Here is a 128,742-nt window from a genome sequence, read left to right as displayed (position 1 = left end):
TTCCATTTCTTAAAGGTTTTATCGATAGTGGTCAAGGTTCCAGTGCATGAGCCCTGATGAGCACACTCAAACCAGACCCATATCACAGCAGGGTTGGTTAGTATTCAATATGTATTTTATTTCTAACTGTTTCTAGATGTTTGCATATTTATAATGTGTTAATTTTCTCTCCACTTATAGATTGCAATCTTACTTTTGTGCTTAGGGCATTGCTATCTCTTCAAAGAACCAGTTGCAATTTAGTCTAAATTGAAATCATTTTCTACCTAATTTTATTTGAGTTGGAAGCTTTTTTGATGGGTTAAGTTGAAATAGAATTTCTGTAAGTGGAGTCATGCTTTAAGTACGTTATGGAAACTACCACTTAAAGGAAAGACACAGAGAACAGTGTATTTCACTCATAAACAGTGAATCATCATTCTCTCATTTAATTCATGTATTTTGTTTTTCAACCCATTACAAGCTGTTGTTTGTATGAAGTGATCCTACAAACAGCAATCCTAGTCCCTTAACTCTCCATATGTGGGCAACTGGTCACTAGTCAGATCTGTTAGTCTGAACAACAGGATACGAGTTTGGGAATAATTTAAAGAAGTTCTTGCCAGTCAGCTCACTCATTTTTTTCTCTCTTTATGTGCACTAGATTTCCACCCTTGCATTTCCCATGCTTGTTTGGGGGGTATTATTGTTGTTGTTGTTTTTGAGGCACTCAGGATTGAACTCACAGCCCCGGGTGCGCTAGCCAAGTACTCCACCATCCAGCTATAGCGACAGCTTCTACAAATTGTTCATGAGGAGAATTTCAGAGCAAATGATAGTTTTGCTTTAGTTTTTAAAAATCAATCTTTATTTTGGATATACTTCCCAACCAGAGCAAATATGTGCACTCTTAGGAGAAGTTCCAAATCCCAAGTGTAGTTTTAGGTCAGCCAGCTATCAAAGGTGCTTTACGAGACAGTGGATTTAAGTGCGGAGGGACACATACTTCCCAAAAGCCATGTTTCCAATTCCACATTTGTGAAGCTATGAAAGAGAATGCTATCTTCCTCACACAGCCGATACAAGAATAAACAGAGACAGTGAGTGAGGGGTGCCTTTAGTTTGTTTATTTACGTAGTTTGGTGATGGGGATGGAATCCAGGAACTTGCGTATGATAGACAAGCACTCCCCCGCCTTACTTGTCTATCAGTTTATTTTGCTGTGCTTTGTGAGGTAGGGATTCTCTGACCTCAAGCTTGCAATCCTCGTACATGCTGGGATACAAGCTTTCACCACCATGCACAGCTACAGATGAGGTCTTGTATTCTTCTGATTTAAAGCATCAAACCAGCTGGCTGTTGTGCTGACACTGTGTGTCATTGCATCCACTCCTTTCCCATCTTTCCATCTTTCTGATCAGGGTGTATGTTGGGGGATAGGGTGAGCCTGGGTGTGGTGGAAGGTGATGAGGGGAGAGCTGACTTCTTCAATTGCACTTCCATACGGAGTTGGGTTTATGTATAAAAGAGAAAACTATAACCATACCCCCTTTTCGGCTACACGGTAGCAGATTTGTAATGTATTTAGAAGGAAGAAAGTTTGAACTCTCGTCTTAAACAATAAGAGACTTCGTGTTTTTGTGAATTGCAATCACCTACATTTTTTAAAAAAGATTTATTATTTTTATTTGATGTGTGTGTTTTGCCTGTATATATGTCTGTGCACCATTTCATGCAATGCCTGCAGAGGCCAGAAGAGGATGTCAGATCCCCCTGGAACTGCAGTTACAGTTGTGAGTCGCCATGTGGGTGCCAGGAATTGAACTCGGGTCCTCTGGAAAAGCAGCAGTGCTCCTCACTGCTGAGCCATCTCTCCAGCCCCACATAAGTTTTCACAGATCCATCTTTTGGGACTGAGGAGATAGCTCAGCTGGTAAACTGAGTTTGCCAAGCAAGCACGAGAGCTTGAGTTTAGATTCCCAGGACCCACGTAATAAGCCAGGTGCTTCAGCATCCTGGCAGCTGGGAGCTAGAGACAGGAGGGATCTTGGGCTTGCTGGCTTAGCCAGTCTAGCCCCAGGATCAGTGAGAGGTATTGTCTCAAAAAATAAGGTGGAAAGCAGTTGAGAAAGACAGCCAACATTGACCTCTGGCCACCACATACACGCACATTTGTACGTGCACATGAATGCACACACACCCCCTACACGCACAATCTTTTAACTAGATGAGGCATTTCCTGTTTTTGCCAATATTTAAACTTGTATTATTAAATGCATTTTTAAAAAATTAAAGTTTTAACTCCGGAGGAAGAATCCACGAAACTTTCAATTCAGGAAATGTTGCTGGCTGCCAGAAGGCTAAAACACCAGGAAGGGGCAAGAATATAAATAATGTTTCTTGCAACTGGGGAAGCTGGGAATCTGGCTGCAATATCAGCTCCAGAGAGAGCAGCTGAATTGATCTTGTTGGTCTGACTGGCTTCTCCTTATTTCTCTAAGAGAATTCTTCCTGAAGTTGTAGATTCAGATAGTGACTCAGCTAACAGCGTTCCCTGCCTTTAGAGAGGTGTGCAAACACAAGGCGCAGGGACATGCACATAGAAGGGGCTCCCTCTGATCTCAAAGATCAGAGAAAGGGCCACAAAGAGCTTCACTGAGAAAGCGTCACAAAGGAGGCTCACAGAGAGGGTCACAAAGGAGGTCATACATTCACTGTGGCCTCAAGGGATGGAGGTGTTATCTTTTGGTCACTGTGACGAAATGGGTGAAGCAGTCAGCTTATAAAGAGGGAATGTTTATCTTGGCCGCCGCATCTGAGCTCTCAGTACATGCTTGGTTGGTCCTGTTGCTTTGGGCTTGCGCTGGCACACCCATGAGACCGAGTAAGTTATAAAGACTAGAGAGTTATTTCATAGTTCTAAGAGCATTTTAGTGGAAGGTAGGAAGGAACAATAAGTTGATATTTGAATCTCCGTATTGCAATTTAACTGCAGACCAAGTAGGCACAATCTGTCCCTGTGTCCTCTTGTTAAAGATCAGGTATTGCTTGGAACTGTGGCCAGAAATTACCACCGGAAGCGCCTGAAGTGTTTATTTAAAATGAAGGTTCCCAGGCCTTGCTCCAGGCCCACCAAATCAGAAACTATAGAAATCCTTTCACTTTTTCCCTGAGATCCTCACTGTACATGAGCCCACATCAGTTTCATGAGCACACTAGAGAGTCCAGCTTTTTACTTTTGCGTTTGCCTCCTACCACCAGTGAGAGTTGCTGTTTTTAGGTTGTATAATTGCCCAGTCCAGTTCACAGTACCACAGAGCTCAGATTTACAGAGCTGCTAAGAATATTTCTTCTTTTTTGCCACTTCTTCTTGCTTTCAGGCAATGCCCCTGCCCCCCAGTTTTCATAAAGCTCCAGGAAAGAAATACATCTGCCTTTTTTGTTAAATAAATGCTTAATGTCCTCCTGTGTGGATTCGTAGTTCTCACAGCCTTGTCTCATTTGTCTCCGAATACTCAAGTATGTGGCATGATGCACTGGAATAGTAGAAGTTGATAAATATCTATGGATTTGGGCCTGGGGAGATGGATCAGTGGATAAAAGTGCTTGCTGTACAATCCTGTTGACGTGAATTTGATCCCTGAACCCATGTTAAGAAAAGTCAGATGGGGCTGGAGAGATGGCTCAGCAGTTACGAGCACTGATTGCTCTTCCTGAGTTCAGTCTCAGCACCCACATGGCAGCTCACACCTGTCTGTATCTCCAGTTTCAGGGTGCCCGACACCCATGGCAATGCACATAAAAATAAGATAAAATATCCAGAAAAAAAAAGTCAGATAAAGCCAGGCAGTGGTGGTACATGCCTGCCTTTAATTCCAGCACTGGGAAGGCAGAGGCAGGCAGATCTCTGTGAGTTCAAGGCCAGCCTATGGAGTGAGTTCCAGAACAGCCAGGCCACTCAAAAACCCTGTGTCAAAAAACTGAGAGAGAGAGAGAGAGAGAGATCAGATGCACTGACATGTGTCTGTAATCCCAGAACTCAGAGAGAGAGAGAGAGAGAGAGAGAGAGAGAGAGAGAGAGAGAGAGAGAGAGAGAGAGAGAGAGAGAGAGATCAAATGCACTGACATGTGTCTGTAATCCCAGAACTCCTAGCATAAAAAAAAAAAAAAAGAGAGGTAGAGAAAGGAGAATTAGCTGGACGTTCCTACATACAACACAATGTCAGAAACAAGAGAGACCCAGCTTCAAAACAAGGTAGGAGAGGACCAATCCCTGAAAAGTTGATCCATACTTGCCCACTGTAGTATGAACACACACACACACACACACACACACACACACACACACACACACACACTTTTATGAATTTGTTGATGGAATGCTTGGTCATTAGTCATTGATCTAGAAAGGTGATGGGTGTCCTGCTAACAGTGGAAGGCACAATGATCTACCATTTTCAAGGCAGTGATAAAGTTGCTGTCAGCAGTATGGATCACAAATGATCGATAATCTGAAGGACATTATTCTCCAAGCCAATTTCTAACCAACACAGCTTCAGGGTCACAAATGTTTCTGACTTAAGATTAATTAAAAAGTTCTGTCTACTGAATCTTTGACAAAAAAATATGATCCCAGAGATTACATGTCTCATAAACTGCTTAATTTTTTTTTCTAAATGTGACATCATTGTTTGGGGTGTTAAACCATAAGTAATGGTTTAGCAGCTGGGATGATTCTACAGCGTTAAATTGAAGGTAATCCCTACCAGGTCTCTAGTGTCTTCTGTCTGTCCTGTACCACCACTGGGGGCTTATTTTGGACTCCAAGATCAAAAACAGGTGCAATAGGAACACATGAAAAGGCAGATCAAGCTAAGTGAGTCCACCATATATCGGGACAGGAAAAGCTAAGAGCTGATAAAGGTGGGATGCAGAGCTGGAGGCATGAAATAAAAGAAGTTTATAGAAAAAAACTAGAGTTGGAGGTGTCTGAAATATTTCCCCCTTCTTTTTAAAAAAGTCAAATCACTTTCATTCAGTGTGTATGTTTGTGTTTGTGTGTGCGTATGTATGCATGCACATATAGGCAGGCACACACCATGGCGTATGTGCTAAAGTCAGAGACATTGTGCAAGAGCCAGGTCTCTCTTTCTTTTTACTACAGCCTGGTGGTTGGGAGCACTATTTGTCAGAATGACAGTTTAAGAAGTCATCACCGAGAGTACTCAGCCACAAATGGGATAATATCACCCTCACTACAAAAAAGGGGTGTGTGTACAAAGATCACCAAAGAAGAAGGGGTGTCGATGGTAAGAGCCAGAGGTTCAGGAAGAACAGAGCACACCAGTGCTCTGGATATCACAGGACCACTGCACTCATGAACTTACAGTGACTGTGATTGTCTGCACAAGACCAGCCCAGGATCAAGCCAGCTGACATTCCAGCATGGGCTGGGGAGAGGATCAGGAGGCTCATCATGGTCTGAGGAGCTATTGACAGCTTTTGGAGGAGGGAGAGTCACTTTTCTATAAGGGAGTGGTGCTGTGGATATCACTCTATATAAATAAAACACTGATGGCCAGTGACCAGACAGGAAGTATAGGCGGGACAAGGAGAGAGGAGAATTGGGGAAACAGGAAGAAGGGGGGAGACACTGCAGCCACCACCAGGACAAGCAGCATGTAAAGATGCTGGTAAGCCACCAGCCACATGGCAAGGTATAGATTTATAGAAATGGGTTAATTTAAGATAAAAGAACAGTTACCAAGAAGCCTGCCATGGCCATACAGTTTATAAGTAATATAAGCATCTGAGTGATTATTTTATACTTGGATTGTGGGACTGCGGGGCTTGGTGGAACCTGGAGAGAAACCCTCCAGCAACAGAGTGGCCTTTAGCAGATTATCATGCTCCAGTCGATGGCCCTAAACCCCTGGGTACATGAGCAATACAAATTTGACTCAGTGGGTTATAAAAAAAAAAAAAATAAGGGATACAGAGTTAGGAGGGGTTAGGAGTAGATATAAAAGGAGTTAGAGGGAGGAGTAAGGATGAATATGAAACTACATTTTATGTAAGTATAAAATTCTCAAATAATTAGCGGGGGGGGGGGTGCATGCCTTTAATCCCAGCACTTGGGAGGCAGAGGCAGGAGGATCTCTGTGAGTTCGAGGCCAGCCTGGTCTCCAAAGCGAGTTCCAGGAAAGGCGCAAAGCTACACAGAGAAATCCTGTCTCGAAAAACCAAAAAAAAAAAAAAAAAAAAAAACCTCAAATAATTAATAAAACATTATATTTAATAATAATAAATCTCTGCAGAGAGCAGGAGGTGATGGGCTGATGAGAAAGGCGCAGGTTCCAGGCTGGACTCTGATACTAAATGTGGATTTGCAGCAACCAGGACAGGAAGGGATCTAATGTTATGTTGGAACCTGCAAGATAAAAGAAACAGGAGGGTCTTGTACAACACAGTGATACTACGGAAACCCCTGGGTACAAACCTGTCATCAGTTTGGCCATTGTCTGAGAGGGGAATGCTTCCTTGAAGGTCTTAACCACTGGGTCTCCTGGCCTGTTTCCTACTCTGTTTTTTTCTCTTGATGCTCCTATTGTATGCCACACAGTCCCTCCCATTTCCATGCTGGAGATTGAACCCAGAGCCATATGCACACTAAGCTACATTCACAGTCTCACAGTTCATTTGCTGGGTGTCGCTGGATAGTTGATTGTGCGGTGACACCCTGAGTCTGTGCTAATAAAAAGTTAGCCTTGAATCAGGGGGTGGAGCCACCGACTACTCGACAAGAATTAGTCATAGAGACTACAGAGGACCCAGCATACAGATAGAGAGGCACAGGAAGGAGTGGAGAGTGACTTGGAGATTTGCTGGGTTTTTGGTCGTCATTTTTTTTTTTTTTTTGGTCTGAGAAGTGTGGAGAGAAGGTCATGTTTCACTCCAATATCTTTATTGGTAATAGAACAGCTACGATAATACAATAGATGGGCTATTGAAATACCTCCATATGACCACACATTGGGACTTCACAGAATTCAGCCTAGTAGCCCGTGAGTTGAGTTGCTGGGCAGGCTTTGGTTACATGGCCCCTCAATCTGGTCTCAGGTTGAGGATGTGTAGGAGATGAGACAGATAGATGCTCCTCTTCACAAGAAGAACAGATCTGCATTCTTCGTTACTTCTTTCTACCGCTGTCCTCTCCTTGATCTATCAACGCAATCATTTTAACGCCATTTAAGGAAACAAGTTTTTTCTCCCTCTGCCTTCAGATGCCTTAAATACTATCTTGATCCGCTCTACACCTGTAATTCACCAAGTAAACCAAGTCAGGCTCAGATTTCCCTTCTGTTACCTCGTATTACTTGAGAACATTGCTACCTTGTGAGCGCCTGGAAGAACCGGGTTGTGGTTCTTTAATAAGAGGGATGAGTGGAATGAAAAACGTATACTTAGGGGAAAATCAATTGGTGGACTGGAGATTATATTGACTCTTTCAAGTCACGGTGACGTCATTTGGTGCCCTAAATTAGTGGTTACCAAATCATCAGTGCTTATTAAAGACAAAGTTTCCTGGGTACCTCCCTTGGAGATTAAGGTTCAGTGGATCTGGCTGGTCTGCGTCCTGGGAACCTGTGTATTGAACTAAAAGGAAGTCTTGGGTCTCAGCAGGTTTGGGAAACTCTGAATTTAGAAATACATTGCTGAATAGTGGCCTCAGGAGCTGAGAATACATTTTATTTGGTAACATAGTTTTTCTTATGAAAATGTATTGACTCAAAATTAAAGGAAATTTTATTTTATTTTATTTTTCAAGACAGGGTTTCTCTGTGTAGCTTTGCACCTTTCCTGGAACTCGCTTTGGAGACCAGGCTGGCCTCGAACTCACAGAGATCCACCTGCCTCTGTCTCCCAAGGATTAAAGGCATGTGCCACCACCACCAGGCAAGGAAATTTTAAATAATCTACTTCTATTTCTACCATGCTAATATATCAGTTCCACTTTTCTGTAATTTCTTATAACTCTATTCACATGTGTATATAAAGACAAAAGAATGCAATTTCAGATTCTTCTAGGCTTTCTTCTTTCTTTCTTTCTTTTTTTTTCTTTCTTTCTTTCTTCTTTCTTTCTTTCTTTCTTTTAAAAACAGGCTGACTTTGAATTTGCTGTATAGCCAAGGCTGACCTTGTTCTTCTGAAGTGCCCCCCACCATGCCAGGTTAACATGGTGCTGGGGAATGGAACCCAAAACCCTGTAAATGCTGGACAAGCACTCTACCAACCAAACTACATCCCTGGTCTTCCATCCTTTATATTAAACACCAGGAATACTTTTCCTTTGATGTCACATAAAATTGGTGACTTAATCTATTCAGGTTGCTGTCACAAAGGTGTTACAAAGTGCGTGGTCCACCAGCACCAGAACTGTGTTTCTCACAGCTCTAGAGGCTGGGGAGTAGATTAAGGAGCAAGCAGACTTACTGTGTGGAGACAGCCCACTTGGTTTCATGGATGGCACCTTCTCATCAGGTCCTCCATAGTAAAAGGGAAACACAAAACTTCCTGGGCCTCTTTTTGTTGTTGCTGTTTTGTGTTTTGTTTTATGTTTTCAGATAAGGTCTTCCTACCCTGTCTTGACATGCTATGTAAACCAGGCCGGCCTCGACCTCACAGAGATCTGCATGCTTCTGCCTCCCAAGTAGTGGAATTAAAGATGTACACTACCATATCATGCTCTCTTGGGCTCCTTTAATAAGGCACTAATCCTATTCATAGGACTCCATGCTTATGAGGTAATAACTTTCTAAGACCCTCACCTTTGTGTGTGTGGACATGTTCATGTAATGTGCATGTGGAGTTCAGAAGTTTGATGTCCATTGCCTTTATTAATGTCTGTCAATTTTATTTATTATTATTAATAACAATTTTTGTTTTGTTTTTGAGGCAGAGTCTCTCTACTTGTCCTTGGCTGTACTGGAATTCACTATGTAGATCAAGTCGGTCTTGAATTCACAGAGACCCTCCTGCCTCCTGAGGTTGGGATTAAAGGTGCACACCACCATGCCTGGCCTTTATTTTTGAAATTACATATATAAATCACATTTTTATATTTTGTGTGTGCATGTGTGGGTGCGCATGAATGCATATGTGCACATATGCACACACATTTGTTGCTGTGGCATGGATATGGTGATCGAAGAACAATTTGCAAGAGTTGGTTCTTAGCCAAGTGATGGTGACGCACACCTTCAATCCCAGCACTCAGGAGGCAGAGGCAGGCAGATTTCTAAGTTCAAGGCCAGCCTGGTCTGCAGAGTGAGTTCTAGGACAGCCAGAGCTACACAGAGAAACCCTGTCTGGAGAAACAAAACAAAAAGCAAACAGAAGAGTTGGTTCTTTCCTCCCACCATGTGGGTCGCAGCGGTTGAACTCATGTTCACAGGCTTGGCAGCAGGGCTTGAGACAGGGTCTCCCACTGAACCTGGAGCTTACTCATTCAGCTGGACTGACGGGCCAACAGGTCCTCAGGATCCTCTTGTCTCTGACTCTTGTCCAGCACAGGAGTTACTGGTGTGCACCACTGCACTGGGCTTCTTGTACAGATGCTGGGCATGCAAACGCTGGTCTTCATGCTCGCACAGTGAGCACTTGACCAGCGGAGTCATTTCCCCAGCCTCTGCCGCTTTCAATATTATCCTGTGGGTGATTAGGTTTTGACATACGAATTTTAGGAGAACACAAATACTCAGACAACAGCAATCGACTGTTACAGCATTAAGTATCTATAATTAATCTGTCTATTTACCAAGCATTTAGCAACATTTTTGTTGTATTTAAGTTTTTGTTGATATTATAAATGATGTAATAGTATAACTTTTTGCAGTACTGGGATAAATTTTTGAATAATTTTCCTGGAACATTATTAATAAGTGGACAAGTCTTACTATCTTAAATTCAGAATGATTAATATTGGGACACAACATACTTCATCGCTGATAGAAATTGGGCAACTGGTTTCTTTCTTAAAATGCTTATAAACCTCCTGCAATACATTTCCTCCAAATCTCCATATTTAAAAGTGCGTTTCTTTTATTTGTGTAACAGCTATTTGGTGGCACGCAGTCCCAGCCAAGATACTGTGGGCTGCAGAAGAGAAAAGGCCCCTGTGGAGACAGTAGTAGGTGTGCAGGGACAAGGCCGTCTCCGACAGAAGCGGCGGGATGCGTGGTGTGTGGACTGTGCAGAGCTGGAGTGGCTTTGGAGGGTGTGGTAACCAGAAAGTGAGGTTATGCTGCGACCTGAATGGCAAAGAGGGGGCCCAAGTGCAAGGTTGTGTCAGAGTTCTTCCAAGAAGCAGAACCGTAATAATGCACGCAGACACACAGATGGATAGGTGTGTGTGTGCGTATACATGGCCGTTCACAACTGAGAACAATTTTATCACACACAAAGTTGGTGCCTCTCTGTAGTTCATTTCTATTTTTTTTAAATCCCTCTACCACAGCAGCCATTGATACTCATTTTCATTCTGTAATGGTCCTAAAGCTTTTGTTTGTTTGTTTGAGATAGGTTTCACTCTGTAGCCCAGGCTGGCTTGGTATTTGCTATGCAGCCCAGGCTGGCCACAAACACATGTCAATCTTTCTACCTTAGCCTCCCATGTGCTGGGTGGTAGGTGTGAGACATTAAGGCTGGCTGTCCTGGAATTTTGAATAAATCAGATTACAAACACCAGGGAAACAGACGAATTAGATATCATACATTATCTGGGACAGCCCTCACTTCATTTCAGTCGTCCAGGATCTTGTGTATCCTAGGCAAGTGTTCTACCACTAACCACACCCCGGCACCAGGTTTGTTTGTTTGTTTTTTGTTTTTGTTTTTGGCTTTTGTTTTTGTTTGTTGTTGTCTTTTTTGTTTTTGTTTTTGTTTTTGTTTTTTGAGACAGGTTCTCACTGTGTATGGAGCTCACTGTGTAACCCAGGTTGCCCTGCATCATGAGAGTCTCTCACCTCTTCCAAGTGAACGCTGATATTGCAGGCAGGTGCTGTCAAGCCTTGCTCACATTTTTTTCTACTTTGAAGTCTTCGCTCTTTCTAGATAATGATAGGAATCTCAAGTCCTGTCCTAAGAGACTGTGTGTGGACCCATGGTTCCTACTTTCTGAGGGCCTTCAGAGCCAACCTTTCTCTGTATTTTCTGCATCCTATCAGGTCCTTTTGAGCATTACTTTAAAAAAGTTTTACAACAAAAATATGCATTTCCCTTTTCCCAAATGTGAATTGTATTGTTCCATTGTAATGTTGAGTTCATATCTCTGTCACTCTTGAGAACCACTCGTCTATTCTAATGATCACAGGCTAACCAAAGACACTGACCTGCTACAGGATGCTCTGGAAGGGCAGGGTAGCATTCCCTCATCCTACCTCTCCTTAAGTGTTTGCCTTTTATGGATACCAAATATTTAACGATCCCAAACCAAAGCAATTACTCATGTCTTTGTTTTACGTCCCTTAGCTTCCTGATATTATTTTTAATAGCTCCTCCATAACCATCTAACAGCTTCATTTCTAAAAGGTCACTGGGCTCCAGGAAATAATGACCATTTAAGTAGGCTAGCCAATGACTTCAAATAGCTGCATGGGGCAGGACGGTCCCCAGCTGGGCTGTTGAGGTTGGCAATGGAACACTTAGATTTCACAGCAGAGATTTAAAAATAATCATGTTGCAGCCACAGAAAGAGAAGATGTAAGTGTTGGAATCTAGTGTGCTTTAATAGTGAAATCGCAGCATGTAGCATGCGCGCACACATGTGCACACACATACAGAGGAAGTTTAATCTAAAGGAAGCAGTTTATTTCTTTAGGAAACCACACCCTCCTTTCCTTCTCTCTCTTCTGTGTGGAGTATATGAGTTCATGAGTATGTGTTCATGTGTATGAGTACATGAGTATGTGTGCAGGACAGAGGTCAATGTCAGGTGTCTTCCTCAGTTGCTTTCCACGTCATCATTTGATACAAGGTCTGTCACTGAACCTGGAGCCCGATTTAGCTGGCCAGTAACAAGCAGAGATCCACCTGTCTCTACCTCCCCAGCGCTGGGGTTACAGATGCATTCCACACTCTTGGTTATCCGGATCACACTCAGGTCCTCAAGTTTACACAGCAGACCATTTTCCCACCAAGCCGCCTCAGCTCCTTGCTCTTCCTAAGACCCACACCCTAAGAGCACCTTCAAACTTCATTTTCTCTAAGGGCTCAAGTCTCACAGCGTCTCCACGCACACATGGCCAAGCAGCAGGCAGCCAGAGCAGGACGATTTTTCTTCTTCAGATCGAGAAATAAAAAGAAAAAGGAGAGTGGGGGTGGTGGCACATTCCTTTATTCTCAGCACTCGGGAGGCAGCGATGGTAAGATCTCTGAGTTCGAGGCCAGCCTGGTCTACAGAGTGAGTTCCAGGATAGCCAGGGCTACACAGAGAAAATCTGTCTTGAAAAAAACAAAAACAAAAGAGAGAAAAGATATTCTAAGAGTCACTCTAAAATTGGTGCAGGGGCTGAGTGAGCAGCAGTGAGCTGTTAGCATTGTTTCATGTTTTTTTCTCTGTCACATGTTTTTGTAATGGTGACTTTGTTACAGGGTTCTCTGGAGAACAGGAGTTGTACAACGTCTCAAGTATACGGAAATTTACTCTTGTTTAGAGACATGTATGTAAATCGTCAATATTTTCTTTTGCTGGAATTTGTTAACTCATAGTCCAGCTTTATGATTGCTTATGAACAAGAGTTTACAGCTTTCACTTCGTCCTGAGTTTCCTTGTGCTCTTAAATTATTTCTTCATTCTGTGATACACTTTTTTTAGCACTATGGTTATTGCAAGAATTTATCTTTACATTGTTTTTGTAGACAATGACATATGAATAAATAAAGTAAAAATTTGAAAGGGGAAACTACTCATTTTAATAGGAACTTTGGGGCCTGTTTTTTGTTTGTTGGTTTTTGGGTTTGGGTTTTTTGAGACAGGGTTTCTCTATATAACAGTCCTGGCTGTCCTGGAACTTGCTTTGTGGACAAGGCTGGCAGAGAACTCGCAGAGGCCTTCCTGCCACTGCCTCTTGAATGCTGGGATCAAAGGTGTGTGGCTACCATGCCTGTTGAATTAACAGGTGATTTACTATAATTTAACTTTTTATTGGAAGCAGTCTATTTCAGTGTTGTACTGCACCAACTCTGAATTCTAGCTAGTGACAAGATCAAATCTTTCCTAATACCAGGGCAGCATAATGAGACCTTGTCTCAAAAAACCAGACCAAATTAAAACAACAACAAAGCCAAAGCAATGAAAAATTTCCTATTATCCTGATGGATCTAAGGTACTTAATCTGTGCCCCAGTTTCCTTGCATGCAGTAACAAAAATAACACTTTTTTTATTAAATTGGATTAAAAGCATTCAGCACATAGAACTGTGGCTGGCATTCAGTTTGAGGTGAACATTCTAGGTGTTCGGAACCACTGCTAAACTTTTCTTGTGAGACAGGAAGCTCAAACTCTTTATCATTTTGAATTAAAAAAAGTTTGGTCTTTACTTCTGGCTCTTAAGAGATAACCACCACCTCCTTGGGATTTCCTGAGTTGCAGGAGTGACTGTGTTAGTCACGGTGAGCACCCTCAACCACACCTGAGTTAACTAAGGAACTGGCTCATTTCAGGTCCATACAGTTTCAGAATCTGGGGTACTATACTGGAAAGACCAACCATGTGATTAACCAGGGTTAGAGCTTTCAATTCGACCTTCAGGAAAGGGACAAGGTTAGTGTTTGAAGTCACTCAATCACGTGGCCAGTGACCCAGTGAACCACTCAGTTGTTATGAAAAGCTGATGAAATCTCTAGCCATTGACGTTCAGGTTTACTTCTAGCTCATGATCATATCGATGGACCAGAAGGCTGACACATCCTGACTCTATAGAAAGAGCCCAGCACCTAGGAAGCTGAGCAAAGAGATTCTTGAGTTCAAGGCCAATTTGAGTTCTGAACTGAGTTTGAGGCCAACCTGGATACATAGCAGGATTTGGTCAAACAGTAAAACAGCAACAACAAAAACAACAGCAGAAAACAAACACACAGATGAATGAAAAACAAATACACAGGAAAAAAAAAAAAACAACTAAACAAAATGAAACTCAGGACAACTCGGAAGATCATGACCTGCCAGAGACCAACACAGCAACAACAGAGCAGAGGAGAGGTTGATAAAGGAGTTTATAGGGAATATAGACAGCGTTGCTTTTTGAGGGAACAGAGGCAACACTTGTCTTGGCGTTTATGGATGTGTCAAAATGTTTTGAGTTTCTTTTTTTTTTTTTCCTTTCCCCGGGCTGCAGAAAGTAAACTGACATCACAGGCAACCGATGAAGAGGGAAGTGACGTCATTTGTTTCAGGTCAGAGGTCAAACCAAGACTTGAAGTCTGTTGGGCTCCACAGAAGCCCATGGATGCCCCGACCTCCACTCATTTTGTTTTACTTCCCCATTGGCCTGGCAGCTCCTGGGCACCGGCCTTGGACATGCTGTCTTTGGGGGTGGCCCTACACATTGGTTGCTCTCCCAACATGCACAGCACGGATGAATGACCCTTATGTCTGTTTCTACCAGACAAGTTGGTGGACGGCTGCTTGTTCACATCAAAGCTCACACACTCAGGGTTAGTGGAGATATCTGCAGGAATATCTTTGGACTAGACCCAAATATCGAAAACCTAAACTGAGATTGCCATTAGAATCCAGAAAGACACGTTACAAGCACTATAAGTGTTAAAACCCAGTTTCCTCCCCATTTACATTTAACCAGGTCTGAGAGCTGAAATGTCATTGAAGCCTGAGCTTTGGAGTGGCAGTGAAGAGCTGTCCTCATTCAAGAACAGGGCATCGAGCTGGTCCCCATTAGACTGACCCAGGGAAAATGGCTCAATCCTCCCAAGCTTCCATTTCCTACACAACAATCATAAAAAAAATCCTCCAGTGTAGTGCTCTCCCCGGAGAGCCGAGGTGGCAAACATCAGAACTGTCTTTAGTGTAAAGGAAATTTCATTAGGTTAGGCTAAGAAAGCATCAAATGAAAAATGATGTGTTCTTAGCATTATCTAGAGTCAGTTGTTGGTCGTAGTTCATTTGAAGTGGGTTATTTTATGGCCGCATTCTAAACTCCTGCAGGAAATGGTTCTTGTCACGATGCTTGACACACCCTTACCACACAGCACTGGGTCTGACAGTATCACCTTCATCTTTATAGCTTGGAAAAAAACAAACAACACTTCCTCTAAGTATTTACATAGCACACAGGATTCTTTCATCTGCTAACCACTGGTCTCAGCGTGCATATTTTGAATGTTTTTTTTTTTTTTTTTTTTGTTTTTTTTTTGTTTTTTTTTTGGCACAGAGAACTGCTGAATGCCACTTTAGTGTTTTCCTTTGCTGGTAATTATGTCTATTGCTTCTATTTCTCCTTCTTTCTCCTCCTCTTTCTCTTCCTTCTTCTTTCTCCTCTTCACCTTCACTCTTCCTCTTCCACCATCTCCTCCCTCCTCTGTCTTCTTTGTACAAATGCCATTTTTTTTCTTTAAAGGATAAAGAACACCACACAGACCATTCAGTTTCTCCTTGAAGATGTTATAGCAGCATTAAGTATTTCTTGGAAGAAGACAGCTCCCAGACAATCAGAAAATAAACTAATTATGGTACCAGGGTGAACACTCAGGAATGTGAGTGAGTCCAGAGCGGTGGTACCATAAGTCCCAGGAGATTCGGTTCTAGGCTTAGGCAGTTGTATTCCTTTAACAGGACCAGGGATTCTCCAAATGCTGCAGAATTAAGATTTCTTGTGATTAGGGTTTTGGCTGCCCTTAGACTCATGTATTTTCTCTTCTGTATCACTGACGCACTGAGCACCGCTTAAGCTGGATGAAGGCAAGATGCCAGCAGAGTCTACGTCATACGAGGTGATGGGCTCCTCAGAGGGGAGCTGGGTGGAGTTCCGTGTCACCCAACAGAGTACTCGTTTTGACATCCTGTCTTATACCTCTCTCCCTGACCCTCTTCTGAAAAACAGCACATCCTGAAGAGCTGCAGCATGAAGTAGGTGGCAGAACGGGCTTAGGGACAGTGGGGACTAGGGAGACACTCTGTCACTAGTGTCTATGCCTGGGTGAAGCTGAATAAGTCTTTGTCAAGTGGCTGAATAAAAAAGATCTTAACGGATAAGTGTTGGCCGTAATGAGGAGTCAATGCAGCCGGTCGGTTCTCGTTTGCTATCTACAACCGTCCTTTCCCGTCTGTCAGCCTTCACTTTTTCTGTGACTTAGTTAAGGGGGCAGTTTGATCTGTGGGACCTCACTCGTGGCTTACTGTATCCCAGAGCAAAGTGTTCGCCGAGACGAGGAGGAGAGGGGAGGAAAATAAGAAAATAAGGATAATGTTCTTAGTTGGGCGTGATCGAGTGAGTGGGCAATCCCAACACTTGGGAGGTGGAGACAGGCGGATCAGGAGTTCAAGGTCGTTCTCAGCTATGTGGTTTGAGGTGCCCTACATTAAAAAACAAAACAAAACAAAACAAAAAACCAAACCCCCCAAAACAAAAACACCATCGGGCTGGAAAAATAGCTCAGTTGGTAGAACTAACATGAAGAGCTCACTGACCAGCCAGCCTAGCCTACTTGACAGATTCCAGGCCAACCAGAGACCCTGTCTTAATGAAAAATAATAAATAAGGATGATGCCTAAGGACTGTCACCCAAAGTTATCCTCTGGTCTCCTTACACGAGTGCATACATGTGCATGTACATCCCCCCCCCAACCTGCATCCATGGGCTTATAAGTGTACACACATACACATAAGAGAATAATTTATTTCAGGGAGGCCTTTTCTGTGTGACAATGACCTAGCATTTATTGTTCCCTTAGAGTCTCTCCGGGAGAGTCTAGACACTGGTGAGTCCTTGTGGTGTCTGCTGGACAAGGACGGGTCAGTTGTCTAGTGTCACAGCTACTTGCTCCTCCTGCTTCCACAACGTCTAGATTCCTCAAGCATATCCGTTTCTGGTCCCTCCAGATTCACTAACTTGGATACAATTCCAATTTCAATAACGTGAATAGAATCTAGGGCATCAAATTATTTTGAAGACGACGTGAGTTAGTGCACAAGAAGTACTTGGAATCATGCCATGAGAGTTATATAAACATTTGAGACCATCATATTTTATTGTGACTAATTGACTGTAGCAACCTCCTCCCTTTCTTTCTTTCCTATTCTGTGGGGGGAGTGCTGGGCATTTACCCACCAACCCCACAGTTCCCCAGAGTTTTCTTGAGTGAAAGCAGTAGGAAATATTAGATACAAGGATTTAGAATGTGGAGATAAACAGATAGAAAATACAGGATAGCCTCGAGAGGGCCTGGAACCTATTCTAACAGGCCCTGACTCAGGGTATTTTAGAAGTGCCAAGGAGGTGGAGCAAACCCCCCCCCCAGCACAGCCAAGTGCAGACCATCTCAGACACCTGCACTCAGGCCCGTGGTCCAATCATCCTCTCTATGCAGACCTGCTGGGTAAAGCCACGAGGAACCTGAAAACGGGCTCCCACAGGGGAGGATGTTTATTGGAGAGTGAACCTAGACTCTCATGTGTGCTAGAAAAGCTAACCACTTAGCTAACATCCTCCCTTTTGGTTCTCTTTCTTCTTTTCATGTGCTTGAGTGTGTGTGGCCTGCATGTGTATGTATTATGTTCTTAAGTGGGTGTGTGTGTGAATGCCCATGTATGCACATTCATGTTGAGGCCTGAATTTGGTGTGGGCCATCTTCCTTGATCATTCTTCCACTTTCTTCTTTTGAGGCAAGGCTTCTCGGTCAAGCCCAGAGCTTGTAGATGTGGCTGGCCTCACTGGCATCCTGCTCTGAGGATCCCCTGTCATCACCTTCTGAGGCTGGAATTATAGATGGGCTGCCATGTCCATCTCACATTTACACAGATTCTGGGGGTCCAGACTCCTTGCTTTTGTGGAGTCTGACCCTTTCTGAGCCACCTTTCCCTTTCTCCTCCTCCTCCTCCTTCTTCTTTTTCTTGGTTTCTCGAGACAGGGTTTCTCCGTGTAGTTTTGGTGCCTGTCCTGGACCTCACTCTGTAGACCAGGCTGGCCTCGAACTCACAGAGATCCACCTGGCTCTGCCTCCCGAGGGCTGGGATGAAAGGCGTGCACCACCACCACCCGTTCTTCTTCTTCTTTTTAAAAGTACTTTCTTTTGAACTGGTCCCACTAAGTCTCCTAAGCTGGCATTGGATCTGTGGTCCTCCTGCCTCAGCTTTCCCAGTAGCTGATATTACAGGTGTGTGCCACCACACCTGAAAAAAAAAATCTCCCGAATTTGCTAAATTTTCCCCAGCAAACAGAACAGACATAGTAGCAGGCACTGGTGGGCGCATACGTCTATTCAACAATCATAGAATGCTCACTTCCTGGGCAGTGAGGTACAGTGAGTGTGGCAAGGAGTGCTTCCTCCTTTTGGCAACAGATCCAGACCTGGCCAGTAGGACTGTCCAGTCAACCCTTTTGGCTATGATAACCCAAGGCTGGCCCATACACTTGCTCCTTGGTTCAGGTACTAGGGTAGCCTGCGGCAAACTGACCAGTTCTTTTCAGGATTCTTCTGGAGGCAGAAAGGAGGACCATGCTGCTTTTGAATTCCCAAATCCTGAAGCTAGAAGGATAAGAAACAGTGGAGACAGTAAGACCTACTCAGAGAAAAGAATGGGTAGGAACAAGAGAGGGTAGTTCCTCCTCACTTTGGCCTGGTGACATTGACTCTGCTCCAGGATACAAATGAGTTAGTTGATGAGTTCCCATATGTGAGCTGCCGTGAGGCGGAGAGCTGGCATTGTGACTAGTCAGCTCATAATTAACAGATTAAAACAGACCCTGTCTTGGTTTTTATAGAGCTACTGTCCACTGAGAGGGTTCTAGAAACTGGAGTTAAGCTGTTGAATGCTCTGACAGACAGAGCTACAGAACTCCAGAAAGGACTGACTGATCAAGAGGTCAGAAATTGTATTACAGAGCCACATCCTAAAGGATGCATTGGACCTAGGCAGGTTATGGGACAAGCGTGGAGAGGGATGAAGGAAAAACTGAGGAAGGGCACCATCTTTGTATGATCAAACAGTGGGGGGAAAGATCCCAGGGAGACCATTCAAGAATTCTCATCCCTTTCTAATCACTTGATCTCTTACCGAGGTAACAAGAAGCCATTAAGATACTTGCTCTGGGGGATGGCAGGCCTGGATTTCTGTTTTAGAAAGGGCATTCCGATGTGGGATGTCCTTCTGTACACTGTGAATATGTGCTGCTTTTGTTGGTTGATGAACAAAGCTGCTTTGGCCTATGGCCATGGCAGAAGATAACCAGGCAGGAAAGCCCAACTAAATACAAATTGAAAGAAGGACAGAATCAGGCAGACGCCATCCAGCTGCCCAAAGAGCACGATGCCAGCAGATCAGTAATGCCATGGCCACATGGCAATACATAGAGTAATAGAAATGAGTTAATTTAAGTTGTAAGAGCTAGTTAGTCATAAGCCTGAGCCATCAGCCAAACACTTATAATTGATATTAAGTCTCTGAATGGATATTTGGGAACTGGAGAGCAGGAGAGAAACTCCCAATCACAGCAATCTGCATAGAGTGGGGTGGTGTTTTATCTTTGGCACAGTGACTGCACCTTAACCTACTTCTACTTCAGCCAGCAATTATAACTCCACAGCTACTGGCCTGCTCCTCCAGCAGTGAACTGGCCACTCAGGCCACAGCCAGGTGGGAATTCTGTTCCTGCAGGCACTGGTTCTGCCACCACGACTAAAGGTAGCTTTAACTAACTCTCTGTGTTCTACTTCTAAATAAAACTCAAGACTCAAAGGCTGGAGTGAAAACCTGCTAGCTCACAGAGGTTGAATGAATAACTAATCTTCTCTCCTTACTGGTGTCTCCCAAAAAGCCTGTCCTGTTTCAATAACCAACCAACCAACCAACCAACCAACCAACCAACCAAAAACCTGAGCCACTCCAAACCCCTCCCTACTACTTCTGGTGTGTCTCTCTATCTCTTCCAGATGGCCTCTAATGGTTTATGATTACTTTCCACCAACTAGTTGCTAACTCAGCCTCCCAACTCAAGGTTAATTTTATTTAATTAATGCAAATGCAAACTCAGGGTTCACAGTGTGATCAAATATCCTCCAACAGAGTGGATTGGAAGGGTACAAGTCTAGAAGCAGGGAACATTTCCAGCTATGTGGGGCATTGATGCTGCTGGCCTCAGCCAGGCAGAACAAGATGGAGTTAGAGCACAGTGCATAAAATCGAGAAATCCACGGAAGATGAACTTAGCAGTCGGTGGTGGGTGATTGGTCCTGCCTCCTCCTTCCAGTTACGTGTTTAAACATGGGCCTTTACTCCGGGCTTCACTTCTGGTCTCTCTCAGCCTTGAAATATTGAACTTGTTCCCTTCCCTCCTCATTCACTATTATAGGCTGTTCTTTCCAGCTCTCTGTTTGTCCTTGGTGTTTTTAATCAATTGCTTTAGGCCGGGCGGTGGTGGCGCGCCTTTAATCCCAGCACTCGGAAGGCAGAGGCAGAAAAAAAAAATCAATTGCTTTTAGTCAGATGACTTTCTTGGTTCCTTCATTCACTCATTCATTCTTGTTTCTAACTAGGTTTTGTTTTTTTGGAGGGGGGTCAGGCATGGTGGCTGTTGTCTATGATTCCAGCACTGAAGACTGCAACCAAAACTTAGTTTAAGATTTTTATTGTAGCTATTGTGCGTGTAAAGAGTCAAATCATCTACACAGTTTGCTATCAAACATGCTTCTCCAGCCAGAGAAAACTTATGATTTTTTCTTTGATGGTCTCTCTCCTTCCCTCTCAGGCTTCAATCACACTGAAGATTCACTCTCCCACTCAACTACTCCCAGCCGAGCCTTCCTCTTCCTAAGCACCATGGGTATACTGTTACTTCTTAGTATTTCTATTTTGAACATTATCTAATAGCTTCCTGCTATGGAAGAGAGACATTTAATTCAGGTCCACCACTGCCCCTTCTCAACACTACCATATACACATGTATTTCCCACTGTTCTCACCCCAGCGTGAAGTTAGAGATTTCATGTCTTCATCATAACTCTGTAAATAATAGTTGCAGATGAGCCACGTGGCACACTATGATCATTTGGCCTTTCTTACACAACGTTTTATTTTCTCTGAGGTTAATAATTGCTATGTTCTTTCCCCTTAATGTGTTCTAAGGTATAATTAATTTAACCACGAACTCTCCATGGTTGTCTAAATCCTCTCCCTGATGGTTCAGACTTAGCATTAATCTATCATTTTCATCTTCCTAGAGAAATCTCCCCTGTGTTCTCCCACTTGCTCTGCCCTGACTTGGCTGCTCTCTGAGCCTCGTGGATGGCTCTCTTCCCAGGACACTTCTCCAGTATGATCCTAGCAAGAGTCTGTGTCTGTGTCTTGAGTTGAATATTACTCTATCTCCTTCTGTTGCCCCCTTGTCTTGCTGATATGAGTTCTACACTAGAAAATTTTCTGAGAAACTAGGGCCAGGAAGTAAGTTCAGACAATTCAGGTGTGAAAACTGCAAACATTCCCTTCTGGCTTCATATTTAAGATCATTTTAAAATTTCATTTTCGTTTGTATGTGTGCCTACATGATTTCCTGTGTACTACAAGTGTGCAGGGGCTTACAGAGAACAGAGGGTGTCGGATTCCCCGGAACTGAGTTACAGGCAGTTGTGAGAGGCTAGTGTGGGTGCTAGGAGTCAAACTTGGGTCCTCTGCAAAGCAATAATTACTCTTAACCACTAAGCCATCCATCCCTCCAGCCCCCGGCTTTATATTGAGTTGAGGTGCAAGACAGAACGTTGAGCCATAGGTAATTTTCTGTCTTCAGGAAGCAGGGCTCCTCCCTCCCAGTTTCCAAGCCTCCTTCTGTCTTCTGGTTCTTTACATGTCACCTGCTCTCTATTCTGAAAGCTTTTACGATTGTCCCCTTGTCTCTAGGGTCTGTGCGTGTCATGTATTTGTGGGTTGTTTTTTTTTTTTGTGTGTGTGTGTGTATGTGTGTGTGTGTGTGTGGCTCTGTTTTTTTCTTTTTAAACCATTTCATTTTAATTCATTTCTGATTTAGTCTACAGCATAGGTCCATGTACAAAGATGGTTCTGTCCAATATGACGTAATGTATCATCTTCCTCCTTCATATTGCTGCAGAATGTTACATTATATATATGGGGCTTGTTTCTGGCCTCTGTTTTTGAGGAACACTTAAAATCTGAATCTTTCCTTTTGGATTGTTTAACTTCTATAGAAGATAATCCATTAATGTTTGGTAGATAAGAGGCTGAGCTAAACTTCCCTTCAATGTCATGAAAACATTCTTCTAGCCCTCACAGTGCCTTCCTGTCCACAGAGTATCCCCTCTGCCAAGTGAGCACGGCTTCTGCTTCAAGCTCCTGTCTTGAGTTTCTGCCTGGACTTAACCTGTAAGCTGAAATAAACCCTTCCTTTCAGGGATCAACTAACCTTGTTTTTGAAAATTATTTGATTTTTAATTATGTATATGTGTCTGTATATGGGTATATGCACGTGATTGCAGGTCCCCATGGAGGCCAGAGGCACTGGATTCCCTGAAGCTGGAGCTACCAGTGGTGGGAGATGATGCTGGAGATCTCAGGTTCTCTGAGAGAGCATAGCAGTCTTAACTACTGCATCGTTCTTCCGGCCCCTACTAAGTGCCACCTTCACAGACTGGGTCTATTTTTAGCTTACCTCATATTACTGATTCCTGTCTTCCTGACTTTGGGGGAGCACGTGGAATTCTTTATTGCTTCCCCGCCATTCGCTTACCAGATGAATTTTCTCAGATAAGTCAGTTGGTTCCTACTTGCCCATCAGCTTTCAAAATTCTAAAATTGTATTGATCACAATTTTCAATCCTAGCTTTTCCAATCTCGTCTTCATAAATCTGTGCCTTAGAACAAAGCGAAGCAAAGCAAAACCTCACGTGTTGGTTTATTAGGACTGTAAAAGGAAGCAAAAATAACCCAAGGTTCAGTCTGTCTTCCCACAGCCCCTCCGTTAGGCTTTCTCTCTAACTCTGTGTAGCCACTAATATTTGTGGTCAGTTTGACACAGGTTGGAAGATCTACCTCCCCAGACAGATCTGTGGGCTTGTCTGTGGTGCCTGTTCTTGATTGCTAATCGATATAGGAGGGCCCGGCTCACTGTGGGCAACCCGTCCCTAGCAGGTGGGCCTGGATTGTCTGAGAAAGGGAGCTGACTGTGAGCCTGGGAGGAGTACTCCTCCCTGGCTTCTGCTTCAAGCTCCGGTCTTGAGTTCCTGCTGGACTGGAACCTGCAAGCTGGAATAAACCCTGTCCTTCCTGAGTTGATTTTGGTCATGCTGTTTATCACAGCAACAGAAAACAAACAAGGACCTGCTGCTTTTCTGGAACTATTTTCTAGTTCCTTCTTCCTTGAAGGTCATTATTGAATTCTCTTTGCCTTGGACTCTTCTTACAGGATCTTTCAACACCAACAAGATGAAATCCAACAGAGGTAAAGTACAAAGATCTGCATTCAGAAAGAAACCAGCAATTAAAGGACAGATAATTCAAGAAGTATTGCTTAATCTCCACATAGGGGAAAGAGCATAAGATAAAAAAAAAATCAATGATATGATATGACTTCCCTTCAAACGGTAAGAAGGTGATGTGGGCTACGTTAATAGGCTCACAATGCTCAGAACAGGGGAGATGAGGCGTGTTTGGAAAGGGTTCCCCCTATTTTTGGTGTTTGTCAGTGAATTCTGTGGTATGCTCTACCCCACCCTTTGACAAGGAAAGTGACAGCTTATGACAGAAGCAGAGAAGAGGTGGGGAACTTCAGATGAGGGATGTGGGAGCAAGTGACAACACAATGTCAGAACCTAGAATACAGCAGGGAAATGCAAAGTGTCGTCTGGGTCGGAGGAGTGAGCTTGGTTGATGTTGTGTGAAAGGCTAGAATTTGGATAGTGCAGAAAGGAAGGTGTCTACTTAAAACACAAAGAAGACCTTTCCCTACTAAGAACTATCTGGAAAGGGTGCGGGTGGGTTGGTCACCAGGAAGCTCTCTGTCCCTGGAAGGTTGGTGGGTAAACTGAGTAACTTCTGAGGGATTTTCTGGCCCCAAGTATGAACTAGAAACATCCCATCCCCCCCCCCTTTTTTTAGAAAGAAATTGGAAGCCATCTTGGGCAAGTCCACCAACCAAAACTTCTGCTCCCAATGGAACATTTCTTCTGGAATTTTCCTTCTAGCCTTTTATTGTTCCAACTGCCTTTGTCATTTCAGACAGCCTCACACATTTGAACACCCAGAACAAGGCTGCAAACATGTGATTGTTCACCCTGGGCATTTGTGTTTGTAAATGGCAGTTTCTAGAATTTATGCACTTCTTACAGCTCCCTAGCACTCAGGTCTTAAAGGAACCCTGAGCTTATTGTCCTTGGGGCATAAGTGCATTGTTAGCACAGCAACGGGTAACTATATACTCCTGCCTTGGGAGTAAACACACGTTTTTTAAGGGGCATGCTCTGTTTGTATGTCCTGAGATTGAAAAGCCTGTCATCTTTTAGAGTCTGAATACTACCTCTGATTTATGAAGCTTGTATGTGTAATAAGGAAACGTAAGGTCTTACAGTAAGCCTCATGTCCTCATGTGAACAGTTGCATGCTCGCTGAACCTTGGGTTGTCTCTCCTCATTAATCATGAACTCTGGGTTTGGCAATTTCGGACTAACAATGCCTCCATTGTCCTCACATTGTAAGGATTGGCCTGATCCAGGAGTCCAGAAGTGAAAAGTACGAACTGAGCAGGGAGGCAAGCTGTGTGTATGCAAAGCAAAGGTTAAGGCGTGTGTTGTTTCTAGAGGCCGAAACTGGGTCTGATACTGTGGAGAGAAGTCACAGGTTAAGGAGCAGACAAAAAGTTCTGATCCAAGTGGCCAGGGTCCAGCACCAGGGAGATCTAGCAGCACGTGGAGATGAGCGTGGAAGTCACTTTTCTCCATGGTTCTTCTGCTCAGAGAAGAGGTCAGATTCTAGGTGGGGTCTGCTGACTCAACCAGAAAATAGGTCTGAGAGAATGCTGTACTTCCTCCTAATTAACGAGAAAAATGCTGCATGGTGATCTCATAAGTCATAATTCTCCTGCCCCAAACACCAGCTAATTTATTCCCCTACATTCCTACTGGGGGAGGCAGTGGTAGGCACCGGAAGAGGGTAATTATGACAGTAGACTCTCCTGATTCAGTTTAATGTAAAGTTGGAAAGAGTCTACGCTGTTGGATCGGAAGGAATAAGCCACACTCCTTAAGAGCCAGGTCTGACTCCAACTCCTGTGTGCAGGTAAGAGCAGAGGACCAACACCTTTTGGCTGCTCATGGGTCAGGAGGTTGTAGCTTTTCTCTGCGTGACGAAATACCCATTTCTTCATAGGCAGGATGGATGACCGCAGATGAAATGCTCTGTAAGCCATGGTCAGGCCACTGAATCGTCTGGCTTGAAATGCCAGGCTGCTATTAGAGCAAATCACACAGTCATAAAAGGATACCAGAAAGGAAGTGCTGGTCACCTTCTCTGTAAAGCTTTCATTTTCTCCCCCGGACTCAAAGTATTTTTAGGCTATGTAATTATTCCTCTTGACCCAATCAAATAGCTTCTTTTCTTTTAGTTGGTTTTGGCAGGAGTTGAGTAGAATGACCATGTCCCCAGAGCCTCCCTGATGTCTCCAAATGAGAAAGAAGGAAATACATAAGGTGCTTTTTCAAAAGCACAGCTGCAAAAACTTTTAGAGGACATTTAATTAACGTTTCTGTGTCACAGCCTCTCCTGAAGTCTGAACTGTTTCAGAAATTGACTTTAAAAAAATCTCTTTGTGTGTGTGTGTGTGTCTGTCTGTCTGTCTTTCTCTCTCTCTCTCTTGTTCTTTCTCGCTCTTTCTTGCTTTCCTCACTGTTGGAGATTGGACCCAAGGCTTTGTGCATCTTAGGTAAATTCTCTTCTACTGAACTGTAACTCTAACTCCTGAATTGCTCTTCTTGAAGATTCCTGTAGCATGAATCTTAAAAAGTTCTTATTAATAAAATCAAACCCAAGGCCAGTTATTGGGTCAATGCTGGTAGGTCAGAGAGACAGAACAAGCCACAGCTACCTCACCTCGCTGGATCCTCAGCTGGTCTTGTCTCCTCAGACTGGAGGCCTCTGAGTCCTCATCCAGAATGGGTCTCAGCTGAATTGCTGCTCAAAAGCCTGAATGCTTAACCAGTCAAATGCTTAACCAGCCAAATGCTTAACCAGCCAAATGCTTCTAGTTTCTGGTCCTCATGCCTTATATACCTTTCTGCTTTCTACCACCACTCCCTGGGGTTAAAGGCTGGCTTTCTGGGATTAAAGGCGTGATGAGTCACCATGCCTGCCTGTATCCTTGAACACATGGATTTCTGCCTCTGGAATGCTAGGATTAAAGGCGTGTGCTACCACTGCCTATCCTTTATGTTTAATATTGTGGCAGCTCTGTCTCTGGCCCCAGATAAATTCATTAGCATGCACAATATTTGGGGGAATACAATACCACAGATTCCCATAGAAGACATTCTAACCAACCCAGCCCCATAGGCAAGCACTTCAGACTCAGGTTTCCGGTAAACTCATCCTACTTCCTTCTAGGAAAGGCTAAAAACAAAAAACAAAAACAAAAACAAAACAAAACAAAAAACAATAGCAACAACATCAATAACCCCAAAAGCACTTATAGTTTTACATAATCCTCAGGAAAACACACCAATCACACCTTCTGCTGGCCTCATCTTAGTGTTGGTAGAACACTATTTGGAAGTGGGTTATCGCTATGTTGTTCAGGCTGGCCTCAAACCCTCTGACTTCATAGCTGGGCTTACAGGTATGCGCCTGTGTGCCAGCTGTTAATTCAGTTTTAAAGCCAGTGCTTGGAGATTTGGGCAGCTGTGTTCGGCAATTACAGAGGAAGTGGAATCTGAGAGAACCCTCACGCCATGAGGCCATTCTGTTTTTCAGACAAAGTTGATGCTTCCTTTCCGGGTAAAGATTTATCCGGACTGTGGTTTCTGCAGAGGCAGAAGAGTTCCTAGACCGTCCACAGTCTTTCCTTTGATCTGTATGCTCAGGATCCACAGTGTAAAGCTGGTGGTGACCTGGGCGTGACACAGGCGACTGCAGAGGGTTTCTCGTGAGACGTGTTTAAAACTGAGTTTGAAAGACATTCGGTAAAAACAAACAAGAACCCCACTAAAAGTGATTGCGGCTCTCTTTGGCTCTCCCTTCAAGGTGACGTAATGGTGTCAAAAGGGGTCCATACCATGTGTAGCTGTGGGAATTAGAGCCAACATTTCCCCAAGAACGAGGTCAATGAAAAGGCTTTGTGTAAGCTGGGGATGTTCCTGAGTGGTAGAGCACTTGTTTACCTCTGGGTGTGATAAGGTGGGTGTGGGGAGGAGAACGGATGGGTGGATGGATGGATGGATATGTAGGAGGTTACCCAGCCATCAGGGACATTTTCAAAGCCAGTGTCTCTCGTGCATCCCAGACTGATATGAACCTCTGTTACTGTGGGTCTCAGGCAGTTCATAGCAAGATGAGCAGAGACTGACCTAGAAGCCAGAAAGGCCCAAACATGCCTTCTAGTTTTGACCTGCTGTTCCTGCTCCTTGACCTCACCAAAGCCCTATGAAGGAGCTGAATCCTCTGGTGCTGAAGAAAAACTGTCTTCTGGCATGGGGAAATGGAACTGATGAAATATGATGGAGTTATCCTTTATCAACTGCCTGTATTGGGGCGGGGGGGGGGGGGGGGTTGGGGGGGCAGTTAGCAATTTGCTTAGGAAATACTTCCTTGCATGCTTTCTTTTCCAGCATTGCAGTAACCTGCCAGAGAGGCGCCATGTGGGGGCTTCCTGGGCATGATAACTCTCACTGTTACTTTCCATCATGTGTTTTTGACAGAAGATACATAGTCGTCTTCCCCTTCCCAAAAGCAAGGTCGGACGTCTGAGGCCTTTACAACCCCCTTTCCTTCCTTTCTTTGTCTTGGTTTTGAAACAGGGTCTCACACTGTTGCCTGGGGCCTGGAACTCACTGTGTAACCCAGGCTGAACTCAGACTTGCCACAATCCTCCTGCCTCTGCCGCCCAGGTACGGGGATTACAGGTTTGAGCCACCACACCTGGAAGACTCAATTCTTTTCCTGTCTTCCTCGGTGAGCTTTTGTTTAACTGTTCTCACTTTGTGCTTTATGAGTCAAGATTTACTAATCTTTTTGTTTTCGTTTGTGTCTGCCCAGATCATTATTGGCCCTAAAGCCCGCCTAGCATTTGTTATGGGCGTCATAAATGACTACGTGGAATATCAGCCAGACTTGGCTGGCGGCGGTGGCCTCAGCTGTGGCCAGCACACTCTCATAAACACAGCGCAACGGTGGTGCCCCGCCAGCCAGCTTAGTGACTTACTTCTGCGTTTGCTGAGCGCTTGGAGAAAAGATGCCAGCCTTCTCTATCTGTCACCCAAAGCTGTGTCAAACCCGAACTCACAGCTCATTCCCGAACCTTTCCCTTAAATTTCTCCATAGCGGAGGGTTCTAAATAGCAATTGGGTTTGAAATCTGAACTTCCCTCAGTTAAACTACCAAAGTCCTATGGCTGGAATACTTGTAAAAACTGTACTAAACCACAAAACAAACCTGACTTTTTCCTTCCTTCCTCCCTCTCCCTCCCTCCCTCCTCCCTCCTTTCTTCTCCCTCTCTTCCCTTCTTCCTCCTCCCTCCTCCCTCCTTCCTTCCTTCCTTCCTTCCTTCCTTCCTTCCTTCCTTCCTTCCTTTCAACAAGGTTTTAGTCTATTTCTTGTCCCCCTGGTACTTGCAATGTGGGCCAGGTAGTTTCAAGCTAATGGCAATCCTCCTGCCTGAGCCTCCTGAGTTCTGGAAATTACAGGTATAAGACAACACAGGCAGCTTAGATCTGCCTTCAACAACAACAACAACAACAACAACAACAACAACAGAACAGGGCCAGCAAGACGGCTCAGTGGTAAAAGCCCCTGTCACACAGCCTGACAACCTGAGTTAGGGTCCCCAGCCCCACTGTGGAAGGAGTGGGCAGAATCCCAAAAGCTGTCTGCTGGCTTCCGCACACACAATGATAAGAGTAAAATAAAAGAAAATTTAAACAAAGAGTTGGTTAGATGTGGTTCAGAAAACTGAGGCAGGAGGATTGCTGTGAGTTCTAGGCCAGCCCATGCGATACGGTGAGTTGCAGGCTAGTATGGCAGTGTTGGCTACAAAATGAGACTCTGGCTTCAAAAAAGAAAGGAAAAAAATAAAAAAAGATTTAATTTCCTATTTCTCACAACTGAGAAACATTGGAGCTTCCTATAAAGCCGTGTAGCCGCTAAGGAACAAGGAACGTAGATCTCACAGCCCATAAATTAACGATGAATGTCAATGGATTTGTCTCCTGAATCAGACACCTGATCCACTAGATTAGATAGAAAAAGGAAGGCCTTAGATAGCGCACAGGAGCCCAGGAAAACCCCCCCCCCCCCCACTGTCTGACTCAACCGTGATCCGTCAACCCAGGGAGTTGGGACCTTGGCTCCCCTCTGTCTCCTCTTGTGTTCAACCCTGCCTTTGTGTCTCTAGTTGTGCAATGAGCTCTCCACAGAATGACTCTTTTAAAAGATCTGGCTCAGAAGCTACAGGCTCACCTGGCTTTCCTTCTCCAGTCTGGCCTCGGTTGCCTGTGTGCGCGTTCAGGCTGGTTGTTCTGGGCTTTCCGAGCTCTCTCACATCACTGATTTGCATGAGACTTTCCTTAGTCCCAGTTCCCACTACACCTTACAGACAAATTTTCCATTTTCCACCTGTGTGTGGTGGTGTGTGCCTGTGATCCCAGCGCTCGGGAGGCAGGAGTTTCAACAGTTCAAAGTCATCCTTTTCTAAATGGTGAATTCCAGGGCAGCCTGTACTACATGAGATCTGCCTAAAACAGAACAAAATGTCTTCTTAGTCTTTGGTCTTTTCTTCAGTCCTATTATGTAATAGGTGTTTTGTGAATATTTGTTAAAGTTCAAGTGGAAACGGACATTAGTTTTGAGTGTTGAACTGGAAGGGAGTCTCAGCGAGGAATGTCTGGATTAGGTTGGTCTTTGGGCTGTGAAGGATTTTTAAAATTGGGTTAACTAAAATGGGAAGACATACCCTGGAGATGGGTGGCATGATTTCATAGGCTGAGCACTGCTGTGGGATGATCCTTCTGTACACTGTGAATATGTATTACTCCCATTGGTTAATAATAAAGCTGTTTGGCCTATAGCAAGGCAGGGATTAAAGTTAGGCAGGGACAATCAAAACAAACTAAAGAGAAACTGGAAAAAAAAAAAAAAAAAAAAAAAAAAAAAAAAAAAAAAAAAAGTATAAAGCAAAAAAGGACAATCAAACTGAGAACTGGGATGAAGAAGGGCAGAGGCGGGAGAGACACAAGCGAACCACCTAAGAAACAAGATGTCAGAGGACAGGTAAAGCCACGGGCCGTGTGCAATACATAGATTAATAGAAATGGGTTAATTTAAAAAATAAGAGCTATTTAATAATAATCCTGACGCCGGTGGTGGCGCACACCTTTAATCCCAGCACTCGGGAGGCAGAGGCAGGCGCATCTCTGTGAGTTTGAGGCCAGCTGGACTACCAAGTGAGTTCTAGGAAAGGCGCAAAGCTACACAAGAGAAACCCTGTTTCGAAAAAAAACCAAATAATAATAATAATAATAATAATAATAATAATAATAATAATCCTGAGCTATTGGCTGAACATTTCGTAATTAATACAATTTTTTGTGTGTTTATGTGGGACCGGGTGGTCAGGACAGGAAAACTCCTCCTCTGTTTACAGAGCCCTGGACTGAAGGAAATGGAAAGAGCGAGCTGAGCACCAGCGAGCATCCATTCACTGTCTGTTCCTGATCATGGATGCCATATGAAAACTTCCTCCAGTCCTGCCTCGGTGAGTTCCCTGCTGTGGTGAACTGGAGCCTGGAACCACGAGCTGAAATAAGCCACACATCAGCACACACTCCTGTAATCTCAGTATTCCGACGCTGAGATGGGAGGTAGAGACAAGAGAATTCTGAAAGCCCGTGTTCCAACTAGACTGATAGAAGCAAGAATGAAAAGGCAGCCCCCCTGCAAGGAGGAAGGTAAGGTCTGACCCCTGTGAGACTGTCTTCTGACCACACATGTCATGGCGTGTGCACACACCCACACTGCACACGTATTTTCTTTGATACTAAACTAACACAGAGCTATGTGTCTTTTTCCTACTTCCATAAAGAATATATAGAAGATGGATGTGGAAGATCTGATTTCATTTTTATTTTTTTGAGACAAGGTCTTGCTGTATGGCCCAGGCTGCTCTGGAACTCTTGATTCTCTTTCCTCAGCCTCCCAAGAGTTGGGATCACGGGTGTGCACCACCACATCTGGATCATGATGCATACCCAGAAGTGGTGCATTTCCTCTCAGGAACACTGCATCCTGGCACACACTTCCTGATGAGACTTGCTGTCGCTTTGCCCCACTGCTGGGGATGTTACAATTTTCTGATGCTTCATCGCTGACAAACAGAGGAAGAAACGCAGGAACAGAGTGTCAAGATTCAATTAGGTGGAAGGATTTCTTAGACACATGTCATACGTTTTTCTGAAGACGTTCCTGAGGGGGTGGAGTGGGAGTGTCACTGTTTCTAACTGTCCTTTCATGGACATGTTACACATTTCAACTACTCTAGGCCAAGTGAGCCTGGGGAGCACTGTGGCGAATGGGTCCAGTAAAGAGGGTTTACCGTGGTTCCTAACTAGGCCCAAATGGGTCAGTTTGGAGAAACAGACCAAGGACCAAAGGGCTCCCCATGACTGAGTCTGCAGGTGCTACAGAGCACAGAGAGGCGGGAGGGTTCCCAAAGACTGGAGCTTCCTGGAAACCATTCTGCGGTTTGCATCCTGCAGTCTAGCTGGACAAACTGTTGCCTTCGACGCTCCTTTACGCAAACGTGCTGGCTTACATGCGTGGGAAAAGAAGACAATGATAGCTTTGAACTTCTGCTACAATCTGCACGTTTCAATGGCAGATAGGTGAAGAATGGTCTACCGACCGAGTCAGCAGAAGGGGAAGTCAAAATCAAAATCAAAGCCCAAGGAGAGAGGTGTTGTCACCCAGAAATCCTTTCTCAAAGAGACTTCCCTACTCTTTTTAGTGTCTTGTTAATGTCACGGTGGGACTTGTCACGTGGGAGTCAGACAGGTCTCTCCGTGGAAGGCACTAATTATAATTCTATGAAAAAAATAGTTCTGAATTTAAATGCTGCTCTTTAATCATCCAACCTATTCCAAAGGCTAATCAAGAAGATTGAATGATGAATGGTGTTCTGTAGTGAATGAACTTCTCATGAAGTGTTAGTGAAACATACTGCGTGTTTGCCTTTGTATGGAGCCGTTCATTGCCTCTGCATCTCTGCAGAAGACTGACAGATGGTACTGGAGCAAAGGGATGATTTTCACTAACTACCAAGTCTCTGTAGAGGTGTGTGTGTGTGTGTGTGTGTGTGTGTGTGTGTGTGTGTGTGCGCGCATATAGGTGTGTATGTCCATGCACACATTTGTGGAGACAAGAGACTAGTGAGTATCTTCCTCTACCATTGTTCGAGACAGGGTCCCTCATGGACAGGAGCTCACCGATTGACTAGACCGACTGGCTAAAAAGCCCTAAGGATCCTCCTGTCTCTGCCTCCTGATGCTGGGATTACAGGCACATACCACCACAGCCAGCTTTTACATGGGGCCTTGGGTTCTGAACTCAGATTCTCAGGCTTATAAAGCAAGCACTGTACCCACGGAACGCTCTCCCCAGCCCTCTGAGTGCCTGGTTTTGATCATTTATTCACATACAGTCGTGATGTATTCTTCGCATAGCATTTCCAGGGAGCTAAATTGTGTTGATTGAGAGTGACAGCATGGCTGCGGACCCCGGCAATGATGTTGAGGACGTAACAGGATTTGTAGGAGATATTTATGGCCGACCGGGAGCCAGTTAGGATGCTTTTGTGTGCAAATGAAGCTGACCGAATTGAAGAACCTGTTTATTTTTCCATCCACTCACCCTTAGAATCATCTGAGCTGTCATGTTCTCATTTGGCCACCAGATGGCCTTTAATTCTTTAACTCCTGCGCAGGGGACTGGTCCCGTGGGGCTGTGGACGGTCTGCCACGGGTACCTCAGGTGGTTCATCAAAAATCAATCCTACCATAAGCATTCTTCACTCTGCCAGGAATGACCCATTTCGGGCCCATCTGGTCCTCCTCGCTCTGCTGTCACGCCTGCCAGATGGACAGACTGTCCTCTGGGAATTTAAACAATCATTTGCACAAAACCTAATGAACACTGCATTATAAACTCAATTGCTCCGGGTTCATTTCTGCCTTTGATAAGCTCTCTAAGTAGACTATAAAATTGCAACAAGTGCTTCTCTATTACTTGATGTTATGGTTGTAATAGAATGTTATGTCTCATGTTAGGACTACCGTGGTCTGTACAGCTTAATTTTAGAAAATAATGTTTCGACGTGCTTCGTGTTTTGCTGTGACTATAAGGAGCACCGATAGGCACATGGGAGTTTTATATTTCAAAGTAAAATGAGAGGGCCAAAGAATGATTTCATAATTCGTGTTAAACATTCTTGTTACAAAAAAAATGCTTCTTGGTTGCCAGCTTTGCCCAAAGCCTCTAAACGCTGACTAAATAACAAGTCGTTGGGGGCTGGCTGGCTGGCTCAGCTGGTAAAAGCTCAGCTCACCAAGCCTGACGACCTGAGTTCAGTCCCCAGGACCCACATGTTGGGAGGGGAGAACCGACTCCAGCAAGTTGTTCTCTTACCGCCCCCGGGGCCGTGGCACGTGCACACTCACTAAAATGTCATAAAGAAAGAAATGGCTGGTGTGGGTACCTACCTACCCTGGAAAGTGCTTCCTTCCCTCTCCATCACTTCTTTTCATTGAAATTGATTTTTCTTTCTTTCTTTCTTTTTTGGCTAGTGTCCAGAATAGTGAGCATCATTATATGTGCAGCCTGATGTTTTGCTGATATTCATCCCCATCGCTCGCTTTTATTTCCTCTCTTCTGCTTATCTCTTCCCGTAAAACGATTCAGTGTGTGAACTTGTTCCTCCTGAAAGGGCAGACCGCATTTTCAGATTGGATTTTAATGTATTTCTGCAGAAACACAAACCCACAAAGAGGTGAAGCCTTGTGGGAGATCTTGGTTATTGAGGAGGGAAGGACACAGCTTCAAAGGGTACTTCACAGTCTCTTTCTCTCCCTCTTGTTCCCATCCTGGCTCTGAGGTGAGTAGCTTTCTCTACCACATTCTTCCTGCCAAGATGTACTGTATCTCTACTGGTCCAAAAGCCACAAGGCCAATCACGAATGGAGACCTTCAGAACTGTGAGCCGAATTGCCCCTCTGTCTTTTAGTTGGTTATCTAGGTATTTACTGCCCTGATGGAAAGCCAAAAAGGCCAGTTATCTGTGAAAATCTGAGCACACGCTTTTAGCAGCTTTTATTATGTTGCCAAGTTGTGTTTTTCATCCTTATTTCCCTAATTTCAAATTTTTTTTAAAAAAATTTAGGTTGTATTATTCTTCTGAAGACACTATTTTAAAAGTAAATAATTATTTTCACATAGGTAGCAAATTCAAAAGAATAGAAAAGTAGTTCATATACCACGTTAGTCTCCCAGTTTCCTTTCTTTAAGGCAACCACAGGGTAACCAGTCACATCCCAAACAGATTTGAGGTTCACTCCAGGGCGAGAATTCACATCTGATACTATAAACCTTGTCAACGGCGTATGGTCAGGGAGGCCACCAGCCCTAGCAGGAAACTGTTGGTGTTCTTTTGCTAAAGGGACATGCTGTGCCCGTCGACTTGCTCTCTAAGTGTTGATATTTATGCTTATAGGTTAGTGCTGCCATCAGGCGTCATGACGGGAGCTGCTTTCTGCAGCGGGCAGAGGTGTGTGCAGAGACTAAAAACTGGTCCAAGTGCCAAGATTTAATAACGGTAGAATGATCAGCCATAAACAGGACCCTGACAAGACTCAGGGAACGTCACTGATGAGGGAGTGGAAGGAATGTAAGAGCAGGAGGGAGGAAGGGAGGTAGGGAGGGGGGAGGGAGGGAGGAAGGGAGGGGTGGAGTGTTGTTAACATTCCATCATGGAGGAGGGAGGGGTGCATGAAACTCCACCTCTCTCTGAGGAGCTATGGGTAGTTAATGGTTGTTGGGGGTGAGAAAGAAATATGTTCTTCTGCTGTGTAACCATTGGCAAGTTGATAGGGCTGACTTTGAAGACTCAGGAGATCAGGTATTCTCCCCGTGTTGACTTTATTCCCATTATAGTGGGGCAATGGTCAGAAGCTATGTTCAAAAGCTTCTGATGCTTGCTCCTCTTCTCCTCACCGAGGCCCTTCCTATCTGCCAGTGGTGTGGCGTTGGCAGAGGTGAGAGGTGGTCTTACAAACAGTTTGCTCTGTTTCATAATTATTGTCTGAGAAAGGACAGCATCAAACACCACATTATTTACAGATATTTTTAGAAATTTAGTTGTGGGGATAGTCATATGGCACATCACTTATTACTTTGGTGTGTGTGTGTGTGTGTTAGTAAAAGTTTTATTGTAACATAACATCCATGCAGAAAGATACAAATCACGAATTTACCTCCATGTTCTCCACCTCCATTAAGAAAGAGAATGATGTTTGGGGATGGAAGGGTAGTGGGAGGACCTGCGCTCCACCTTCGGAACCCATATAAAAAGACCAGACGTGGTGCAGGCTCTTGTAATCTAAGAGGTAGGGAGGCGAAGACAAGAGGCTCTCGGGGGCTTGTCTGCAAGTCAGTCCAGACTAACTGGTGAGCTCCAGACTGGAGAGAGAGTAGATGGCCATCCTGAGGATGACACTCAGTGCTGGTTGCTGGCCTCCATACACAAGTGCACATACACCTGCACACACACCCCCACACATATGTGTGCACATATAGGCAAAACAACAGATGAAAATGTCGCTGTCTCTGAAGCTGTCACTTTTGCTCCTCCCTGTTCTGTTTTGTTTTGTTTTCCGAGACAGGGTTTCTCTGTGTAGTTTTGGTGCCTGTCCTGGATCTCGCTCTGTAGACCAAGCTGGCCTTGAACTCACAGAGATCCGCCTGGCTGTGCCTCTCGAGTGCTGGGATTAAAGGCCTGCGCCACCACCGCCCAGATCTCCTTATTCTTGCCACCCAACAGGAATAACCACGACCCCAACTTCCATGGCCTGGATTAGAGCTGCCCAATTTGAATTTATATGCAGCGTTATGTAAGGTATGAGGCAGGGGGCCTTGCCCATTCCTGTGTTCTAGTTTTTCTCTTTCATTCTGTCATTGTTTGGAATTTGGGCTCTTTCCAGCTTTTGACTATAAATAGCGTGGCTAGAAATATTCTTGTATATGGCTTTTGTGAATATATATTTGCATTGCTATTGTGCACCTACCATGCGGATTGCTTGGTTATTAGATAGGTTAATGTTCAGATTTGGAAGCAATTGCCACTTTCCAAGGTCATTGTCAGCTGACAGATGTTTCTTCTAAGCGATACTCATAGATGCTCTAAAAACCTTTTCTTGAGACTAAATGTTCTACAGGAGACTTTAAAACAACTCCAGATCAAAGCTACTCCAGCAATGCCCTCTGGTTTAGAACTTTAGTATCTTACTCAGTTTTCCATGTGCTGTTAAATTGATTTATGACAACCAGAGGAGTTTTCATGTAAGACCAAATGTTGCCTCCATTAAGAAATTTGAGTGGGGGGGGGGGTGGGGGAGCTGGAGAGATGGCTCAGCAGTTAAGAGCCCTGGCTACTCTTCCAGAGGACCCGAGTTCAATTCCCAGCACCCATATGGCAGCTCACAACTGTCTGTAACTCCAGTTCCAGGGACTCTGACACCAGTACACATGAAGTAAAATAAATTTAAAGAAAGAAAGAAATGTAAGTTCGAAGGTGGGGGGGTAGGCTGGTGAGACAGCTCAACAATAAAGTGTTTGCACAGCACAAGGCCGAGTTTGATCTCCAGATTCCATGTAAAAAGCAAGCAAGCAAGCCAGGCATAGCGAATGGTATGTGGTTGCAATCTTAGTGCTGGTGATTAGAGACAGGTATCTACCTGTGGCTTAGTGGACAGCCAGCCTGCCGTAACCAGCAAGCTTTAGGCCAGTGAGAGATCTTGTCTAAAAAAAAAAAATCACACTTTAAGAGTGACACTTGAGTTTGACCTCTGGCTTCCACATGCATCCACACATAAATGTGCACTTACATTAACACACACACACACACACACACACACACACACACACTCATACACACACAATTTAAGTTTGGATTTAGCATTGGTTGTCTTTCTTACCCCCTCCCTCAAAACCAAGGAGCTTGCTCACTGTTTTTTGTGAGTTTGATAAAGTCTAACAACACGCAATTCCATGTAGCCAGCTACACAGACAAAAGTGGAATAGATTTTGATTCTCAAAAGAAGGATACTTGCTGTGACAGGAAGCCAGACAACCAAGCAAAGGCTAGGCCCCAGAGGCGGAGAGGGAGATTCCTTTGTCTCCCTCTTTTTTCTTCTTAAAGATTTATTTATTTTACATATAGTTTTATGCCAGAAGAGGGCATCAGATCCCATTATATATGGTTGTGAACCACTATGTGGTTGCTGGGAATTGAACTCAGGACCTCTGGAAGAGTGGCCAGTACTCTTAACCACTGAGCCAACTAAGTGTCCAGCTCTTCCCACTCTTGAAAAGTCTTCAAGAGTGACATCAGCATTGACTTTCCAGACCTTAGACTGAACAGAGACTGTGGAGCTAAGTGTGCTGGTGGGACAGCGGCTCTGAGATGAAGTTTCTTACCTACTACATAGCAACCTTTATTTTGGAGATCAGTGTTACTGTTATGCTGATCTGGAAGACAGCCATTAAAATGGGCTCTAGGTAGTTACTCATCAGACAAAGCATCTTATTCTTAAAGGGTTCTTCAAAATGAGTATAAAATAGGTATCACTTACATGAACATAACATTTCAGTTGGTGTTTCTACTTTCAACTGACATCTACTATGAGGAAGCTCATGACAATCCTCTGGTTTGCATGGTTGTGAGTGAGCTCACAATTTCGCATTAAAAATAGTGTAAAAATAGTGTGTGTAGCTGGGTATAGCGCCTTTAATCCCAGTACTCAAGAGTAGAGGCAGGGGGATTTTGGTGAGTTTGAGGCCAGCCTGGTCTACACAGTGAGTTCCAGGACAGTTAGTTAACTACATGGTGTGACTCCATCTGGAAAACAAACAAAAAAAGGTGTGTGTGTGTGTGTGTGTGTGTGTGTGTGTGTGTGTGTGTGTGTGTGTGAGAGAGAGAGAGAGAGAGAGAGAGAGAGAGAGAGACTCAGTAATGACTAGTAAAAAACTATATCAAAACTTCCTAAATTTGCTACGAAGTGAAAACATCGTTCATGCAACGTTAAAATATTAAGACTTTATTTTTAATTATAATTTTATTATTTTGTATATATGGGTGTTTTGCTTGCATGAATGTGTGTGCAGTGCCTGTGGTGGCTAGAAAAAGGCATTGGATCCTCTAGGACTGGAGCTACAAACTTTGTGAGCCGCCATGTGGATGCTGGGGATTGATCCTGGGTCCTCTGGATGACTAGTCAGTATTCTTAACGACTGAGCCATTAGCCTACCCCCAATATTTAGAATTTGTTGTGGCCAGTATAATGTGCTTCTAGGTTGGGAGGTAAACTAAAATTAAAAGTTAGGTTTGCAAAGTCTGGGTTTATATAGCTAAAATGGGTTGAGCCAAGTGCATAGAAAGCTCTATAACAAAGTTAAGGTGTCAAGAAAGAGCAAATCAATTGTGCCAGGGGTGTAGATGAAGAAAAGTTTCTTCCAGATTTTAGAATTTGAGAATTTATTGGACTGGGCACACGCCTTTAAATCTCAGTGTTAGGGAGGAAGAGGCAGGCAGATCTCTGTACGTTCAAGACCAGTCTGGACTACATAGTGAGTTCTAGGCCAGCCAGGGCTCCATAGTAAGACCCTGTCTTTAAAAAAAAAAAGTTTATGGGGGATATTAACGTCAGAGCAAGAGGCTGGAGGGATATGGATTTAGACATGTAAAATTAAGGGACAGGAATTCCTGCATAATTCTCGGTGCTGGTGGGAGCTGGGAGTGTCCAATACTGAAGACCAGAGGGACCAAATAGAGGAGATCATAAAAAAGTAGAGCCCCACCCAAGAATGGAAAGACCTCTATAGAACTCAAAACTTTAAAAACAGAGAAATCAGAAAATGCCCATTGGTAACCCCTGGGATAGAGTCAGGTATGTGCTATCAAAGGATGCCTGAGAGCTAGGTATTGCGACACATGTCTGTCATCCTAGCACTCAGGAAGACGAGGCAGGAAGGTACCAAGTTCAAGTACAGCCTGGACAACATAGTGAGACCCTACCTAAAACCACAGTAACAAGAGTGAACCCAAAAGAGCAGGTAGATATGACCCACCACTAGGCATTAGGATTGCTGGGACCCTTTGTGACTATTACATCTTTGACTTTGGTACATAATAGGTGTCTCACAGAGAACAGAGTCACTGGAGTACTGCTGTGTAGAAGGAAGTGATGAACAAAGACTGGGGAAGGGCTGCCTCAGGTCTGTGTAGGGATTAGTGAGTAGTCTGTCCCATGACAATGATGAAGATAGGAACCAGGAGACATCTGAGCAGATGATGACCAGGCATGACACCAAGCAGGATGTCCATCATCGGCAGGTTTTCCTGATGACAATATGATTCCTCTAAAGGCATATCCAGTGTGGGCCAATGAGGTCATTCTGGCAGCCATGAGCCCTGTTCCCATGTTTTCAGTTGCCTTTGGAGTTCCTTCAAGCCAGTACTACTCACTGTAGTCAGGATGGATCGCAATCACCCTCTTAGGAGAGACAAAATCCATGTTTTACAGGTGCTCAGTGTTTGTGTTCCCCCACAGGTTCCCCCCAAGGCCGTAGTGAGAAAGAGGAAGAACAGGAAACAGGACTCAAGCCGAGTATGGTCTGAGGCACATCCTGGTTGAGCTCTGAGGCACTCGAATGTGTGACTAGGGTAAGAAGGCTTGCCTCATAGAGGAAGCAAAATTATGACCAGGAAGCAAATGGTTGCACAATGATTCCTAATGTTATGTGTGTGAGAGTTTGCATGGATGTGTGTCTGTGTGCTACATGTCTGTAGTGCCTGCAGAGGCCAGAAGGCGCTGGATCCCCTAGAACTGGGGTTACAGATGGCCATAAGCTGTCAGGTGGGTGCTGGGAACTGAACCCTAGTTCTCTGGGAGAGTAGCCAGTGCTCTTAATTGCTGAGCCATCTCTTCAGACCCACAACCCTTGAGTTTTCTGGTTTAGAACCTGCATTTTCTTCATCTGCCTGGTGATGGACTCGTGTGTTTTGAAAATTCCAGAATAGTTTACAGAAAAGTTTCTCTGCCCAGGATCCAGGATGCCTGGACCTCTAATCTATGTCCTTAGGGGACATAGTGTCATCATTTCTAGTGCGAGGGCTCCTGGGTGACTGTGTAGTCATTCTGGTAATCAGAAATCATTTTCCTAAGCGAGAACCCCAATGAGGTTCTTTTGTGACTGAGAGGGCAGCTGTCAGTCACCTGTGTTCCTATAAAGCCTGATGAAGATCCCCTTCTTATCAGAAGATGCTTCTCCAGTGGCTGCTCTGTCTGATAACTTTGGGGAAAGGTCTTGGATCTTGGGTGGAGGGGGGGGCTACAAGCTTTGGATGACTTTTGCCTCCTTGCACCCATCTCCCAACCCAGGACAGACCTTCTGACAATTGTATCCTTTTTGACAAACTGAAAATTTCCTTCTGGAGGGAGGAAGGAGACTCCAGAGACTCCGAAAGCTAAGGAAACTTTACAGCGAGTTACGAGAGTCTTAAGCCCCCTCCCTCCAAGCTGTAAAAGCAGAGGACAGCAGCTGGGGAGAGGGTAGCTATGGCGGAAGGTGTGCAGAGAGCTCCGGGACACAGCTTTTGTGGGTCCTCACCCATGTTTGGGTGCGCTTTCTGGTAACGGAGCAGCTTTAAGTCACCCATCCTCCCGTGAACAACCCCAGGGAGCTCACTGAGCCACCTAGTCTTGGGAGGAATTAGTTCTTTGCTGTTATCCATGTCCTAGCTCAGGTGAAGAGACATCCCCCCAGAAAAAGTCACACAACAGCTCACATTCTTCCTTTAGATGACTTTACCACCACTGATCAATGTCACAATCAGGGCCCTTTCTGTTAGCCTGGCAGATGACAGGGTCAAAATGTCCAAGATTTGAGGAGCAGATCATCATCTTGGCTGCTTCTAACTATCAGTTCAGGAATTTGGGGAGGACTTCCGATCTGAGTTTTTGGTTTTTTTTTTTTCTAGTCTGTTACTTAGGTTGGAATATCAATATGATCCCTTTTTTTCCATGGCCTCGACCGTTACCTGCAGCTTCAGAAAAACAGGGGAAGTTACACGGATGAAACGTGCTGGAGTCTGTGGACTCCTGCAGCACACCGTGTGTGCCATTCTGCTGTCTTCCGGTTTCTCTTTTCACAGAAGGAGCGAGCAGTGTTGCTATACAGAATGGGCTGGGATAGTCAGTCCCTTGATCATGGCTTTCAATGTGAATCATTAACTGCAAGCTTCTGAAACTTCTTCCCTGTTACACCAGGTTTCAGGTGCGTGCATGTGCGTGTGTGCGTGCGTGTGTGCGTGTGTGTGTGGTGTGTGTGTGTGTGCATGTGCGTGTGTTTCCTTATAAAACTTTATAGAAACCACATAGTGCAGAGCCCCTTTCAGATTCTCCCAAGCACCAAAGCCTGAGCCTGTGACATGAGGACACTGAGGCTGACAGTCTTTCAGGTGGAAATCCCAGCAGGTGGAAGCAGACACAACTCAGGGCAAACGAAATCCTTCAGGATGGTTGTCAGGTTGGCACAAGGGTGAGGACCAGACAGGATGAGTCATCTTAGGAAACGTAATACATGGGTGGAGCTGGGGGGCAACGTCACACTGTGTGCTCTTGTTTTATAGTTACCTTGGTATTGATCCACAGGACTGCCGCCAAACACATGGCTGTTCTTTGGGTAAACAAGGATGCTATCACAAGGGTTAGAGAACAGGGCTGCTGACCCCCAAAGGAGGAATGCTGACCTGGGCTACAACGCCCATTGTTCTTCAGCTGTGAGCCCCCAAGTAGGTCAGGATTAAAATGTAGGAAAGAGTGGGATTGGGAACTAATTAGACTTGGTTTTTTTTTTTTTTTTTTTTTTTTTTTTTTTTTTTTTTTTTTTTTTTTTTTGAGACAGGGTTTCTCTGTTACTTTGTACTTTCGTGGAACTCACTTGTAGCCAGGCTGGCTCAAACTCACAGAGATCCGCCTGGCTCTGCTTCCCGAGTGCTGGGATTAAAGGCATGTGCCACCAATGCCTGGTTTAGACTTGGTTTTAATTACAGCTCCTCTACGTACTCAGCTCAGATTGCTTTACTTTGTAAAATTTGGGTTTTGTTGTTGTTGTTATTGTTTATTTGTTTTCCCCTCTGTAAAATGGAGATAAAAACTACTTCTCGGAGCTGTGAGAATTTAATAAAATGTAGCCATTTTATTACATGTACATAGTACATAGTTCAAAATAAAATGTATTGTAGATGTGCTTGCTAATCCACAAGCAGCCAGTAACCAAAGCCCTTACTGCTTGGGAGACTGCGTGGTCTTGACAGTTTTCAGTGGGCTAGCAGCTTGGACAGGTCTGAGGCCTCATTTTCAGCTCTGCCTTTTGGAATCTTGGGTCCTGGATCTGTTTTCATTTTGGTACTGTGAATTTTATCATGATGCTGTAGTGCTGTTGCAGACTCAGGAAACACATTGTTCTGTTCTTGTGCTGCCGTGCAGAGGTGAGTAGAGGCCAGTCCATGCTCGTCTCTACAAGAAAAGAAGCTTGGCTTTCTAGTAGGCTCTGCGCACATTAGTTGTGTGGAATCTCACCAGGCATGTGATGTGGGTGCCTCTGGGAAGAAGACTGAGTGGTGATGTGACCACCACCAAACACAAGTCTCCATTAGGTCTATGTGAGTATGAGATGTTTTAAGAGCTGTGGGTTAAGGATCTACCAACTGCTGATGGATAATGAAAATGTGGTACCTTCTTTGCAATGGAATTTTGTTGAGCTGTAAAGAGAAATGAAATCTGCAGGTAAGTTGATAAGCTTGGAAAACATCATGCTGAGTGAGGTAAGCTAGACCCAGGAAGACAAAAGCTTCATGTTCTCACTTACATGGGGATCCTCGATCTGTGTGTTTACCTCAGAGTAACTGTACAATCCTGGAAACCAGAAAGGGGCACTGGTGGGGAGGGGAAAAAAGAGCTTGAGGGAGGGGGAGAGTCAGCACAGGTGACATGGGGGGAGGGAATAATGGGGAGGGAGGTGTAAGTGGGGGAGGGATGGGAGAGTAGGGTGGAGGAAGGGGTAGGAATAGGGATAAATAACACTAAGGATGTTTGGGAAAACCACATGGGGGCTGGAGTGGTCTAAAGCACTTGTTGCTCTTGTAAAGGAACTGGGTTCAATTCCCAGCCCCCACATGATGGCTTATAACTATCCCTAACTCCAGATTCAAGGGATCTGATACCCATAACTGACATCCATGAGTACCCAACATACACAAGGTGAACCTACATAGATGTAGGCAAAACATCCATCCACATAAAAGAAACAAAATGTTTAAAAATGTAGAGTTCAATTGATGGTCCCCTACACAGAGGATAGTGCCCCTCCCAGAATCCATATGTTGCCAGATAAAAAGCCCAGTCTCAAGTATGGGATACTCCCCTGTAGTTGTGGGTCAGGAGTATCCTGGATACAACCCCAAACAATACATCTACTGCCATTGCTATTGGTTGTCCACTAGAACATGATGGTTAGGCCCTGTTGCTAAAGACATTGCACACTTTGGCCATAGGACATGAAGAAATCAAGTTGTTACTCACCAGGAAGCCTCCTTGCTGCTACCCAACTCTCTGAGTACCAGAAGGCACTCTGCAGGCAGCTGGAACAACAAAAAAAAAATCCACCAACAGTTTCATCCAACTATGAACCCTGTGATTCACCATAATGACCAGTGTGACAAGATATGCCCAGGGGTGCAATAATGGCGTGAATATTATTGGGACAATAATGGCTCTCTGATTGGATTTAAGTCCTGCTTCATAGGAGGAATACATGCCTGGAACTGAAAATCTGGCCAAGAACCCATGGTTGGGAAACTCACAGGCTCCAGGGATGAACCTATAATTATTATTCTGCTAAATGGCTATAGTATCAAACTGCCTTCTAAATTATGATCTCGATATCCAAAGATTAATGCAGCTCTTGGACCTTATCAGAGAAGTTTGTTTGTTTTTGAAACAGGGTTTCTCTGTGTAGCTCTGTCTGTCCTGAAACTCACTCTGTAGACTATGTTGGCCTCATTGTCAGAGATTCGCTTGCCTCTGCCTCTCTAATGCTGGGATTAAAGGTGTGCACCACCACCGCCGGCCCAGAGGGGTTTCTTTTGTGCAGTGAACAATGGTTAATACAGAAACTCATGACTTGTCAAAGAGGAGAGCATAGTGTCTGCAGAGCACTCAGCACAAATGGGATATCTTTATCTATTCCCTTCCTCCAAAGGGGGCCATCTCAGAAGACGGGACAGAAAGATTGTAAGAGCCAGAGGCTGGGGATGACTGGAGTGAGTGTCTGCTGGACAGGACAGACCTGATGCACTCACAAACTCAGAGAGCTGTGGTCTCCTGCACTCCGTCTCCTCATCAAGCCAGTTCACATTGTGGCACGGGGGGGGGGGGGGCTCACAAGCCCCTCATGACTTCTAGGGGAGCGAGAATAAGTTGACCACCTTCCAGTGAATGGCCCCACACTTACGAAAAAGTGGGCAGCATAAATTGTAATCAGTGGGCTATAATAAAAAAAGGGTACAAATTGGGATGGGTTGAGATATAGAGCTGGGAAGAATTAGAGGGAGGGATGGGGGATATTGTCAAAATACATTTTATGCATGTATGAAATTATAAAAAAATAATATATTTAAACAAAATAGCTATTTTTTGTGCTCCTTGTTCTGTACACAAATAATCATTGACAATTATAACTTAGTAGTTTATGACAAAGGACAGGGGATAGTGGGTATGAAATAGGAATCAACGATTATTCTATTAGTTACTTATCTTCCTGACATAAGCAACTGAAGGAAGAAAGATTGATTTTGACTCCCAGTTTCCAGGTATGGCCCACCATGTTGAGAAGGCAGCTGGAGGGAGAGGCGCCTGGTCACATCGCATCCCTAAGCAGAAAGCAGAGAGATGGATGCTGGTGCTTGGCTCCCGATACCCTCCATACTCGGTCTCAGATCCAAGACCATGGCATGGTGCTACCCATATTCACGGTGTATTTTTCCCTCCTTGGTTATACCTCTCTGTAAATACCCTCATAGACACACCCAGAGGTCTGTTTACATGGTGATTCTAAACCCAGTCAAGTTACAATGAAGATTACCCATCACAAGTATGGCACATGCTTCTGTGATTAGCATCGTAAATGTCGTGGATATCACTGCACAGGGTGTGTTTGAAATCTTGGTGTCCTCTTAGGCTCTTCTTTCTGTATTATCTCCTGTGAGGTCTGTCTGTGCTGTGCTTCTGTCTGCTCACTCATTCACACTAGCCTGGGGTGGATCCTCTTGCCTGCAATGATTAATACAGATGTCCCCCCAAGCAGAGGCGGATTCCAGGGTTTGGATAACAGGGAATAGAAGTGAGGGAGAGGAGAGACAGAAGGCAGAAAAGCCAGCATCAGGACACATTACGGTGGTGACAAATTACTTGGGCTGTGGAGATGTGATCTCATGGGGATCATGGAGGAAGGATAGAGAATGCCTTCCAGAACAGTCCCTCTGAGGGAGAGAGGACAGACATTCATTCAACACATATTCCTCCTGGTTGAGGAGAACTCTGGCTGCACTTGCTTTGTGTCCTATGGGACAATGGGAGTCCTAGAGAAAACCTGGGCCATCAGCTGAAAGATTAGTGTGTGACACCTCAAGTCACAGGTGGTCTGGTGGGACACAACAGACCCTTCTTCCCAGTGTCTGATAACTGGGTGGCTGAGAAAATATTCTAATTAAGCTTCCTGTCTCTGTGTGTCTGACTCCAAATCCTAAATCTAATGACAGCCGACTCTTCTCACAAACAGCTCTTACTGTGGATTCCTCTGCTTGAAAAACATCTCCTCCCCCCCCCCAACAGGGTTTCTCTGTGTAATAGTCTTGGCTGTCGTGGAACTCACTTTGTAGAGAAGCAGGCTGGCCTCGAACTCACAGAGATCCGACTGCCTCTGCCTCCTGAGTGCTGAAATTAAAGGCGTGTGCCACCGTTGCCCAGCCTGCTTGAAAATCTTTAATATCAGCTTTTCTTCATGATAGTCTGGGGAAAAGCCAGACTCCTTTTGGTGATATTCCAGGTTCTTGTGAACTTACTTCAAACCCGTAACTTTTAGAGAAACCTGGAAACAGTCAGTCAGCACTGTTTGAATATGCCTAGGGACTCCGACTCTTCATCTGGGCATGCTCTATCCTCTGCCTGGAGAGTGCCCTTTCTCCTTAGATGCTGAAATCCTATCCAACCCTCAAAGGACAGTTCAAATGTCACCTGTATCGCTTTCAATTGTTGCATAACAAATTACTGGGGACACAGTGGCTTCCGTGGTTTGAATGTACAGTCTCTCCCAAACTCATGCTGAGATTTAGTTACCAATGAAACAGTGTTGAGGGGAGAAGCCTTAAGAGGTTCAGTCCCATCAGGAAGATCCCTGTGAGTTCAAAGCCAGCCTCATCTACACAGTGAGTTCTAGGACAGCCAAGGGCTACACAGAGAGACCCTGTTTCACTCCCCCAAAGTAATTAGGTCATGAGGGTTCTGTCTTCCCCGGGGAGTTTAATGCCTAAACTAAAGGGCTTTGGGGAACGGCTCTCTTGACTCTTCTGTCTTCTGCCTCCTGAGTTCCAGCCTTTCTTCCCTCAGGGGGTACAGTATGCTACATCACCTTGGATGAAGAAAAGCTGCCATGCTTCTTTTTTCTTCTTCTTTTTTCCCTTTTTATTTTCCCATTTCCAAAACTGAGTGTTAACTTTGTTCAGTCTCAAGCATTATGTTAAAGCACGTGAACAGCCACTCAGTGCCTTGACCCGAGGAGATCGGAGGCTGAGGAGGCTCAGCTGGATTCTCTGCTAGTCGAGGTGTTAGCCGGAACGGGTGGTAACCTGGCATTCTTGAGAAGAAGTGGATCCCAGTCTCCTCCAGGCCCTCAGCCAGACTGAGTTCCAAGGGGCTACAGAAACGGGGCCACGTATCCTTCTCGGCTATTGGCCGGGGAATGTTCTCAGGGGCCCTCTCTGTCTCAGCAATGGAGACTTCGTGGCACTTTACAGTCCTCTTCACGCGGAGTTTCTGTGACTTCCTCTACCACCAGCAGGAGTAAATTGCACTTTTAAAGGGCTTCCGTGGTGAGGCTGGTCCCACCAGGACATAAGGCGACATGATCGTGGGGGTGACGTCTCTCATATGCACCCAGTTCATTGCCACAGGGAAAGAAAGCATACAAGGGTGAGCGGTGTTGGGGTTAAGATTAGAATTCTATCTCACTACCGCTTCCAGAAGGCCTGTCCTGACTCCTGGTGATGAAAACAGTCTCCTCTGCACTTTGCAACACTTCATGCTAATGAACTCATTATGCATGCACCCCACTCACTATGATCTCATTTTCCTCTCCACAAGTGAAGGCCCTTGATTTTGCTTACTTTCCATTTGTCTTAGTGTGGGCTAATTAAGATGTGATTACTATTATGCTAGAAGATATTTCGGTATTGCCTATACTTAAATGAAAAACCGTATAGAAGACAAAATGTGAAAACCATTAAAAGAAATGCAAAGTGAAGTAAGTGAAGTCTCTAAGAAAGTACGTATTATATATTCAATATAAGAAAGAGAGACTCTTGCTATTGTGCCCAGGTTACTCCTGGGCTCAAGTAATCCTCCTGCCTCAGCCTCTCAAATGCTAGGCACAGTAAGTGAGCATCACCAAGCCCAGCTTGAATATAGTTTTTTTAGGCATTTTTCTCATGACCTTTTTTGTTCTGTCTTCTTGGTGTGTTGAAAAATTTCCTTCTGGTTATTGGCCTGTACATTCTCTCCCCGCCTGAAGATGTACTCTCAGACTGACTTAAAGTTCTGAGTTAGGTATCTGGCATTATCTGAAGGAGCCATTTAACTTACCGCTGTCCACCAAGACTGGCAAACACCTCTCGTCATCTTTAGGTTAAACCAGTTCTGGGTTCACAGCCTAACTTCCCACCAGCCCACCATTCTCACAGGCTGTTTGCATGTACTGTCTCACTCCAAACCAAACACATTCATCCCCAGAGGTGATTGTGCTAGCCTGGCTGATGCTGCTGCAAGGCCTCCACTCATGTCAACCTTGTGTCTGGGAGGACCCAGGCTGTCATTTGGGTCAACAGGTTCTGCTAGTTAACCTGAGGTCCAGGAAGATGCTTCTTCATAGTTGCATGTGATATGTGTCCTCGTTGGGACATGTAGATACACAATATGTACTTGGGCCCATTTTAGGACATAGTGATTTATAACCCTTTTTATGGTGACCTAAGACTTTTGACAGCCTTGAATATAGGAGAAGAAATCTGCCAGTTCATGAATTTTAGTGGACAATTGTGGCCATATAAAGAACCAGATAAACTGACCACAAGAAACCTCTCCCAGTCCTCATAATGTTCAAAAAACGGTAAGACCCTTTTGAGGGATGGGCGTTGGATGACACACTTGGAAACTTGCAGTCTTGAGCATGCTAACAAAGTCACACTCTTGGTTAGTCCTTGCGTCTGCTGCTACTGCTGCTGCCACTGCAGCTGGTGGGGGCTTCTTGGGGGTTCCTCCCAGCATTAGAGGGCACTAGAGCTGAGGTTTGGGAGCAGAAGCCTGCACTTACGTCAGGCCAAGATGGGGTAATTGGAACTGGAGTTGCCTTCTTGCTGTAAACAAGCAGAAAACTGGACAAACTGGATGAGGAACCGCTCCCTGGAATTTGGCAAAACACTGTATGGGACTGGAATGTTTCAGGAAGGAAGCTGATGGAGTGAGTATGCTCTTACCTGGACGCAGTTTCTAGACTATGGCATCACTAGGGAGAGCCATGACAGAGCACAGAAAAGGGGTCCCTTCTGAGCTAAGAAAGAGGAGTTTGGGGCTGGAGACCTGGCTTCAGTCCATGGGGCTGGAGAGTAGAGACGAGGAGCGTTTTGCAAGGAATGGAAAGTGATTATTACAAGATATGGAAACCAATGGGACAGTATGGAAAGAGGCCATGTTAACTAAATGGGGAAAAAGTCAGCTGTCTATTTCATAAAATTAAGAGTTTTGGAAAGACACAAGTTAGTATCCTTATCTGAAACCCCTAAGTGTTTTGAGTTGCAGATTTTTTTTTTAATTTTTATTTTTTTTTTTGTTTTTTCAAGACAGGGTTTCTCCGTGTAGCTTTGTGCCTTTCCTGGAACTCACTCTGTAGCCCAGGCTGGCCTCGAACTCACAGACATCCTCCTGCCTCTGCCTCCTGAGTGCTGGGATTAAAGGCTTGTGCTACCACCGCCCGATGAGTTGCAGATTTTTTAAAAAAAATTTGAGAATGTTTAAATGTGCACAATGAGATATCTTGGATATGGGATCCAAGTCTACATATGAAATTCATTATGTTTCATATGCATTTCATACTCAGAGCCTGCAGGTTATTTTTATATTTTTAGTTCACTTGTGGTTTGACTGTGACTTGTTATAAGGGGTCAGGTGTGGAATTTTCTACTTCTGGTAAATCAGAACCAAAAAGTTTTGAATTCGGAAGCACTTCAGATTTCAGATTTTTAACTTGTATGAAGAAAATGAAAAGACAAAACACCTTAACAACAACAACAACAAAAAATTCTCAATACGTATGTGCACCAAAGGACATTGTCCCAAATTATGTTTAACAATTTTTGCAACTCACAGGTGGGCTGAAGACTTCAAGAAAGGAAACATAAATGACCAGTAAGCACAGAGTACAAAGATGTTTATCACAGATCAATAGAAAATATGACCTGGACTCTGTGAGTTCAAAGCAAGCCTTGTGCACCTGGGAAGTTCTACCAACTAGGACTATATAATGAGACCCTGAATCAATAAAACAAACAAACGAGTCCCCAAAACCAAATTATATGATGTTTGCTCAAAAAGTAGATCTGCTGTGGAATATTTAACTATGTAAGTATATGTTACATTTGCTTATGCAGTGGAATATTGCTTTAACTGTGTAAAGATGTGTTACATTTATTTATGCAGTGGAATATTACTTTAATTGTGTAAAGATGTGTTATATTTGTTTATGCAGTGGAATATTACTTTAATTGTGTAAAGATGTGTTACATTTGTTTATGCTGTATTTGATTAATGATGTAAGGATAGTTTACATTTGTTTTACCTTGCCTGCCTAAGGCACCTGATTGGCCTAATAAAAAGCTGAACAGCCAATAGCTAGGTGGGAGAGGGATAGGAAGAGCTGTCGGGCAGAGAGAATAAGTAGGAGGAGAGATCTAGGCTGAAGAAAGAAGGAGGAGAGAAGAATGAGGGAGAAGGGAGGGGCACAGCTGGGCCAGAATGGAGACAGCAGGAAACTAAGATATACGGAAAGGAAGAAAGGCAAAAAGCCCCCAGGTAAAACATAGATAAAGAGAAACAGAGCTGAGCTAAGAATGAGCATTCAAAACCAATAATAAGTTTTCGTGTCATGATTTGGGAACTGGGTGGCAGTCCCCCAAAGAAAAAGCCTGGTACATAGATCTTCAATGTCATTGCCAAACACACACACAAACAATAGGTATGTGTTGGGATAAATGCATTAAATAAGATCATGGTAATAGTTTTACTATCTATATATAGGCCAACACATCATGTTGTCCATCTTATATATAGCTTTGTTAGTTATACCACAATAAATGGAGAGGAAAATAAATAATATGAAGATGGAACTCATAAATTTTAAAACAGACAATGGAAGATGTAAACAGAACTTTGCTCTGCATAAGTAAGATTTCATTTTATTATCACTTTAAAAATTATGTCTAAAAATGATCCAGGATCTCTCTTCGAGGAGGGGATGCTCAATTTTGTTCTCACTTAGGTTATGGGAAGGGTTTGTCAAATTATAACAATACCAAGAAGACAACTGCATATGTTGAGCAGAAGCCACATGTAAAGGAGTGAACGCTGAATGGTACTACTTACATGATATTATAGGACAGGCAAACACTGCCTAGTGCCAGAGAGCAGATCACTCATGTCCAGGGTAGGGATGACAGATGTGAAGGCACACAAGTATAACAGAAATGTCACGTGGCTTTATTTTGTGGTGTTTCCAAGGGTTTATATATTTGCTCAAACTAAAAAGTATACCCTAAAATATATGCATTATATGGTGTGTAAGTTAGACCTCAATAAAGATAATTAAAACAAAGACCACATGTTTATGTGTCAGGATAATCAACCTGCCACAACTTCTCATTAATATATGATCTTGGACAAGGTCCTTATTTAAGTTCAAATTCATTACCTGTAAATTAGGAATACTATGAGGATTTAACAAGATTCTGAACCATTTCAGGGTCTGGCATGAACCTAAAAATCAACATTCAGATCATGTTAAGAAATAATATGGTTTATAATTCCCTTGTTCTTTTGAGAAGCTGCCTCTGAAGATATCAGGACATGTGTGCTCCAGCCACCCACATATTATGCACCACCCTGAGCTAATCAACTTCAAGAGAGAAGGCTCATTTCATCTCAGCTTTGGAGATTTCTGTCCATGCAGGTTGGCCCCAGGCTGCTTTGGGCCTGTGGTGGATATTTTGATGAGAATGTGTGATGGAGAGAGTTGCTCACTTCACGGTATCCAGGAAGTAAAAAGAGAGACAAAAACAGGCATCCACAATGGTTTTTTTTGCAAGGCACATTGCCAGTGGCCTATGTTAATTGGCTCTACTCTGAAACATTCTATCACCTCCGAATAGTATCACTCCAGAGTCCAAGCCCTTGATATGTAGGCATTTGGGAGACATTTCAGATTCAAACTGTAGCATTATTCTCTAGAAAAGCATTTTCCAGTATGTAAACAAGCAGCAGGGGGAAATTGGATTAATTTCCTTTCCCAGCTGAGTATAATGTCTTGCTCCTAGATACAGGGGAAGTTCTGGTTCTATAAGACAAAAATCACATCTCTTGGGAACAAGGTGTCCAGTTATATTCAGGCCGATCTGTGTTAAAATGGACTCATTTGATCCAGCTAGGTGTCAGAACATCGTGTCTGTCCTGGACTCATCTGCGGTGTCACGTTTCCCTAAGGTTTCTGCCTTTCTTGTTTATGACATCTTGTCTGGCAACTAGAGCCTGCCCTGCCCATGGTTTGGTCATCTGCCACTTACCTTATGATTATTATCTCACCAGCAACTGCTGTCTGAATTTGCCACCTTCTCACACATATACCATTTAATCACAATCCGATTAGCAGATTCTCCGTGTCTCCAGTAAAACTTCTGTCCCAGGTGGCTCCTGCCTGCTAACCATGCTTCTCTTGGAGCCATCAGAAGCATGGACTCTTCAGGCTGAATGGCTTTCTCCTCATACCTGGGAGAAGTACAAGCATTTTTGGCAGGAAGCTTATCTAAACTTCTAAGCTGAAGCATCACTCCTACATTCCTGCATCCTTGCAAGGGATTCCAGTCTAAGATAAGAAATGCGAATGGAATGAGATTAACATCAAAGATGAAGATACATTTTATGCTGTTGGTACACCACCATTCTTTACCCGGATGCGTATGTTCTTAGAGGAAGCCTTTCTGCTCACCAGAGTTTCTTCCACTTTAATTTTTAATCCCAGTGATCTTTGCATGTTCTCATGTTAAAAACACACATTCCACCATAACAGCATGCAGAGCTTTCTCCCTGTTCCTTTGGGCAGTGGTGTATGATGTGGGGTCTGTGTTTTCATCCTGGGCAGATGCGGATTTGAGTATCAGCTCTGTTATTAGTGCTGTGGCTCAGAGGAGAGCTCTCTGCCCTAGACAATCTGGGTTTGCGTTTGCTCATCAAATACGCCAATATCCCCTCTCCCAGCATCTCTGCACTTGCTGTCCCCCTGTCCGGGGTTCTCCTTGTCTAGGTCTTCTGAAGGTAGTCTTTATCATTCAGATATCAATTTAAATGTCATCTCTTAGATGGGACTTTCATGACCACTATTTCCAACCTACCCAGCCCCAGTCTCTATGATGTCATCTTATTTTGCATTTCTTTGAGTATTGCTCTTATTTACTTATTATCTGATCATCCCAATTAGAGTGCATAGTTTTCTTAAGCAGGGCAAATCCTTATCGCTCTTTTCCGCCACCATTTCTCTAGAGCTTTGAATTGTACCTAGTCCAAACAAGGTAAATTCTTTAGAAGTGTTTGTGGAATGAATCAATAAGTCAGCATCTCTAAGCTTTAGTAAAATACAGACCATAGTCTTTCCCTTTAGGGTTAATGAAGGCTAACATTTATGAATAAATGTTCATGGAGGGACTGAATGTATGTGTGACATGCACTAAGTATGCTATAAAAGATAGACCTAATTATAGCTATTTCTGCCCACTATTCTCTCCGTTCTGTTGTAGAACATTATTTTAAGGTGTGTTACTTTTGTTTATGTTGCATTTGTTTAACTCTGTGAAGCTGGGTTACTGTGCCTGTCAAAAACACTGGATGACCTAATAAAGAACTCAATGGTCAATAGCAAGGCAGGAGAAAGGATAGGCGGGGCTGGCAGGCAGAGAGACTATATGGAAGGAGAAATCTGGGAGAGGAGAGATCTAGGAACAAGAGAAGGAGGAGGACTCCAGGGGCCAGCCACCCAGCTACACAGCAAGACATGGAGTAAGAGTAAGAGAAACAGAAGTAAGAGAATGGAAAAAGCCAGGAGGCCAAAGGTAAAGTAAAGCTGGCTAGAAATAAGTCAAGCTAAGGCCAAGCATTTATAATTAAGAATAAGCCTCCATGTGTGATTTATTTGGGAGCTGGGTGGTGGGTTCCCAACAAGAGAACAAATAAACAACAACATCTCTCTAGTACATGAATTCTCCTAGGAACTTTGTACATATCATATTTCTATGCACATGGGTGAACTCAGTGAAACCCGGTTTATCTGTTTGTAATTCACTTGAGATAGGGGTCTCACTTGTGGTCAGGCTGGTCTCAAAATTCCCAGACTTAAGTGATACTTACTAACTCAGCCTCCCAAGAGGCTGGGGCTACAGGCATACACCACTGTGCCTGTTTATAAATTTAGTCAAAATAAAATTTCTTCTTTTTTAGTGTAAATTTTATGGTAGTTCTTTTTTTAAGTCTCTGCTTGTCAATCCTCTGCCCTATGAGGGTTTTCCTGAGTGTTTCACAATGGCAAGTTCAGAAAATTAGGTGACTATTTTCTGTGTGACTTTGACCAGAGAACTTACATATTTGACTTCATTCATACACTTGCAGGTAGGGCTTCCTCTCCTAGACTACACGTCTTTGAATCATCCTTATTGTGTTCCTACTGACAGGCCCTTGGCCTGGTGGCACTCAGGAGAGAGGCACAGAGGACTGGACTGTGTTGGGAGAAGAACAATGGCACAGTGATGAAGGATGAAGATTCTGGATCCAAGGCATCCAAGCTCAACCTCCAGCTTCTGAACGTGCCTACTCTAAAACAGCAGACAAAGTACTTTATGTTTCTTTGGCTCCAGTCCCTTATTCATAGAATGAGAACATAAACATGAGTGTCACTGGTATCATAGGATTATAGTAGTCTCTTCACATGGGTTTCTTTAAGGAGTATCTTCAACTCTCTAAGCACACCTGATTTCATATAGATGTGACAGCACATAGATCGTAGTAGACATTCAATAGCAGTCACTGAAAGATATGCAATTAAAGCATTTTGGCAAACATAATTAAACAGGTAGGTAGAACTTGTCCTTTGTAACACATATAAATATACTTTAGTTAAAATATTTAATTTAATGAAGTATGTCTAATTTTAATTTTTCAATTTCACAATCATTCTAGTAGATGAAGTAAATGTGAAAATGTCTGAGAATGGATTTATATTCTACCACAAATCAATATACTAAACACTCTTAGAATATAAATTAGGAAAAAGATGCTTCGGTGGTTATAATTTGGCAACTCACTAGTTTGAACTGAAAACTCTTTTGAAACAAATGCTTTGTCCCGTATTTTGTTTCTTTTGTCCTCTGTTTCCTTTTTTTGTGTACCTTCCTAATGTTCCCACAGGTTTTCACTACAGCAGCAATAAAGTCTGAGTTTATTCAAGATGTTCAGAAATGTTACATTTCCTTAAGTAACAAGATGGGATGTTCTCACCTATCAGTGAATAGCTAACTTGAATGGTACACCTAAGGGTTATTACAGGTCAGTTGTGGAGTCTCCATAATGAAGTTTCCGAGACATACAGAAATCCACCTGGGCTTGGTATAACTAGTGAGAACTCACTGGCGTGTGTGACCTCCACTGGAGTATGATCTCTCACTGTGTGATGCTCACGGATGTGTGATGCTCTCACCTAGCATGTGTGATGCTCTATGTCCTATTCCCAGGAAGCCCCATGTTTGCTTCCCCAAACCACCTGGTTAGTTTTGCCCCTTCTAAGTGTTTTTCTTTATCTATTTGGAGAAAACTCATATAGTGCACACAACAGGTAATAAAATACTGTATGTTGCACCCACAGGAATAGAAAGAACTTTGCCTACCTACCATAAAACCACTGTTATTTCATAGGTGTTATCTTCAGCCATGTGATATTATACGTGAGATAATCTATTGAAAAGGAGTAAAGTCAGGACTGGAGGGATGACTTGGTGGTAAAGAGCTCTTGGTACTCTTACAGTGGACCTGGGTTCTGCTCCCAGTACCCCTATCAGGTGGCTTGCAACCGCCTGTAACTCCAGTTCTACTGACTCTAAGGCCCTCTGGTCTCCTTTGGCCTCCTGGGGCACCTGCCTGCACATGGTACACACAAACTCATACAGACACACAACAATCAACGAACACATCTTTAAGAGGGAGGAAAAGTTTAGGCTTGCAATTTTGCAGGTCTTACTCCACGCTGATAGGCCCCATTGCTTTTGGGCCTATGTTAAGGCCGCACAGCATGGCGGCAACAGCCTGTTGCCGAGGAAGCTGTTCATCTCCTGCTAACCAGGGAGCAAAGCAGAAGAGGGGCCGGGGTCCTAACATCCGGTTCATGCATGCCTCAATAACAGCACTTAATTATGTCCCACCCCCTAAAGATTCCACCACCTTCCAGCAGTGCTTCAGGCTGGGAAGCCTTCAAACACACAACACAAGCCAAGCATTCTTGGCAGCATTCTTGAAAAAAGAAAGCATGAATAACTCCTGCCATGACACACAAACTTTAAAAAAAGGCTTCACAATGACTACCACAGAGCTCATTCTGATTTGATGTGTATTTGGACAGAGACGGGGAGAAAAAACCCTCACGTGCATTTCTCACAGTGGAATGAAATGTCGTCGCACCAGGGAGAATGGAAACTGGAAACTGCAGTTGGTGGCCAGGGGGCCTTTGGGAGGCCGTGGCACTAACAGTGCCTGGGTGTTTTAGTAAACTAGACTGCTTTCACTTGTCAACAGTGAAGCCTTTACCTCTTTCTCCAACCTCATCATGTAGACTTCCTTCCTTTTCAAATGCTGCATAATAATTATAAATAAGGTTCTCTATGGATGATGACACCACTGACCATCATCAGAACAGGAAGCATTTTAGGATTGTGTTCCAGGAATGAGTTTAGGCCCCACAGATTTTATTCAATGAGACCTTCTTACAGGCTTAATGAATTAACCATTTGGGGGTCATAGTATATCTATGGCCATAGAACTGGGAAATGTACAAAACATTGATCTGAGCCTCACAAGCTGAAGACAAATAACTAATTTGACACTGTTTTGCTCATTCATCCTTCATACTGTTATATCATGAGCTCTGTTTTAGGTGCTGAAGAATTTATGCTACATGGGGATAAGCAGAAAAAAAAATTTTTTTGAACCTATGGCTTACAGTCTTAGGTGAGAGACGATAGCAGCTGACTGGAGACCACTTGTGACACAAGACTGAGTTTCCGAATACCTCATGGCAATGCGGAGTGCGAAGATGAGTCTTTAGACTTGGGTATAGCATGTGCTGGAGGAAGCATGGCAGGCAAAGGAGACAGAGAAAAGATGGTGTGGCCGAGTCTCAGAGAGGGAGAGATTGTGGTGTGCAATTAGGCTAGCGGGCAGGCTCAGACAGACACACAAGGATTTGGAGGAAAAACTGAGGAGGGACTTTCATCAAGGCTGTCTGCTGATCAGATCTATGGAAGGTGACGGTATTTCAACAGTGTGGTGTGGTAGTAGATGAAGGGGATTTAAGCTGTTTAGGAGATAGACATGTTATTCAAGCATGACTCCTAGGGTTTGGTTTGAGGAAATGAATATGGTGCCATTTACTGTGACAGGAAATAGGAGAGGATAAGGATGGGAGAGAGTGTGGGTTTGAAGTTAGACATGCCAAGTTTGCAAGAGAAAGCGATCGAGCAGGCATCTGAATATGATAAAACACAGACAGCTAGCACCGTGATGACAGAAGCTTCTCCACCAACTGTCTAGCTGTGTGTTCTGGCTACCACACACACATGGCCATTTAACTTTAATTTAATTAAAATAGAAGCATTCAAGGACTGGAGAGATGCTTTTCCAGAATGCGTGGGATCGATTTCCAACACCCATGTTAGATGGCTCATGACTGCCTCTAACTCCCACTCCAGAGGGATCTGACACCTCTGGCCTTCGTAGGTATCTGTACTCATTCACACACACACACACACACACACACACACACACACACACACACACACACACAGAGAGAGAGAGAGAGAGAGAGAGAGAGAGAGAGAGAGAGAGAGAGACAGAATCTTTTAAAAATTTAGTCTCTCTGTTCTACTAGTCACATTTCAAGTAGTCAATAGCTCTATGTAGGGGGTTAGATGTAGCTCAAAGGCAGAGGATGGCCTTGACATGAAGGAGGATTTGGGGTCTATCTTCAGCACAGGAAAAGAGAAGTTCTTTGTAGTGTAGCTAGCAACTTTCATATTTAAAAAATAACCCAGTTCTAGAGCTCAGAGTTGGGAATACAAGAATCTGATGCTTGTGTAGATAAGGTTTAACAGTCTAGTTAACAGTGTATGGAGAGAATGGTCAGTGAAATGAGGAAGTGGTAGGATTGAGAGTCAATTGCCTTCAACATGCCAAGACCAATGAAGAACAGAAGGTCTTCAAAGGGCCCAGAGAAGAAGCAGTCAGAAACAGAAGGAAGAGAATAGCCTTAAAGTCAGAGGAGAAGTGTGTACAGAGGAGATACCGGGAGGAGCAACAACCACACGCGGCCTCCAGGAGGGTCAAGGGCAATGGCGACAGGACATGCTTGTTCCCTCCGTGAATTAGAGATTTCTGGTCACTCCAGCGAGAGCTGGTTCGGTGGAGGGTTGGGATGAGAAGCAGATTGGATGAGGAGCGTGAGGGCATGCAGAGAGAACTGGTGACAGAGGATAAACTTAAGAGCTCCATATTCCACAAGTTGCCAATGCCAAGAGAATCAATATTACGGACATGTCTTTAGAGCATCACACCTGCCCCTCTAGGTTACCAATTTGAGTACTTTGTCACGACAGTGAGGAGGCTCGCATACTGTACTTCTCTCTTATCCTGACAGCCATGGAGCGGGGGAAGAGGGGATCACACAAGGGCTCAGAGGTCATGTTAAGGAGTATCGTTTAGTCTCACAACCACAGAATGTGGCAGAAGGCCTTCACGTCTACTCACTTGGTACCTTCATCCTTCAGCCCTGCCCCTAGCCACAGGATGGAAAGGTTTTAAGTCTGAGAGCAACATGATTACATGGGAGTTGAAAAGATCATTCCTGCAGCTGGGTACACACACACACACACACACACACACACACACACACACAAACATACATAAATTGTATATTTTTGTGGCCCAAAGCCTTGGGCTGAAGCCATCCTTCTGCCCCAGTGACCAAAAGAGCTGGGACTATAGGCCACTTCTCAATACTAGACAATAAATATTTAAAGCCTTGTAGGCCATACAGGTTTTGTCACAGGTGCTGGACTCTGTTGTTCTGCCATGAAAGCAGTCCCAGACTGTATATTAATAAATGTGTGGCTGTGTTCCAATAAAATGTTACTTACAGACTGAAATCTTTATGCCCTTTTAATATGGCACAGATCTTTGGATTCCCTCCCTCATGATTTAAAAACACAAAAAACATTGCTTGAGGGGGTGTGGACTGGGATGGTGGCACAGGCTTAAAATCCCAACAACTTGGGAAGTAGACACAGGAGGATGGTAAGTTCAAGACCACTCTGGGCAATTTAACAAGATCTATGTCAAAATAAAATGTAAAAAGGAAGAAGAACCCTGGAGATATAGTTCAGGGTTATTTTCCTAGGTTTAGTCTCCAGTACTGCAAACAAACAAATCAGAAAACAAAAAAAAATCATTTTTTGCTCCATAAGCAATATAAAAACAGGGGAAGAGCAGATATGGCCTGTAGTTTGCTACTCATGACACATTAGAGCAGTGTTTCTCAACACGTGGGTCATGACCCCTTTGGCAAACCTCTGTCTCCAAAAATATTTACATTACGATTCATAACAGTAGCAAACTTATAGTTATGAAGTAGCAATGAAAATGATTCTATGGTTGGGGTCACCACACCATGAGGAACTGTATTAAAGGGTCGCAGCATTAGGAAGGTTGAGAACCACTGGATTAGAGAATGATTGGAGGAGAAGATGCAAGAAGACCTGCCCAAGGCAAAAGTCAAAAGAGTCAATATACATAGGAGGCAGACATTGAGGGACAGGAAGGGAGGGAGAGAGATTTGTTAAGTACTACCACTTTTGCATTTATGAGTACCTATTGTGCCATAGGCACAATGTTAGGGCTGAATCTGCAGAAGTGTGTAAGTATTTCTTGCCATTGAATCCAGTTAGATGTGAGCTTTTGTCTGTCATGTGTCATGTGCTGCGACATGGCAGCATGGAATGCAGAGGTTAGTTCCTCTTGAGAAACATCAAATAGCACGTTCAAGAGTCACATTTAGGAACTTCAGAGATGCATAGAAAGCCTGGTCATGTAGGCTAAGTGGCACACTTAAAACAGGGAATACAAACTTCAGCTCCATCTCCTGGTCTTTGAATACTGCTAAGTGAGGAGAATGCAGGAAAAATACAAGGTAAGTTTATAGGCCAAGGAACCCGTAAAGTAGCTATGGTTGACAACAATTAATCGTGTATTTTGTTATAGAGAGATTTTGAATGTTTGTAGCACAAGGAAATGGTAAATGTCTGAGGGAAAGATGTGCCAGTTACTCTCATTTGATCATTAGACACTGTATATATATGATGAAATATGTATTGCACCCATAAGTATGTACAATTGCTATGCATAAGTTAAAATGTATTAAGAAGTAAAGTTGTAAAGATGGAGTGATTGGGGAGGACAATTGGATCACTAAATTGTCCTAGATGCCCCAGGCCCTTGCTTCATTACATCTTCTGGCTCTTGCCTGTCTCCTTCATCTTCACACAGCTCCAAGCCCTTTCTACTTTTTTAAGATGTCAAACACAAGACAGGCCCTTTACCCAGAGTCCAACCTCTTCATCTCTTTATTCCTCAGAGGCCTCCTCTGGTCTCCCTATCTAAACCAGAAACTCTGCAGTTAGGTTTACCTGATTGCTGTCTCCTCACTCCAGCATTTATGATTACATCACTCATTTGCTCATTGTCTAGTTTCTCTACTTGGAATATACACTTCAAGAAGGCTGGCTCTCTACTAAATCTAGAACAGTGCCTGGCAAAACAGAGGCACACAAGAGTGCAGTTCATTCTCCATATCTACAGGCCCTGCATGTGCAAAGTCAACCAATCTCAGGTTGAGTATTTTCAGGAAAAAATTGTGTCGGGCCTGAATTTGTGTAGACTTTTTTCTTGTCCTTAGCTCGTTATAGGACAGTATCTGTAAGGAATTTACATTGTATCAAACAGTATGAATAATACATAGGTGGTTCAAAGTATTCTGGAAGATATGTACAGGTTATATGCAATTTGATGAATTGATGGACTGATTGACTGGGTCTTGCCCAGGCTGGCCTTAATCTCTTGATCCTTCTGCCTCAGATTCCCAGTGCTGGGATTACAGGCATATGCCTCCATACTTGTTATGCAAGGGGTTGAGCATTTAAAGATTTTGGTATCTAGGGGAAGTAATGAAACCAGTCATCCGTAGATCTGGAGGGATGATTGTAATAGTCAAATCAAAAAGAGAAGTAGGAAGAGGGTAAGGAAGGCAGCTGAAGGGAAGAGGGAGAACGAAACTGCAAAGGTGCAGAATCTGCAGTCTTTACCTTATTGCCTAAGTAACATGGGAACTGCATCTCCCGAGAGAGAGGGAGTCAAGGTTTGGAACATCTGTGGGAAATGGGCAAGAGCAGCATGGGGAAGACACATGCCAAACAGATAGGTAATTGCACTGTGCCTAGGGGTGGGGTGAGGTAAAGAGAGAAGGCAGCTCCTCCCTAACCAGCTTGTGATAATTTCATTTATCTCCCTTGGAGTCAAATACAGAATTATGGGGTGGGGAGGACCAAGTGGAGGCTCGTGGAGGAGTAAATTGGTGAAGGTGGGAATATAGAAAAAGTGGAAACTTGGGAGGCAGCTGCCAACCCATCTGACAGCTATGTGCGACCTACACAGGACTGAAGGGAGTGGAAGGAAGCACAGACAAGGTTTCTTCAGTTTCCTGCTACTATGATTAAAAAAAAAAAATCCCTCAACTGTAAACATACCTGATATTTGGCAGCTGGAAATTCTCAGTTGGCTGGAAGTGAGTTTCAGGACAAATTGCCAACAACTGTCCCTTTTCCTCTCCCTTCCCTTGGGCAGGACATTTGTGTCAACAACAGTGAAGACAAACAAGTGGAGTATATTATTCACATTCTTCTGTCCTTGCTTCCATTTTTACTGCAATGTTTTTTTTTTTAAACTAATCCAGTGTTGCCAGTGTTCATAATAAACACAATGTACCACATGTAGTCAGTTTTCTGGTAATAATGAGATAAGTTCCCCATTCCTTGACACATTGGCAACTGGAGCATTAGTGATCAATAAAAATTCTTTTTCTGGATGACTGTATGTAGATTATCTCTCAGGCTGCTGTTTGTTATAGGTAAGAAATGAAAACAAGTAGAATATGAGATTTTTAGTGTAAAATAGTCCCTGTATCGTAGTAGGACAGGCCCATAGGGTTGAGGAAATTGGCTCAAATAAATTACCAAGGCATGCACATAATGTACTTCCTTATGAGCCAACCTGGAGTCCGCCCAAGGGCCTAGCAATAGGTGCTGTCAGAGTTCCTGATCATGTGGAGTCTGACTGAGGGCCTAGCATCAGGCACAGTCAGAGTTCCTGGTTGCTGTCAGAGTTCCTGGTCGTGCCCAGACAATAAGGGACAACCACATAATGCCACCAGATTGGGACACAGCTTGGGTGCTAGGAGGAGGGTATGTAAGGCTTCTCCCATTATTGAATAAATGAGTTTGCTATTTGCAGTCAACTGACTCCCAATGTCTGTGTTGTTGACACCGTGCCTTCTCACTCTCTCCCCTGAGGGAGCCATTAGGATCCAGCAACACTGTATGAACTGATAGTAGCTTAAAATAACTTACCCTCCACCACTGTGCAAAAACTCAGTGTTAGATTTTCTTTATTTTGTTAAGATTCTGGAAGTTAATATGCTCCTGATTGACTTCCTTTTTCATGAAACCTATTCTGTTCAGAATGTTATTTATCTCAGTTTGTGGCAACTTTCACCCTTCAGGACAAAGATCTTAAAGTTATTCTTGACTTCTCTCACATTCCATATTTACTCTGTGTGGAAATCCTGTGGGTTTACCTGTTAAAGAATAACCCTACATCTGACCTCTTGTCACCACATCCACTGTGATCATCCATACCCAAGTTACTTTCATCTCCTGTCTATGGCATTACAAGTGCCTCCTACAGATTCTCTCACTTTCAGTCTTTTTTTCTAGTAGCTGGAGTGATCCTATTAAAAATATGATGGTGTACATCTCTTTTTCTCTATTGTTTCCCTATTATCCTAGTTAGGGTTTCTATTGCTGTGAAGAGACACCATGACCACAGCAACTCTTACAAAAGAAAACATTTAATTGAGACTGGCTTACGGTTTCAGAAGTCCATTATCATCATTGTGAGAAACATGGTGTCATGCAGGCAGACATGGTACTGGAGATGGAGGTGAGAGTTCCACACCCAGATCGGCAGGCATCAGAAAGAGAATCAGACACACTAGGCCTGGCTTGAGCATTCTGAGACCTCAAAGCCCACCTCCAGTGACACAATGCCACACCTACTCCAAAAAGACCACAAAACCATATTTCCCAATAGTGCCAGTCCCTATGAGCCTATGGGGCTCTTTTTATTCAAACTACCACACCTATTTTACTTAGTAAACACTAATATCCTTATACTATTAGTCCACAAGGCCTTGGTTTACTTGACTATTTTTATTTTATGTGTATGGATGTTGCCTGCATGGATGTCTGTGTGCCATGTGCATGCAATGCCCATGGTGGCCAGAAGAGAGCAACAGATCCCCACCCCAGAAATAGAGTTAAAGACAGTTTTTAGCTGCTTTGTAGGTGGGTGCTGGGAATCAAACTCAGGTCCTCTGGAAAAGCAGCAAGTGCTCTTAGCCACTGAGTTACCTCTCCAGCCCCTACAAAATCCTTCACATCACCCTGTCTTATATCCTACTACTCTCCTCTTTCGGTGGACCTGACTACACTAAGCAGGCTCCTCTCTCTGGGGCTAAGTATTGTTTGATCTGCTTGGAAATTTTCTTTACATATTCATGTGGTTTACTCCTCCATCTCCTTTACGTTTGCGTTTTTCAGTGAGGCCTGTTTTGAATATTCTATTAAAAATACACCTCTAAGCTTCATCCTTTTACAGTCTATTTCCCCGCCTGATAATATATAAATATAATTGGTTTTTAAATAAAATATTTATTATCAAAATACTTAAGTGCTGGTTTTATGTCTATTCAACTTTTATTTTGTTCATGAATTGATCCACACAGTACTTAGAATACCTAGTACATAGGTTAGCATTTTGATTAATATTACTGAATAAATGGAGGTCTGGATTTCCTTTACTTAACTCAGGATAATCTTAAATACTCAAACTAGGTTTTGCTAGAACATTAAATTCTAGTTGCACCAGTTATAATTTCATATTTAGATATAGTAGCTGGGATGGTGCCAATAGGGAGTTTGATGGCGATTTTGGTTAAGGATATGTTAAATTAAGAAATAATTACACTTATATTTGTTGTTTATTTATGTATTTGGAGACAGGGCATGTAGCCCAGGCTGGCTCAGACTGCTGATTCTTCCTGTCTCAGCCTTCCCAGTGCTGGGATGACAAGCACTACTCCAAACAAGAATTGTTCATTCCTTCTGTTGTCCTTATTATTAAAACTAGGAGCTTATTCATGTTAAACAAGCATTCTATCACTGAGCTGTTTCCAGACTCTTTTTTTTTTCAGCTTATGTTTTGAGACCTATTCTGTCAAGCTGCCCAGGCAGGCCTTTTATTTGGAATCTTCCTGCCTCAGCCTTCTGAGCAGCTGGGGATATAAGTCTGCGCCACAGGTCAATTTTTAATTTAGTTTAAAAAGATATTTTAGCCGGGCGGTGGTGGCACATGCCTTGAATCCCAGAACTCGGGAGGCCTAGCCAGGCGGATCTCTGTAAGTTCGAGGCCAGCATGGTCTACAGAGTGAGTTCCAGGACAGCCAGAGTTGTTACACAGAGAAACTCTGTCTTGAAAAACAAAAAGCAAACAAACGAGGGTGTGTGTGTTTGTTTGTTTTGTTTTTTGGTAAGGGCTTACTCTTTCAGTGGCCTCCAACTCACTGCAATCCTCCTGCTGCAGCCTCACAAGCGCTGAGATTACAAGTGTATGCCACTTGTATCAGCTGGTTCCATTCTTGAAGCTACATAAATTCAGGTGCTTCATTCCATTTCGTTTTCGGGAATCTTGTGTAATGATATAGAATTCCGAGTGAGCTAGCATGGGCTACTTAACCTGAAAAGAGCTTCTGGGAGCAAGGGGTCCTGCAGCCTGTGTCTCTCTGGATGGCGGAAGAGGGCTCCCCAGCTAGCTCTGTTGCCCTCTCTCAAAGCGAAACACAGCAACTTTCCCAGCGTGAGCTTCCACAGCACGAAAAGACGATCCTTGTGTCAAGTGTGTGACGTGTGACAAGCTGAAGAGCGCCTCAGAAAGCTGTTTGACACGTTTCCAAACCCTTGACTCTTCAAAGCATACACAACACCTCCCACGTCAGGAACATCCAAGTATTTTTTTTTCTCCTTACATCATAGCAGGTAACATTTTAGAGGAGGCCCTGGACATGGCCTGAGGACGGGAAGGAAGGACACATTCGAGAGCTCCTGCCGAGAAGAACGTGCTTGGGGCCAAGGCGGGACTCGCGAGGCTCCCTTTTGTGGGGCGGTCGGATCCCCTAGGGCTCCCGGAGTCTGGTGTGTCCCGTGGCGCCGCAGGGCTGCTCGGCGGCCAGCGCCTGGAGGCAGGATCACGGTTCCTTAGGCAAAGGGATGTCTTGAGCAACTCGGAACTGCCGTAGAGGCGAGGGACACAGCCCTGGGCTCCATCCCCGGGTTTTACGATTATTGTTCTCCTGCGGCGCCGCCCGCCTGCCCGCCTGCCCGCTCCCCCGCTCCGCCTGGAGGCGCGCACAGGAGCAGCTCCGCCGCGCCCCAGCGCTGACACTTTCCTCCCCAGGCGAAAAGGTTCCGCCCCCTCCGGGCCCCGCCCCCGGAGTCTGCACATGCGCCCTCGTCGCCCCTCCCTCAAGCCTCCGGGCGCGCCGCGGGCGGGGCCTGGCGGGAGGGGGCGGGGCCAGAGCGCCTCGGAGGGGGCCCGGCCGGGATTAGTTGGTTTCGGAGAGGAGGAGGAGGGGGAGGGAGTCGCGAGCGCCGAGACAAAGCCGCGTCGCGTCCCCGGGACCGGCGCGGGGAGTGGGCCCGGGGCTCGGTGGCGTCCGGGTCGGCTGAAGGGATTCGCGCGCCGCTGCCTTGCAACAGGTCGGCCGCCGGGTGCGCGGCCTCGTCCTCGCTCGGCTTCCCCGGCCCGCGACCCCCGGGGCCACTTCTGCTCGGCCAGGCCGCGGCCAGACTCCCGCTTCCATGCGGTTCGGGTCCAAAATGATGCCGGTAAGCGTGTGGGCGTGCTGGGGCCGGGGCGTGGGGCCCGGAAGTGTGCGGGGCGCGGGGGCCGGGTCAGTGGAGCCAGTTGAGCTCCGGGGTTCGGGACTCCGACGCTCCGTTCCGCCCGGTCCCCGCGAGGGTCCCGGTGCTGCCTCGCGGGTCAGGGCGTCAGCTCTGGGCCGCCGCTCCAAACTTTGCCTCTCGGATTGAGACCTTTTGGGGGTTGTTCTGAAGGTCAAGAGCCAGAGAACCGGGAAGCTTGTTCTTTAATTGTTTAAGCGTTTTACTTTGAGTGAAGCATAACGCTTGGAAAGGCTTGCCTTTCTTTTTCTTTATTTCTGCTAGTTCTCTCCCCCCCTCCCCTTTTGAATTTCGATCTGATTGTTGGCGAGAGCAGACAAGTCACACTATCTCTTTGTGGAAACAGGTTTTGGTAAACGTAGCCTTAAAAGTTTTAGTTCGCAGGAAAACTTGGGTGCCTCGCTCCCACAGCTTGCTCTGCAAGACCTCGGAAGAAGAGGAGTGAGTTCTTTAGGCATCTGACTTGATCACCAGACAGACCACAGGTGATCTGCAGGTTAGATGGAGATGTTTCCGAAAAGCCACTTTTCTTTAGCGAGAGCAAGAGTTGGCCGGTTCTGGTGGCTCCTGTAGTGGATTTCCTCGTGGGTGCTGTATTTGCTCCTTTCTCAGGCAGAATCATTCTTGCAACCAACTTGACTTCTTTTTTTAAATAATAATAATTTTTATATATTCTTTGCAAAGTTTATGTATTTTAATACCCATCCCTAACCACCCCCAACCCATGTTCATATAGCTTTACTTGTTTAAGAAAACAAACAAAACAAAAACTAAAACAACCTCTTTTTTTTTTTTTTTGCTTTTGTAAAATCCGTGGAATAGAGTGATGAAATCTGTGTATGTGTGTGTGGTTTCTATTTTGTTTTGTTTTTGTAATTACACATGCAGAATATACTATATTGTCTCCTTGTCCCCTTGTGTCGTGGAAGATGTACATTTTTCTATCTTGTACATGTCCATAATAATTTTATTTTGGGGGTTTAGATGGCTTGGCATGGTTTTTATTGGTAAGAGTCAAGGAATTTGGAATTGTTAGCGTTTTGGATCTTCTGGTTTAGTACTCATTTATGGAGTTAGGTTTGTGATGTGAATACCTCATAGTAAAATACATATCTTGATAATGATAGGTTTTGTTACACACACACACACACACACACACACACACACACACACACACACACCGTTCCCCCCAGACAGGATTTCTCTATGTGACAGCTCTGGCTGTCATGGAACTCACTTTGTAGACCAGGTTGGACTGGAACTCACAGATGCCTCTGCCTCCAGAGTGCTGGGATCAAAGGCCTGAGTCACCATGCTGGCTCTTTGTGAACTTTTTTATTCCTTGTGTTTTTTAATTTTTTGCTGTGAAAAAAACTTTTGTAGGTTGTTTACCAGTTTTTTGTTTGTTTGTTTTTGTTTTTCTGAACAGTAAAAGGAAAAGAATAGGTGTTTTTGTTGCAATATGACTTCTTCCTGAAAGATCAGTTTAATATCAAGGTATCCTTTGTTTTGTTTTGTTTTTCTTTTTGCTTTATGTGGGGATGTTTTTCTCCCAACTACATAGCAGATCATCAGAATTCTTATAAGAAGTTACGAATCTTGGGACTAAAATCACTTAAGTAGTGTGGTTCTGACTGCTTTTCTGATGTCAGAATATAATCTCAATAGAACAGGTGTAATGTGCATGATGCCCTCTGGAATTTTGCATAGCATTAGTAATCGCAGATGTTAAAAACAAAACTGTTTCTCTGCTTCAGAATCTGTAACATAGGGATGATAGAATACCAGTTCTTGGGGTAGTTTGGAAGATTAGAGTTACTGTTTGTGAAGGGAGGGATTAATACAGTGCCTGGCTTGGGGTAGGTGCTGGCAAACTCCTGAATTGGCAACCATGATTACACATAAGATTCTTATTCTGTGATACATGAAAATATGATAGATTTTCATTTAGCAGCCTTGTGTTCTTTTTACAAAAGATTTATTGTATGTATACAAGTGTTTTCCTTGCATGTATGTCTGTGTATCATGCGTGTGCTTGATGCACAGAGGTCAGAAGAGGTCATCAGGTCCCTTGGAACTGGAGCTATGAATGGTCGTGAGCTGCTCTGTAGATGATGGGAATGGAGCCCAGGACTTCTGTAAGAATAACAAGGTCTCTTAACTGCTAAGCATCTCCAGCACACAAGCCTCAGGTTGTATGTGCCTTTATACTTGTATTATCAGGGTATCTGAAAAGAAAACTTTGTGTATGTGGTTGGGAGGATGAAACCCAGGGCCTTGTATACATGCTAGACAAGCACTCTGTCACTGAGCTATAAAGCCCCTAAAAGTATATTTTGGTTCTTTGAGATAGACCTGCCTGGCTGGTGCAGTACCTACACCCAGGCTGCTCTTTAGCTCACAGCATTTCTCCTGCACCAGCATCTGGAATGCTGGGATAACAGACATGGGCCACCATTCCTGTCCTAAAACCATTTTCTTAAATGTGGTTTTCATCTTTACCTTTTAATAGGCCTGGAATTTTATTCTGATACAAGTCAGGTTTTGTTGTATTTTGTTACTACTTTGGAAAACCAAAAGTTTATCAGGAAAAGCATCATGCTAATGGAAAGATGGGCACTCAGAGCTAGACCAGTTGCCTTGATGTACTTTTTTTTTTTTAATGTGGTAAAATATACATAATTTAAACTTTTTCCTTTCTAACCATTTCCAAGTGCAGTTTTGTGCACTAAGTGTGCTCCTTGGTTGGCTTTGGAAGGCATTCTGGAGTTCTGTTGCATTATATCAAATACACACAAAATGGTATTTGTGTATTTTCTCACCCAATAGTACAGACTCAAGTAGTTTTCCTTTATGTGGGACGTGAAGTGATAATTGGTTCCAGAGCCAGAAGTGAAGCTGCATTTTAGCAGGCTAGCTAAAAATAAGTCGAGAATCACAGCGGGCTAATGAGAGGGTAGCTGTGCAAGTGGGATGCTGATCGCTCTCGCTTTCAGATACCTGCCATGCTTAGCATCTCTTGTCCTGAGCTGTCTGCACCACTCAGTGAGGGGAGACTGATTTCCTAGTGGACACCTCACCATCATGTGAGAAGGGCCGTTTGTGCCTGGACAGGGTGGCTCTTCAGTTTTCCATTCATTGTGACTGATTTTCACACAGAGGCAATTATCCAAAACAGAAATTCTCACCCACTTGAAAATTATACTAAATTTCTTTCATTTATTACTTCCATTTTGTGAAGTATTATATTCCAACAAAAATACGTTTTTATGGAAGAGCTTATTGAGCTCTGAAAGCATTTACTGCTCTTTTCAGAAAACGGTTTCATAAACATTTCAGTTCATATCTGCTATTGAAGTGGTAAATTAAAAAGCAAAAGTCTGCCTGTGAAAAACTACACCCTGTAATCGCCAGTGTCCCATAGAAGGCCGGAGGACTGGGGTTTGCCTGTGTGGAGCATTTGGACATACTTGTGTAGACAGTGGGGGTGCTGTCCTGTGTTATCTGGTGGTACCTTGTACACAGTGTGGCTATTGTGAGTGAAGAACTGAACTTGGAAAATGATTTCATTTTAATTATGTTTAAATAGCTGTCTGTGCCTGGTGGTGACTGTTTTGCATGTGCAATCAAACCAAATGCCATCATACTACAGATAATCTTTCCAGACACACTAGCTTATTTTAAAAAGCTCAGTTGATCTGACCACAGCTTAGTTTTAAATTTGTGGCAATTTTTCCTGTCAGTGCTGCAGGGGCATAATTACTTGGAGTTAGTTGTTTTGTAGTGCTGGAGAACAAAACCTGATTCTCTGAGCTCTGGCATCAGGAGTGCTAATTGGTTATCACGGTGACTCCTTTAGTGGTTTGACACCTGGTCAGCGCTTTCTCTAGTCTGTAGTTCTGCTCTGTGCGATTTGTGGAGTCTACACCCCAAAAGCCGAACTTAAAGTAGCTTAAGTACTGTATTTGCTTTTTATTTATTTGTTTGTTTATTTTCCGGAGCTGAGGACCGAACCCAGGGCCTTGTGCTTGCTAGGCAGCATTCTACCACTGAGCTAAATCCCCAACCCAAGTACTGTATTTTCAAAAGTCCTATTTTATTTGCAATATTTTCCAAACTGAAAAAACATTTTAAACTTAAAAAAAATTTTTTAAGCTGCAGATGTGGGGGCTGGAGAGATGGCTCAGTGGCTAAGGGCATTGGCTGCTGCTCTTCCAGAGGACCTGAGTTTAATTCCCAGCACCCACATGATAGCCCACGATTGTCTGTAACCTCCAGTTCCTGAGATCCGATGCCCTCACACGGACACACATGCAGACAAAACACCAGTGCACATGACATAAAAACAAACATTAAAAATGTTACAGATGTGGCCGTCGAGCCTGGGTAAATTCTGTGCTCTGAAAGAATCCTTCCAGCTGACTAGGACTGGAAGAATTGCGTGTTGGGTTTTATTCCAGAATGAAGTTGAGGCTCCGTTCTTAAAGATGACTTCCTGTGTCTAGAGTTGTAATTCTCAAAGGCTGTTGAATCATCTGTTTTAAAAATGTACGAAAGAAATTTCACGTGTTTCAGTTTTGTGGCCTTGTGACTTCAGTTATAGTACGTGTGATTTCACATTTGAATTTTTTTTTCTTTTTTGCCTTTCAGAGAAGTCAGATTTAAGACAGTATGAAGAAATGTCAGCAAGTATGCACTGCCCCATATTTTAAGAATTAAAGAGAATTAGTTTATCTGGAAGGGACCTGGAGGATCATGGTTAGTTTTCTAGAAGAGCTGGTGGTCCCCCCTTCCCAGCGACCCTAGGACAGTGAGGACTTGAGTGTTAGAGCTCTTAAGGAATACTTTGCCTTTATCTCTTGGTGATCTACCACAGGTGGCCATCTTTTAAAAGGCACATGGAGCCCTTGTGAAATCTGCAGCTTGACTAGGTTTTCTTCAGCTCAGACAGGAGAACTTTGTAGCAGTGCATGCTGGTCCAATATGTCGTCATGTGTTAGGAACCTCTCCCTAGGTTTCTCCACTAACAAATGTCTCAGAGAGCTAGAAGTATGGGCTGTAAGAGCTTAGGAATCCAGAGTGTTCTTTTCAGTTCATGCCACCTAATCAGGCCGAACACTAGTTAAATACTGGGCTTTGATAGTGTGCTAGGTACTAAACAGAACATTTTTCTCTTATCAGTTAGAATTGAGAAAATGTGGATAAAATGACCACATTTGAAATGTCTTCTTCGTTGGAGTGGTAAGACTTTTCAGATCCTTCATCTGTACTGGACGTAGAGGGGTTGGTCACAGGCACTCAGTAGAGAAGGAGGCAGGAAGCAGTGGCACTCAACACCAAGGACTGTTCTGCCAGAGAGGTGCTGAGGTCAAGTTTTAGATTGTGGGTAAGAAACTTAGCAAGTATGCTTTTGCGTGGTTTTGGTTTTTTTCTATGTAGAATAATGCAAAAGCTAATTTACTTACAATATACTAGCACCAAATTGCCAATGAAAATGCCCAGTTGACTGGTCATAACTACTGAACTTCTGAAACACATATTAATTGCTTTCCTAGAAAAATTTTGAAAAGATTTAATTTAAAAAACATGTGGTTGTATGTTTCTGTGTGAGGGTATGCACATATGAGTGCAGGTGCCTGTAGATCCCCTGGAGCTGGAGGCACAGGTGGTTCATAACCTGGGCGCTGGGAATTGAGCAGTATATGTTCTTAACTCCTGAGCCATCTCTCCAGCCCCTTAGAAATTTAGGTCAGTTTCCAACACATCAACTAAAATCTCCATAGAAAAGTACTATTATAAGAAAACCACAATGAACAATTATAAAGTACCAATTTAAGCTACTAGTGATAATAAAAAAGGTGGTTAGGGCACTTTACTGATCCTCCACTGTGGGACAGTCTGCTTGAAAACCTGGAGTTGGAGGTGGGTGAGGTGGGAGGTGGGGTGACCAGCTCCTATCTAGAGCCCCTTTGTCTAACACAGCCCAGTGACTAGAGAGGTCTTCCTAGCTAGTCTCCTTGTTACACAGTGAAGTTGATCTTTCCATGCTCGTTCGACAGAATTTGAAGCTCAAAGTTGTTTCAGTAATTTGCTTCTGGCCATTCCATTGAAGTGAGGTTTGAGCGAGCTGTTTGCAAATAGATGCTCTGTTCAAGCTTGCAAGTGTTTGGGCTAGTACTTACAGAGCAAACAGTCGCCATGTTATTTTGGCTAACGGCTAATGATAACTTCAAAAATTGCTCTTCAGAGGCTAGAGAGAGGGCTCAGTGGTTAAGGGCACTTGCTACTCTTCCAGAGGACTGGGTGGCTCACGACAGCTCCTGCCCCTGGGGATCCTCCGATCCTCATTTCTGGTCTCCACATGTATGTACTTTTTCTCACATACACATATACACATAAATAAAAATAAATTTTAAAAATTTTCTCTAGAATGTAACTAATTTTTGAAGTAGAAAAAGAAAACGGAGATTTTTCTATTTAAATGCACGCTAAATGAGAAAATTGGTAGGTCTCTTACCAAGTTCCCATTGAAAGGTAGGTGGTTACCTGCCCCTAAGTAGAGGAAATATCTCAGTGACCTTTAACAAAAAATTCCCCTCTACTACTATAGAAAGCTTAGACTTTTCTCATTCCTAGGAAGAGAGAAGGGCTTACTAATTCTCTTTTTATGAGCGATGTTTAATCAGTCTCCTGCAGTGGTCGTTTTCAACAGAGTGGGAAGGAAAACAAAACAAAAGGGTCAGAGGCTGGGATGGAGGCCCTGGGAAAGGTTGAAGGCGGGAAACTGAAATGGCTGGGTGGCTTCTACAGCCATCTCCAGCTGGTGGGATGGTCAGAAGGACCTGAAGAAGTGTGGAGATGGAGGTAGGTCGGAGCACCTACTGTGTTCTCAGGACTGTCTGTCTGTGTGGTGAGTTCAGTGAGGGCTGATTTGGATGGAATCATAATTGGATCATGTCTCTTCATTTTTGGCTGTTTGGGGGCAGCACATGTTCAGTATATGTTAAGTGAATGTCCTCCGTATTTCAGGCTCCTTTCTGAGTGTGAATAGGACATCTTCCAGGGAGACTACCTTCCAGGGAGCCTGGGGAGGTTGAGACACATGTAAAAGGAAGAAATGGCATTAGATGGGATTTAAGTTAGGTTAATGTGACTGGGTGGCTGCTTTATATCGGGTAGCCAGGGAAGTGACATTTCTACTAGACCTGCATGGCAGGAAGGAATGAGCCAACAATAAGATTTCCACATGGAGCATTTCCAGTGTGTGGGGGCAGATGTCCATCATCAAGTGTTGGAAACCAGCTAGGCCAGGGCTTTGAGGGCAGGGGGAGAGTGGCAGAAGTGAGGTCGAGAACTGGCGGCATGTGGATTTTCTGTGGAAGGGGTGTGGTAGCCACCCGAGGAGTGCAAGATAGTGAGAGTTGGCATGGTCTGACGACTAGAAAGCCTGTTCTCTTGGCTGTGTGGAGAAGGGCTTCTAGGGATGCCAAGGCTGCAAGAACACTGGGAAAAATGAACAAAAGGCTCAGCTTGCCACATGAAGGGCCCAGCCGATGGTAGGAACTAGTTGTAGATTCAGTGTATACACTTTACCACTTGCTCTTCTAGCTTGTCTTAGGTGACATTGAGGGGTGTGTGGGGTAAGAGGAGAAATAGTAGACTTCCTAGGGTTGAGAATCAGAACAAGGTAGGAATGGAGCTATTTACCTGTCATTCACTTCTTCACTTTAAAACATAAAAACCCCATGATTATTTATTTTAAAAGTGGATTTTGTCTGGATGTATGTCTGTTTATCATATGCATGCCTAGTGCCTGTGGAGGTCAGAAGATAGTGTTGGGTCCCTGGAACTGGAGTCGCAGACAGTTGTGAACCTCCATGTAGGTGCTAGGAATTGAGCCCAGGTCCTCTGAAGAGCAGTCAGTGCTCTTAACCACTGAGCCATCTTGCCAGCCCCACAGCTTGCTTCTTACTTTTGAGATAGGATCTCCGTAAGTTGCCCAGTCTAATTTGAACTCTTTTTGTGGCCTTGGTAGGCCTTACATTGACAGTCCTCCTTTCTCAGCTTCCTAAATACCCAGCTGGGTTATAGCATGTGCCACTGGGCCCAGCTGACTTGTAATTGACGGAATGCTCAGGTTAACATGGCCTACAGCCTTGTCAGTGCCTTCGGAAGCCTTTGACCACAGCCATGTTGCTCCACAGCTCTGGATCCTGCCTCACTGCGCCTTGACTTCCTTTTGCTTTGAAATCAGTGCTGTTTTCATGTTCCTAACATAGGTACAGAGTAGACAGACCTAAGGAAGCTAAGTCAAGTTGACTTGAACAACTGTCTCCTCATGTTTTCTCCATCACACAAGCTGTAGATGATGACAGCTAAGCTAGTCTGTAAGATGCAGGTAATGTTTGATAAGTGCATTCATTTTATGAAGTAGAGACACTGGTTTGAACAGCAGGGTTGTTTTCGTTTTCTCTTTGGTGTGTGTGTGGGATCGGGCGTGCCATGGTGCACTTGTTGATGTCAGGGGACAACTGTCAAGAGGAGGTTCTCTCCTCCAGGGGGTTCTGGAGCTCCAGCTTGGCTGTCGGGCGTGCACAGCATGCACCTTTAGCTCTGAGCTGTCTTGCTGGCCCCCAACGGTATTATTAAAGGTAGCTCGGTACTCTGGTATTTTGGTTGTTGCTCTCTAGAGCCTGAAATTTATGCTCCTTCCTTCCTTTCATTTTCTTTCAACTATTTGGTCAGGGTGCGGTTAGACCCTTTATCTTCAGTCTCCTTTTCCTTGGACTTATGCAGTGCTCACCTTGGCCATTATTTTTGCTCCGGTCTATACAAAACTGTGTGTTCCTTGTGAGAAACACTGTTTTTCTCTCTCCAGGATCCTTCAGGACAGGCCTCTACTACAGCATAATAAACACCTTAGGCAGATTTCAAGGGTCTTGTTATCTAGCCCAATGACATGAAGCCCCTTTGTGTCAAGGGTCCATCCCATTTCAAATTTTAGCTGCCTACAGAAACTGACCAAAAGATTCAAAATCCCCAAGTCAGCATTCAGAAGGGAGCATCCGGTCACCCTTACTGCTATTTCACGTTCCTAAGGAATCTCATTAGGACGCCACAGGGCTGCAGGGGTGTTCAGTTTTTCTCTTGCTCACAGCACGTGAATCCGTTTGCATCTTCCTGTTCATAGCCAGCTCTGCTCCATTGCACTCGGCCATCTTTCCGTGTGAAGGGTAAAATGGAGCATGTAATAGTAGCTTCATGTAAAACAAGGCACGCAGTAACACAGTAGCAATGCCCCTGTAGGAGAGAGCATAGCAACATTGATCTTACAGAATAGTTGTAGGCAGGAAGAATTCATTAGGAATATATTTTGCTCCTTTTAATTTATTTGTGATTATGACAGCTACTGGAAAGCAGAGAGACTTCAAGAGATACTGCTTTGGATGATGTATTTAAACTTGGATGGAATTCAGTTTTGGATAGAGTTGAAAAGAAAGTTTTTAAATTTGTCTCCAAATAGGTGGTATTCTATCCTTCATTTGAAACATTATCTAGCTTTGGAAATGCTCCCTTTGAAGTAATGCTGTGTGTTTATGGATAGCTGTTTCTTGAGGCACACACACTGACCATCATGTTCCCTTCTCCTGTAAGTGCCCCTCTCCTCCATGGAGTGTTGACTCTCTGACTCGGTGTCGTTAGTTCACTCAGGCAGACACAGATTGCACTCACTGTGTGTACGGGGAGTGGGATGTAGTCGGGGAAGGCTGAGTGGTTGACTGGCAAAGAGCATTCCCTCTGCTGCGCTGGGGTGTTTGTGTAGGAGCAGCTAGAGGAGGTTTTACGGTCTGAGTTAGTGTAAAATTGTAGGGCTGGCTTCACCATGAGCGGATGGGCAGGGGCTGCCTGCAGATGAGCTGTTCTAGGAGAGAAGTGAAGACAGTGTGGATTTAGATTTCTTACTCGGTGACTTGACGCTACTACGGTGGAGCTGATCATTTGATGTAAGTTTTTTTTTTTAAGGTATTTTTGTTCCTTCTTCATGCAGGGTATTACTGTGTAAGCCAGACTTGGCATGATTCTTCTGCCTCCGTGCCTTGGTTGCTGAGATTATAGGTGTTAACTACCACACTCAGTTGAGCTTTAAGTACATAGCACCCTGATCCAAAAACCTCCAAGATCTGAAATCTTTGAGTGTGGACAGAATGTCATGAGTAGTAAATTTCAACCCTGACCGCATGTGAAACATTGCAATTAAAAAGGCAACCTTCATGCTGTATGTATAGGTATATATAAAACACATGAATTTCATGTTTATACCTGAGTCTCTAGTCTAAAGACTTTCATGGGTATTTGCAAATATTCCAAAATACAGAAACAAAGCAAATTCTGAAACACTTGTAGTTCTAAGCCTTTTGGGTAAGGATCAAACCTTCATTTTCTGTAATTGAATTGGAATTATCTGAAATTATCAAAATATGCAAACCTGATTTCCCCAGCAATAAAGCCTACACTCTTTATCCCTTTAAAAATAAACATTTTATTTATTGTATTTATGTGTATGGGTGTTTTGCTAGATGTATGTCTATGCACTGTGTACATGCAGTGCCCATAGAAGGCCGAAGAAGTGGGGACCGGAGTTACAGACAGTTCTGAGCTGCCATGTAGGGGATGGGACTGAAATCAGGGTGTGGTGGAAGAGAAGATCAGCCAGTGCTCTTAATCCCTGAACCATCTCTTGTCTAACGCTATCCTTCACCTTCCACCGTTCATCGGTGTAGCATTAGTCTTTTCATTCTGCCCCGAAGAAGGCAGTTTTTCATTCCTGTATTCCTCTTACTTGGAACTGTGTGTGCACGATAAGCTCTCAGTCCACGAAGTTAGCGAGGGGTTGGGGTTAAGAGGAAGACAGAACCAGAAGCTTATTTGGAGTGACTGACTTTGATAAGACACCATGCCGAAAGTTGAGTATAGAAGCAACTGTTACCAGGAAGCAAAGGCCAGAGGCTCCTTGCTTATAAAACACTATTTTTCATGTATAATGCTTTTTTGCTTTAATTAAAACAATCACAATTTATTGTGTAACTCCCCATGTTGATTATTTTAGATCATCCACTCTACATGGTATTGAATGAATGACAGCATGTTTTATGTATGATTAACTTTCTCACAGAGCATTGTTCAAATTGATGCTTCATGAGTTAATAGCCAGGTTCTAACTTCTCGTAAGTGGTCCAAGAAATAGTTGATGATGTAAAAAAATATACATTGGCTATGATTTTGTGACTTTGCTTTAAATAACTCAGATTAGCTGATAGACGCTGATAGATTTAGGTTAAAAGTATGCCAGCATAAAAAGCAGCATATTTAGTGAGCACAGAAGAGTTTTAATATGATCGAGTCTTACTAGAAGATTGGTAGGTAGGACTCGTGGCAATTGATGAGGACTTTCAACATAGCCTGACAGCCCAGGGTAGACTCCAGAGGGGAAGAAAGAGCCCAGCAAGCATGCTGGACTGTTGTGAGCTGCAGGAAGGCTGGGAAGGCCCTCAGAGATGAAGTATGCCTGGGGCTCCTGAAAGAGATTCCATAGCCACTGAGAACCCCATATGCTGCCCGCTCAGAGATCGGAGTAATCCCACAGTGGCTTCGTGCAGGGGCTGGGACAGAGCATGCCTGCCTGAGAAAGCCAGCTACGTGCTCTGATATACTTCCTGCCAGCCGAGTAACCACAGGAGCAGGAGACTGACTGGAATGATCTGATCCCCATTAGAAACCCTCAAGTGTTGTATAGCCAGCTGTGTTCAGGCCGGAAGTCCCCGTGAGAGTTTGAGAGATGGAGGAAACTTTGGTGGATGGTGCTGTGTGCGTGTGTGTGTGTGTGTGTGTGTGTGTGTGTGTGTGTGTGTGTGTGTGTGTGTGTGTGTGCGCGTGTGTGTGTGCGCGCGTGTGCGTGTGTGCGCGCGTGTGCGTGTGTGTGTGTGCGGTGTGCGTGTGTGTGTGTGTGTGTGTGTGTGTGTGTGTGTGACCCAGGCTCTGGTACATGGCAGACCTTTGCTCTGCTCTTGTGCAACACCATAGTCCTTAATGTTATTTTTTAATTAAAAATCTAATACTATTGTTTGTGTGTGACACACACACACACACACACACACACACACACACACACACACCCTCACCCTCACCCTTTTTGAGTCAGTGTTTGGAAAGGTATTTTTGCAGGGCTGGCTTAAAAGGAGTTTCTCGGCATTCTTCTCCAGAAAGCAGTCTGGGGCTTTCTTTGGGTGAGCATAGCAAAATAGCAAACTGGAGGGATCTTTTACATTTTTCTTCACAGAGGAATTAGAAACCCTTCAGCTTTCCTCTAAATCTCAGCACTAGCTTAATTACCTACCAGTTTTTGGGAAATTTCTTATGTGTTGGGAAATTGGAAAAAGATTTTTGTTCTTTTTATAGATTGCTCATTTTTCTTTGAAAGGCAGGCCTTTCTCCTTGTACCCCTGACTTCCTATAGGTAAGTCTAAAGTGTGAGTTTTCACAAATGGCAACTCTGAAGGTATACTGGTCAGGCTTTACTTCCTGTTACAACAAACATCTTAGACCAAGGTTCTGGTTTTCTTCCCCTGTGACATCACATGGCTTTTAAAACCAAATGAACAGTTGCTGCTAAGGTGGCCCAGTGAGTAAAGGTCCTTGTTGCCACCCTGACAGCCTACGTTTGATCCCAAGGAGCCGTATGGTAGGAAGAGAAAACCAATATCTGCAGGTTGTCTTTTGACCTCCACACATACAGTGACACACGTGTACCACTCCAATAAATAAATAACCTCTCAGTCAAGGGAATAAACTTAAACCTCGGACTCAAAGTCAGTTCCTTACAGTGCCCTAGTCAGTGCTCTGTGTGTCCTCTTGAGAGGTTGCTCCTACTTCCGTCTGAAATAACTTTTTGAAAACGAAGTGTCCTTATGCCAGTGACATTAATTACAGTGAATGCATGTTCCATCACAATGAAGCTGTAGACTAAGTCTGTGGCCTGTCTTTTAAACTGAGTGTTAGACGCACCCTTGTGTTCCTGGAAGTTCTGTGTAGATGTGGCTTTGGCACAAACTAGTGTGCAGTGTCCTGGGGTTGCATTTCATCCTTTGCTGCATGTTCCCCTCTAAGGTTGGTCATTGGAAGAGGCAGAAACAAGCAATAATCGCATTAGGCATGATTTCAAGCTGAAAATTATTTTTAAATTTTCAACAATAATATAATTGGAAGTTAAATTCTCCTGCCTCAGCTTCCCAAGTGTGAATGCTACCACATCTAACTTTGAAATTTGTTTCATTTTTTTTTTTTTTTAATCATGGTGATTTAAAAGTCATTTGATCTGAACTAAACAGTAACTGCTTCACTTATTTCTGCCTTATTTCTGGGAATTAATTGTAGTTTGAGAATACGTGGGTCATCTAGGAGAGCACATTTGTAGAGCAAAGCTGACAGCAGGTAGCGGTGTGCAGTATGGACTGCCTTCAGCCTTCAGCCTGTACTCACCCCACACAGCTAGTCCAGCCCGCAGTCGTTCCTCTCCCTTCTCTTCTCAAGTAGAGGAGGAAGGAGGAGGGACAGTCATGGAAACAAGTCTGCATTTCATTCTCTTTAGTGTCTGAAATGGAATCATAGGTTGTCACATTAAACTCCATCATTGTGGCTAGGTTTTGAGTTGAGAGATTTGAAGTAATATTTAACCTTTATAACTTGGGTGAATACTTAGACTAAGGAAACGTTTGACATAATTTTAAAAGAATGTTTCAAAAGTGTAGTAACTTCATTTTGTTCTCATGTCTTCTAAGAGGAGAAAGAGGCAATTCTCTATCTTCTTCCTGAGGCCCTTGGCAACGGATCTATTGTAACTATTATTATTATTATTATTATTATTATTATTATTATTATTGTTATTATTTTAATTATTTGCCTCCAGAGGCCTCACGAGTTACAATCCAAGTCCCTTGTTTTGGCCTTTCATAATGGTTCTTGGTAGGTTTCTAGACCAGTTACACCATCCAGGACTTGTTAGACATGAAGGAGTCTTGGTTCCCTTCCCATATCTGCTGAATCAGAACCTGTCGGGGCCGGGCTAGCAATCTGTGTTGACCTACCCTCTGTCCTTGCCAGCATTTTAGAACCTCTGCCCATAAAGACTTGCATGCTGGTTTCCGCTTGCTCCTGTGATCTTTTCTTCTTCCTCTCTCTACAGAGATTTCATTTTCCACAGATGTGACCAGCTGTTTCCTCATGAGGCCTTTGTTCTCTGTGTGGCTTCCTTGCCCAACCTTAGCTGGGCTTGTGCCTCATTCCTTAGATGGTGGCTGCCTGCTTAAGAGCCCTCCCAGCAGTGTGGAGAAGAGCTCGGCTCTTCAGCTGGCGTTTTGTTCCCCTACAGTTCCCTCTTCTCTCTCCCTTGTGTCTTAGGAAGGTGACTTGTGCATGTGCACCAGAGCTCCCTAGCCATCTGGCTCTCCTTGGGGAAGATAGGGGAAATAGAGAGAGGGAGCTCCCCGCTGTGTCTTTTCCACACAGATTTTCTGTTCTTCTGTAATCCCCCTTCTCTCCCTCCCTCTGCAATTGCTCAGTATTAACTATTTCACCAGATTATTTCTACATTAGAATCCAGACCATAGATCATCCATAAATGTTGAATGAATAGAAAGGACGTTGAATCAGAAGCAGAATGGTGGTGGCCGGGTGTAACTGAAGGTATCTGCCTCTAGTTTGCTGTATACTATATGCAAGACCATTTAGTGATACCCAGTAGAACTTAACTGAAATGAGCTGAGGGTAAGATGATGTGTTGTGGGCAAAAACATTTCTCTGAAAGGCAGAACTGCTGTCAGTGATAAGTGTGTCCCATGTGGCTGTTGAGAGCAAAGTCTCTGGAGGAAATCAGCCTATGTTTGGGTCTTGGTTTTCAATTTCATAGCTGTACGACTTGCAGACTTTAACTTGGTCTCTGTGCTTCAGGGTGTTACCGTCTGCAGCATTTGATGTGTGTTGTGTGCTGAAGGCACACTGACAGACGACCTTTCGACGTCGTGACACTCACATTTGTAATGAGTGGAAAGCCGAGGACTGGCAGGTCAGAACCTAGGCAGAGGCAGTGGCTGTGTGTGTGTGTGTGTGTGTGTGTGTGTGTGTGTGTGTGTGTGTGTGTGTGTTGATGTTGGAATTTTAGGTGGGGTTGCCGGGAAGATGTTACTGAGGGGGTGACAGCTGTGTGGACAGAAGGGGAGGCAAGTCAGGCTGCTTAAGAGCATGCTCAGCAGGAACGAACAGTGAGTGCAGACTTCTGGTGGACCCAGGCCTGGCCTGTTGTGGAACAGCCTGGAGGACTGCGGTAGAGCGGAGCCTCTGGGCGGAAGTGAGGAGGTGTGAAATTAATGGTGGTGGTGTTGTTGGTGTGGGCAGGACACATGGTCTTGTCTGTAGTCAGTATTGGCTTTTGTGGTGGCACCTGATTAAATGGCAGTTTTTAGGGAACATAAAACTCATTTTAAAGAAAAGAGTGTTGGACTGGAGAGATGGCTCAGCAGTTAAGAGCACTGGTTCCTCTTCCAGAGGTGCTGAGTTCAATTCCCAGCAACCACATCATGGCTCACAACCATCTATAATGAGATCTGGTGCCCTCTTCTGGCATGCAGGCAGAACACTGTATAATATTTATTATATACATAATAAATAAATACATCTTAAAAAAAAGATGAGTGTTTCCTAAGCACTCTGTAGAATGAATGTGGAGTTCTAATTAGATCTGTCCAGGAAGCCAACAAAATGCCATTGCTGGTTCAGAATGAGGATTTAGCACAGGTACCAGATCGCCACAGCTAGTCTTTATGGGGAAGAAAGGTGTTGGTTCAGGCACTTGCCATTCACACCAGTGTTAGCTCCATGGGGCAGGTACCCCGGGAGGAGCACTTCTCTCATATTCTTATAGTAGTTATGATGCTTTTAAATAACAGAGCCATAGCTGGGCGATGGTGGCACATGCCTTTGATTCCAGCACTCGGGAGGCAGAGGTAGGCGGATCTTTGTGAGTTCGAGGCCAGCCTGGGCTACCAAGTGAGTTCCAGGAAAGGCGCAAAGCTACACAGAGAAACCCTGTCTCGAAAAACAAAACAAAACAAAACAAAACAAAACATAACAGAGCCATTGGTTTTCAGAAAGTGAAAGGCTAGATTGCTATTAAATTGGGGTGGCTGGCTAAGTGGAGGACTTCCTAACATCTTCCTGCCAAAAGCATGGACAGCTTGAAGAGTAGAGGATGGGTCAGAAAGAGTTGTGCTCTGACCTTGTTTCAGTAGCCAAGGAGATCACTGCCCTGAGTCTTTCTCTTCATTGAGAAAGAGAAAAGAATACCTGTTCTGTTTGTCTGAGAGTTGGTGTAAGGCTGATGGATAATGCCTGTGAAAATAGCAGGCAGGACAGAGTGCACAGAGGTGCTCTTATGTAACAGTGTTTATTTGCTGGCGGGCTGTGTTTAGCGCATCTTCTTCCATCTGGCGTTGCTATAATTTAATAAACAGCGTCAAGTCTCACACTTACAGTGAAGCTTTAAACTTCAGAGAAAGTTTTCGTGTGGGTGGAGTATGGAGAAGTTCTACGTAATACTGTGCCGCTGTGGGTAAGTGTGCTGGTATTTCTGGCCCAGCAGCAACAGAGTAGCATTCTCTGGGCTTGGTTAATCTTTTTCCCAGTGTTGTTAAGGAGCTGTGTGTAAGGAGCTTCTGTGCTGCCTTGTGGGTTAAGTTGAGGCTTTCTGACCCCACATCTTCATGTGGTACAGTTATCAGAACGCACAGCGCCTGAGACGATTAGCTTGAACACATTCGGTTCATACTAGGCGTCTTGACAGCATTCCCCCTTTCTAGGATCTGTTCACGATTTTAACAGAATCCACTTCTACTGTTTCTGGATTACTGTGTATGCGATAGGTGTCTATGTAAGTTAGGAGATGCATTTGCAAAAAGTGGAGACAAGTCCCCAAGGAAATGGGCTTTAGCACACTGAGGAGCAGAGCCCAGGTCCCTCCACATCTTCTGGTCCTCTGTGATGTCTGAGTCAGTTTCTGTCACTGTGCCTCCTCAGTGCTGCCCTTTTACGAAGGGCCTAGTGCAGCTTTCTCGCTGGGATGATGGCCTGCAAGGGTGGTCAGGTGACTTTTGGCAAACCCTCTAGCTCTGTAATGGTAAGGTGTCACTGTGACCAGGTGTGGATTCTACTCACTTTGCTTTTTTTTTTTTCTATTGTAGTCATAAACCCCATACTTGGTTTATTTGTTTGTTTGTTCAAGACAAGGTTTCTTGGAGTAGCCCTGGCTATCCTGTAGTTTGATCTGTAGACCAGGGTGGCCTTGAACTCAGAGACTGCCTGCCTCTGACTCCTGAGTGCTGGGATTAAAGTTGTGCGCCCCCACTGCCCAGCTAACCCCGTACTTCCTCCGTGGTCAGCATAGTCTCATTTGGTTACTCTGGAAGACAGTCCCTGATCCATTGTTTGTCAAGGGCCATGCTCTCTGCATCCCTTCTTCATCCGGAATGAAGGTGGGCTAGCTCCTTACAAGTGTTACTCTTCATACTCATATGGGACAGTTCACAGGGCGCAGGTGTTCATGGGATTAGACGACTTGCATTGCCATCAAACGTTGTCTGCAGCGTGTTAGTTTCTTCAGCATAGAAATTAACACAATTTTAAAAATAATTTAATGGGCATATGTTGGTAGCAGTGCTTTTTAAGATGTTTGTTTTTTTACTAGGGGAAATATTTACAATGAGTTGTAATTATCTGTTGGACTGAATTTATATACAAGATCAGGTAGGTTTTGGTATACTAGCTATTTGTTAATGAAATCTCATACTTAAGAGTAGGTATTGGATTTGATTGAAACATTTCAGTTTAAAATTTTTGGGAGTAGTTAATGTATGTACATGATCTGAAAATAAGTTTTCCTTCTGTGAGTTTTCCTTCTGTGATCTGGTTCCTGTTTCTTATCCCTCAGCATCAGAATATGTACTCAACTTTATTTTTATAAATCCTTCCAAAAAGAAGTGCACTGGTGTGTGTATGTGTTTGTAACATTCACGCCTGAGAGCGAGCTCATCCCATTGAGGCCGAACTTAGTGGGGCCACTGGTTAGTGTAGAGCACTGCAGTCCAGAATCCCCAAACTACACAATCCTCCTGCCTCCGCTTCCTGAGGAGCTTGACTACAGGTGTGTTCTACCTCATCTGGCATGGATGACATTCTTTAATTAACCCTGAAAGGATTCGTGAAAAGATCTCTTTGATGTCTTGGTCTAGCTAAGTTTTTGCTTCAACAGTACAGATGAAACTGGCAGACAGAAGTTTGCTTTGCCCTTCCATCGGGAGGCTGCCTGGTGGCTGTCCTGTGGTGGTTCCCGTTCAGTCGGCAGTGTCCGTGGACGGACAGGGACCCAGTGCTGTGGGCCCAGCCAGCCCCCTGCACTTTCTTTCAGGGCCGGGATCTGAGGGGAATGCTATGCGGCAGACACGACAGGTGATGGTTTCCTCTCTTTCAGATGTTCCTGACGGTGTACCTCAGTAACAGTGAGCAGCACTTCACAGAAGTTCCCGTTACCCCGGAGACAGTCTGCAGAGATGTGGTGGATCTGTGCAAAGAGCCTGGCGAGAGCGACTGCCATTTGGCTGAAGTGTGGTGTGGCTCTGGTATGGACCTGGCTCTCCGTTTGAGTTCTGCTGTCTTCTGTTGCTTTTGGGCTCTCGGATCGACACTGTGGGAATGCTCGTTTTCACCTACACATAGCAGGATAGGCTGTGCCTTAGGAGGCCATATTTTTGCTCCAACTTTTGGTGACATAATAGAATTCCCTCACCCCCCTCTTTGAGGGACTGTAGAATTGCGTGGTTTGCAGAAAGCAGTTACATGCATCACTGCCGCTGGACGGAGAACCAGGACTGCGTGTTGTTTGTTCCAACCAGGCAGATTAAGTTCCGGGTTAAGTCACAATTGGCTGCCGAATGCTTGGCTGTCCTGTCTCTGTCCATGTCGTTTATCTGAGGCATTGAGAGATGGTGTCTTCGATTACTGATAAGTGTATAGTTTTCCTAGGACATTTTAACATTCTTATTACAAATTCTACTGATGTCATTGAGAACTGAGTTTATGCACTTGCCTTCTCAACTAGTACATTGGGTTTTTAAATCCAGCTTCCTTTCCAAAGTGGGAAGTTTATTTGTTTTGTTTTGTTTTTAAATAGCTCAAGATACATTGTTTCTACTGAAGTTCCTAGTTACGGAGTATTTAGCTGCATCTTTTTTTCTTCCTAGAAAAGTTATGAGAGCTGACAGTCTTGCTGCAAAAGAGCTAAATATCTTCTCATTGAAATATTCTTTTTACAAATGAATAAGTTTCACTCTTGACATTATTTACAGACTGATCATTTATCTATATTGGGTCTGGGAAGCTGGCTCTGGGTAGAATGCTGCACACGGCATGGGCCTACGTTTGTACCCCCAACACTCATGTAACTGGATCTTGCTGCAGGCCCTACAACCCCAGTGATGGAGTGCAGACGGGATCCCAGGGACTCACTGGCTGGCCAGTTTAGCTAAAATGGCAAAAATTCAATTCAGTGAAGAGACCCTGTTTCAAAAAATAAGGAAAGTGGAAAGTGATGGAGGAAGACATGTAGATGTAACCAACCGTCTTATTAAATAAGAAACACAGAAACAATGTAAAAGAGAAAGCCGAGAGGTCAGAGCTCAGAGCTAAAATCTCACCCTTCCTCCTGCTGTCCCAGCTTCGCGAAAAGAGACCTACTTCCTGTCAGTTCATTTTTTTATAGTATGTTGTTCTGCCTTCTCATTGGTTGTAAACCCAAACACATGACTGCCTCGTCACTGTCTGAATGTACAGCCCCCTAGGTCTTAAAGGTATATGTCTCCAATGCTGACTGTATCCCTGAACACACAGAGATCTTATGGGATTAAAGGCGTGTGCCACCACCGCCACACTCTTGCTATGGCTCTAATAGCTCTGACCCCCAGACAACTTTATTTATTAACATACAATCAAAATAATAATTCTGTACAATTAGATTACCACCACATTTCCCCTTTTCTATTTTAATAAAAAGAAAAAGAAAGCAAAAGGTTATAACTAACAAAAGAAAAACTATATACAAAAGTACAATAACTATATACAATATATACAAGTAATAAATACCTAAACAGGTATTTGACAAATCAGAGAAAATAATTCCATTATCTATCCTACTTTGGTAAATCCAAGATGTATCTAATGCACTTTCTATCCTAATTAATTTTCAACTATAACTAACTAATCTTCAACCATAACTAACTAATCTTCAACTCCCTCAGAGACCCAAGAAGGGAATAATATTAGCTAACAAAAATAAAAACAGGAAGTGCATGCAAGCAACTTCCAAAAAATTTTGTGAGTTGACAGAAACAGCCAGCTGCCTGGGCAGTCACCTGAGGTTTCTCCGCAGTGTTGGGGCATCATCTTCAGCCTATAGGCTTAGTGTATCTGACAGACTCATTTGTGAAGTAGGATGTACACAAGGTCAACAGTTCAACCTCACATTGGGTGAGAGCAGTCCACGTACCAGAAACACCTGAATTCCACTAGTGTCCTGTCATGATTCAGGATTTTAAATTCTGGAAATTGTTGACAGTTTTTAAATTCAGCTGTCCATTCTTCTTGGCTGTGTATATATGGCTTCATCTCAGCATCCCCTTCTTCTCCACATCCCTCTATTAAATGCCAGTCTACTTTCGAGAGGCATGAGCTTTCAGCTGCTGTTCCATTGTACAACAGAATCCATCGGCCCTCTGCCTGTTAAGCTGCTTTGAAGAAAAGGGCACCGTACCTTTTCCGGATGCGAAGGCCATTTCAGGGATGGGGCCGTATTGTCCTGGCCTCAGAAGATGCCTTTTGATAAAGCCATAACCACACTTGTTTTGGCAAGAATCAGTAGTCCCTTGTTTCGTGTTCTGTCTGTCCATTTTGTCCTGTTGATTCGAGGATACTTTGTTGTCCAGTGGCTAACTTTTGCCACAAGGAAAGTTGACTCCATATGCAGTTTCTTCAATGCCCATATTTTCTCTGAAGTAGATTAGTACTGCCAGGAGCTGACATGTCTCAAAAAAGAAAAATTTTCTAAGTTATTAAAACATTTTAAATGCCATATTCTGTAGATCTCTGAAGGGTTTGAAGATGACCTGTCTAAAACATCTCTGCTTAATTTTTAAAACATATCTAATCTGACTACAAGTTCTATGATAATGTCTAACTACTAGCTTTCATTTCTTTATATCCTAATAGTTGGTAATAATAACATTCAAGGATCAGAAATTTGCATTACATTGTTAAATGGATGGAATAAATACAATTAGAAATATACATATAGCATTTTCTAACAATATCAGTTTCAAATTTGTATACAATATAAAACAATCCAATCCAATGTAAAGTATTTAAAACTAGTAATTGTCTTTTCTTTTCTTTCTTTTCTCTTCTTTTCTTTTTTTTAAACAAGAACCTTAAATCTAAACTCCTTTGCTTAGCCTTTTTCCTAACCCTTGACAATAACTTGTAACCAACCCCCCTAAATACTGAAAATTATCCCAGACCCAAAACCCATTAAAAAGACCAAAAAACCACCCGCCCCACACCACCTCTTTGGGAATGTGGGCGTCGTATTCTTAAAATTGATTCCTGCTGGGTATGGGCGAAGTTTTCTTTATCCTGAAAGAAAAATTTTAGGTTAATTGTCAAATTCTAGGAGAGGTAACTATATCCTTCATTATCCAGTCTGTGTATAATGCCAAAGTTCAGGGTTTATCTCAAGTCCTTATTCAAGTAGTCTTTGAGACTGGATCATCTCAGCTAGTCATCTCAAATTTGCTCTGAGCACCTTGTAGTTCAAAGCTGATCTATGGATGATGTTTGTCAGCTTAATGATATTATTATTGTCCACGTGGAATTGTTGTTGTTGTGGGGCCCCATCTTCTTTCTGGAGACTTCAGTTGATGTTAGGCCTGGCCATGATTTCCTGCAGAAAACTGATAAGAGACTCGAACACAAAAACATATATATGCAGCTAGCCTTTTTTCTAGAATTAGTTAGTACTCTATGTGACCATTCATATCTTAACAAAGTTTAAAATGTATATATATATTAATCTTGTAAATTTTGATATAAAATTTATACTTTGAGAAAAGTTTAAAGAATCAGAATAGAATCAAAGAGTTGAGATTAGTAATAGAATAGTCCCTTAATTAATTTTGCTTTTGTCCTGTACCATAGCAGAAGATGGCTCTTATTCTGGCATGATACAGGGAGTTTGCATTTTCCTTTTAACAACATGCTTGAGTTTAAAGAAGGAGAGAGCCATTCTCCAACTCCAAAGTCAGCTTTAAATTTTAATTGAACTGGGACTATTAGAAAACCAATAGTGTTAAATCTTTAGAGAAAAGCAGAAACAAACATTTAGGAAGACATAAAAAAATTTTTTAGATAATATATACCCATACACCGTTTCACTCTGTTTCTTGGGATAGATGATTTGTCACTTTTCTTCAGTTGTCTCATTTGTCCAGTGTTCTTCAGATTCCTTAACCTTCATTCTCCTAAAAGACAAAAACAAAAACCTTTCCCCAAGACTAATTTTGGGGATGTTCCTTTTTGGCAAGTTATTATCTGATTAAATGAAAAGGCATGTTTTATTGATACAAGTTAGTTTAAATTGAATGTTCATGCTGGTTGATGAACTATCACCTCCTCTAATTAAGAGGTCTCTCTTGTTCAAATCGAACCTTTATCAATTTTGATGGTACCCACAGCTTATCTTCTCCTGTAGAAACAAAAGCAAAACCACGTCCCCAATGTAATACATACCCTGGTTTCCATTCTGAGGTCAGCACATCCTTAAAGTATATAGGCTGATTTAACTCTGTAGTTTTTTCTATTATCCAATGTCTCTCTGCAGCTGTTGTTCCTTTCTCATTGGCATTCAGAAAATTCAAAGTTAGAAGAGCATTATGCAGTCTATTTCTGGGGGTTTTTGTTACCCATTTCTGTTTATTTAGCATATCCTTTAGAGTTCTGTTTGATCTTTCTATAACTGCTTGACCTGTAGGATTATGTGGTATGCCTGTAATATGCTTTATATTGTAATAAGCAAAAAACTGTTTCATTTTAACAGAGACATATGATGGAGCATTGTCAGTTTTGATTTGTGCAGGTATACCCATGATGGCCATAACTTCTAGCAAATGAGTGATTGCAGAATCAGCCTTTTCAGAACTCAAAGCAGTTGCCCATTGAAATCCTGAAAAAGTATCAATGGTGTGGTGTACATATTTCAGTTTTCCAAATTCTGCAAAGTGAAACACGTCCATCTGCCAGATTTCATTTCTCTGAGTACCCTTTGGGTTACATCCTGCTGGTAATGGCGTTTGATTGTAGAAGGAACAAGTAGGACATTTCTTTACTATTTCTTTGGCTTGTTGCCAGGTTATGGAAAAATCCTTTTTTAAACCTTTACTATTAACATGATGTTTTTTATGAAATTCTGAGGCCTCCAGCACATTTCCTATCAATAATTTATCAATCTCATCATTGCCTTGTGTTAGAGGGCCTGGCAGACCAGTATGGGATCGAATGTGAGTTATATATAAAGGATGATTCCTTTTCCTGATTGTATCTTGTAATTGAATAAATAGTGAAGTTAATTCTGAAGCATCGGGATAAATTCTGCAGTCTCAATATGTAACACCACTCTTTCAGCATACTGAGAGTCAGTTACTATGTTGAGAGGTTCTGAAAAATCCATTAATACCAATAGAATAGCATACAATTCTGATTTTTGAACTGAATTATACGGACTTTGAACCACTTTACTTAAATTTTCTGATTTGTAACCTGCCTTTCCTTCTTTGTTGGCATCTGTATAAAATGTACGAACTCCAGATATGGGTTTTTGCCGTACAATTTGAGGCAAGATCCATTCAGCTCTCTTTATAAGATCAATTCTATTGCTTTTGGGATATTTGCTGTTAATTTCTCCCAAAAAATTACTGCAAGCTCTTTGCCAAGGTTCACTTTCTGTCCATAATTTTTCAATGTCCTCCTTAGTTAATGGTACGACAATTTCTGCTGGGTCTATGCCTGCTAATTGACGAAGTCTCAATTTTCCTTTGTAAATCAAGTCAGAGATTTTTTCCACATAAGTTTTTAATTTTTTATTTGGTTTATTTGGTAAAAATATCCATTCCAATATAATATCTTCCCTCTGCATTAATATTCCAGTAGGAGAACGCCTAGAAGGTAAGATAACCAAAATGCAATCCAGCTTTGGATCAATACGATTCACGTGTCCTTCATGCACTTTCTTTTCTACCAAGGCTAATTCTTTCTCAGCTTCAGGTGATAATTCTCTTGGACTATTTAAGTCCTTGTCACCTTCTAAGGTTTTGAACAAATTAGTCAGTTCATCATTTTTTACCCCAACAATATTCCGTAGATGAGAAATGTCTCCAAATAATCTTTGAAAGTCATTAAGAGTCTGTAGTCTATCTCTCCGAATTTGCACCTTTTGGGGTCTAATTTTTTGTAGCTCTATTTTATATCCTAAATAATTAATAGAATCTCCTCTTTGTATCTTTTCAGGAGCAATTTGTAATCCCCAGCAAGGCAAAATTTTCTTTACTTCTTCAAACATTATTTCTAAAGTATCTGCATTTGAGTCAGCTAGTAAAATATCGTCCATATAATGATAAATTATAGATTTAGAAAATTTTTTACGTATCACTTCCAATGGCTGTTGCACAAAATATTGGCACAGAGTTGGGCTATTCAACATTCCCTGTGGGAGGACCCTCCATTGAAATCTTTTAACCGGTTGAGAATTATTATAAGTAGGCACTGTAAAAGCAAATCTTTCTTTGTCTTTTTCTTGTAAGGGTATTGAAAAGAAACAGTCTTTTAAATCAATAACTATGAGAGGCCATCCTTTTGGTAACAGAGTAGGCAAAGGCATCCCAGATTGTAGAGAGCCCATTGGCTGAATTACTTTGTTAATTGCTCTAAGGTCTGTTACCATTCTCCATTTACCAGATTTCTTTTTAATAACAAATACAGGAGAATTCCAAGGGCTGGTTGATTCTTCAATATGCTGAGCATTTAACTGTTCTTCTACCAGCTCTTCTAAAGCCTGGAGTTTCTCTGTTGTTAAAGGCCATTGCTGGACCCATACAGGCTTGTCTGTTAACCATTTTAAAGGTAGAGCTGTTGGTGTCTTTGGAAGATCATCAGTTATTGTGCCCTGTTCTTGTATAATATGGATGGCTGGTGACCACTCATTAGAACAATATCTTCTAATATTTCTCTCAGTAACATGTGCTAGTTTATGATTTGTTTCTGAGATTGGAGGGATGTTAATCTGAGTATTCCATTGTTGCAACAAGTCTCGACCCCACAGGTTCATAGTTATGTTAGCCACATATGGTTTTAATTTTCCTCTCTGTCCTTCTGGACCTATACATTCGAGCCATCTTGCACTCTGTTTCACCTGAGATAATGTCCCAATTCCTAACAGTTGAACGTTTACCTCCTGAAGAGGCCAAGTTGGATGCCAAAATTCTGGTGCAATTATGGTAACGTCCGCACCTGTGTCTACCAGACCAGACAACAAAACACCATTTATTTTTATTGTTAATTTTGGTCTTTGTTCATTAATAGAAGTTTGCCAAAAAATTTTCTTTATGTTTTCTCCTGAATTTTCTATTCTCTCTGTTTCATCATCCTGACCAGCATGATTTATTCCAATAGGCATTTGGTTATTTAATCGCTCTCCAGAGCAGGCATTTCCTCTATGGCTGCAGGAAAGGTTTGAACTGGATTTGCACTGGGGGCCTGCGCGAGGCCCCTCTGGGAGTTTCCCGAAGACTGAGGCAAAGGATTACCCTGTCTGTCCTTTGTTGATCTACATTCGTTGGTCCAGTGTTTTCCCTTACCACACCTTCTGCATACTCCAGAAGGAAGGGGCCTTCTGTTGCCATTGTTCCTTGAAGAAACATTGTTTCTGGGAATGACCTGTCTACAGTCCCTTTTCAAATGTCCTTGCTTTCCACATCCAAAACATCTAACACTCCTCAAACCTTTTGAAATTACTTCTCCTACCCATGTATCATCATGCTCATCAGCTTCAACATTAATTGTTTCTCTAATCCAATCTTCCATAGGTGCAGATCTTGCCCTTAATGGCCTGATTATTCTTTTGCATGCTGCATTCGCATTCTCAAAGGCCAAAGATTCAATTATTGCCTTACTAGCTTCTGAATCCGAGACCATTCTCTTTACTGCTGAAGCCAGTCTTTGTAAAAAATCTGTAAAAGACTCTTTTGAGCCTTGCTTCACCTTTGTAAATGACTCAGATTTTTTTCCTGGTTCCTCAACTTTGTCCCATGCATTCAAGGCTGCCGTTCGACATAAAATTAGGGTTTGGACATCATATAAACATTGTGTTTGTGCTGAAGCATATTGGCCTTCGCCCATAAGCTGATCCTGGCAAACTTGTATTCCTTTATCCCTCCATTGTTTTTCTATGTTTTTAGCCTCCTCCTTAAACCAAGTCAGAAATTGAAGTCTCTGGCTGGGTTCCAGAACACCTTGTGCAAGGTCCCGCCAGTCCTGTGGTACTATCCTATTATATGTTGACCAAGAGTTTAACATTTGCTTTACATATGGGGAATGCATGCCATAAGATACTATTGCCTCCTTAAACCTTTTTAAATCCAACATTTCAATTGGAGCCCAATTATTTTGTGTAGCCATTTGATCAGGCATCTGCTGTACGGTTACAGGATAAATTAAGGGTGACTGTGTGAAAACAGGCTTTCTTTCTGCAACCTTATGATCCCGACTTGAAACAACTTCACTGTTAATTTCTTCTGTCTGAATTTTTACAGGTTTAACAAATTCTTCTAAAGCTGTTATCCTGGCACTTAAATTGACTATCTTTTTAAATATTAAAATGTGGATTATTATAGTGATAAGGTGCATAATTCCACCAATACTAATATTATATAGTTGTTCCATTGCCAGACTGCCTAAAATTTCGAACAAAAACCAATTTTCTTCCAATGTACACATAAAACCCATTTGTTTTTTAATGTGGAAAAATTCTCTTTTAGATAGTTTCCTTTAAAATATCTGATATGTTATGACTTACCAAATCTGCGTAGAACAGTAGAAATCCGAGGGGATTTTCAAAGCAGCCACCTAGTGTCCCAGGTGTAAATCCAAAGAGAGAGAGAGAGAGAGAGAGAGAGAGAGAGAGAGAGAGAGAGAGAGAGAGAGAGAGCAAGAAAGCGTAGCTGGCTAAAGTTTAAATGCAGCCACGTGTTCCCTCTTGTGCCGAATCAAGGCTTGGGTCTGGCTTCCTTACGCTCCGACCACGTGCGTTGGCTTTACAGGCAGGGCCCTGTTCGGCAGGGCAACTCTGAGTTGTTTGTAGCACCGGCTTTAAGCAAGCAGGATTTAAGCAAGCAGCTCACCGATAGTCCAGCCTGAGGTCAAGCAGAACTAAAGCCGCTGCTCGGACTAAGAAGCCGATCGCCGCCGCCGCCGCCGCCGCCGCCGCCGCGGGCCGCCTGCCGCCCTTGCGGGAAAGCGGACCTGCCGCCAAGCCAAGCAGTTTTTAATGGATTCTTGTCACGTTGGGCGCCAGATGTAGATGTAACCAACCGTCTTATTAAATAAGAAACACAGAAACAATGTAAAAGAGAAAGCCGAGAGGTCAGAGCTCAGAGCTAAAATCTCACCCTTCCTCCTGCTGTCCCAGCTTCGCGAAAAGAGACCTACTTCCTGTCGGTTAGTTTTTTTATAGTATGTTGTTCTGCCTTCTCATTGGTTGTAAACCCAAACACATGACTGCCTCGTCACTGTCTGAATGTACAGCCCCCTAGGTCTTAAAGGCATATGTCTCCAATGCTGACTGTATCCCTGAACACACAGAGATCTTATGGGATTAAAGGCGTGTGCCACCACCGCCACACTCTTGCTATGGCTCTAATAGCTCTGACCCCCAGACAACTTTATTTATTAACATACAATCAAAATAATAATTCTGTACAATTAGATTACCACCACAAAGACATCTTGATGTTAGCCTCCACATGTGTACACATGGGCATGCATATCCACACACATGTCACATGTGCATGTATATTACACAACTGTAAATCATCCCCTAAACTCATACAGGAAATAAACTGTAGTAAAGACTTTAAATTAAAACTTGGCCATGAGGCCATTTAGAAAGTTGCTTTTAATTTTTCTTCATATATTTAAGAGTACATAGAACATTAGTATTAGTGAGGTAGGTCTCTGACTATGTGGATCACACAAACTGTTGAAACCCTCAGAAATTAAATGGCGTGCTGATAGATAGGAAGGAGTCACTGAATTAGACTCTTAAGACCCTGACAACTGATATATACCCATTATTTCTATTACTTTATTCTGACTTGATAGTGATTGTGTGGAAAAGCTGTGACATACTGTTTTTCTGAGTTCTGTTAATGGAAGAAAAGAGTTATGTGAAATACCAAGTATTTTCTGTATTTGTAACATAGTTTATGTTAAAGGTATATTTGCTTTTCTTTTACCTATAGATGATGTCATTTTTTTTTTCTTTTAGAACGTCCAGTTGCTGATAATGAACGAATGTTTGATGTTCTTCAACGATTTGGAAGTCAAAGGAATGAAGTCCGTTTCTTTCTTCGTCATGAACGCCCCCCTAGCAGGGATATTGGTACATAATATTCTGTGAATTGTAACTAGTGTTGAGGATTTTATTTTGTGCGTTGTAGTAGTTGAGGAGAGGCCTGGGACGAGAAGCTGGGAGTTGAGGGGTGAAGGGAAGCTAGGGAATTCGAGCAGTGGGGCAGGTTTCTTCGTCTGGACTTGACTGAAGTGGGGAGAAAAAGAGATCTGGCTTGCTTGAGGAAGGGAGACGTGTGCCTTAGATTTTAATGTAGGAGGGAGTCTGGAAAGCAAGAAGTTGGAGCTAGAGGGAGGAGGAATGCTTACTAGATACAGCGGATCCCCGAAAATGTGTGTCTCCACCTGAGGTTCTCCGAGAAAAAGGAGGAGTCTGGACCTCCTCACACTGACAGGAAAGAGAGAAAACCACACACACCTAAATCGGGTGTCTGCAGGGGCAGGCTGAGGTGTTTCTCATCTGAAAACATGTGTTTTCTTTGGGGATGGAGATGAAGTCATGTGGAAGTGGTGGTGATGGAGGTGGGTAGACAGACAGAGCTGTTAGGGAGAGGAGAGCATGCGTTCTGGAGAAGTAGGGTGCTGGAATCACCGCGGCTGCTGATGAGAGACTTGAACCCGTGGTCCTCCTAGGAGTGCTCTGCAGCTCAGGAGGTTGTGATAGAAGACAGACTGGCCAGGGTTGGCTTTGCCTGGTGGACTTCATGGGACTTGAGTGGTGGTGTAGTGTTTGGCAAGGTGACGTGTCTTAGTGATGGGTGGGTATCTTAGTGATGTTTTCTGTTGCTGTGATAAAATACCTTGACAGAAGCAACTTAGGGAGGGCCGAGGCTTTATTCTGGTTTACAGGTCAAGGGGTACGTACGGTGTGTTTGGCAGGAAGTCAGACTGGTGGGAGCTTGAAGCAGCTGGTTACCTCACATCCACAGTCAGGAAGCCCGATCATGAATACTGTGCTTACTTCGCTTTCTCCTTTATGCACAATTCAGATTGTTGACCCCGGGAATGGGGCCACTGGAGTTAGCAGGTCTTCAAGCCCTAATTGACCTGATCCAGATGCTCCCCCCAGGCATGCCCAGAGGCTTATTTCATGGGTGATTTCTCGATACTGTCAGGTATCTCACCATGCACTGGGGTAGGGGTGAAAGGATGGGTCTGTGGGAAAGAGTAGATGGCATCTCATGACCGAATCTCATGATGAGATTAACACACAAATGGAGGAGTGGGCGGTCAAAAAGCAGGATGATTAATATGAGATTTCGGATATGGACCACTTTCCGTGGTGTTTTTTTTTTTTTTTTTTTTTTTTTTTTTTTTTTTTTTTTTTCAGGTTAGACCTTGAAAAAGAGCCTGATTTAGAAACAACTTGGCAACAGAACTTAGATGATCTCTTGGGTAGCAGGGTCTCAAATGAAGGCAGACTTGGAGGGCCTAAAAGAATGGGATGGCTGAGTCTTCATAACTGATCCAGAGCAGGAGAGGACAGACAGTAAGACACCAAGTGGAGACTGGGCTGCAAGTTGTTTAGACACTGAGAATGTGGCCTTGCCTGTAAGATGCAGGTGAACCCGCCTTCAGTCGGGGAAGAGCCCTTCTCATGGGAAGCCACCAGTTGGAACAGGATTACTCCATTTCCAAACATGCTGGGGTTTCTAAAGGAATTACGGACAGTTTTCTTGGGAGTAAGAATGTAGATAGCATCTTAATGAGTGGGTGTTTAACATCCCAGTTTTATTATTCGCTCTTATTTTAATCCAAGTGTCCACATGATACCTGCTCTGAATTGACTTCGTTTGGCGCCTTCTACTCTACCGATGAGAGGTGCTGATACGTCGGGGTTAAGTGGCTTGTCAGGCCACACACCTAGTGGCCGAGCCAAGAGGGAAAACCCGAAGCACCCAGACCAGGCTGACAGCCTTTCGGTTTTACTGGTGTTTGTAATTTTATTTTAAATATGCATAGAGGTATCCTCCCTAAGCCTTCTTTTAAAAATACATTTTAATGGACATTTGCATCATGTTTTTATTTTCTTCTGTATTTACATTACTGTATATATTCTGAATTCTAATGAGTTGGAATTTGGCTATCCATCTCCCAGTTCAAGTGTCTTGCTGTGTGCAGCACCAGGTGAATTATTAAGTAGTCTCCCAATGGTGCATTATGCAGTTTCGGAGCGTCTGTAATGTGAGAAATAAAGTGTTAACTAAGACAAAGGAGCTGTTTGCACACTGTTGCAAACACCAGTGCCACACAGCGTTTAGACTAGTGGAGAGCAAGATGGCTTTCCCGTCTGCTGTAGGCGGGCCTCTGCTTCCCTGTTTAGTTAGACTGCTGAGGATTAGGAGACTGATAATGTGCACCGCCAGCTAAGACTGTGACCCACAAAGTGTTTGAAATTGTTTGTAAAATTTTCACTTTTTACTCTTAATTCTGTAACTGGCTAAAATGAAAGCTAGTTGAATGTTTTTTCCCTGAGACAGAAAAGAAAGCAATTATTTGTACTGTAGAAAAATATTTTTCTTACAGAGATACTATAATAAATTATTCAGATTATTGTATTAGAGAGTCAAACAACATTTAAAAGCTAACATTAGAGTTACATACTGAGTGTAATGCTTGGCTCTGAGGCTAGCTAGTCATATTTATTTATGTTTAAACATATTAAAGTTTCCTGATAGTTATAATAGATATTTGATTCAAAGAAATACGTGGTGTTATATTGTGTACCCTAATAAATTTTGGCTGAAGATCAGAGAACAGAACAAACTACTAGATTAAACATAGAGGCCAGACAGTGGTGACACACACCTTTAATCCTGGCACTCGGGAGGCAGAGATCCATCTAGATTTCTGTGTGTTCAAAACCACCCTGGACTACATGAGATTGACTCAGTCTAGGAGAGAAAACAGAGCAGGCAGTGGTGGCACACACACCTTTAACCCCAGGAAGTGGCGGCTGGGTGGAGTATATAAGTATATATATAAGTATATATAAGTATATAAGGTATATAAGACATGAAGAGAAAGGAACTAAAGCCTTGTCGGCTGAGGAACCCCTTTCGGCTAGAGGCCTTTTCAGGCTGAGGAGTCCTAGATATAAGATGTGGCTTGTTCCTTTGTCTCTGATCTTTCAGCATTTACCCCAAGGTTTTTATTATAAGACCTTAAGAAATTCGAGCAACAGAAATGGTTGTCTTAAAATCTCTCAGGTAATTGTAATGATTATTTTAATTTCTGGAAAATATGGATATGAGTTTAACACATTTTAAAAGTTATCTTTGTTGATATTTTATATATGTATTAGTTTAAATTTATTCCTTTCCTTTATTGTGCATTGAGTAGTGCCAAGATACATGTTTTGGCTTGAAACTCTTTTTGGTCAAAAATGCAGAGTAGTCATTAGTTTTTAGTTAGACTTTCTCAAATCAAGAGAAATGGAAATATTTTTCATAAATTAATGAGGATATACTTCATAGTATACTTAGAAATTTTCACTGAATGTCCCAATAAATAAAATTATCAAAATACCACTGGATCTGTTTTTAAATACAAGTTTTTTTTATATTTTTATATTTTATTTTTTCACTGTTAATGAATACAGAGGTGGATTGATTGCATTTTTAAGTTATTTCTTTTATTGAACACCTCCCCATTCCTGTACTAAGGAAGCATTGAAGCATTGAACTAGTATCCTGTGCATGCCAGGAAAGCACTCTACTACTGAGCCATCTCCATATACTCCAGCCTGCTTACATTTTTAAAAATTGCACATATATATTAATCCATATATATATACATTTGTGTGTGTCCATGCATGAGCGTGTGTGCGCTTATTTCCTGGTATGCATGTGTGCTTGTGCTGTGGCTTGTATGTGGAGGTCAGAGGAAAACTTAGGAAGTCAGTTCTCTTTTTCCATCCTGTGGGTCTGTGGAATCAAACAGCTGGTTGGGCTGGTGGCAAACACCTTACTAGTCTGTTGAGATGTCGCTGGTTCTCTCATCCCTCCTTTCATTTTGAGATAGGCAGGGTTTGAACTTGGACTTTGCATGGTTGAGTCTCCTGAGGAGCTGAGATTATAGGCTTGTGCCACCAGGTTCCTCTGAAGCTCTTTCAGTTCATTACTGCATGGTCTAGAACTAGGAGGAACAACTATAAGCAAATGGTACAAATTACCTGGAGTCACAGGTGCAGTGATTTCTCGATATTGTTGAGTGAATCAAGCAGCTTCCTAGGGAATAGGTGGAATGTGAGCTTCCTTAGTGCTATTCATCGTTTCAGATAATTGCGTTTTCAAAACAAGCCTAATTATGAGATCTGAACTCTATTGCTGTTAGAAGATACTTTAAATGTCCAGTCAACTCAAGAATCAGATAGCAGTAAAACAAAGCGGAAAGGACCTGCTGGGTGAACTTCTCTCGACTCTAATGTTAATGTCTCGTTTCTGAATCTGTATTTAGTGAGTGGACCAAGATCCCAAGATCCAAGTGTAAAAAGAAATGGTGTAAAAATTCCCGGTGAGCATCGGAGAAAGGAGAATGGAGTAAGTGATTCTTTTTTATCTTATTATATGCCACATTTAAACTTTAAATCTCACTCATTGTTATTTTCTTATTCAGTGGATCAATAATGACCACCTTTTCAAGGCTGCTGCTTCTTTTAACATAAAACAATTGTTACTTATTTGTGGGGACTAGGTCAGAGGGGTATCAGATCACCTGGAGCTGGAGTTACAAGCAGTTGTGAGCTGTCTCCTGTGGGTGCTGGGAATTGAACTTGGGTCCTCTGCAAGAATAGTATGTGTTCTTAACCACCAAGCCACCTCTTTAGCCCCTTAAATATTTTCATAGATATTTCCATGATTCTTGTATGGCTATTACTCATAAGCTAGCTGTTGAATACACCATCTATTCACAAAAAAATAAATCTTTAGCAAGTTCCAGGAAATATTTGGTGATTTCATTTGTTGTTATAATTACTTTTAGAAAAATGGAAAATTATTAATTAATGATCTTGCTGTTTTATATGAATTGAAACATCTTGGCATCCCTTTGAAGGTATTCTTTTCAGATCCCAGAACTTTGGATATCAGTCTGGATTTCCTGAGTTATCTTACTCTACTTTATAGTTAATTTTTGCCAGAGTTCCAGGTATCTAAAGTACCTGCTGTACATTCCCTCAAGTGCATCCTGTTCTGTTCTTTGATTGACAGTTATCTTACTGTGATGGAGACCAATGGAGAACAACAGGAATGTCTTAGTCAGTAGCAGGCTTTTCTAACTGTGACCTAACACATTATCCCTCAATTGGTGTTTACTTTCCCAGAGGAAGGTTTATGTAAATAGAACTGAGATACAACAAATTGCCCCCTTTTTTTGAGTCAAGGTCTTACTGTGTAGCCCTGGTCAGCCTGGAGGGCCTCCTTGTATAGATCAGGCTAGCCTTGAACTTGTGACTATCCTCTGGCCTCTGGATCTTGAGTGCTGGGATTACAGGTGTAAGCTATCATAACTAACTTTAGACTGTTTTTTGGAGATTGGAAAGCGGTAACTCTTGCCTCAGCCCCCCAGTGCACTCACTGCCAGGCCCAGCCAGTGGTGCTTTATGTTGATGTCATGTTTTGATGGCTATGTTCTAGGTTTGCTGTGGACACCCTAGTACTGTGTTTATACAGCCACAGTCTACTGTCTAATGTAAATTAACCACAGGCAGAGTAACTCTGAATTCTTCTGTTTGTGTTTCTGAGCAAACTATTTAAAATGTACAGCTTCAAAAATCATTGGCCTGTATGTTAGTATGTTTTATATCTTAATAAATGAACTCAGTGAATATTAAAGTAAAAATTAATACCCAAATAATTTTGTTATGATTAGTTTAGATGGAGCTTTTAAGCAGGCCTCTGAACATAATATGGAAATAGATGGTGGTGTGTTTCCATTTGTAGGTTAATAGTCCTAGGATGGACCTGACGCTTGCAGAACTTCAGGAAATGGCATCTCGCCAGCAGCAGCAGATTGAGGCCCAGCAACAAATGCTGGCTACTAAGGTAGAGTCTTCACAGACCTCATCACCTACTGCTGTTAATGTCTTTGTTGAACCTGTTCACAGTCTGCCCTACTTATTGAGGTAGTAGCCTCTCACTCACATAGGAACTGATGTTATCACCCCAAGTTACTTGCTGTGTGATTTTCTTCAGCATTTTTCAGAAACCCTTCTATCATTTTAGTTCAGGGTTTTCCTGACCTAATTTTTGTTACTATTTTTTTTTTTCTTTTTGAGTTAGTTGCCTGTCTCTGTTACCTAAGCTAATCTCAAACTTTTGGTCCCAAGTGATTTCCGCCTGCCTCTGGCTCCTGAATAGCTGGGATTATAGACTTACACCACTATGTCTGACTTGATCCTTGATTTTGATAAAGGCTGACTGCCCTGTGCTGGGAGTCAGGGAGAGGGAAGTTAGGAAGAAACTTCCCTTTGCTCCCTGGAGCTCACCTGTGCTGCCACAGGAACAACTTGAACATCTGCTCAAGCTATCACTGTCGCCTTCTACTGCTTGGCCCCAGTGCAAAAGAGGTGTTTTATTCAGAATCCTAGTCCTGGCCTTGAATAAGAAAAATTGCCCTCAGTTACTATCAAAACTAGTCTCTCTCTGCTGTGTCTGCCAGCCACAGGCTTAGAATCTACAGCAGATGCCGGCAGACTTTGCTCCTTAGAGCTGTAGTAACAGTCTTAGCCTTTGTGTGCACACCACTCTGTCTACATAGTGGTTAGTCAGCTTTGCCTGTGAGCAGCCACAGATGTGTGTGGTGTGTTCCAATTAAGCTTTGCTTATGAAAACAGCAAATTAGGGGCTTAGGAAATGGCTTTGTTGGTAATGTACTTGTCCAAGTTTGAGGATCTGAGTTTGGATCTCAGAACCCATGTGAAGCGGGATTTGGTAACTATATCTGTGACCCCAGCATTCCTATGGTGAGATGTCCCTAAGAAATAGGTTTCTGATTCAGAGTTTGGAGCCTGAGATCCCACACTTCTGAAAGCTTATTGTAAAAATAAGCTGTTATGCTATCACAGTGTGTAGGGAGGACATACCTTCATCTAAACAGTTGATCATTGCAGAGTAAATCTCTAGTCTCAAGACCTTCACTTTGAAAGTCCATGTTATTTACATGTTTTAAGCATATTTGGAGATGGTTACCTTTGATTGTAGATTCTGTAACTGGTATTTTAAAATTATAAAGTAATACAAATAAATTTTGCATAACTGCAGGTCCCCCCCCCCCCCCCCCAGTCATAGTTTCTCTATAACTTTGGAGCCTGTCCTGGAACTCACTCTGTAGACCAGGCTGGCCTTGAACTCACAGAGATCCGCCTGTCTCTGCTTCCTAAGTGCTGGGATTAAAGGCGTGCGCCACCACTGCCCGGCCTAACTGCAGTTTTCTAAAAGTGTTACCTCCTTGGCTCTTTACAGTTCCTACCCATGGAGTATATAATATATAAGAGACTCCTCAGAGAGGAGTATTTCTATGTTCTATTTAATCCTTGTCACAGCAACAAGTAGTTGTTAACGCTCATTTCCCATGTTACAGATGAAGAAAGAATGTGTGTGTGTCCGAGATCTCATAGGAATTCATAGTTTAGCTTGGGTTCCAATCTGAATTTGAATTCATATCCTCTACATTTAACTACTTTTTTTTACATTGCCTCCCAACTCAAATGGGCTCCTTAAAATTAGCCTCTTTTTTAAGTTAGTGTGCATGCGTACATTCGCATGTGTGAACACGCATGTGCTTGTGTTTTCCTGTATGCGTATCTCTGCAACTCAGAGGAAAACTCTTGAGAGTTGGTTCTCCTTCTACATATGGGCTTCAGAAGATTTAATCAGTTCCTTAGGCAAGTACCTGTCCTTAGCGGACCAAGTTAGCTTCTTATAGACAGCATCTGGGGGCAGAAAGTCTGCTCACTTTGGGAAGTGGCTGCTATGACAGTCTGAGGAACTGGGTGGATCCTCAGCACTCAGGTAACAGCTGGGCACGGGGCAGGCTGTGTGACCATAGCACTGGGAGGGACGATGACGAGACAGGCAGATTCCCTACAGCTCGTTGGCCACCTCGTCTGGCCAGTCCAGGTCCAATGAGTAACTCATTCTCTCCCTGAATAATCCCCCTCCTCCAGGGCTCAGGGACCGATGCAGAAGAGGGGCCGAAAGACTGTAAGAGCCAGAGGCGGTGGGAGACGACAGGGAAATGTTTTCCAGACACAGCAGGGCACTAACGATGCGAACTCATTGCAGTTATGACAACATGTATAAGATCTGTGCAGTCTCAAGCCAGACAAAATCCCCTCCTGGAGAAGGGAGGTGGGCATGCAGTCCCACCCCGGGGCTGGGGTGGAGGTGGTGTCAATTGATGGCTTCTGGAAGAAGGGTGTGAGTTTTCCTTAGGGTTACGGGTTGGCCACCCTCCTGTGAAAGGCACACATCCAAGAGTACTTGATCAGCACAAGCTGTACTGGATTTTTTTTAAGGAGGGGAGAAGGCTCCGCAGTTCAAAGCATGCACTGTTCTTCCAGAGAGCCTGAGTTCTGTTCCCAGCACTCATGTCAGGTGACTTAGAACTGCCTATAACCCCGGCTCTGAGGGCTCAGAATCCCTCAGCCTCTGCAGACACCTTCGTTCATGTGCACGTAGCCCCACACAGATAGCATACATGTTATTAAAAATAAATCTTCTTTTAATAAAAAGGGACACAAAGTTGGGTGGGTAGGGAAGGGGGCATAGCTCTGAGAGGATTGGGGAAAGATTGAATATGATCAAAATTCATCACACAAAACTCTTCAAAGAACTAATAAAAATGAGGGGAAAAGGTGATCAAGGAAGACATCCAATGTTGACCTCTGACCTTCCATGCCTGCACACATACACATATGCACATGTATATACTCACATGTACACTACCCATACAATTTATTTTATAAGCAATTCTTTATGAAACCACTTTCAGGATTACTGCTTGCTTACTATGTAGGAACTACTTGGATTAAAAATACTAATTTCCAAGTCTTCCCTCCAAGAGTTTCGAGGGTGGGCCCGGAGTGTGTGTTTTGAATACTGCCCAGGTGATTGTGACAGCATGCAGGCTATGTGGGGAGAGCAGAACTGTTACAGGAACACTAGCCTCGGCCTGCGAGGGTCGGGTGAGGTTATGTTGAGGTTGGTAGTATGCCTGTGTAAAATGACAGGCCCAGTGAATGCTTCTTTTTCTGTCTTTAGGAGCAACGCTTAAAGTTTTTAAAACAGCAAGATCAACGTCAGCAGCAACAAGCTGCTGAGCAGGAGAAACTTAAGAGGCTCAAAGAGATAGCTGAAAGTCAGGAAGCCAAGCTTAAGAAAGTGAGAGCGCTGAAGGGCCACGTGGAGCAGAAGAGGCTGAGCAACGGGAAGCTAGGTATGTGCGTGCCTGCCTGCATGCCTGTGTGCTGTTGCCAGTTCCTCTTGGTTGATGTTAGCATTGAGTGTTTTAGGTAGATTGTAAAATTACATTTTTAAGTTATATTTTATCCTAAATTCTTGATCAAGAATTTGATGAAAATAAGGATTTTTGTTTATGTGGTACCTCCAGTTATTAAATTGACATATTATTAATAATTAAAGTTTTAGTGATTCAGTCGCTTTACCATTATAAAAGTGAGATCAAAAGTTCTAAAGAAGTTTGATTTCCAAAATTGAGAGTTTAATGTTTACTTTATTCACTGTGTAAATTCTTCAGAGCCTTCAAATGTCTGTATCTAGACAATAATGCAGCTGTTCATTGATTTCTGTTGTTTCTAAAAGTAGGTTGGTCCTAGGACATACTCAAAGAGTTCTCTACTTATTAGAAAGTTCATTATAAAGCTTGGTTGCCTGGCAAGTAGTTCATTCTTATTTTTATTTTCAACCGTGGTCATTCTCTCTCTTCTAGTGGAGGAAATTGAGCAGATGAATAGCCTGTTCCAGCAGAAACAGAGGGAGCTAGTTCTGGCTGTGTCAAAAGTGGAGGAACTTACAAGGCAGCTCGAGATGCTTAAGAACGGCAGGATCGATGGCCACCACGACAACCAGTCGGCCGTGGCTGAGCTTGACCGCCTCTACAAGGAACTGCAGGTAGGCCACTCTCTCAGTACAGCACGAGCTCCGCCCCAGAGATGACTGGAACTTTTGGACTTTAGATGCTTTTCCTCAAGGTGGGTGGAAGTGGGAGGCCTAAACCCCAAGAACCCAGAATAAACTTTAAGATGCCTCAAACAGGAAATTTGAGGCATAACCACAGCCAGTGGTCAGGCACAGATGTCGCTGAAGTTTAAACCAGAGATGAGGTGTACAGAGAGGTGGAAGCAAGCCCCTTACATTTTTAGAAATTCTGTAATAGTTAACCATGTGATTGCCTCCTGGAGGTGCTTTTCTTTCCTTCCCTGGTCATCTTTGTGTTTCCGTCTCGTTTTGTTCAGTTAAGAAACAAACTGAACCAAGAGCAGAATGCCAAGCTGCAACAACAGAGGGAGTGTTTGAACAAGCGCAATTCAGAAGTGGCAGTCATGGACAAGCGAGTTAATGAGCTCAGGGACCGGCTCTGGAAGAAGAAGGCCGCGCTGCAGCAGAAAGAGAATCTCCCGGTGAGCCATGGGCTGTCTGACTGGGGAGGGCCCTGGGCCTGGGGAGGGGGCAGCAGCTGTGTCGGGAAGACAGTGCAGGGTGAGTCTGCAGAAGATGGTCTGGGACTGTTCACCTTTTGTTTACGTGTGGTGCTTAGCTTCCCCTTCTAAGACTTGCAAGGTTGTATGAGAGTCGTTGTGGAGTAGTTCTGTTGGGACTTTTTTATAGACCGGCTAAATTCCAAAACTGTTCATTCTGGAATTTTCATTCTTTTCTGAATTGGTCCTCTAGTAACACATGCAATATTAAAAGATGTGTGCTTTTTAACCAAGGTTTCACCTGATGGAAATCTTCCCCAGCAAGCAGTGTCAGCCCCGAGTCGGGTGGCCGCTGTCGGCCCGTACATCCAGTCATCTACTATGCCACGGATGCCCTCCAGGCCCGAGCTGCTGGTGAAGCCAGCCCTGCCCGATGGGGCTTTGGTCATGCAGTCAACAGAGGGGCCGATGAAGATACAGACACTGCCCAACATGAGGTCTGGGGCTGCTTTCCAAAGTAAAGGTAAAAGGCTTTCCAAGGTCTCCAAGATTAGCTCTTCCTGTGCCACTGTATTTGCCAGCTGGAGTGTTTTAAAAAGTTGTTTTCGTATTACCTACTTTTAAATTCTCCAGTTCCTTTATTCTTTGCTAGTGCTTGTAACCAAGACAGTTCTACTCAGGATAACATCAGAGTTATTTCAGAAATGTCCTTACTGAATGTGTGGCGTTCACCTTTAAGTCCAGCACTTTCTGCAGAGGTTGAAGCAGGAGGATTGTGTGTAGTTAGAGGCCTATGCAGTGGTGCATTATCTCACAAAAGGAAGTAATCCTTGTTAGGAAGGAAATTTTGATCTGAGATCTTTTGTCCTGTGCGAAGAGACTGTATACACATATCAGTAATGCCAGTTTTACGGAGGCAAGTTGTGAATCCTCTTTCTTTGGAACAGTGTTATGAGCTCTTACACATGAGCATTGCTTGCTGACAGGTTTTGGAATGAAAGTAAATACTTGGAGATGTAAAGGTGGGAAGAGCAGAGGCCCTTGCTTTAGTCAACTTTGCCTTCTGTATCATGAGTATGGAGAGGTGCAAACCAGAATTTCATAATGGAAGGATAAATAATTGCAGAGTTTTAGGATGTGCAGGGGCCAAACATTCTTATCATTCAGATAACCATTATTTTTTCTTCTTCTTCCCATTGTTATATGAAAAAAATAACTAAATTATTTGTTGTTTTGCCATAATTATTACTATGAAGCATTGTTGTTGTTTTTGAGGTAGGCTCTCAATATTTATAGACCAGGCTGGCCTTGAACTCACAGAGATCCACCTCCCTCTGTCTCCCAAGTGCTGAGATTAAAGGCATGTGCTACCACTCCTGGCTGGCATTTGAAATTTAGATACCAGTGTAGAAAAATCATGAATACCCTAAATAGTGAAAGCTGGGTTGGAGTTCATGGGCACACATTTACCAATCCATCACTAAGGCATTGTTTGTAAGACCTGTCTCATGTGCTTCCATCTGCTGTGGTGGAAATTGTCTTCTGGGTGATGGCCATGCTTCCTCACACAGTCAAAAGTAATGACTAGGGCTTCTCTGGCTCAGGCCAACTTTTCCTTTGCTTTGGCTATTTTTTAAACTGTTTGAGTAAGGTGGGAAATCTAAAAGAAAAAACAAAACCCGACATAGGTATTTTCCAAATAAGTTTGCTGGGAGGCTGTGTGCCCAAGCTGTAAAGCTGGTTTTTTTTAAGAGATTAAAAGTCTTAGCAGCAAAGTGAAATGTCTTTAGAATGTGAGTGACTTGTGGCTGCTTTCTGCATTCTAGGCTCTAAAACTCACCCAGCTGGCCCTGATTGGAACCCCTCCAATGCAGAGCTCTTACCCAGCCAAGGCTCCCCTGTACCCCAGACCACTGGGAGTGCCCTGGACCAAGGTGAGGTTTGTTTGTGCTTTGATTCTAAGAGGTATTTTTGTACTTTTTCTAGGGAGCTCGTTTTTTGTTACCTTAAGACCAGCAGCAGTTCCTTTATATGATTTCCTAACTTAACTCAGGAACTAAGATATTAGCATGTAGTTTTTGGGTTATTTATTTTTTTTAACAACTTAGAATAAAAATATGAGAGTACTTAGTGGGTACGGTGTTCAGAGAGATCTAGAAGAAAGAAACAGGTGAAAAGTAGTTTTATTCCAAACAGCTTGAATGTCAGGGTGGGGTTTTCTCTTTGTCTTCAGTTGATGATGGGGAGATCTCTGTGAGGGAGAAGGAGAAGAAAGTGCGCCCCTTTTCCATGTTTGACACAGTGGACCAGTGTGCTGCCCCGCCCTCCTTGGGTACGCTGAGGAAAAACCAGAGCAGTGAGGACATCTTGCGGGATGCTCAGGTATTTAGTGCTCCTCAGTTGCTGCTACTTCATGTGTTTCTCCAGAGCATTTTTAAAGCAAAGACTCTACAGTACTGTCTGAGGGAGAGCAGAAGAAATACAGTATGTGGACCATTAGGAACTATAACAGGAGTCTGTGGTTTAGAGGGGATTGAGCACTCCCTCCTTGGGGATGGTGCAGATTTGCTTCTGGGTCACAGGTTTTTGTGATTCTCTGAAGTGGGTAAGTACACAGAAGAAGAAGAAAGTGTTCATGGTGCCCAGGTGTTTTATTCCCTTGAAGTCTGGTGTGCGAACATGGCGGCTCCTGCCTTGTCCCAGCCCTGGAGATGCTGAGGCAGAAGGGTTGCATCAAATTTGAAGCCAGTCTGGGCTGCAGAGTAAATTTCTGTCTCAGAGAGTGAAGACGGAACAAAAACCCATGATGAGATCTAGAGCCGAGGCTGTATCAAAGACATGGTGTGAATCTCTAGTGATCTTAGGATCTTAAATTAGGATGAGTGGACCTGTGGGTGAACGCTGCAGGTTAGGTGGGTTTTCACGTGTTCGGCATTGCAGACAGCTCGGGGATTGCTTCTTTTGGAATGGTGTTTTGAGACTTGGTTTTACTCTGACCTCAAACTTGTGATCCTCCTGCCTTAGCCTGCCAAAGTTGAGTTTACAGTTAAGATTGGATGACATTCAGATGTACAAGAATATTGTTATGTATTGATGCCATCTGTGGAAATGAAAAAAGGCAGTAAAGAGTTGTGCCCAGCTAGGAAGCAAGACGAGGAAGGAAGTCACGGGGTTGGGGGAGGAATTGGATTATATCACTGTAAGCCCTTATTAATCTGATTTAAAGCTTTAATGGTTTTAAAATGTAGAAGCAATATTTTGTCTGCTTTTTATGAGTGTGTATCTAGTGTGCAGAAGTATATGTATGTGAATATGCATGTTCAAGTGTGTGGGTACATATGTGTGCCCCTGGGTGTGGAGGTCCAGGGTTGATGTTGGGAATTTTCTTCAGTTGCTTTTCTCTCTTGTTCTTTGAACTAGGGTCTCTCAATCATACCCAGAGCTTGCTGGGATGGCTAGTCTCACTAGACAGCTTGCAGGCTGGAATTATGGTTGAGCTCCCACTCAGCATTTACGCAGGTTCTGGGAGTCCAAACTGCAGTCCCCTTGGTGCATGGCAACTGCTTTAGCCCTTGAGCTAGCTGGAGCCCCGAGAGCTGATGTATGTGCTTGTTTGTGAAGTGAGCTGATAGGGTATTTTGTATAATTTTGTACAGTATTTTAACCACCTTGCTGTGTGTGTACATATGTGTTACAGGCTGCAAATAAAAATGTGGCTAAAGTTCCACCTCCTGTTCCTACAAAGCCAAAACAGATTAATTTGCCTTACTTCGGACAGACGAGTCAGTCACCTCCTGACATGAAGCCAGATGGAAATCCTCAGCAATTGCCAATAGCTGCTCAATGCATGGGAGCCAAGCTCAAGCCAGCAGGGCCACAGCCAAGGGTGCTGCTGTCTCCGGGTGCACCTTCAGTTGGCCAAGACCAAGTCCTCTCTCCAGGATCTAAGCAAGAAAGTCCACCTGCTGCTGCAGTCCGCCCCTTTACTCCCCAGCCTTCCAAGGACACCTTCCCTCCAGCCTTCCGAAAACCCCAGACTGTGGCAGCAAGCTCCATCTACTCCATGTATACCCAGCATCAGGCGCCAGGAAAAAACTTCCAACAGGCTGTGCAGAGCGCGCTGACCAAGACACACCCCAGAGGCCCCCACTTTTCAAGTGGTAAGGTTCTATTTGTATTTTTAAGTGTGTGTGGGGGGGGAAGTGTGTGCAAGAGTGCACTTAAAAGAGCAAATGCACGTGCCAGTGTGCATGTAGAGGTCAGAGGACAGCTTTTGGAAGTCACTTCCCTCCTTCCATCGAGAGTTCCAGAGGATAGCACTCAGGCTGTCTGTCGGGCTTGCGTGGTAAGAGCTTTCATACACAGCCATCTCACCTCGCCCTTTGATTCTTGATTTCATTTTTACCTGTGTAGAGTTTGGGCTTAAGTCCTATGCCAAGCTGCCAGCAGACAGTAAAATGCCGGGTCTCTTAGGCTGAAGCAGTTCTAAGGATTTTAACTGGGACTCGGGTTAATCTGGTTAATGGAGTGCCCGCCACATGTCAGCTACTCCAGTAGTCACTGCAGACACTGCACAGTGTCCTAGTTTCATATCGATGGCTATGCTAGAAAACCGTACAAAGGCAACCAAGGAGGAAAGCGCTCCTTAGCTTGTAATTCCAGGTTACTCCTTATCGCTTCGGAGAAGTTGGGTCAGAAACGCACACAGCTGTTCACATTGTATTCACAGCCGAGAGTGGAGAGAAATGACTGAGCCCATGCTCTCTGCTTGTTCTCTTTCTTCTGTCCTACACAGCTCAGGACCTCTGCCCAGGGACAGTTAGACTCAGTGGGCTGGGTCTCCCACATCAGTTAACCATTGGAGTCCCCACAGACAGGCCCACAAGCCAGCCCGATCTAGACAGGTCCTCAGTCGTGCCTCTCTTCAAAGGTGATTGTAGGCTGTGGCAAGTTGACAGTTAAAAGCTAGCCCTCCCAGATGTGTTGCGTCTCAGTTCTGAAGGCGCTTGCTGATGTGGGAGACAGGGTCACAGGTGTTGCATGGTGCGGAAGGCCGCAGCTTTACTAGTGCTGGACTATTCTTGGTACACAGAGGGTGGGACAGGTACATTGTCTCTTGATTTTTAAAAGCAACATTCTTTTGTGTTTTAAATTGTTCTAGTAAGGATACCACCACTGAATAAATATGAAACCATAATAAAATTAGTTTGTGTTAAACATGTGCAGTTTGGATGTTTGAGTCTTTTTTCTGACTCGGTTATATTATAAGGCTAGGATACAATTGACCATGACTTAATTGATTGAAAATGCCTTTTTAGTTATGAAATAGGCATATAATGGTGGTTCAAAGCTACCATAACAGATACTAAAGTACCAGCGTAGTCTTTTCATTAATCCTTGGTAAATATTGCTAATATAATAATTTGGAAATTAGGTCATTATTTTGACGTCATTGGACTGTTTCAGGGGAATGTTTTTGGGAAAGACAAGTGGTTCTCAGTTTTGTGAGCTGAGTATGATTTCTCACATTGATCTACATTTGAATAGTGTGGAAGGTGGGTAGTATGTGTTTAGACTTAGTCTGGATATGTGGACAGATTACCAGTTTTCCTTGACGCCATGCCACAGTCTGGGGCTTCTGGAAATCAGCCATGCCTTTCCTTCTTACTGTTTCATGGGACAATGGTGCATGTTATAATCAATGAACATTTCGATTCTGTGGTAAAGCTTGTTATGCAAAGATGAAATCCTTGCTTTGTCTTTGCTATTTTAAGAACTTAAATGTATGGGGGGCGGGGATAATGTAGTAACTATGAAGCAAAGAGACTTCACTTACATTAGCTGTTTTCTTACCAGTTTTGTTTAGTTAGCACTAACGGGGCTTTTCCTTTCTGTCTTCTCTGACCAGTGTACGGCAAGCCTGTGATAGCTGCTGCTCAGAATCCACAGCAGAACCCAGAGAACATTTATTCCTGTAACCAGGGCAAGCCCGGCAGTCCAGAACCTGAGGCAGAGCCTGTTTCTTCAGCTCACGAGAGCCATGAAAATGAAAGGATTCCTCGACCACTCAGCCCAACGAAATTACTGCCTTTCTTGTCTAATCCTTACCGAAACCAGAGCGATGCTGACTTAGAAGCCCTGCGGAAGAAACTGTCTAATGCACCAAGGCCATTAAAGAAACGTAGCTCCATAACGGAACCAGAAGGCCCTAATGGGCCAAATATCCAGAAACTTTTGTATCAGAGGACCACCATAGCCGCCATGGAGACCATCTCGGTCCCATCGTACCCGGCAAAATCGCCGAGCTCAGTGACTGTCAACACGGACAGTCCCATAGAAATCCCCAACCCGTATTTACATGTGGAGCCCGAGAAAGAAGTGGGCTCTGTGGTTCCTGAGCCACTGTCCCCAGACGATACGGGGAGTGCCAGCACAGAGAACAGTGGGCTGCCAGCTCCTTCTCCAGGCCTTGACTATGTGCCTGAAGGAGTCACAGACAGCAGTCCAGGTCTCCAGAATAGCACAGAAGACACAAACCCAGAGGCCCCCCATTTACTGGAAGTATACCTAGAAGAATACCCACCATACCCTCCCCCTCCATATCCTTCTGGGGAGCCGGAGGGGTCTGAAGAAGACTCTGTACGCATGCGCCCACCTGAAATCACCGGGCAGGTGTCTTTGCCTCCTGTAAGTAATGTAGTGTCCCATGTTCATTTAGGAGACCTTTCTTGTAATGCTCATCATGGTGGCTTTATTCTTCTCTAGTTTGCCTTTTTATCTTATGATTCCTTGGCATGAAGTGGATCTTTGTATTCTTGGCTTTTGACAGGATTGAGACTCATTCATGCTGAGCTATATATTCAATTCTCTTTTTATTTTGAGAGTTTCAGTTGCCTAGACAGACCTTTTGCCTCTGGAGTAGCTGAAATACAGATTTTGTCCATCAAATCATGCTCAGGGTGGGAGTTATAGATGCGGTGACATTAATTATGAGAAACACTGCTATATTTTGGTGTGTGTGTGTACACAAGCATGTACATGCAGGTTCTTTATAAAGGAAACAGATTTTTGTTCTTAGGGCTATAAAGGCCACCTTTGTTGTCTTCTAGCTGAAGGCACACTAGGGAAACCACAGTGGATTGGAGAAAAGAATACCTGGTGTCATGCTGATCACTTGCTTAGCTCTGAAATCTGCAGATAGTATAACTTCTCATTGGCTCTGTCACTGCTTTCCAGGCTTTGATTTTTCTAGCAGTGAAACTTTTTTTATTCCTATTTTTCATTTGATGTATATGAGTGTTTTATCTACCTATATAAATATGCATTGTGTGCCTGCCTAATGCCCAAGGAGTCCAGAAGAGAGTGCCGGTTCCCCTGGAACTGGAGTTACAGATTCCTGTGGGTGCTGGGAATCGAACTGGGATCATCTGCAGGAGTAGCCAGTGCTCTTAACCGCTGAGCCACCTCTCCAGCCCCATGAAACTTATTCTTAGTGAAATGTTAGGTTGAGTCTCAAACTTAAAACAGTGTTGAAGTTGGAAGGATTGGAGAGTGGGAGCAGGAGGGAGAGCTGGGCAGAGTGGGAGCAGGAAAGAGAGCTGGGCAGAGTGGGAGAGAGAGCTGGGCAGAGTGGGAGCAGGAGAGAGAGCTGGGCAGAGTGGGAGAGAGAGCTGGGCAGAGTGGGAGAGAGAGCTGGGCAGAGTAGGAGAGAGAGCTGGGCAGAGTGGGAGAGAGAGCTGGGCAGAGTGGGAGCAGGAGAGAGAGCTGGGCAGAGTGGGAGCAGGAGAGAGAGCTGGGCAGAGTGGGAGCAGGAGAGAGAGCTGGGCAGAGTGGGAGCAGGAGAGAGCTGGGCAGAGTGGGAGCAGGAGAGAGAGCTGGGCAGAGTGGGAGCAGGAGAGAGCTGGGCAGAGTGGGAGCAGGAGAGAGCTGGGCAGAGTGGGTTTGGCTCTTTGGCCCCTTCCTTCCCTTCAGTGTTGTTTGGAAATTACTAGCAAACACCATGGTCTCTCGGTTTCCTTTTTCTCTAGCATCAAGTTCCTCTAAAGCTATGTTTCTGGCCTGGGAATGCCTTTACACTTCTTCCATGTATTAAGACACTCTATAATTTTTGGAAAGTTGGTGGGAGAGAATACCACAGTGCCTGCAGTTTACTTTTCTATTGCTTGGTTGGAAGTAATTTTTGATTCCTTAAGTGCGAACGAAATAGAATGCTGAACTGTGAATTGAAAACACAATAAAACCCAAATGGCACTTTCAGATGATTATTTAAATGGGTTTTGTATATCTGATCTCATGTTTTTATATCACTTTGTACTTCCTTTGGAAGATTGTTATTTTCTTCCTAGAAAATGACTGCTCTTTCACAGATACTGTGATTATGTATGTTTCTTTGAAAGTGGGTGGCTAGGTGCTTGCCTTGTGCTGGTCACTTTTAGCATCCAAAGGCTGATGTTAGCACAGTTGTAGACTAATCACACTTTTCTAACACTTTAGTCTTTCCCATCTGTGAGATATAATATTTGTCACTTAATGTTTTTGCAAAACTCTGGCTCTTCATATATGAGATAAAAATGAAAGTGGGGGCTGGTAGGTTGGCTCAGTAGGCAAAGACACTTGCCACCAAGCCTGACAACTTGAGTTCTATTTCTGGGACCCACATTTCAGACAGAGAGAACAGACTTGAAAGTTAAGTTGTTCTCTCTCTCTCTCTCTCTCTCTCACACACACACACACACACACACAAATGTAATTTAGATTATTTATTGGTGTTTTGCCTGCATGTATGTCTGTGTGAAGGTGTCGGATCCCTCTGGAACTGGAGTTAGAGTTGTGAGTCGCCATGTAGGTGCCAGGAACTGAACCTGAGTCCTCTGGAAAAGCAGCCAGTGTTCTTCACTGCTGAGCTATCTCTCCAGCCCCAAATAAATGTAATTTAAGAAGTCTGTGTGTGTGTGTGTGTGTGTGTGTGTATAAAAATCCTGTTTCATAGGATGTAAGATCTCGTTTTTAAAATGCCCCTTTAAAGCCTGACTTACTAACTTAAGAGGTAAACCTCTCCATCAGTGTGTCTAGTTATAACTAATCGTCTTTATTATGTAGCCTAATAATTGGCTTGTGCCTTAGGAAGGGCTATGGTATGAAATACTTAAGAGGAAGGGCTTGCCTAGGTTCACATTCTGGTCCTGCTGTTTTCTGACTGTGCATTTCCTTTCTGTGCAATGAGGGTGACTGGGTTTTTAATGAGGATTAAGTAAATAATCACTTGTGTATGGTAGTTGTTATGATTCTGAGTATTGCCCTTCTTAAGAGTTAGGCTCTCTGCATTATACTACTAGATAAGTGATTTAGAGACAGTCTTGGCTGGTTGTGGTCCTCTACAGAAAACCAGTCAGTTGCCACCATGCTTAGTTCACTCTGAGTTCCACATTCAGGCGTTAATGGCACACTCCTGTGATCCCAGGGCTTGGGAGACTGAGGCAGGAAGATTGCAAGTTCAAAGTCAGCCTGGGCCACATGGCAAGTTCCAGGCCAGCCTGAGCTAAATGGTGAGAGCATCTTCAACTACATGGATGGATGGATGGATGGATGGATGGATGGATGGATGGATGGATGGATGGTAGACAGACAGACAGACAGATCGATCCCCACACAGTAGTTCTTTTCACTAATTCAGCGGAGTGCTGCCTCTGCTCTTGCTGCTCTGATTTCCCACACATTTCCTTTACAGGGCAAAAGGACCAACTTGCGGAAAACGGGGTCCGAGAGGATTGCTCATGGAATGAGGGTGAAGTTCAACCCTCTGGCTCTGCTCCTAGATTCTTCTTTGGAGGGAGAATTTGACCTTGTACAGAGAATTATCTATGAGGTAAGTTTCTTAAATACAACTTTATATCTTATTTTAAAGCTCAAAATAGAAAGCTACTATAGGGAAATCCTATTTTTAAATTTTCTTTTTTGGGACTATGGAGTGTGGAGAGGTGTATTGAACATGCTCTAAAGCAGGCTGTGTTATTTTAAGAATGTGACTGTAGGGTTTTGATAATGTAGGAGTTCAGTTTGCACTTGAAATATTTTAATGTACTTCTTTATTAGAGAGAACATTTCTCCTGAAAGTTGCTCTGTATGAACTTGTACACTATAGTATCGAGTTGTAGTTGTGGTCTCTACTCAGAAATCTATTAATTTTATTTTATTTTATTTTTTTGAGAGAGAGGGTCTTGGGATGTAAGCCTCAAATGCATGATTCTCCTACCTCAGCTTCACGAGTACTGGAATTACAGGCATGTGCCACCATGTCCAACTCCTTTAAAATGTCTTTAGTTGAACTAGCAAATAGGATTTCTACTTAAAAACTGTTTAGTGGTAGGAATTAGAAGGAAGAACAAGGGTAACTAACTCCAAGGATATTGTTTCTGGTGCTGTGAATTTAAAGAAAGCCTTCTGATAGTAAGTTCTTAATTTGGCTATCTGTCTGTCCTGTTTCTAGGATTTTCTGGATAGTTGGCTCCTCTGTTTCAATTATGATTTTTAAAATGTCAGCAAAGTTTCTGTTTTCTTGATCCTAAGAAGCCAATTAGTAATGACGTTGCTGTGACATTAAATTGGAGTGACTCTCTCACCCTTTTTCTTGGTGTGACAGGTTGATGACCCAAGCCTACCAAATGATGAGGGCATCACAGCTCTTCATAATGCCGTGTGTGCGGGCCACACAGAAATCGTCAAGTTCCTGGTCCAGTTTGGTGTGAATGTAAATGCGGCAGATAGTGATGGATGGTAAGTTTTGCTTTAAACTCCAGTCAGACATCGACTGTGGATGGCTGTTGCAGAAGCATCGTTATAGTGCTGTTGGAAAGCAAAGAAATAACACCCCAGTATGCGTCCTCCACGTGCTGTCCACGTGCTGTCTGGGGAGTTACTGCGTCCTCTGGTAGTGGCCATTTGTTCAGTTTCTGCAAGCAGTGGGTTTAAATTGTAGTGATAGTGTACTGCAATAAAATTGTCAGCATCTCTACTCTGACCTCTTTGAGGTCACTGAGTTTAAATACGATTTACTAGGTCACAAGCACTGGAGTATGGGGACTGGCCAGGTGGTTGCCATGTGACCAGTAGGCAGGTGACATATACAGTGTGGCTGCTCTGGACAGAGTAATGAGTCACACTGCAGGGGACAGGGTAGACAGTGCAAGATTCGTCATGCTACTCGTCTATCTTGATGCTTCAGAGAGTCAAACCACAGGAGAGACAAAGCTCTTTTTGTGGAGGAATATGAAAATGTTTTCTGTGAAGGACTGAAAATGTTAAAATTTAATCTCATATTTAAGTACTTTAATTTTGTTTTTTCTTTTGATGTTATAATATCAGAGGCTCATGTGCATGTCATAAATTTGAATTAACCTATCATTTCAAGTGACTGTGGTCATCTATGAAGACTATTTCCTTTTTGTTAGATATTTGTTGGTGTTACAAATAATACTTGGAGAAGTATTATGATTGCATTAAAAAAAAATGTAAGAGTAATGTATGCCCACTATGGAAAAATAAACAAAACAGAAAAATAAGAATTGGAAAACAACCTGTACCTCCATTATCTACAAGTAGACAACATTAAGCTTTTAATATAGTTCCTTCCATTTTGTGTGGGGGGGTGGGGCTCCCTGTGTATTAAATTCAGAACCTTGTATGCACCTGTGTAAGCAGTGCCCCTTACAGCTCCCCTTGCCCTCAAGCTCTTCTGCACATTTTGATGTGCATATGTATGTATGTATGTACCTGTGTATAAATACATATTTATTTATGTGTGTATATAAGTATATATACACACTTTTGGTTTAGCAGAAGCCAGTTCTTACTGTATCACATTATCCTTGCTTGAAACTTTAGATCGTATGTAATTTTTCACTCTTAGAAACTAGCACAGAAAAGAAATCTGTATAACATGGGGCTAGGAGATGATATATTAGGTAAAGTGCCTGCCCTGCAAGTGTGAGCCCTGAGTTTGGATTCCCAGGTCTGTAACCCTAGTGTTGGGCAGGCAGAGACAGGCAGAGACTGGCAGATCCGTGAGCTCACTGGCCAGCCAGCATAGCCAGTTGGTGAACTCTAGACTCAGAGGAAAACCTTGTCTCAAAATAGAAGGAAGGTTCCATCGATAGAGGAAGATACCTAACTGACTTTGACATTGGTGTGCACTCAGATGTGCACAAAACCATAAATGTGCACAGATGCTTGCACTCAAGCATATACTGTACATTGCTCACACATGTAAATCTGTAGTCATTTTCACCAAAATAGTAGTAATAGTATTCTGGAGCATGAAGGGTCTGAATTTCTTTTTTAAAAAACTATACCCAGCTGTGGGTGGTGACATGGGCCTGTAATCCTAGCACTCAGGAGGCAGAAGCAGGTGGATCTCGAAGTTCAAAGCCAGCCAGGGCTATATAGTGAGATCTTGTCTGTAAATAAATAAATAAGCAAACCTTTTACCCAAACCACGAGATGTAGCTCAGTTGTGGAGCACGTCTCTGCATGAATGAGGCACCGGGGTCTCTCAGCTCTGCGGTTAGAAGGGGGTGGAATCAGTGAAAGAGAGAGAAGAGACAGGGAGAGAACAAGCAGAAAAGCGTCTATCCAAGAGAATCCACTGAAGGAGGAAAAGAAAAATTAAAGAAATGTGCATTTTAGAGCCTGATTCATAACGGTCTTAAGGCAGCTTTCTGAGTTTGGAGACACAGATTTTTTTTCTATAATGTTAATAAGTTCCTGCTAGTTCTTTGCCTGAAATAGATTGAATTATGTGTGTGCATATGTATATTTGTGTTATAGTCACCGTTTTAAGACTATTTTCAGGAATCATCTCTACAGTTTGTTACAGTCACTTTCCTACTTAGAATTGAATTGACAGTTGGAGTCAAAATTTACTTTGAGTTTTAAAAATATATGTGCAATTTGATTCCTTGAAAGTTGATGGTGAAAAGAAATAAATATTGGCATTCAGGCATATAGTTTAAAGACTTAGATTTTTACTCTGACAGAAATGAACAGGTTTCAGGGCTAGAGAAATGGCTTAGGGGTTAAGAGCACTGGCTGTTCTTCCACAGAACCTGGGTTCTATTCCTGGCACCTACGTTGTAATTCACAACCATCTCTATGTAACTCCAGTTCCAGGGTATCTGACATCCTCTTCTGGCCTCTCTAGGTACCAAACACATAAGTACATGCAAGCAAAGTATCTGTATACATAAAACAAAACCCTAAAATTTAAACAAGAACCCAATCCACTTTCTTCTGTTCTTTGTAGATCACTGGATTCTTCTCACCAGCACTCAGCTCCTAGCCCCAGTGTCCTCCATTGCTTTAGATACTGTCCTTTGTAGCTGTAACTCTTTTACAGGTGTGTCATCTGTTTCGATTGAACTGGTTTTAAAAAGCTCTTTGTGAGGCTAATACGGAAAAGACTGAAGAATTTTCTCCACGGATAACTCACCAAGTGGAGGCCGTTCAGTTGGAGAAACACTTCTAACCAGCGCTGTGTTTTGCTTCCCAGGACCCCATTGCACTGTGCTGCCTCCTGTAACAATGTCCAAGTGTGTAAGTTCTTGGTGGAGTCGGGAGCAGCTGTGTTTGCTATGACCTACAGTGACATGCAGACAGCTGCAGACAAGTGTGAGGAGATGGAGGAAGGCTACACGCAGTGCTCCCAGTTCCTCTATGGTATGTATGGAGGAAGGTACATGTGGTGCTCCCAGTTCCTCTATGGTATGTATGGAGGAAGGTGCATGTGGTGCTCCCAGTTCCTCTATGGTATGTATGGAGGAAGGTACACGCAGTGCTCCCAGTTCCTCTATGGTACGTATGGAGGAAGGTGCTCGTGGTGCTCCCAGTTCCTCTGTGGTATATTGCCAGTGCTGTCACGTGTTGGCTGCTGTATTTATTACCCTTTGTCTCTGGGGAACAGCTCAAAGCTCAATAAGTATGCAACAAAAAGTTTTTTGTTCCATAATTCTGGATGCCGAAAATAGGACAGCCGAGGTCACAGATCCATGCATGTGCCTGGAAAAAGCTGTTGTCAGAGACGTCTTGAGCTACAGCTGATTATAGTTAAAGTTTTTGTATGTTCAAAAGGCCTTCTATTAGGGTGTTAGCACTTAGTGGATTATAGCATGCTGTAAAATGAGTTTTAAAAAATAAACATGTTGGGCAGGAGAGATGGCTCAGAGGTTAAAAGCACTGGCTGTTCTTCCAGAGGTCCTGAGTTCAATTCCCAGCAACCACATGGTGGCTCACAACCATCTATAATGAGATCTGGTGCCCTCTTCTGGCATGCAGGTATACGTGCAGGCAGAATACTATACATATAATAAATAATTTAAAAAACAAACATGTTTTGGAGTTCGTTTTTATTTCATGTTTTGAGTTTATGATTTTAATTACTGTCAAAAGATGTCCTGTTAGGGAAAAATGGAAGTGAAGTTGAGATGGGTATATGTTGATTGTCTTTTATGTAGGATTAAAAAAAAAATTTTTTAATTTACAGGACTTAGCAATTACAGTAAACTTCTGTTCATTTTGGCTTGAGAGATAGGAAATCAGGAGGGGTCAGGAGGCTATGTTGCCCAAGCTCTCAAAAGCTTCTTACCAATTTTCGAAAAGTTCCAGAGGTTAAAGGTACAGGCCTTTGCTCCTCTGCCTGGCCATGGTCCTTAGGTCTTGGGTGTCTTTGCCTATTTCAGGTTGTAGGTGAGAAGAGGGAGTTGTTGAAGCTCACAAACTCCCTGTCATCTTCCTAAGTGGTCGTCCGTCATTCTGTCCGTCTGTCCTCCCTCCCTCCCTCCCTCCCTTCCTCCCTCCCTCCCTTTTTTTCTGTTCATTTTGTGGCACTAGTTTTGAACCTAAGGTCTTAAACATGCTAGTAGGTCTCTACCATTGAGTGACACTCAGCCCTTCAAACTGTTGAGATTCATAATTGAGACTTATGATTGCATTTTGTTTGTTTTCAACTTTGGACCAATAGAGTATTTTGACATTAACATTATGTAAATTCATATGATAGACAATGACTTTTTAAAAAAAGACGTGAAGGATTTTTGGTTCGACTTTTTTGATAGATGAATTATATCACAGATTTCAGGGGTGATAATACATTATGAAGGTTCACTACTGATAATGGACTGGGCACAGCTCCCGTCTGAGGGAGAAGAACCTGACCTCTGATATGTGGATCTTTTGTAAGATTTACTTTCCTATTTCATTTTCTTTTATTCTGTGCATGTGGATGGTTTGCCTGCATGTATGTCTGTGTACCACGTTCATGCAATGTCCTTGGAGGCCAGAAAAGGGCATTGGATCCCTTGGAACTGGAGTTAAGAGAGGTTTGTGAACCACCATGTGGGTGCGGGGAATTGAACCCCAGGTCCTCTGGAAGAGCAGCCGGTACTCTTAACTTAGCATGTCTCAGGGCCTTCCCTGTCTCCCCTCCCCCCATTTTTAATGGAAATGTCATTGAAAACTAGGACTTGAATTGTTAATTTGAGCATATTACAGTACCTAGGGTTTCTTTCCATTACCATCCCAAGCAAGAACAAAGTGAAGCTTTAAAACATTGTGGAGTTAGATTTGTGTGAGGTTTTGTTGTACAGTCTTGTCTGTGATGTTGGGGTGGGACCTGGGCCTTGTACATGCTTCATGAATGACACTTGAGCTTTTGTCCTGTCCTGGTCTTCACGTTATTTAAAAAGGTCTTACTGTCTTTTGGAAAAGAACATTTCATTTGTTTTTGTTTTGTTTTGCCCAGAGCAAGAGATACAGCATGTACTGCTTATTAATTGATACATTAATTGTTACAGGCTGATAGCTAATTGTTGGATGTTCAGAGCTGAAAAATATGTTCAAGAGTCAAGCAGATATTTTTAAGACATAAAGGCACATGAAAATTAACTGTGTGCTGGAAACCTTGTTGCCATGCCCCACTCGCCTTCCTCTGCTTTCTGTGTCCTGTGCTGCTCTTCACCCTAGGGCACAGAATGAGGAAGTTGACCTAACTCACAGTCATTAAGTAACTGCTGGAAAATGGCCTTTTGGGAATTTTCCCATTTGTAGATTTCAACATGCAGAATTCCGATTTCCCACATATAGAAAGTAACCACACACAGACTTTTCTATCTTACCTAAACTGCTGTATTCTGCATCTGACACACGATGCTGTCCTTTTTCTTCGTTGATGTAGTGCTCTTTGAAAGTTTTCCTGTTTTCTCTGTGTGTCTGGTGAGGACTGAAGTTGCAGAGCTCCTGGTCGCTATGCTTAGAAGTAGGCCGAAAGCTGACAAGCCTGTCATTCCCTTTTAATGTCCTGGATTCAAGCAGTTTTTCTTTTAGCTCCTGGGCAAGCAGAAGGCTTCCTCTCTGGGGAATGCAAGCTTTTCAAGATGCCTAGGAAGTGGCTGTTTTTGGCCTTGTAGTACAGCATCATTCTGTGGTTTCTAGTTTCTCTCCCAGGCTGGGTCATTTATTTATTGAATGCTTGATGTAGTAGTTCTGACGTTCTAGTGAGTATCCTCTTCCCATTTGTTTCATCGAGTTTAAAGTTCTTATGAGTGGTGTAATCTGAGTGGTAATCCCGTGTGTTCTCTTCCTCTGTCTCTCTTGTAGGAGTCCAGGAGAAAATGGGCATAATGAACAAGGGAGTCATTTATGCACTGTGGGACTATGAGCCCCAGAACGAAGATGAGCTGCTCATGAGAGAAGGAGATTGCATGACTGTCATCCACAGGGAAGATGAGGATGAAATCGAGTGGTGGTGGGCACGCCTTAACGACAAGGAAGGATACGTTCCCCGCAACTTGCTCGGAGTAAGTCGCTCCAGCATGTTCCGTGGGTGTGAAACAGGGCTTTGCATGAACTGCTGTGTACTTCCAGTGCAGCTTACTGCCCTGTGCTAATGAGACGTGATGCTGGGCTGGAGAGGCTGGAGAGGTGGCCCAGCAGTTACGAGCACTGCTGCTCTTCCGGGGGACCCAGGGTCAGTTCCCAGCACCTCCCTGGCAGCTTTCAACCATCTATATAAACTCTGTTTCTAGGGGATCCAGTGCCTGCTCACTGCACACGCATGGTACACGTACGTACACTCAGCAAAACACTTGTACACCTAAAATCTTTTAAAAAGACACATGAAGCTTAAATTCTGATGCTCTTAATTTAGATTCACAGCCATATCTACAGTGCACCTGATTATACTTAGGAGATATTAATAGGTTTGAAAGCCAGAATAATGTGTTTTCAAGATTTTTGCATTAGGCTCTTATATAGGTTTAAGCCAGGTGCCATAGGTCATGCCCATATCCCCAGCACTTGGGGAATGGAAGTAGGAAGATCAAAAACAAGCTCTTTGATGGACTTGGGCATTCTTGTGTGGCTTATGCACACAGAGATGTGTTGGGTGTATGAAAGAAGGAGAGAAACAGTGTAGGTAGATGAAGGTACCTGCTTGCAGGTCTGCTGTTGGTAAGGGAAGGAAGGGTGGAAGTCATGGATACATGTGTCATGTAGGTCACGGGCACTGGGTTCCACAGCCCTGCTGACCCAATTGGAACTTTTCTGTTCTGGGTAAGCAGGTGGTGGGAAAGACTAGAAAAGCCTGCCCCTGAGCTTCGTGTGCACACAGTGCAGGGAATCCATGGGAAGCACTGGTAGGTTTCATCAAGCATCAGACAGACAGGGTCTCTCCCATAGATACCAGGTAGAAGCCTGGGGAGACTTCTCCAGCATCACACCTGCCTGCTAAGGTTCCTCTGCTTGGGTGTTTCAAGTGGCTTTGGCCCTGGGACCTGGTATTCTGACAGTGACTCTCCCTTTCCTATGATTGCCTGTCAAATGTCCATTTTAAGTCATTTCCTATACCTTAGCTGTTGCTTTCCAGAGAGCAGCATTTATTGTGAAATCAACTGCTGAGCCATCTCTCCATCATGCTTTAGTCTCTCAAGTGCTGGGATTACAGTTCCAACATGCTTAGTTCCCCCACCCCCACCCCCACCCCGTTTTTGTGGGGGAGGGGATGAGACGGTTTTGCGATGTAGCTGAGGCTGGCTTCAAACTCTCAATCCTCCTGCCTTCTAAGTGCTGGGTTTACAGATATGTCTTACCGACCTAGCTCATCTCTTGAAAATTGATTACTTGTGCATATTTGCAGTCTATAACATGACTTTTAAGGAGTTTTAAAAACATTTACTTTATGTGTGTGCATGTGTGTTTATGCGTGTGCCACAGTATGTGTGGAGGTCAGAAGACAATTGGGAGTTCCGAGATTGAACTCGGTCCTGCAGCTTGGCAGCCAGTGTTGTCCTTAGCTGCTGAACCATCTTGCCGGTGCCTGTGTCCCCAGCCCTAACCCAACCTTAATAAATAGCAGGTTTATATTTATAAAATGGTAAGTCAGGCTCACGAACATCAAACCTTACATAGCTAGATTTTCATTTTGTGATGAATATAAAATCTGTTAACCAGTCTTCAATTAATATGCATGTTTTTAACTATAATTCCCATGTTGTACAACAGAACTCATTGAATGAGTTTAATTCCCTAGTAACGAAATGCCCTGGTTAATGAGATGGGAGGATTATTCTCGAGGGGAAGCAGTTGCTCAGAAACTTGAACTTTCAGAAGGTTCTGAAATTAACAGACTGGGATAAAGGTTGTAATTTTAGTCCTAAACTTAGATACTCTTGGTTCTCTGGAAGTTTCTTCTGTACCATGTTTTTAGTATCTTTTGGTGTTAAAAAAAATAAATAAAGGAAATTGCATAATAGTGATTTTTTTTTTTTTTTTAAAGACAGGCTCAGCCATGAATCTTTAAAGTGCATTGGTGAATATCTTCTCAGCTGAAACTAACTCTTAAATAACCACACCACCATTCTGTTCCTAGGAGAAAGAAGGGGAGGGTTTGTGTAGTTTGATGGTTGAATTCTAGTGTGACCTGCTCTGCCCTCCTAGACGGACCTTGCAGCCCTCACATAGCTTCTCCTCACCCTTGTTAGGGAAAGCACAAGTCAGCAGAATTCCAAAGCATTTCACCTGTCTTCCCTAAGTCTGCTGACTCGGCATTTTATTTCTGGTAGGCTCAGGTCCTACCAGAACTTGAAGAAGTGTGGTTTACATCTGTGATCCCAGCACTTAGGAGGCTGAGGCAAGAGGATTGTGAGGCTAGCCTGGGCTACCTCGGGAGACTCTTCTCTCCTTTTTTAGACTTTTGCCCTGTCTCAGTGGGCATTCCAAACTGGAGCACACAGTTGCCGACGGACAAGCGGCCGTCAGCAGTTTGGCTTCCCAGGCTGCTGTGTAGTTGAGTCATTGCCTGGGCTTTCATGTCTTTGCTCCATGGTACTGTTCCAGCTGATGGACCCTTGTGACCTCCAAAGGGCTTTCAGTGAGTAGCCAGTGTGACCAGTGCCAAGTGTGAGCTCTTGTGTACTCAGGTGGCCAATATGCTTCCACAGCTCAGTGCTTTTCTGAGTCAGTTTCCTGTATCACATTCCTTCCTGCATTTATTGAAATGCCTCAGAACTTCCATACATATGGCACATGTAAATGTTCTTTAAAACTCTCTTGCAGCTATACCCAAGAATTAAACCAAGACAACGGAGTTTGGCCTGAAACGAGTTACTGAAGAATTAATAAGCTAGAAGAAATACTATGATTGCTTGGGAAAAGTTTCAAAAGACTTAACTTTAATGACATGTAGCTTGAAAGCAATGAAGGATGTGTCCTGGAAGAAAATGAAGGATTGAAGAAGTCATTAGCAGAGGACGTGAGCAGTGGGACTTGAGATGCCGAGTCAGCGCTGCCGTGCTGGGCGGAGTGTTCATGGCAGCATATAGCTAGGCTGCAGTGAGCCTGTTGTTTCCAAGAGACGGGACCATTTATCGGGCTGTGGGAATCAGCTTCGTGTCCCGCTTAGGGTGTTGGCACTGTTCCCATACCAGTCTCCTGCCAGAAAGGACCAGTGTCATCTGGCACCCTCTCCAACCGTCCCAGCCCGGCAGGCCTTGGGAGCCCCCAGTGCTGCCCGCTTGTGTATGTCAGTGAAGAACTGTTAGCTGCCTGTCACTGAGCAATAACTATGGTATCAGTTCTGGAGCGTTTTAAGAATTATGCATATATTTGAAATACCTAAACTACATTACACTACCTAATCTAAGTTAGATTTAGAATCTTGTTTTTAGGTTGAATTTGAATCTGTATTTATTGTCTTTTTGTATCTTGGAAATTAGAGATTTGTTATAGACTTATCCGTATTTGTCAAGATCATAGCTGATTTTAAAAATTATTGTAATAAAATTAAACTTTATGTCTCTAAGTCTCTAAGCCACTTACTAGTTTCCTTTTTATGTCGTAAACGTCTTTGGTTATAGGTCATAAGCCACAGGACTGTCTCATGCACAGCTGAGAACTAATGAACTATGGTAGTGTTTCCTTACAGTTGTGTGATTGAGAAGCAGTTCTTAATTACAAAAAACTGAGCCTTGCAGTTGACGAGTCTGGATGGCTAGAATATCTTACTTGTTTTTAGAGAGAGAGGGAAAGTGTGTGTGTGTGTGTGTGTGTGTGTGTGTGTGTGTGTGTGTGTGTGTGTTTCATCCATGGAGGCTGGGGCGGGGTGTTAGATCCCTTGGAGCTGGAGTTAAAATGGTTTGTGAGCTGCCTGATGTTGGGGATGGGATCTGAACTCTGGTCCTCTGAAGAGCAGTCAGTGCTCTTGACCACTGAGCCATCTCTCCAGCCCCTAATTTTGCAATTTTAAAAAAAATCTTGGAGGTCATGGTAACAGACCTGAACCCTGCTGGGCTATTTGAATGCTCTCATGTCTTTTTCACATTCTTCATACAGTTATATACATTGATTTTTAAATTCTACTTTACTGCCAAACAAGTTAATGAGTTGTTTCAGAACCCATTTTGCTTAGTGGAACTATAATTTAATAGAAGATATAAATGCAAAAGCAGTGGTTACTGTCTCTAGACGTTTGTAACACTGAATTCTAACCAGGAAAGTAGATGAAAAACTGAACTTAACCTTTCAGATAACAAAGAATGACACATGGATTAAATATAGAGATTATACATCAAAGGCAAAATTCTAAACCCAGTGGGCCTCCCCCAGTTAGTCTGGCACAGATCTCAGGACTTGTGGACTAAATTCCTTAATCAGCTAACACAATAGGGAGATCAACTTGGATTATCCAGGTGGGCCCAGTGTAATCACATGAGCCCTTGAAAAGCAGAAGGGGAGGCAGGAGCCTGAGACAGAAGGGGTGGTCAGCCAGACTTGGGGTATTTTTGAAGATGAAGGATCAGGAACTAGAAAGTGTAGAAACTAAGAAAACTCTGGACTGAGAACTTGCAAGGAGACAAGACCTCAGGTTTGAAGCCATATGGACCTGAGAGCACCCCACCAGGCAAGTTGATCTGTCTGGAGATGATTCCACAGCTGGAGGTGGGCTGCACTTAAACTTTTGCTGGATCCCAGTCTGTACAAGTGTGGAATAATGGGTACTTTTGTGAAGCCACTGAATTTGTATGAGATGTGACAGTAGGAAACAAATAGGACTTGAATTCTGGAACTAGACTGTTGCACTGCAGGAATTGTGTGACCTTGCCAAGCAGTTGACCTCCATGAGACTTGTTCTCCTAATCCATGTCGGGAAACCTAAGGAGTTGTTGAGAGGAACCATGGAAAGTGCTGTAGAGTAAGCTAAAGACTTACATGAGTCTACGAAAATAGAAGATGTGGAAATTAGGAGAGGGAGCCAAGAAGGTCTGTTGCATATTCCGTAATCCTACCATTTGTTCTTATTCTTGTTGTAGTTGGGCACCACCACCAGGTGAAGCACATTTCCACATCTGCTACCAGTTGTGTAGAGTTGCCTAGCAACACGGGCCACCCCAGCTTGTCTTCTCTGTCTTGTTCCTCCCCTCTGGCTCCCAGTCTTGGTCTCTCTTTCTGTCATGTCCCCGCCCCAGACTCTCCCTCCATCCCCCAATCAACCCCTTACATTAGATCTGTTGCATGCTGTGATCTCTCAGCAGCACACCTTGCCCAGGCCCACCAGAGGTGCCTTTCCGCTGCTTTATCCTAAGAATTCTCTTTGTAGTTGTTGTTGTTTTACCTGTTTTATTATTAAAGTATCAAAGCTTCTTTGTGTTAATACTTGAAAGTATAGAAAAAGGTTATTGACTCAAAAAACCCCAGCTTTCAAGGGAATAAGAAATAGTTTA

At 43.4% G+C, this 128,742-nt stretch overlaps 1 protein-coding gene across 1 annotated transcript; it reads left to right on the top strand.

The window, feature by feature from the left end:
* The first annotated feature begins 66,637 nt into the window (after positions 1 to 66,637).
* Positions 66,638 to 126,832, top strand: Tp53bp2 (tumor protein p53 binding protein 2). Its single transcript, XM_028858995.2, has 18 exons — positions 66,638 to 66,918; positions 85,568 to 85,715; positions 95,738 to 95,851; positions 100,279 to 100,361; positions 101,763 to 101,864; positions 105,084 to 105,258; positions 105,772 to 105,953; positions 106,298 to 106,462; positions 106,775 to 107,003; positions 108,307 to 108,414; positions 108,714 to 108,862; positions 110,178 to 110,640; positions 112,389 to 113,167; positions 116,208 to 116,345; positions 117,120 to 117,253; positions 120,024 to 120,190; positions 123,125 to 123,324; positions 126,080 to 126,832. The coding sequence occupies exons 1-18, from the start codon at positions 66,892 to 66,894 to the stop codon at positions 126,119 to 126,121; spliced, it is 3,405 nt and encodes a 1,134-aa protein (XP_028714828.1). The 5' UTR covers positions 66,638 to 66,891; the 3' UTR covers positions 126,122 to 126,832.
* Positions 126,833 to 128,742: the final 1,910 nt, after the last annotated feature.

Source organism: Peromyscus leucopus, chromosome 15 (assembly GCF_004664715.2).
Source record: "Peromyscus leucopus breed LL Stock chromosome 15, UCI_PerLeu_2.1, whole genome shotgun sequence".
NCBI lineage: Eukaryota > Metazoa > Chordata > Mammalia > Rodentia > Cricetidae > Peromyscus > Peromyscus leucopus.
This window is presented reverse-complemented; position numbering and strand designations above follow the sequence as displayed.

Excerpts from the sequence above, each read along its gene's own strand:
- Tp53bp2 (XM_028858995.2), top strand. The coding sequence starts at position 66,892 with ATGCGGTTCGGGTCCAAAATGATGCCG. Across the intron at positions 105,259-105,771 it reads GCTGAGCAACGGGAAGCTAG|TGGAGGAAATTGAGCAGATG; the intron begins GTATGTGCGTGC and ends TCTCTCTTCTAG. Across the intron at positions 120,191-123,124 it reads GTGCTCCCAGTTCCTCTATG|GAGTCCAGGAGAAAATGGGC; the intron begins GTATGTATGGAG and ends TCTCTCTTGTAG.